The following is a 144,179-nucleotide window of genomic DNA, read 5'->3' as shown; positions in this document are numbered from 1 at the left end:
AGTCTTGGGGATAGTAGTCTTTGTATAAATATGGTCATTTTAAATTACTGTTTCAGGGATAAATTGTTTTGACTGAGGCCTGGATTACACCCAACAGAAAGAGATAAGAGAGGGTATAATTTGACAGTAATATGCCCAGAAACAGAGTGATCAAAATGTTCTTCCCAGAAGCTAAGACTTTTGAAGAGTATTTTTTTATTTTCTCTGTTATGTCATTTTAGAACGTTGGCATGAGGCTGTGAACACATCGTCACCTCCACAGCCCTTCCTTAATAAAGAGTGATTTGGAGGCTGGCCCGGTGGCCGAGTGGTTAAGTTCTCGCACTCCACTTCCGCCGCCCAGGGTTTCACCTGTTCGGATCCTGGGCGTGGACATGGCACCGCTCATCAGGCCACGCCGAGGCAGCATCCCACATGCCACAACTAGAAGGACCCACAACTAAAATATACAACTATGTACTGGGGGTTTTGGGAAGAAAAAGCAGAAAAAAAAAAGATTGACAACAGTTGTTAGCTCAGGTGACAGTCTTTAAATAAATAAATAAAGAGTGACTTATTAAAGAGGATTACCATTGCACATTGGAAATGATTTCTACCTGGAACTCTGGCATTAAAATCTTTTATTATAAACTAAAGATAAAAAATATAATAAAAGTGAGAAAGCTAAACTTTTTACTGATGAAATTTTTTTACCCTGTGCTCCAAACTTAAAATGGAATAAAAACATTGTTATATTTGACTCTTGTATGGAATTTTATCCTCCAAATATTATTTTCTGTTTTGTTCCACTGGGTGAACATAACATAAAATTGGGGACATGACTTTAGTTTAAAATATATACATATATATAAAACACACATATTTTATAAAGAAAATAAATTCAAATAATGGAGTAAAACTGGGAAAAGATGTTAAATAAACCTTGAAAGCCAGTCTTTGTCTCATTTTGCCTTTCATTGTTATCTTTCCCTAAGTGTGCAGGGGCTGAAACTGCACAGTGAGAGGCACTTCTCCACAGTCTCCTGCGTTTCTTGTGAGCGGGGCACTGACAGCTTTTGCTCTGAGCCACCTTTTCAAGAAGGATGCACAGCAAACGTGCTGTCCAGTAAAATAAAGGGATCTCCCTCTGGGGTAAAGTTCGGTCAGGTTTCTTGCAGATCCTTGCAAAACATTGGGGTTTCTAAACTCAGATCCCTCAGCTCTGATGCAGACCACTATCTGTGCAGCATCGTCCTGCGCCCCCTCCACAGACCCCTGTGGGACATGGGGGCAGGGGAAACCGAGGGGAACATGAAGCTCGTGCTGACAGCTGTGCTGTGAGCAAGAATGTCCTTTGTAGCTGTGTCCTATGCCAGCAGCAGTGAAACTGTGCAGGCTAAGTTGTGAGTTTGCAAACAGGGTAAAACCTGCGACCCTTCACAGTTCTTGACACTGGGCACACTGTGCTTTGGGGGTCTCTTGTATTCACCTGGCCTGAAGTTGGAATTTTTTGTTATTATTATTATTGTTGTTATTATTATTATTATTTCAAAAGATTTAGACTTGAATGAAGCTGACAAGATGCCCTTGGAACCATTTCCAGGATGCTGGAGCCAAGATTCAAACATGAAGAAAGAAAAGGAAATGGAAACCTCAAAGCTTAAAGAGCAACATAGTAATCTAAATTCATGAGTTAGAGAGCCAAGAAGTAATAGAGTATATATTAAAATTAGCTGACAAAGGAAAAAGCAGTAGCTCATAAAAGGAAAGAAAGAAATAATAAGTTCATGAACTTAGTAGAAGCTGAGATAAACTGGACCCCTTAATTTCCAGATAGACTTTTGACCTCTTCTCTTTGAACCGCACCCTTTGTCTAACCCACGAGCCCTGGTTTCTCTCTCTGTGACCTGACATTCCTTCCAGGCTGGCAACCTCACCTGAGGGCTTGAAACGGACTCTCCATCAACTGCCAGCAAGAGATTTTAAGATGTCACAGGGCCAATAGACTTCCTTTGTCTGTTTGGTTTACATGTATTTCATTTATTTTGGCATGACCTTTATGTCTGAGCTGCCAAAGAAAACTATAGAATGTGATGGCTACAAAGAGAGAGAGACTGAGAGAGAGACACAAAGAGAGAGAGACACAGAGGGAGACGAGAAAAAGAGAGAATTCATCGTCTACACCTTCCACTGTATAGACAAAGAAAGTAAGATCTAGAGAAGTCAAAGTCCATGGTCCAAGTTGATACTGCTATATTTGAAATTCATTATGACAAGTCAGGAATCCACATCATAGGACTCTGAAATAGGGAATGCCAGACATCACTTCTGACGTCTTTATTTATCAGTATCACTGAATTATTTTTGACAAATATTTCTTTTTTTCTAATATGGCCTTCAGAGTAAAGTTGCTTATATTTGAGCTATGGAAATTCTCAGTTTAAAGTCTTTAAGACTTGAACTGTGTTTTTTTAAAGAGTTTTTGTTTTTGGCATTATGTGTTCCAATACTGAACATTGTAAAACAGTAAATTTCAAATAGTTTTATAAACTGTGCTAAATTTGTGAGAAATTTTAAAAGGTGGTTGATGTGGGGTCGGTGAGCCGAGGAGTCGAAAGAAAGATTTCTTGGACTCTCAAGATCTGGCAGTAGTGCTCTTTTATGTAGAGAATAGTGTGGAATAGCATGGGGACAGGACCCATGGGCAGTCAGAGCTTCTGCTGCCTGGGGACAAGACCCATGGGCAGTGAAGAGCTGTAGGCATGGGGACAGGACCCATGGGCAGTCAGAGCTCCTGCTGCTGCCCTGAGTTGAGGGTTAGGGCTAATTTTATAAGGCATGGGTAAGTGACTTATTTTTACTGGAAAAAGAAAAGATGATGTAAACAGTCATTAAATGATTTCAGTGCAGATGGGGTCTGGTTATTTTGCGGTCATATAACTTTAGATGCGAATCTGGCCATATAGATCGGCATGCAGGTGAGGATGCCCTGGGCTTCTCTCCCTGGGGCAGTCCTAATTCATACCATAAAAAAAGTCCACTGGGTCATATAGTTTGGCATGTAGGCCAGGTCACCTTGGGCTTCTCTAGCTGGGGCAGCCTTAATCCACATCAGTTGCCATTGGGTCAAGAAAGATCAGCCCTTTAAAACAATCCTACAGAATTGTTTGAATCAACCCCACATTGGCACCCAAGTTCCAATCTCCCTGAATCTTGACAACTTCAGGTGTTTTCTAGGTCTCGTCTAGTCTGTAGTTTTCAGCACATCTCAGCATCTACGAATGCTCTTCAAGGTCAGTTTATTTTCCCATTCACCATCCTACCTCCAAGATCACAAAATAAACCCGTCACTCATGTGGTAATTTGCAGGACTGATACTACGCACCCATGATTGCCACCACTGCCAGGTCAAATGTCTTTCCTAGCCTCTCTTCCTTTTATTGTTTTTCTGTCGTTGTCTCTTGCTTGGTGCTTCTGACTGAATCTGCCAACCATCCAACCTTAGCTCAAAACCCACCCATTTGATTCTTTATACTGCTGTGTACCTGCACTTGAACTCACTCAATCAGTACTCCTGGCTCCAGGGTAACCAGCGCTAGTGAATCAAGACACCAAGACACCACCAGCAGTTCAGTTCTTTGTCCTCTCAGAGGTCATTTTGGAGACTGAATTCAGTAGGTGTCCTCTCACAATCTCTTCATTTTCTTAGGGCCTTAGATTCCTCCTTCAAATATTTGTTCTATCCTTACCGATTACAAGATCATTTTCTCACAGAGAAGATAGAAGCAAAATTGGATTTGTGAATCCTTTCTCTTTTCCACCCATCAGCTTTTCCGTTAGTCCTGAGCAGGACATGTGCCATCTTTGACTTTCTTATACCCTAAAATTTTCAAAAGTTTTTTTTAGCCCCATTGTATTTTTTATAAGACTCCACTTATTTGAAGATACAGTCCTTCTGATTCTGTTCTTAACAGTCTATGACAGTCTCGCATTCATCCACAGTCACGTGTTCTTCTATCTTTTGCTCCCGGCGTTTAAAATCTGAGCTCATCAGAGAATCCTCGGCATATCCATGCTGATTTCTTTGGGTCCTTCTTCCTCTTCTCCTTCATTTGTGATCATGTGGAAGAATTACCTCTTTAATAAAATTCTGAACTTTAGCTCATTTCTCTTTCAGGGACTCATGCCATGTAATTATGTCTATTTTTCTTCCTCTCAACTTTATAAAGTCTGTCTTCCTGAAATCTAGGCTGTTTATCACGCCCAGTCTTCCTCTTACTGGTTATCGCTAAGTCTTCAGTCATGCGGTCACAGACAATATGCTTACAGTCAGAAAGACCTGGATTGTAATTCCATATTTTATTCATAACTTGACCATGGAGACCAGTTATGTAACTTCTCTGAGCCCCAATTTCATCATTTGAAAAGTGAAGCTGGTATTCTAATACTTATCTCATGAAATTACTAAGTGAAAAAAAAGTATATAAAAAATGACTGGAGGATCTCGTCAAGGTGGTGGCGTAAGCAGACTCCTAACTCATCTCCTCCCACAAACACAACCAGGTTACAACTATTTTTTGGAAAAATTACCCTGGATAGAAAGCTGAAAACTGGATAAAAAGAATCCCCACAACAAGGGACAGTCTTGAGAAGGCAGAAGAGGCATAAATTCCTGCTTGATAGGAAAAAAGCCACTTTTGGGAGCAGCGGAGCTTCTCAGCTGGCTAGGTGGGAGCCACTCTAAGGTATGCAGCCCTCCCTGGAGGAGTGAGGTCTGGAGCAGGGGTGCCGATACTGCTATAAGCATCCTGCAGACTCAGCCCAACTGAGATGGGGGTCTTACTGTCTGGTTTCTCTGGCTATTAACTGCAGCAAGGGTACCCCTAGAAAAGCTATTGGCCAAAAGCCAAAAAGACCTGGGTCTTAAAGCGCCCACATACAAACTCACTCATTGCAGCAACCTAAAATCACCAGAGAGAAGGCTGACTGTCCTTTGGCGAAACGAGACTCACCTGGTGGGCTCTGGGGGCATCTTGGTGAGAGGGACCTCTCTAGAGACTGAGACATTGGTAGGGGCCATTGTTCTGACCTAGTCCAGGTGTGCTGACACAGACCCCAGTGGGCCATTGAGGTTCTTCCCTTGGCCTGTTAGCCCAGGGGTCTGCCACAACCACTAGAGCACAGATTTAATCCAGTTCAGCCAGAGCAGGCAGCCCGCCCTAGGGACTGGCCCCACGCAACAGCAAGCCCTCAGGCTAATTTTCAGCCTGCATTGACTGGGTGCCTTGATCCTCTACAAGCAGGCAAGTGTGTCTGCCTCTGTGGGGCAGGGCCTACGTGAGGACCAGGTGAACTGTGGGGGGAGCATCGGTGGAGAAGTGGGGGCCTCTGCAGTGTGGCGTCGGGGTACACTTCAGGGGGTTGAGAAGTGTGCATGGACCAGGACTGTGTTGACAATGTGTGTGGTCCTGTGGAGGGGTGAGTCTTATCAACAGCAGAAGACCTATGCTTCACAAATAGCCATAAAAAGGATCAGCCCCACCTTCCAAAGCCTGAAACAATTGAGTGCTCCCATGCCTAGGGCCAGCCCCACTCAGCTGCACTCCTAAGAGAACTGAAAACAGCCTTGTAGGCCTGAGACCTATCACAACTGTAAGCCCCTGAGCCTAGCAACCAGCTACATTAGGTACCAACCCAATTAAGAGGACAACTGCAATAGGAGAGTGCTGATAGACTTTGTAGCCAATGGTGCTGAGGCTCCCCAAACCGGATTTACAAACAGTTGGCCAGGAAAGGAAAGACTAGACTCCCTGGGTACCTGCAGTAAGAGCAATCTTGCCACAGCAAAAAGACACAAGTAGCCCACAAAGGGGTCACTCCTGGGTCATTTGGACTGCTGACAAGAAGGAAGCACACTGCTGGGCCTCATAAGGCATCTCAAACATAAGGCCACTTCTCCAAGATCAGGAGACATAGCCCACTCACCTAATAGATAGAAATAAGCACAGAGAAAGAGGCATAATGAGGAGACAAAGGAATACTTTCCAAGCAAGGGAACAGGATGAAACCCCAGAAAAAGGACTAAATGAAACAGAAATAAGTGACCTACTCAACAAAGAGTTCAAACACAATATAAGGATGCTCACAGATATTGGGAGAAGACTGGATGAACACAGTGAGCTCATAGCAAAGAAGTGGAAAATACAAAAAAGAACCAATCAGAAGTGAAGAATACAATTCTGGAAATGAAAAATTCACTAGAGGGACTCAATAGCAGAGTAGAGGAGGCAGAAGAGTGAATCAGTGAGCTAGACCAAAGACTAGAGGAAATCACCCAAGCAGAAAAGAAAAAAGAATTAGACAGAATGAGAACAGTCTAAGGGAACTCTGGGACAATATCAAGCTCGCCAACATTTGGATTATAGGTGTCCCAGAAGAAGAGAGAGACAAAGGGGCAGAAAATTTATTTGAAGAAATAATAGATGAAAATTTTCCTAACCTAAGGAAGGAAACAGACATCCAAGTACAGGAAGCACAGAGAACTCCAAACAAGATAAGCCCAAAGAGGCCCACACAAAGACATATTATAATTAAAATGTCCAAAATTAAAGATAAAGAGAGAATCCTAAAAGCAACAAGAGAAAGGCCACAGGTGGCATACAAAGGAAAGCCCATAAGGCTATCAGTGGACTTCTCAGCCGAGACCCTACAGGCGAGAAGAGAATGGCACGACTATTTAAAGTGCTAAAAGGAAAAAACCTACAGCCAAGAATACTCTATCCATCAAGGTTGTCATTCAGAATGGAAGGGAGATAAAGAGCTTCCCAGACAAGCAAAAATTAAAGGAGTTTATCACCAAGAAACCTGTTCTACAAGAAATGCTGAAGGGACTTATTTAAGTGGGAAAGCAATGACCATAAATAGAGATTTAAAAAAATTATCAAAAAAAAACAACAAAACAAAAACTGGGCAATAAAATCACTTGTAAAGGTAAAAATATAGTAAAGGTAGCAGATCAACTACCTGTGAAGATAATATGAAGGTTAAAAGACAAATGCGCTAAAATCACCTATTTCATTGATAAGAGGGTAATTGATAGACACACACTAAACAAGAGACTATGATTTCAAAACATAAAGTATGGGAGGAGAGGAGTGAAAAATTAGAGCTTTTAGAAAGAGGTCAAGTTAAAGAGTCTATCAACTTGATATAGAATGTTATATACATAGAACATTAAATAGGATCCTCATGGTAATAACAAATCAGATATCTATAATAAGTAAGAAAAAAGTAAGACAAAGGAAATCAAACATATTACTAAAGAAAGCCATCAAAGCACAAGGGAAGAGAGCAAAAGAAAAAGAAAGGAACAGAGAAGAGCTACTAAAACACTCAGAAAAAAAAGTAACAAAATGGCAATAAATACATATTTATCAATAGCTACTTTAAATGTCAATGGACTAAATGCTCCAATCAAATGCCATAGGGTGGCCAACTGGTTAGAAAAAACAAGACCCAGGTATATGCTGCATACTAGAGACACACTTCAGACCTAAAGACACTCACAAGCTGAAAGTGAAAAAATGGAAAAAGATATTCCATGCAAATGGCAAAGAAAAGACAGTGGGGGTAGCAATACTTATATCAGCCAAAATAGACTTTAAAACAAAAACTGTAACAAGAGACGAAGACAGGCACTACATAACGATAAGGGGAACAATTCAACAAGAAAATATAACATTTGTAAATATCTATGCACTCAACATAGGAGCACCTAAATACATAAAGCAATTATTAACAGACATAAAAGGAGAAATAGACAGTAGCACAATAATAGTAGGGGACTTTAACACTCCACTTACACTAATGGATAGATCATCCAAACAGAAGATCAATAAGGAAACATTGGCCTTAAACAACACATTAGATCAGATGGACTGAGTAGATATATATAGAACATTCCATCCAAAAACCACAGAATACACATTCTTTTGAAATGCACATGGAACACTCTCCAGGATTGATCACATATTAGGCCACAAAACAAGTCTCAATAAATTTAAGAAGATCGAAATAATACCATGCATCTTTTCTGACCACAAAGGTATGAAACTGGAAATCGACTATAGAAGAAAAACAAGAAAGGCCACAAAAATGTGGAGATTAAACAAAATGCTACTGAACAACGATTGGGTCAATGAAGAAATCAAAGGAGAAATCAAAAAATTCCTGGAGACAAAAGAAATGAAAACACAACATGCCAAAATCTGTGGCATACAGTGAAAGTGGTTCTAAGAGGAACATTTATAGCAATTCAGGCCTACCTCAACAAACAAGAAAAATCCCAAATAAGCAGTGTAAAAGCACATCTAAAGGTACTGGAAAAAGAAGAACAAACAAAGCCCAAAATCAGTAGAAGGAAGGAAATAATAAAAATCAGAGCAGAAATAAATGAAATAGAGACTAAAAAAACAATAGAAAAAATTAATGAAACTAAGAGCTGGTTCTTGGAAAAGATAAACAAAATTGACAAGCACTTAGCTAGACTCACCAAGAAAAAAAGAGAGAAGTCTCAAATAAATAAAATCAGAAATGAAAGAGGAGAGATTACAACAGACACCTCAGAAATACAAAAGATAATAAGAAATACCATGAAAAGCTATATGCCAACATTGGATAATCTAGAAGAAATGGATAAATTCTTAGAAACATACAACCTTCCAAAACTGAACCAAGAAGAAGTAGAGAATTTGAATAAACCAATCACCAGTAAGGAGATTGAAACAGTAATGAGAAACCTCCCAAAAAGTACCAGACCAGATGGCTTCCCTGCTGAATTCTACCAAACATTCAAAGAAGACTTAATACCTATCCTTCTCAAACTCTTCCAAAAAATTGAAGAGGAGGGGAGTTTTCCTAACTCCTTCTACAAAGCCAACATTATCCTGATACCAAAACCAGACAAGGACAACACAAAAAAAGAAAGTTGCAGGCCAATATCACTGATGAACATCGATGCAAAAAACCTCAACAAAATACTAGCAAATCGAATACTACAATACATTAAAAAGATCATACATCATGATCAAGTGGGTTTCATTCCAGGGATGCAGGGATGGTTCCACATCTGCAAATCTATCAACGTGATACACCACATTAACAAAATGAAGAATAAAAATCATGTGACCATGTCAATAGATGCAGAGAAAACATTTGACAAGATACAGCATCCATTTATGATAAAAAAAAAAACCTACATAAAATGGGTATAGAAGGAAAATACCTCAACATAATAAAGGCCATATATGACAAACTCATAGCTTATGTCATTCTCAATGGAGAAAACCTGAAAGCTATCCCTCTAAGAACAGGAACCAGACAAGGATGCCCACTGTCACAACTATTATTTAACATAGCATTGGAAGTCCTAGCCAGAGCAATCAGGCAAGAAAAAGAAATAAAAGGGATCTGTATTGGAAAACAAGAAGTGAAAGTGTCACCTTTGCAGATGACATGATTTTATATATAGAAAACCCTAAAGAATCCACTAAAAAAATTTTAGAAAAAATAAATGAATATAGTCAAGTCGCAGCATACAAAATCAACATACAAAATTTGTCTGCATTCCTATACACTAACAATGAAGTAGCAGAAAGAGAAATTACGAATACAATGCCATTTATAATTGCAACAAAAAGAATAAAATACCTAGGAATAAACTTAACCAAAGAGGTAGAAGATCTGTACACCGAAAACTATAAAACATTGTTGAAAGACATCGAAGACACAAAGAAAGGGAAAGATATTCCGTGCTCTTGGATTGGAAGAATTAACATCATTAAAATGTCCATGCTTCCTAAAGCAATCTACAGATTCAACACAATCCTTATCAAACTTCCAACAACATTTTTCACAGAAATAGAACAAAGGATCCTAAAATTTATATGGAACAACAAAAGACCCTGAATGGCCAAAGGATTCCTGGGAAGAAAGAACAAAGCTTCCTCAAAAATTTGATACTAGAACTACCATGAGATCCAGCTGTTCCACTGCTGGGTATTTATTCAAAGAACATGAAAACACAAATGAGTAAAGACATATGTACCCCTATGTCCATGGCAGCATTATTTACATTAGCCAAGACTTGGAAGCAACCTAGGTGCCTATTAAGGGATGAATGAATAAAGATGTGGTATATATACTCAATGGAATAGTACTCAGCCCTAAAAAAGGGTGAAATCTGGCCATTTGTGGCAACATGGATGAACCTTGAGGGTATTATGTCAAGTGAAATAGTCAAAAGGAGAAAGTCAAATACCATATGATTTCACACATAAGTAGAAGATAAAAACAACAAACAAACACATAGAGACAGAGATTTGATTGGTAGTTACCAGAGGCAAAGAGGGGAGGGAGGAGGGAAAAGGTGTGATTAGGCACATGTGTGCAGCGATGGATTGAAATTAGTCTTTGGTTGGTGAACATAATGTAATCTATGCAGAAATTGAAAGATAATGATGTACACCTGAAATTTATATGTTATAAACCAATGTTACCGCAATAAAAAAATAATTATTTTTTTTTAAAAAGAAGTAACAATATAAGCTTATTTGGCGATAAATGATAAAAAGAAAATCGTGAAATTGTTGAAAATTGTTGCCTATGCAAGTGGTTTGCAGGCAAGAGGATGGGGAGGCTGCTCTTTTTTGAAACAAGCCTTGGTTTACTAATTGACTTTTTAAACTGTGTGATTAAAAACAACAATAAAACTAATTAATCATGCACTAATCAATAGACTCAAGGAGTCCATTATTTAATGGAAGACATCAAATGGTCATTGGGTAAGTAGTGTTAGAGGCATGTTCAAGATGTTTGGGGGGCACATAATAAGGTGCATTCATTCTTCTTCCAGCAGAAGGAGGTGGTCAGAAGCTACATAGATTAGGTCCTCTTTAGTTAGAACCTTAAATTATTAATTAGTGGTTTCCCATTCAGAATAAGAAAAGATATCCTAATCTAGCCAGAGAAAATAGCATTAGCAAAGGCATGGAAGCATGAAAATACTTTCACTTCTCAGGAATTCTTGTGTGATTACTATGGCTCGGCTGTGCTGTAATGCAGATGAATGCCAGGTGATGGGCCTAGAGAGTTTATTTGGGTGTAAGTTGCCAAAAGCCTTATATACCAACCTATAGAAAAATATTCTTAGTCACAAATCTAAGGGTACGTAGTGAATGACATCACCATTTAGCCAGTAGCTTAGTCCATAACTCAGAAGCCATCCTTGACATTTCCCATCTCTTAATCCACACTTCTCATCTCTCACCAACTGGCACTCTCTCTGAGTGGATACAGCCTGTGGGCAAGTAGCGTTTTTGTGTAGTGTATTATCCATACAACCGTATGGGGCAGCTTTGTCTCCCTCAGTTCAAATTTCTACCGTCTCCTAACTAGTCTCTAGGAATGATGCTTTCCTTCCATTCTCCACTGGCAGCCAGAGCGATCTCCTCAAAAAGCAAATCTTACCATGTCAACCCTCCTACTTAGAATATTATAGTGACTTTTCCTTTCTCTTAAGATAAAGACCAATATCCTTAACATGGTCTTCAAAACTCCGAAGGGTCAGGTCTGAGCATCATCTCCATCATGTCCCCCAACAACATGGAGCCTTTTCTGCTCTCCAGCCATAATGGCCTCCTTCCAGTAATTTTACCTTACATATGCCCTCCACCACTGGTCCTTTGCACATAACGCTCTCTTGGCCTTGAGCCCTCTCTTCCAGTATCTCCCACCACTCCCATCACTATTTTCACATTTGCCTAATTAATTTCTACTCATCCTTCAGATGTGTGCCCTCAGGACACCAATGTATATATCCTTTGTGACACTAATCATGATTGTAATTTTAAATTCATTTGTAAGATTGACTAAAGTCTATTTTCTCTTCTAGACTATAAGTTCAACGTGAGCAAGAGCTATATCTACACCAATACATAGTTGTTTAATTTATAGTTGAATAAATAGAATGCTTATTGAAATCTACAAGAATTTTGTAAAGATCTTAAAGAACAGCACATAATTTTTTCTTTCACAGCAACAATTCCAGAAAAAGTGGCTCTCTGATTCCATGAATACAATCTAAATGGACAAGTTGTCCTGAAATAATGTCAATATACAAAACACAATAAAATACACAAATAAACATAAGATATAATTGGAAATGAGCTCTGAAATGGCACACTTAAGAATGTATGTCATCTAAGAAATGCAGCAGATTTTTACCATATTTTAGGTGGCCCACTCTTAATCCTCTCTGACTTCTATTTTCATCTTTTTAAAAATCAACACCATGCTGAGAACAGACTCTGAGGAGGTTGATAAAAATACAAAACCTATTCAATAAGTAGTCTCCTCTTTCATTTCCCTCTGAGTAAAAAGAAGTGTCATCCTCACAAAGCTTCTGTCAGCAGGCCAGATAATCCATCTGTTTTTTTAATTAAACAGACTGAACATTGCTTCATTTGAATTGGACACTCTCCAATCTTTCTAAAGTTTTTCTATCCATGGAGCAGCTTATCTAGTAAAAAAAACGAAATTGAGGAATGATACCTCATTTTTCACTGTTACTAAAAGTAGACATCCTGATTTGCCAATATATTTACTTCCTTCATCCATTTTAAAACAGATGCTATCTCCAGAAAAATAATGATTAATGTTTTAATTTAACAAACCATGGATATTTAAGTGCTATTATGTCTTCTCTTTTTAGATGAGTAGCAAGAACAAAGTTACCAGTAAATAGTTAGCAGGAGAATTCCTTTTTTTTAACAACAATAATTCAATAAGTCACCCAACAGCTAACCGTCATGTTCGTAAATGAATTAATTGCCCACCTTCATTCATTCATTCATTTTTACACCAAAGGTTTATATTAAATACTTGTCAGGCATTCTACTGCATAGGGGAAAAAGATGAAAGTTATGGTCCTTCCTTCAAGGAGCTCAGAGTCTGGTCAAGGAGAAAGGAAATTAATACAGCTTGATAGGAGGCAAGGCAGATTTCAGTCATGACAGGTAAAAGAAAAGAATGATTTATCTTAACCAAGTTATCTCCTTGGCTAAGATACAGGGCAATACAGGCTGAGGAAGCTGCATGAATCTTTGAAAATTATAATAATATGCGGGGGTGGCTTTGAGGAAGACTAGCCATGAGCTAACAACTGTGCCCATCTTCCTCCATTTTATATGTGGGACACCTGCCACAGCATAGCTTGACAAGCGGTGCATAGATCTGTGCCCGGGATCCCAACTTGTGAACCCTGGGTCACCGAAGTAGAGTGTGTGAACTTAAGCACTACACCACCAGGCCAGCCCCGAATCTTAGAAAATTAAAAGGCTGAAGAAAGCGTAAAAGATGAAAGCAAAGGCTGGAAAGGTGAGTGGGATTTATGCTAAAAAAAGACCTTGAACATCACTCTGGAGAGTTTGTATTTTATCCTGAAATTGAAAAGAAAGGATCATAAGAAAACTGGTGACGTCAAATTTCTCATTGAGAAAAATTATTTTGGCAGTGATGTGGAAGATGAGCTTGAAGGGAGAAAAACTTTCCATAAAGTCTAAAAGCAATAACTCCTAAAATAGAACATCGTTTCATATTAGCATAAAAATAAAAAGAGGAATATCACAGTTCAGCCGACTATCTGGAGAGGTTTGAAATACTCTTCCTTGCAACACAAACAGTTCACTATAAAAATTCAGCAACCCCAGCTCTTTAAAGATTGAAAACGTAATCTCAACATTATCAACAGTTAATATCTGACTTTATTTTTAATGTGACCAAGACAGCCTTAACATTCCCCTCAGCATGACTAAATCTTAGATGGGTTTCTTTGTGAATTTAGGCCCCTGACTTCCCTTTTTCTTAGAGTGTTTACTTTAGAAAACTTGCAATTATAAATTCCTTCTCTGCCCCTTTGAGATGTAAATCTTCTCCCAGCCTCTTGCCAGTTTTGTAAGCCATCCCTTTGAAATGTAATCATCAAGAAAGATGGTGCCTCTATCTCTTATACCCCTAATGTCCTCCAGGCCTTTTCTACTAGGGCATCCCAAAGCTTAAAAAACTCTCCCGCCTTTGGTTTCAGTGGAGTTCAATCTCCCTTCCCTATTGCTCTGCCTAGTGCATTCTGTCCACATCTTCTTTGTCTTACAAATGCTTGTTTATCCTTCACATCTTAGCTTGAGAGTCACCTCCTCTAGGAAGCCTGCTATCTGCCGGCCCTCCAAGTCTAGTTCTAGCAACTTTCTCCACTTCATCTTGGATAGCATTTGTCATGGACTGAATGTCTATATCCCCTCCAGAATTCATATGTCGAAACCCTACCCCCCAATGTGATGATATTAGAAGGTGGGGCCATTGGGAGGTAATGAGGATTAGGTGAGGTCATAAGAGTAGAGCCCTCATGAATGGGGTTAGCGCCCTTATAAGAGTCACGAGAGAGATTGCTTCCCCTCCCTGCTCTCCCCCACGTGAGGACACAGTGAGAAGTCAGCAGTCTGCCACCTGGAAGAGGCCCCTCACCAGAACTGTATTTGTTATGCTTTATTAAATTACCACTTATTTGTCTCTATCCCCTACTAAATTAGTAACTCCATCAGGATAAGGAGCATATTTGTTGTATTCTTTGTAGGACATCCAATATTAATAAATCAATATTTGTTGAATGAAGCAATGAATCATTGTGAAAATGGTCCAGGCTTCCATTCAAGCCAGGGCAGTGATTAGGCTCCTGAACTTTCAAAATAGAATGTTAACTATTTCACTTTCTTCTCTGTTTTCATGCTACATGGTCTGCTTTCAATCTTCTAGAGAAAGTACCAGCATTCTACACCCTTGCCGAAAACTACAACCTCAGATTATCTGTTCTCATATTTCTTTAGAAACTTAGCCAAAAGAATTTAAGACAAATTGCCCTTGGAGCAAGCAGTCTACTTTTTCCTTTCCATGCTCTAACTACTTATGAAATCTAAGAGGAAGACAGTTTCATATTACTATAAAAATAAAAGGAGGAGCACGGAGGGGGTAGTGGTGTACCCACAACATGACTAACAAAAATGTACAACTGAAATTTCACAAGCCTGTAATCCATCATAACATTAATAAAAAAAAAAAAAAAAAAAAAAAAAAAAAATAAAAGGAGGAATCAAGTTGAACTACCAAAGCCTACGTATTTAGACCATACTACTTTAGTCCCTCAAAGATTCACCTGAGGCCATTACATCTGAAAACTCTAGGGGCGCTATGCACTGAGAATTCTGCGTGAAAGGCACGCTCCCTCCCCAACTCTCCTCACACACTCTTCATAATCTACTTGAACAGCATCCTGTGGAGTTACATAATCAGGGGTCCTGGGATCACCTCCATTGAGTTCTGCTTTATGTTAAACCTCTGGCTTTTATAAAAAGCTGGAAACAGACACAAGAAATTCATCCCTGCACTTTCGATATATATATTGTTAATGATATTGTCCTCCTCGATAATCGGCATCCTCTGTATGAAGTCCCACAAAGAAATGTATTTTTTAAGTCAGTGTTTGCACAAATTTAAAGCTAGTTTCTTCAAAGAGAAGTAGTAAAGTAGACGAAACACTCCCAAGACTAGAGGATTAGTGAGTCCCTGCCCTCCGTGTCCCTAAGGAGGAAGAAGCTCGCTGTGGACCGGTCAAATTCCAAAGCAATCTTTGGGGTACAGTACCAGGAATCTTTTGGGAATGTCTAACTTCCATGATGCTGGAGATGTGATAGGGCCCAAAGGTTTCACTGGTTTGGGGAGACGAATTCTCCCCACCTCTACTCCATGACCTTCTTCCCCCTTAGAAAGCTAAGTTGGAACCAGAAGCAGCCTGAGGGAACAGGAGCGCACTTTCATCTGCCTATTCTAGGGGAAAGAAGTCCTCCCTCGAGAACTACCTTAACTCACCAGCACTAGGGACCCCTCTAGCTTTTAAGTCAAAGCTCAGGTTAGAAAAAAATCATATTCCTTTTTCTGGTATTTTCCCCTATGGCTATATTTCCCCTGAGAGGTGGCAATGGAAAGACGGATTAAATATTTGGTACACTGCTTTATTTCCACAGAAGTATCCATTTTGACAGATTTATGAATAGCTAAAATGTTTCAAAAGAGGTTTTAAATATTACAACATATTTTAAAGCTATGATTGTTAAACTGTGGCATTTCCAGACATATAAATTGAACAGAATAGTTTCAAGCAGTGGAGTGACATAAGCAGATTTGTATTTTGAAAGAGAATGTGGAGAATGGATTAGAAGAGGGCAGGTGGACACTGGGATAACAAATTTTAAGCTTTTGTGGTAATCCAGGGAGTAAGTAACAGGGGCTTAAGCAACGGGAATGGAGATAAATGTACAGATCCAAGGGATATTTAAAAAATTAGAATCATCATAACTCGCTGTTTGATGAGATGATGGAGGAAAGAGATGAGAATGGTGCTGAGGTTCCTAAATTTACTACCTGGTGGATAATGGTGTCACTTACAGAGACTGGAAACATAGTAGGGGTGGAAAGTTTGGAAGGAAGATATTGAATAGACTTTTGAGATATTTTTAGTGATAAACAGAGATCAGGTGGTCACTGGATTTGAGTTAAGAGAGAATTGCGGCCTGGAAATGCAGATTTGGAAGTCAGCAACATGTAAGTATAATAGTGCTGAAAAGCGCCCAAGAGAGTGTGTAGAATGAGAAAAGATATCTGACAAAAGTTTGAGGATTGCCTAAAGAATGGTAAAGATTGGTCAAAGGAGACTGAGAAGAAGCAAGACAAAAATTGGATAAAAAATGGGAGAGGGTTCTATCAGAGCAACTAGGGGAAGAGGAATTTTCAGAAAGGAGTGAGTGGATATTGGGACAACAGTATCAAATGTTACTGACAGGTGAAGTAAAAATCAAAAGAACTGAAAAATGTCTATTGGACTCAGCAACGAGCAAGTCAGGACCTTGACAGGAATGGTTTAGTGAAATGAAAGGATGGTGGGTGGCAAGAGACTAAGAAATGAATGGAAGTGACGGAACAGTACCAGGGAGTATAGACAGCAGTTTCAAGAGTTTCAAATGTAAAGAAGAGGGGGAAAAGGGAGAAAAATACAGCAAGATTATTAGTTGTACATTACAGGGAGGTTTTACTCACGTGATTGTTTCTTTGGTTACTTGCTTGGTTAGTTGTTTCTGTTTTTAAGATAGGAGAACACTGAGTATGAATAAATGCTTATGGGAAGGATGGTAGCCAGCTACCAAGACAACCCCAGTGATCCCTGCCTCCTCCTATTCATGTAGTGTCCCCCTCACACGCACATTGAATAGTACAGATCTGTGCAAATAACAGGAGAGTGTGGAAATAGTGGTGTGTGATTCCCAAAGCTAAATAATAAAAGGCATTGTGAGTTCTGCCTTGCTTTCATGAATCACAAGCTCTGAAGGAAGCCCCCCGCCGTGTTGTGAGGACACTTAAGCAGCGTTTGGAGAGGTCCATGTGGCAAGGAACATTCATCCTGCTCACAGCTAGCAAGGAACCGAGGCCTCCTGCCAATAGCCAGGTAAGCGAGCCATCTTGGAATAGATTTTCCAGCCCCAATCAAGCTTTCAGGTGACTGTCAGCTAAGGCTGACATCTAGATTGCAACCACATGAGAGAGATTGAGCCAAAATGTCTGAACTTAACCCATCCCAGATTCTTGACCCACAAAACCTTTGTGAGATAATAAGTGTGTGTTGCTTTAAGTTGGTGAATTGTTATGCAACGATAGATAACTAACACAGAAGGTTATACTATTAAAAGGGAGATGTTAAAAATAGAAAAGAAAGGGGAAATCATTGATATGAAGGGGTCTAGGGAGATAGAAGAAGAAAGTGTTCCCTAAGTGAAATGATCTGCTTCTGAAAGGAGAAAGGATGCCTCTTTCATTTCACAAGAGGGACGTAAAGGGACGGATGCATCAGGTCAAGCTGTTGGCAGTGGCAGTGGCAATGGCAAGAGTTGAGGCTGCATGCATCGGATGTTCTCAGTTTTCTCCAATAAAAAGAAAGTGGGGCTACCCATTAAGAGTAATGAAGGAAGGAGGTAGGGACGTTTAAAGTTCGAAGAGGATAAAGAAATTTTAAGTAGCTGCTATGGAGAATAGGGAAGAGATGACTAGGTAAACATAGAAGGATTTCTCAACAGCATTGAGAGCCTGGTTGATGTCAGAGATCATGAATTTTTCATGTAAACAACCTGTGAATTTTCTCCAGAATAGAAGTGAGCTACAGGCACACCTGTTGGCAAAGGTTCACAAAACAGCTTTGGAACACACTTCAAATTAAGACAAAGTTATCTGTACTGTGGCCTAACCACAACTTAATGGTTAAAAATGGCAGGTATGATTGAAGAGAAGCACAGTGCTTTACACTCAAAAGAGATGGAAAGCTCTGCGGCCAAGGACCTTCAGGCTAATTCCCCAACTGCTGTTGCACAGAGCTATGCCTATGTAACTAGCCTTTTCCGAAGGTCAACGAATCTAACAGTATGGGAAATTATTAGAAATATTTTTGGGGTATTACTATTGATTTCTTGTTTCTTGCTTTTCCATCTAAATACCTTTCCCTTCTCTTCCTGTCTTTCCAATTCCTTTAATGGGCAATTATTAATAGAGTCTAATGGAACTCTCTCAAAAATATGCAAAAATTACCTCCCTTCATGCTTATATGTAATAAACTGCGTTCTTCAGAATTGGCCCATCAGATATGTTTTACCCACTGAACACAACATACACATAAATTTAACCTAGCAAATAACTTGGGAAATAATTGCTGTGAGCTAACCTAGAAGTAAACTTTTCTCTCTAAAGTGAATACCCGTCATTGGAATTCAAATAGCAGAGCAGTAGGATACAAACCAACTTCAATCTAACTGGTTCTAGTTTGCCTCTTTTCCTTCTTTAATTCCAAGATACACCAGGCTTAGAAAGGTTTATACAATCCCACCATGCGTTAGCTGAACAATGAGCAATGATACCCCAAATATGAATGCAGCTCCTTTGTATTAATCATATTCATTAAAGGATAAAATATTTCATACAAATAAAAGTTTTTAGGCCCCAAGGTATGAAATGCAATATTTTTGAGCCATGACTATTTTTAAAGAGGCATATTTCTGAAATACCTTGGGCTTTATTTGAGTAAATGATAGCACACACTAACGCAAACCGATACACTACCATGTCATTATTCCCATCCTTATCAAGGCAATAGTCTGTACCACAGACTAACCTGAAGCTCTATGAATAATGAGAGGGTTAAACAGAGTCCAGTGAATAATTCATGAAACCTAATTCTTCCAGTTTCTTTGGCAGTTCTCTCACAGCCAGCTGAAACAATGCAGGATGATTACAAAGATGTATCATCTGTATTGTTACGGGGTATGCCTTATCTATTAAACTAGTTCATTTATTTAAGAAATAATAGTCACCTCATGGCTAGTTTGCATTCTAAATGTTTGTTTTTGTAGGATAATATGATGCAAATGTACCTTTCTGAAGTTTAAAAATGAGATAATGTCCAGGGGATGTCAGCTTCACACTCAAGCCCTGATTTAGGGGTGCTGTGGAGCTCCAAGAGAGAAGTGGCACAGCCTGTGACTCTCAGAGGCACCGTGTTGCATTCCTGGTCCAGCGCTTCACCAGCATGAAGGAATACAGTCTCACTGAAAAGGACCCTGGAAGTTAAGTGAGCTGAGACACTTGTTCTGGTTCTGGATCAGCCATTGACTTGATCTGACCCCAGCCATATAACGAACTTTGAGTAGACTTTCATCTCTTACTATATCACATTAGAGTATGGACCGGAATAACAATGAGGTTCTTTACTTCCTTCATATTCACCAATCTACATCACCAACAAACCAATCTCCCAGCTTCCAACCATATTCTACTAGATTGTAAGAATCATGAAGGCAGAAACAGGCCCATTTTGTTCACCAACACATCCTCAGAACCTAGCATAGTTCCTGACCCATTGGAATATTTCCATAAATAGTTACTGAATAAATGAATGAACCTATTCCAATTGAAAAACAATATCAATTCCAAGTTTGTTACTTATTTCACACAATATTTGATAGAGCAGAGGTTTGCAACAGCCAAAGTCCTCAAATTACTGACAGCAGCAAAAGATAAAAGAATTATTACATTCAGCAACAAATATCTTAGTATTTGGTTTTCTCAGAGCAACATATTTTCCAAAGTTCATTGTGAAGCAAGGATTGGAATATGTTTTTCTATTACTCGGTGGAGCTAGGCTTAGGACCAGCTTTCTGAATAATCCACTGGCTATCATTTTCCACAGTAATCTGACTGTAGAGGAACAAATCCTCTCCCTCTCCCGATGCACACACATCAACACATATGCACACTGAAGCCTCTCTCTCTCCTCAAAACACAGACTCAAAGATTATACGCACTAAAAAGAGGTTTAAAGTAGAACCTGGAAGATTGCAGAAGAGAACTTTCTCTGTCTTCGGCCAACTTCATGCTGTGTGTTTTATCCCCATTGTTTGAATCAACCTCTGTTCTGTGGAATTTTTGCATTGCATCCAAGAGTTGAGGACTAACACTCTGTTCCCTTCCTCAGGAGTCCTTCCTGACTTAGGACAGCAGTAAAGAGGGGGAAGAATTTTAAGTTTTGGACTCGAACATATCTGAAATATATTCAAGCAGACTATTACAACCACTCAAAGTATGAAAGAAAGACATTTTCTATCTAATAAAAGCTTTCATAACAGATACCTTGTACTATATTGTGCTTTGTATAAGAATGATACAATATGAAAGATTATAATGTAAGCCACAAAGTATAGAAGATAATCCTAAAAGCATTAAATAAAGTATTGTAGTGACCTTTATAATAGAGACCCCAAATCTATTCTCCCTTTCTCCCATTGAGTAATAGAAATACGGTTTCAGAAATTTATTTAGGCTCAAATTTGCCAATGGTTGGTTCAGGAATGAGTATGTGGTATGATTTTTATCAATTAGACATGAGAAGAGAAATGATAGAAGCTTCTAGAAATATCGTTCTTTCCAAAATAACTGGTTTCTCCCTATAGCTGGACACAGATAAGAAAAGATGTAGCCCAAATTGCAGCCAGTTAAAATCAAAGGGAACCAGCCTTAGTCTGAAACCCAGTACTACTGACAGCTTGATGGAAAAACAGAAAGAGCCTAGGTCCGTGAGGACATTAGTAAGCCATGAAAGCAGCTAGCTCTGCAGCCCAGTCTAGTTCTGGATTTTCTTTTATTTGAGATAATAAATGTCTTTATTGTTTAAATTAGTTAAGTTAGGGCTTCTGCTACTTGCAGCCCAAAGAATCCTATCTGATACGCTTAGTGATCTATTTATGGAAGTCATCTACTATGTAATTTTAAATATTCATAAAATTAAGGTGATTTAAGATGGTTTTTAAAAACAGAACTTAAAAAAATAATACAAACCAGTGAAGAGTTTAACCATACATAACATAAAAAATTACAGATGATAGCCCACTCTAAGCACACAGAATACCGAGCAAATGTTTCCAATTTGATTTATCAAGTTTTTTATTTGATTGTTCACAAGCAATTTTTTGGAGAAGTTCAACATAAAAGGCAACCTAGTAATAAAACTTTATGTGTCAGTCTGTAACTGTGGAAAGAACCTCACGGAAGTAAGAGACGGAAAAGGCCTGTCTGATTTGTCCGTTTGCCAAGGCATGAGTTTCTTACAACGTATTTTCTTGTTAAAATTATACAGAGGGTCTCAATCCTGAGGCTTTAGTGAAGAGGCTGACTTCTAGCTAGGATTGAAATGAGATTTTTTTTTCCCCCTGAGGAATAGGACTACAAATGTGATCAAGTGAATTACTGAGGGATTTCACCCTACTCTGTGAGACTCCTGGTCTGTTGCAGGGCGATAATTTCTAAATATACAGAACAGGGAAAGGACAAACGCTGTATATCTTTAAGAGTAAACTGAAAACTCAAAAAAGAAATTAATTTCAACAGAAGGAGTTGTTTAATGTTCTCAGCTTCCACCATCGCCATGGACAGATATAAAATCCATGTGGAAGGCAACTTCCTAAAATGTCATTCCAATTATAAGGGCCACAAAAACAATCTCAGTACTCTCACTTGGCCTCACTCCCTAACACACATCAATCACACTGAAGTAGGCAGGCTTCACAGTTTCTTACAATATATTTATTCTTCCATGCTTTTGCCTGCGACGGCTCCTTTGTTGAGGATGACCTCCTGCTCCCTCCATCTCGTCCACACCCTCTCCTCCACTTCCTCTCCTATGTCCCTCTCTCATCTCTTCCCTATCTTCCATCCCTCTTTCTCTCCCAATTCCCACTCATCATGTGGGGTCTAGTTCAAGAGTGACCTGCAGGAAGCCCTCCCTCTGAGGGTTCCTCCCCTCTGAATTCCCGTGAAGGAAAGTCTGCACCACACAGTTCCACTGCGTCCTGATTTAATGAGGCAAAACGGTATAAGGAAGAGCATAGCCTTCAAAGCCCAGCTCTGACACTCAATAAAAGACCCTCAATAAACAGTACTGATTATTATTATTAATATCAATAACAACTGACAATTATCAAAGTCTGATGCTGCTATTTAGTGATTTTATGATCCTGAGCAAGACATTTAACCTATCAGAACCTCAATTTCCCCATCTGTAAAGTGAATAACATCTGTCCCACTAACCTCAAAAGATTGTGAGAACTGAAATGAGATAATGTGTGTGATAGTAGTCATGATGGTTATATGAATATCTACATGAAAGATTCTGAGAGCTATTCAATATATTCATTAAAAGATTACTAATAACATGGGGAATGCTTATGCTGAAATAGCAAATGAACAAAGAAAAATACACAATTGTTCTTCAATATGATTAAAACCTACATGACTAGTGTATTTTACAAAGACTCTAACGAAACATACCAAATCATTAATAATAGTTTTCAGGGCAGGAACTAGGGTGAGGCAAGTGAGGTGCTTAGGGCTCAAAATTGAAGGACACACTCCCTTATTCCTGCAAGAGCAAGGTCAGCCTCCTCAGTTTTGTGCCCAACGTAATATTCTGGATGCCCAGACAAAGTTGCATTGCCAAGGCGATGCTGATGGGAACAGCAAGCAGGAAGGAGCAATCCCTTCTCTCCACCTCCCGCCTCCCAGTTTCCCTGTTGCACTGCTTCCAGCAGATCCTAACGACGGAGAGTGGTTGGCAAGTACCAGTCCCAGCATCGCCAATTACAGAGGGTCAGTTTAGAACTGAAAAACAATGGCTAAATAATTGGCACACCAATTAACTAAAACTTCCACTAGGAAGACTGTCTTAACTGTTATTTTTAAATGAGATATTATTGGTGTATAACACAGTGCAAGTTTAAGGTGTTGATTTGATACACTTAAATATTGCAATATTGTTGCCACCTTATGTTAGCTAACACCTCCATCATGTCACATAATAATCAATTCTTTTATGTGGTGAGAACATTTAAGATACAGTCTTTAAAAAACTTTCAAGTATGTAATACAGCATTGTTAATTATAATCACAATGCCGTGCATTAGATCCCCAGAACTTACTCATCTTTTAACTGCAAGTTTGTGCCCCTTCAACAACACTTCCCCAATTCTCTCACCCTTCCCAGCCTCTGGTAACCACCATTCTACTCTGTTTCTATGAGTTTGGCTTTTTAGATTTCACACATAAGTGACATTATACAATATTTGTCTGTCTTTGTCTGATTTATTTCACTGAGCGTAATGCCCTCAAGGTTCATCCATGTTGTCACAAATGACAGGATGTCCTTCTTTCTCATGGCTGAATAATATTCCAATATATATATGTATACATATCACATCTTCTTTATGCATTCGTCTGTTGACAGACACTTAGGTTGTTTCCATATCTTGACTATTGTGAATAATGCTGCAATGAACATGAGAGTGAATATATCTTTTCAACATCTTGTTTTCATTTCCTTTGGATATATACCCAGAAGTGGGGTTCCTGGGTCACATGGTAGTTCTATTTTTAATTTTTTGAGGAACCTCCATATTATTTTCCAGAGTAGTTGTACCAATGTACATTCCCACCAACAGTGCACAAGGGCTCTCCGTTCTCCACATCCTCACCAACATTTATCTCTTGACTTTTTGATAATAGCCATTCTAACAGGTGTGAAGTGGTATCTTACTGTGGATTTGATTTGCATTTCCCCAATGACTAGTGATGTTGAGCATCTTTTCATATACCCGTTGGCCACTTGTATATCTTCTTTGGAAAAATGTCTAGTCAACTCCTCCGCCCATTTTTTAACTGGATCATTTGTGGGGGGGCTTTGCTGTCGTTGTTATCGAGTTGTATGAGTTCTTTACACATTTTCAATTCTAACCCCTTGTCAGATATGTGGTTTGCAAATATTTTCTCCCATTCTGTAGGTTGCCTTTCATTTTGTTGATTATTTCTTTTGCTATGCAGAAGCTTTTTAGTTTGATATTGCATCAAATTGCTTCTAAAGGTAAATTCTGACAAAGGGCAAAGTCCCAACTCCCAGCTAGAAGGAGGCATAAAGGGAAGGTGGGAGGACTGCCACAGATTCCAGCACAGCGCAAGGGCAGCAGAGCCTGGCTGGAACTTTTTAGTCAATATATGAATTCATAGGCCTAGAATGATCAGTTTTCCAAAGGATAACTCAATGGTAGCACAGGTATCCTAAGTGGTGATGGACAGCATGAGTGCTGAAGCGAAATCACCCAGTTTCAACTCCCAGCTCCACCGTTCATTGGCCCAGTGACTCAAAACAAATTACTTCCCCTCTTTAGTGCTTAGTTTTCTCATCTATGAGACAAATATAATAACAGCACCTATCTGATCATGTTACTGTAAAGATTAAATGAGTTAATCCACATGCATGGATTAGAGTAGTGCATGGGACACAGTAAATGCTTAATAAATTATGGCCCCAACTGTGGCTGATGATTAAAATTCCTCCTTTAGCTTACACTCTAATTGACACTCTAATTTATTACTGGTTATTTATACTATAGTGCAAATAAAAGATCTGAGGGCAAATTTGGAAGACAAACATGAGGCATGAGGAATCAGGAGTGGAGATTTAGGAAAACATGGGAACTAGGTTTGTAAAACAATAAACGGTAGAAAGGCTACTCTGTAAAGTCCACTCTAGATTGCTCGTGGTTCTATCCCTTGCCTAGTGTCTGACATAAAGCAAGTCGCACTAGTTATTTGTGGAAAAAATTACTCAAATGAATTTAGCAATTAAGTAGCGTTGAACATAAATTTAACATAATTGACATTTTTGCCTCAGTTTAGGAGAATGCCGAACAATGTTTGTTTTTTTGTTTGTTTTATGATATCTAAATATTTTACTGGTGATTATAATTGTAGTAACTGACATTCATTCCGCATTATATGTAACCCAAATATTTAGTATACGCCATCTCATTTAAATCTCTTTTTTTTCTATTGCAGTAACATTGGCTTATAGCCTTATACATATTTCAGGTGTACATCATTATACTTCAATTTCTGTGTAGATTACATCATATCCACCACCCAAAGACTAATTACAATCCATCACTGCACACATGTGCCTAATCACCCTTTCACCCGGAACAACGTTTGAAGAGAGTCCCTAATGGTACTGTATGTAACATTGTAGGTTGATTGGTTTAAATGTGGAACAGGAGGATGTAGTATTTCTTTCCTCCCTTCCACTAAATAAAATAAGAAGAAGAATTTGGGGGGAATCTAATAGTTACCCAGAGCTATATAAAGGATAAAAAAACAAATAAAAGGTGCTTGCAAGAAATTCACTGGAGGAGACATAATTAATAATCATGAAATAAGTAGAGCCTGTCATCAAAGAATATGTAGCAAAGAACTAAATTATCTGAAATAAAGGGTAAGTGTCATACAAGGTTCACAGTAGAAGAGACAAATCATCTACCTTATTGAGGCTACCAGGACCCATGCCCCCTGCCCACACACCACTTCCCAGTAGCAATGGCTCCAAATGTCCTGGGGTAGCATCAATAAGTCAGAGATAACTTGACTGGCAGAATCTAAGGAGATTTTATTGGCAATGTAACATACTTCACACCATGGAGATCAAAGATATGGCCTTAGTCTGACATGGGGAGAAATTTCATGGATATTTTCTAAGTCCCCCACATTACAGTAATTTTCTAAGTTTCCTCCCAGGGCTCCCCCCTCTCAATATAACACCTACATCCATGTAACATGGAGAACGAGGAGGAGAGGCGGTTTTGTTGGGAAAAAAAGCTTGCTATCTCTTTCCTAGGAGGTTTCTAAACCTATCTGGCTCAATGGCTTTACTTTATTCTTTGATCTTTCAAATAGGCCATGACCAGATTCCTTGATCCCACAAGACAAGCCTCGCAAACCTTAATGTATGTACAGTAAAGGGACTCAGCGTTCACCACACCTATCTCAGCCTTGTTTTCAGAGGGAACCATAACTGACCATAAGAAGACGAGCCTGAGGGTCTCAGCTAACTGGTTTTCAGTTAGTGAAGTGTTTTCCAAACTGTGCTTTGCCATTGCTTAGTGGATCATGAGGTTCACTTCTTAAAATTATGTTACATATCTGTATTTATATTTATGCTTGTTGGGTCAGGATACAAAATGCCTTCTTACTATGAGTCATAACCAAAAAGTTCATAAAACACTGATTTAATCCATTAACAAAGAATGAAATGAACAAAGGAAATCCACCATATTGACACCTGGCCATACGAAGCCATACTGATGTAGTTTTCAGCAAACAAGGGGTAGGGATAGGTCATCTGATTTGCCAGACCTCCTGATAATATCAGAACTGTGTCAATTATTAACATGATAGTTCAACTTGCCTCCTCTCACAGAAGGATCTGGAGAGAACTCCAGCTTTATATGTTGGGTTCACTCTCGCTCACCATTTACTATATAACGGTTGTCACTTGCTCAGGACTGTAAATAAAGGCATATGTCTATGGGTGCTGAAGAGTTTATGTGTCCATGTTCAGAACATGTCAGCGTAAAATGGTATTTCTTGTTAGCATGGGCAATGCTGGATCCGTGCATAATGAAGTCTGTTAAGGAGAGCTTATCTGGTAGAACATACGCAGCACAGGCGATTACCTCATAGGGCATGGAAGGGAATGCCCTAAAAAACAAGCTGCTAGTTATGACCAGCTGTCTGTAAGCACTGGATAAAGGTCTGCAGCCAGGCGGCCAGCAGGACAGCTGACAAGGAGCACTGACCAACGACTGTGTGAAATGGCTTCTTCTTTCATTCCTATCCTGCTGTTTCTTTCTTCTGCACCCTATAAAGATCAGCCCCACTGGAGCCAAAACTGCCCTGAATGTTAATCTAGGAACAGGTGGAGAAGTTGCCTTCATCACTGTTACTTCTAATTATTCTATCATTTCTCTTTCTCCCCCATTTTAGATGATGTGCGTTATATGTTATACGCTACATATGTTAAACTGACAAATTTGTAAGACTGGATGTTTGCTACACTTGCAGGTGGTGTGTATAAAGTTATTTGAATATCCTCATAAGAAAATCATTTTCTCTTCCACACATTTCTCATCTGCACAAACTCCAAATCGAAAAGAAATGGAAAGGCTAAGAGAAGCATGGAGAAGTTCCCACAGAGCAGAATAAATCAATTTCACTTTAGTCTCACCTTTTTATCCCCAAATATGGTCATTACACTACCCAGAACTGACATAAATAGGCTAAAGAAATGCATGAGGGAGGAGAGGCTGGATGGAAGTACTATTAAATGCCATTTTCATAGCTCTTAGCAATTTTACAAAAGCACTTACATACACATCACAACATTTAATCCAGACTGCATTTCGGTGCTGTAGACAATATTATTCATCTTCATTTTTCAGATAAATAATGGAGGCTCGGAAAAGTAAAAACAAAGGCAACACTCAAACACAGCCCCTCTGATCCTGCCATCCGCCACACTGCCTCTCTATCGAGGCGTGATGCGTGGAGCTTGCTCAAAAGGGACGAGTGGAAATTCTTTAAAAACAATAAAAAAATGTGTAGGATGGTATGCCATCTCAATCCCTTTTGACCTTATCTATAATTCTACACAATGTTACAAAGCCCTCATTAATATCTGCTCTGGTCACAGGTCTCTGCTACTACTAATTATCATGGTGCATAGCAGCCCAGAGCAGTAGAGATAATGCTCTAGAACAAAGCAAATACACTTCTTATCCCTATTCTCTCATAGCAGACCTAATTTCTATATACGAATCTAACAATTAACTAGATATAATATTCAAAATTCAGGGTTAAAATCATGAAATTTGGGGGGCCAGCCTAGCAGTGTAGTGGTTAAGTCTGTGTGTTCCGCTTTGGCAGCCCAGGGTTCACCGCTTCAGATCCCAGGAGCAGACCTACACACCACTCACCAAGCCATGCTGTGGCAAATGGCAGCATCTCACATATAAAATAGAGGAAGATTGGCACAGATGTTAGCTCAACGATATTCTTCCTCAAGCAAAAAGAGGAAGAGGAAGATCGGCAAGAGATGTTAGCTCAGGGCCAATCTTCCTCACAAAAAAACAAATAAATGAATAAAAATAAATAAAAATCAGGAAATTTTGTCATATTCTTTCTATCTGTAAAATATAAATACAGGTAACCAAAGAACCCAAGTCAGGGTGGTCCTAGGACATTGCCCGAGTTACATGGGTGTATTTACTGGGAAAATTAGGTAGATATGAAAAGAAACAGCTTCCCCAGCAACTCAATCTTTTCCAATCTCCTATGTCCAAGAAACTGATGGAAAAGAGTTTACACTATTGAAAGGAGATCACTTTGATGGATACAGCATTTTATTTTAAAAAATGATTGAGGGGCTGGCCCAGTGGCGCAGAGGTTAAGTTCACACATTCTGCTTCGGCAGCCCCAGGTTCGCTGGTTCAGATTCTGGGTGTGGACCTAGGCACCACTCATCAAGCCATGATGAGGTGGCATCCCACATACAAAGTAGAGGAAGATGGGCATGGATGTTAACTCAGGGCCAGTCTTCCTCAATAAAACAAGGAGGATTGGCGGCAGATGTTAGCTCAGGGCTAATCTTCCTCACAAAAAAAATGATTGAATTTCTCTCATGTGTGCAAGGCTGTGCCTCTCACCGCCACCACAAAAATGGTGATAACTGTGGATCTTCAGAGACACTGTGGTCCAGGTCCCTGCAGATGGACAAAAATCATTCTTTGATATCCTGTCTTGATGCTCTCTTTTTTCCCCCTCTCTTGCTTTCTTCCCCATCTTAACAGGCTATAAGTATGACTCAGAACTAAAAGTTCCTAATTGGGAGCACTCATATCCACATAGTGTCACAGAAAGAACAAGTCTGAATCACCCCTTGTCCTTATTTAACAGGCAACATCTCCAAAGGGTTTTTAAATCATGTTCAGTTATCTCATTTAGGGGCAAGGTTTTTTCTCTGTTTGTTTCATTGGGGTTTTTTTGCTTTGATTTTTGTTTGTTTGGTTGGTTTTGTTGTTACTATTTAGTGTTTTTACAATTAGAACTTTACACACTAGAGTCTAGTAATGGAAACAAATTCCCAAGAATGACATAATGAGATTACATACAACACACCACACACACACACACTACATAATCTAAATCCAAATTCAAAATAATCAGGATCCAAAAAGAAAAATATCAAAGAGATATCAGAGAGTAACATATACGTGGCATTGCAACAGCAAAGACTCTATCTTTTCTCTCTTAGCATATCTACATTTTTATCACATTAGTGCTTATTCAGCCTGTAATGCTACCTAGTCTTTAACAGAGAGAAGTACTACTAATGTTTGAAAACAGCTTTTACTGTGCATTCCAAACAAATCTTCTATTTTAATCATTTCAAATAAATTAGGAACACAGTACTTAAAGTTATCCTGTGGTAAATCTCTCCAGAAAAACGAAAATTTATAGGAATGCATGAAGTTGAAGTTTCCTATATTCGATTGCACGTTGGCTGTGTTCATTACCGACGTGCGTCATTTTGACGTTCCATATTCACAACTAAATGCTATACTATGAAGAGGGTTGACTGTGCGCCCATAAACATGTTTAAATGGCTGAAAATGCCATCTGACTGTCCTGATCTATCTCATTACTGCTCATTCCAAGTGGCCCAGTAAAGCATTAGAGATACAACAAGGACTTCAACAACCACGGTATCAGGTTTATATAGAGAGTATTCCTCACCAGAAAATAAAAACTGACAACCTAAATTGGTACAAAAAGGCACAACCTAGAAGTCTGTAATCCTGCTCTCTTTCTGGCCTCAATCCGTCATCCAATAACATCGTGTTACCATAAGTGGACAGAGACTGACATTGATGCATATGGAAAATTGCTTAGCATTTATAGAACAGCACATGCCACAGTGGTGCGGGTGAAAATGTCTCTGACTTAGAAGGCTCAACTTAGAGAGTCATTCTCATCAGGCTTAGGTAAAGTAAGATTCTAACCCGTCCAACCTCATTAACTGAAAGTCTCATAACTTTCTTTCCTGATTCTTTCCAGAGAGGGAACGAGAGACAATAAAAGGAAAAGGGAATTGGTTGTCAATCTCTCCCTTGGGGAAGGTCCTCGGTGGTCTAGAGAGAGGCTGATTTTTATGCTTTAAATTCTGCTTTCCCAGTGGCTTAGAGGAGAGTAGAGAGAGAAGCTATAAATCAGAATGAGAGGGAGCATTTCACTACAAGATGGGAAAATTCAGAATTCGTCAAAAGGTTTCCTACTTCTCTAGGTCAAGTTCAGATTAATACAGAGTCATCTTAAATTAGAAAAAGAAGAGAGCTAGTGCTGGAGAAAAGCCAGAAAGGGAGCCCTAACTCCAAAAGAGAATCCTCCTCCACTTGTTCAGCTCCTCTCAAGGCGGTGGTGCATGCAAAGCCGGCCAGGCCAGCCACAAGGTGACAGCGCAGAGCCCGCCAGCACGGGGAGCCAGCCCTGACTCGTGCCTGACCTCACCTCAGCACCACAACTACTCGTCTCCCAACCTGAGCTGAGCTGGACTGATATGTTTAAGTAGCATCCCACTCCTCCAAATGAGAAAAATCCTGAATCACAGACACCTGATAAATGACGACCGTCTTCTCGTCTCTCTGCTCTGCAGGAGTGATGTACACTACGGTAATTTCATAGGAGCCTTTCAACCGCTCTCTTTCAGTAAGACATAATCACAAATTTAACAAACAGTTCTAATCAAATAGATTAGACTCTCAAATTTTTTATTCAAATAAGGAATCCAACAGGTTTCACTTTTTCCCTCTCAGCATATGAGAGGTGATGGAAGTACCAATAATTTCCTTTCGACTTAACCTTTTTAAGCTTTTCAACTTTCGAGTATTTTTACCTTTCAGAAACCAAAAATGTTGGTTTAAGTATTGTTTTCAGAACAACAAATTAGTATGTAAGATGAGCAACAGAATTGCAGATTTTTTAGAGGTGACAGGTTAATTTCCCAGAACATAGCAACAATGTATGAAATCCAGGCCTCTCACAAGACTCCTCTGTTAGAAATAAAATTTGCAAGGATGGTTTTACGTCAAAAATAAAACTGTTTGTATGTTTCTGCAGCTATAGGGGAAGAGAGAATATTTTATCCTTCTTATCTTGCTGAAATTTTCATCAGCAGTTAGAAGTCCCTACAGTTTTACTGCTAGTGCTAGAATTTCATTAATTAATATCAAGAGAAAAATAAAGACTAGACTGAGAAGCTCAAAAGCTAGAAAATGAAAAACGGAAAGGGCCAAATAAGATTACTAAGTGAAAACTGAGGTATGTAATGTTTTGCATCCTCATCTGACAATTCAGTGACACTACAGTTAAAAAAATAAGAATAATTGCTCATATAAAGGGGACTCCATTACAAGGGAGAATTGTAGTTTGCTCGGATATCTTAAGTTTCAAAAGTCTGACTTAACCACAAAATTTGAAGTTAACACATTAGTTCTAGACATTTATTTCACTAAAAAGTTGGTAAAAATACATAATGCCCTCATCTGAAATATAAATGAATTTTTAATTCCTTAAAAGGATTCTGTATTATATAAAAGGAATTTGAGAATTAGTATGCAATTCTGAGGATCAAGGCCCTTTCTAGAAGCATAAAATATTCAATTAACTATCCTGTAGAATTTTTAATTGTGATATTGAAATGCTAAGCAGAGCATTAACATCTATTATTCGTTATGAATTAATATTTTCCAGAACTGCACACACTGTCGGTTCTCTAACAGCACTTTAGGGCACTATTTAAGGTTTGGTTTCATTTCCCAACCCATGTTAAAGGTAGTGTTTCATTCTGACTAAGCTATCTTTCATAACCAATGAAGCATCATTTCAAACGAAGGAAACATTACGTTTGCTTAATTTAAAAAGGGGAGTATTTTTTAATATATTAGGACAACTTCTTACAAAACTTGAAAAATCAGTAAGATGTTCCAAATTCCCGGTGCTGTGCTATTAGGAATTATTACCATAATGTGCTTTCTGGCTCATTTCTTTCCTTTATAAAAAAACAACAGGTCCTCCACCCCACTTCCAGAGAACAAGCCAGCTCTGCACAAAAGTGTAACCAGCACTGTTGGAGGTAGCCTGAAACGGTGTTGTTGACACACCACCAAAAACTTAAATGAAAAGAGGCGATACCAAATAGGAATTAAGAGCCTGGGCCATGAAGTAAAAGTCAGACAGAGCTGATGCCAATATTGGTACCACCAACGTACTGGCTCTGTGGGCAAGTTTACTTTACTCTTTTAAACCTCTGTTTCCTCTTCTTTAATATGGGAATAATGATAATACCTATTTCATAAGACTTCTGTGAGAACTACGAGACAAGGCAGGTGTAACACTGGATCCGGTGCCTGGTCCCTAGGGAATGACCAGCAGATGTTTTAATTTTATTATATTAAGCACTGATCAATCATCCGGGCATTTTTTTTTTTTTTTTGAGGAAGATTAGCCTTGAGCTAACATGTGCTGCCAATCCTCCTCTTTTTTCTGAGGAAGACCATGCCCATCTTCCTCTACTTTACATGCGGTACGCCTGCCACAGCATGGCTTGACATGCAGCGCGTAGGTCTGCACCCAGGATCCGAACCAGCGAACCCTAGACTGCGGAAGCAGAATATGCACACTTAACCACTGTGCCACCAGGCTGGCCCCTCATTTGGGCATTTCTAAACTCAGTGTAACTCCAGGATAATAAACAGGTTTAAACTTATCCATAGCTGCAATCAATTGGCAGCAGCTGCCTGGAACATTGTATTAAGAATAAGCAACGAGGGGCCAGCCCAGTGGCGCAGCGGTTAGGTTCACACGTTCTGCTTCTCCGCCGCCCAAGGTGGGGCGGTTTGGATCCCGGGTGCAGACAGGGCACCGCTAGGCAAAAGCCATGCTGTGGTGGGCGTCCCACGTATAAAGAAGAGGAAGATGGTTATGGATGTTAGCTCAGGGCCAGTCTCCCTTAGCAAAAACGGGAGGATTGGCAGTAGCTAGCTCAGGGCTAATCTTCCTCAAAAAAAAAGAAGAAGAAGAAGAAACGAAGCATTGTTTCAAACCAAGGTAATGTTATATTTGCTCGATAAAAGAGGGGAGTATTTTTAATACATTATAACGACTTCTTATGCAATTTCAAAATCAATAAGATTTTCCAAACTGAGTCTGGACTCAGGGAAAAAGAGTTATCAATTAGTGCTCTCCATTTTGGGCCCAGAATGGGGTAATAGCCATGTTTCCATCCCTGGTATAGCTACGTACTTGTTGTCATATTAGTAATATTTTCTCTTGATGAATTTTTTGCTTTCCACTTAGTTTACCTTCACGTGAACAGGAAAAGCCATCCACAGGTGGGAAAGAGCAGCTGTGAGCAAATCCACAGAAAATTACTAAGTCAGCTTTGATCTTGGATATCCCAACTCAAACTGCCAACTAAACACTGCCAAGAAGTTTCAACCGAGTGGCAGATCATCACAGTAAACGCTTATATTTTAAAATAAATGCATATGAATAAACATTAGGCCAAACAGTTTTACATATTGAAAAATAATGTGCATGTTCTTTTCTGAAACATGTGAGAGAAGCTGGAGACCACTTGCATTAGGGTAGTTTTTGAACAGTGGTGATTTTTTTTTTTAAGACAGAAAATAAACATTCAAAAGAGATCAGCCATGAGCTCCACATCCTAGCACCTTGGTGCCGTCTTCCTTAGTTTAAAAATAGGTATGATTTTAGAAAAGCAAGCAATGCAGAAGAGAATATAATTTTTAAAACAATTTTAAAAACAGAGCTTGCCTGCTAAACTCATATTACATAAGTTCATTAGATTTGCAAAAGATGTTTTTCAACAGTTCAAATTGAATCCTACTCAATATTTATCTTCTGCTACAGAGAATGTATCAAAATATGGATTTTGTTACCAGTAAAGTAGCATAGTTGATGATAGCATCCAGTAAGACCTGAACGATTAAGCCGTGTTCCCAAAATATCTACATAACCGAACATTCACATACATGTTTAATTTATCAACTGAAAAATAATTCTACCCCCACATCCAGTGTAATAAAGGGGTTTTATTACAATACAATGCTACCACCCATAGTTTGGCTAATATGCATTTTCTTTTTAATTTTCTGTATGTTGTAATACATCTTTTTTGGTAAACGAGCACAACATTTCTGCTATCACCTACAAATTTATATTTTCTTCATTAATGGCCTATGAAGTACTTGTTGTAAAGCAAATTTCTAAGGAAACTTGTATGCAACACTTTTCACTAGATTATTATTTCGAAGAAAAGAAAACCCTTATATATGAGCATTAGAATAGATTGTATCTAGGAATCACAGAATCTTAAGGTTGGAAGCTGCTTAAAGCAGTGGTTGCCAATGTTTTTACCACAAAGGACCTCTTTTTAATTTTATCTAACATAACTCATGTTTTGAAAGTTTTCCTATATCCAAAAAAAGTGCATTTAGAGAAGTGATTAATTTTCGCAATCTAAATAGATATATAGAGCTATAAATGCCCGCTTTCCAATGGGCTTTGGGAATACTGAACATAGCTCGGGGGCCAGTGTGAGCACGGTGTGCTGACAAAGGCTGTGATTTCCCAAACCAGATGCTGCCTTCCATCCCAGATCCTCCGCAGACTAGTTGTATGATCGGCGTTTGTTTCCTTAACAGTATAATGAGAGTAAATACTAAAAAGCTCTTAAAATAATGCCTGGCAGATAGTGACTTCTCATTAAGCATTAATTATTTTATTAGTATTACCATTTTAGTCCCTGAGGAAGGAACCATCTTTGGAACTTGTCTAGTCTACGTGTTCCAAGTATCGTTTTCCATAACAATCTTGACTGATAGCCATCCATCTCCTTCTTGAACAGGACCAACCAACAGAGACTGTGTGAGCTTTCTACTGCCACTATAATAGTGCATAACAAACCACCTGAAAACACAGTGACTTAAAACTGTATTTATTTAGCTCATAATAAACAAATAGGTTAGCAGTGTAGACTTTGCTTGCCATGGTAGTTCTGAACTGAGTTGTATTCAACTCAGATGTCTGGAGCTCAGCTGGCCCTCAGCTGATTTAGGAAGGCCTCAACTGGGATGACTCACTCTGCGCATGTGCATCTCATTCTCCGGTAGTCTAGACTAAGCATGTTCTCGCGGTGCTGGCAAAGGTGCTGGAGAAAACAAGCCCCAATGCGCAAGTCTACTTCAATCCTCTGCTTGTGTCACATCTTCTAACATCCCGTTGGCCAAACAAGTCACACGGTTCAGCCCAGAGTAAAGAGGCGGCGCAGATCAACCTGCCCACAGTGGGAGGCACTGCTAAGTTACATGGCAAAGGATGTGGAGACACGGAGTAGTGAAAAGTTAGGCCATCACTGCTGTCATGTGCAGGGAGTTTACGAGATCACAAGCCAGTCCTTTGCAATTATCAGACAGATATACTTGGGGCTGAGCCAAAACTTTCCTCTCTTCAACTTCTCTGATTTGTTCTAGCTAATTCTCTGGAACTACAACTGTGTAAGTCTAATCATTCTTCCACATGACATTAAGTACCATTAAAATATTTGATTAGGCTCCTCATAAATCATATCTTCTGCAAGTAAAAAAAAAAACTCAGTTCCTTCTATTGCATTTCATATCATTTGAAAAACGATCTTGCTTATAGTGTCAATATTCCCTTTAAATTACAGTACTTTATGTGTACCACGTCTTATGTTACTTCCATTATTCTCATTATTTGGGGTATTATACATCTATTATTGCATTTAAAAAATAGCATAGGATTTTTTTGCTGCCATATCACACTGTGAACTCACACTGAGCTTGCAGGCAAATAAAATCCCCAGATGTTTCACATGAACTGTTGGTTTTTTTGTTTTTGATTTTTTTGCTATTTGGTTTTTTTTTGGTGAGGAAGATTGGCCCTGAGCTACATCTGTGCCAATCTTTCTCTGTTTTGTACGTGGGATGCTGCCATGGCATGGCTTGATGAGTGGTGTGTAGGTCTGTGCCTGGGATCTGAACCTACAAACCCAGGGCCACAGAAGCGGAGTACAGGAACTTAACCACTATGCCACCTGGCTGGCCCCTGAATGAAGTACTGTTAAGGAAAGCTCCTCTTACTACAAATGTCCCATAGATTGACCCCAACCAGAGTTTCTTGACTATATGCTTCAGCTGACAATAAATCAACATGACATCATCCCTTTTTCTTCTTGCCAGTTTGAATTGTTTGTTGCATGTTTATAAACTCACTGATCAGTCTATCCCAAATGCTGGTCCCTAGTCGTTGCCTACCATCTACTGCCAAAGCACTTACCATGTTGTGTTGTGAATTATTTGCCTATATGTTTGTCTCCTCAACCAGAACATCAGCGCCAATGGGCAGGAATTACATCTTATTCATCTTTGTATCTCCAGTACCTAGCATAAGACCCCATACATGGCATTTTGTTGAATGAGTGAATGAACAGAAGACATTCTGCACCACCCTACATCATCCCCGTCCTCTTCGCCTCAGTCCCCCCTCAACCACCGTGCAGGCTGACTCGGCAATAATTGCATAGGCAAAAGTTTGACTTGGTGCCGTCTCTTATTAAGATTATTTCTCCTCCCAGCACTATTTCTCCCTGACTCCAAGCACTTATTTTGTGTCCCTCACAAAGGAGACCTCAGTCTTCTTTAAGATGTTCATGAACAACATTAAACACAGAATACCGTCCACAAGATCCCTAACAAGTAGTTGACAGGTCTCTGCATGGACACTTAACTTTAGTCATGGCGGGCTTCTCCAAAAGCAGCACCTCCACTTTCAGATAACTCTTCAACCGAAGCATCCCTCTCTCTCTAACACTCTCTTGTGCTTCTAGGTCTGACTCTGAGGTTTTCCAGAATAAATTTAATTCTTCCACATGACAGTCTTTCAGCTATTTAAAGATACAATCAAGCCCCTCTAAGTTTCTCTCCTCCATTGTATATATTTTCTATTCCCTCAACGACACCTTGTATGATGTGGCTTCAGCTCACTCTTCTCCGGATGCACTCCGGTTGGTCAAAGTCATTTCCAACCTGTGATATCCAGAACTAAACACAATCCCCCAGGTGTGTTTTATGGGGAACGGAGGGTATTACTCCTTGTGATAGAACCAATGATTACATTACTACATTTTTTTCTTTTTTGCAGCTACATCACACTGTCAACTTATTTTAAGTTTACAGGCAACAATACCCCCAAAATGTTTTCACACGGACTACATTATGCTCAGGGGTTTTTGTTGTCTTCTTTTTTGCACCTAAGTGCAGCACTTTACATTTAGTGTCAGGCAATTTTTCTCTCTTAGATTTAACCTTCAGTCTCCCATTCCAGTTAACCAGGATCAGTTGGATTTTAATTCTACCACTCAATAGCCATGTCTCAGAGCTTCATCATTTTCCAGTTTAATGAGTATGTCATTTTAGTAAAATAATTTTAAAATGTTGAATCCAACATTTCAAAAGACACACTGCCAGAGATATACCTGTGGCTCTATTTGAGTACCGCCTTCAAGCCAGTTACAAATCCAATTTCTGTATTCTTAATGTACTATGCCTCGAAAGCATGTTTGTATTTTAGTGTGAAAACTTTAAAAGACCAAGAACCTGCAAGGCCGATGGAAATTAATTTCTGACGATGAAATTTGAGAGTTGTGGGAGAAAGTTTTCTGCCAGAAGAGTTCTTCTATTGCAGTTGCTGTCTATTCATAAGCCTATTCTAGCTAAGAGCATCCTTGCCTAGGTTTTTAATTCCTTCTTTTCAAGATGGAAGTTGAATTGTGCTGAGAATTTATTAAAAGTATTGCCTCGAGTGAGGCTGATTTAGAGGAGAGATGATCTGCTGATTTCTTTTAAACATGAACTCCAACATGTACTATTTCTCATACTAACATCTGTGGCAAGCAGCTCCACAGAGAGAGTCCCTGAGGGTTCCATCCAGGTAATCATGAGGGCTGTAACGAGACAACATTAAAATTACTTCCTCATGCAAAAGCTGGAAGAAATCAGGGCTTCCAGCCTTTCAGCTCGATTTTTGGCATGCACAAGTTACCATGATCATCACCTAAATTCATTTTGGATTCAGCAATTTTGTTTCCATTTTTACAACTCTCTTACGTCACTGAATCTTCCCTAGAATCTACAGCCCTGACGCAGTGAAAATGAGGTGAATCACAAGCTGCACTTGCTTTATTTTTAGCGCACAGCACAATCCTGAGGGAGTTGCAGATGTTCAGGGACAAAAAAACCTTGTAAGGCCAAAATAACACTCTTTTGTGCCATCAAGAGAGTCTCCCTCTGCCTGAATCTTAATACATGTCAACAGAGAGGAGGCAGCGTGACCCTCTCAGGAGAAACTGTGTGCTCTCTGCACTTTTCTGATGCCTTTCTCTGTGTGTCAGACGGCACAAAGGGCAAAGGAAGGCTACCACGTTCATGAGCCAGGTGAAGGATCTACCACACAGTCTCATTGCTATTGCTCACAGGCTGAGTGTGAGATGCATGGGGGAAAAGAAAGCCAGGAGTGGCTCCTTTCCAGCCAAAACAAACCCTTTTATCAGAGAGCAGAAAACTGTGCTAAAATTACGCTAAATTAAAGCACTTCCAAAAATGGGTTCCAAACAGGATTCTAAAGCTACTTTTAACCAAAGTGGTAGCTACTCACTTGGATAACAAAATGTTTGCCATTAATTGATTCTACTTTTCCTGTTTTCTATTTGCTTTAGAAAGTTTTATATTGTGTAAATTAATAAACAGAAACCTCATTTCAAAGGGAGTCAGGAGCCCAGAAAGGGGAGCTCTCATGCCCTAGGATGCTTCCAGAGCACAACAGGAAGAAGAAAAATTTCCTCTTCTTGCCCAAGAAGAGTTCAGCCAACGAGAGACTGTCACAACTCAGCCAACGAAAAGCCACTGCACTTTGAACTCTTAATTCCTCCCACGGACTCTCCGTTTACAGCAGCCCTCCCACGCCCTCTTCCCCTCTGTGAAAGTTTCTCCTCCCTTTGCTGCTCAGAACTTGCACGTGGCCACGACGGCAGATCCTGAGTTCCAATTCTTTGTCAAAACTCATTTTTGCCGGAGAAATAACCAGCTATCTATTTGTTTGTGGTCAACAACATTTAACCCAGAGTACTGTAAGAATTGAATGTAAATTAAATCTGAACTGAAAGTATTACTGCACAATTCAAGTTTTTTTCCTCGAAATGAATTTTATGTTGATGAAACCACATAATATCAGGCTTTATTCTTACAACATAGTGAGTGTTTACCTGTAGATACCGTGAGACTACGATAGTCGGTAAAAATACTAGTTTTTCTATATCTCAGGAAAATATATGACTACATGGGCCTAATCAGTGATGGGGACTGACCCCAAAAAAACAGCCCCAGCTGCCAGAGAGTGAAATCACCTCAAGACGTTGTAAGATAAAAACCATGACTTACTAAGTAGAATTACTTTCATGTAAATCATATAAAGCAAACACAAGACTCAGAAGGGAATGATCCAATTTTTATTTAAATGGCATACAATATCAGCAGCATTTCCTGAACTTTCTGACAGATTCATGGCCCATCTGCAAGATACAGTCCAATAGAAAATTTTTTAATTGTAGATATTTATTATATAATTACAAGAATGGGATATTTGGGTATTTCTACCTGTATCATAGCACCTTAATAGTCAAAGTCTGATTCATAGACCAGTAACATTGGCCTCAGCTAGAAGTTTGTTAAAAATGCAGAATCGGGGCCAGCCCACTGGTGCAGCAATTAAGTTTGCACGTTCTGCTTCGGTGGCCCAGGGTTCACTGGTTTGGATCCTGGGTGCAGACCTATGCACCGCTTATCAAGCCATGCTGTGGCAGGCGTCCCACATTTAAAATAGAGGAAGATGGGCATGAATGTTAGCTCAGGGCCAAGCTTCCTCAAAAAAAAAGCAGAATCTCAAGCCCCACCTCCACCTCCTGAGTCAGAATCTGCATTTTTAAAAGATCCCCAGGTGATTCTTATGCACATTAAAGTTTGAGAAACACTGTCACAGTAGGCTTTTTGTCAGGGAGGAAGAAATTTTTCCTCTACCCTTCTAAGTTCTTCTGGCTGGTCTAAGAATTAAATTGACATGAGACGGATTAATAGGAGGAAAACAAACAAAAGTTTAATAACATGTGTACCTCCTGTATACGTGGGAGAGACCCATGAAAACTGAGTACAACTCACCAAAATGGCCCAAGCCATCACCTTAAATACCATCTTCAGATAAATAGAAAAGAAGATGTTGGCAGTGAGGGAGTCAGTTATGGAAGCACAGTAAACGAGGGTAAAGCAGTCAAGCTGAGCAGATTTAAGTCCTTGCCTTCTGCATTGATATGAATTTCTAGATATAAGGTCAACCCCTCCTCCTGGTACAGCAAGGGAGACATCCCTAAAAATGGGGATTCCCTTATAAATGTAAATTTTTTTTTTACAAAGGATAACATATACTTGGTTTTCAGGGATTCTCCCATGTCTGCTGTTTCTTAAAAATAACCAGTCCATTGATGCAGCAAAAGCTGTATTAAGAGGGAAATTCATCTCAATACAGGCACACCTTAACAAACAAGAAAAATCCCAAATAAGCAATCTCAAATTACACATACCTGAATTAGAAAAAGAAGAACAAACAATGCCCAAAGTCAGCAGAAGGACAGAAATAATAAAAATCAGAGCAGAAATAAATGCTATTGAAACAAAAAAGGCAGTAGAAAGGATCAATGAAACAAAGAGCTGGTTCTTTGAGAAGATAAATAAAATTGACAAACTCCTAGCCAGACTTACAAAGAAAAAAAGAGAGAAAGCTCAAATAAACAAAATCAGAAATGAAAGAGGAGAAATAACAACAGACTCCATAGAAATACAATGGATTATAAGAGAATACTATGAAAACTATATGCCAACAAAATGGATAACCTAGAGGAAATGGATTAATTCTTAGACTCTTACAACCTCCCAAAGCTGCGTCAAGAAGAAACAGACAATCTGAACAGACCAATCATAAGGAAAGAGATTGAAACAGCAATCAAAACATCCCAAAGAATAAAACCCAAGGGCCAGATGGCTTTTCTGGGGAATTCTTCCAAACTTTCAGAGAGGATTTAATACTTATCCTTTTTAAGATATTCCAAAAAATTAGGGAGGATGGAGCACTTCCTAACACATTCTACGAGGCCAACATCACTCCGATACCAAAGCCTGACAAGGACAGCACAAAAAAGGAGAACTACAGGCCAACATCACCAATGAACATAGATGCAAAAATTCTAAACAAAATTTTGGCAACCCGAATTCAGCAACACACCAAAGGATCATACATCACAATCAAGAGGGATTCATACCAGGGACTCAGGGATGGTTCAACATCCACAAATCAATCAACGTGATACACCACATCAACAAATTGAGGAATAAAAACCACATGACCATCTCAATAGATGCAGAGAAAGCATTTGACAAGATCTAACAGCCATTTATGATAAAAACTCTTAACAAAATGGGGATAGAAGGAAATTACCTCAACATAATAAAGCCCATATATGACAAACCCACAGCCAATATCATACTCAATGGGCAAAAACTGAGCACCATGCCCCTGAGAACAGGAAAAAGACAAGGATGCCCACTATCACCACTCTTATTCAACATAGTACTGGAGGTTTTGGCCAGAGAAACTAGGCAAGAGAAATGAATAAAAGGAAACCAAACAGGGAGTGAAGAAGTGAAACTCCCGCTATTTGCAGATGACATGATCTTATATATGGAAAACCCCAAAAAATCCATTGGAAAACTAATAGAAATAATTAACAACTACAGTAAAGTTTCAGGATACAGAGTCAACTTACAAAAATCAGTTGCTTTTCTATACTCCAATAACAAACTTACAGAAAGAGAACTCAAAAATATAATTCCATTTGCAATCACAACTAAAAAAATAAAGTACCTAGGAATAAATTTAACCAAGGAGGTGAATGACTTATACAAAGAAAACTATAAGACATTACTGAGAGAAATTGATAATGACTTAAAGAAATGGAAAGAGATTCCTTGCTCATGGATTGGAAGAATAAACATAGTTAAAATGTCCAGACTACCCAAAGTAATCTACAGATTCAATGCAATCCCTATCAGAATTCCAATGATATTCTTCACAGAAATAGAGCAAAGAACACTAAAATTCATATGGGGCAATCAAAGACCCAAAATTGCTAAGGCAATCCTGAGAAAAAAGAACGAAGCTGGATGTATCACAATCCCTGACTTCAAAATGTACTACAAAGCCATAGTAACCAAAATAGCATGGTACTGGTGCAAAAACAGACACACAGATCAATGGAACAGAATTGAAAGCACAGAAATAAAACCACACATCTATGGACAGCTAATCTTCGACAAAGGTGCCAAGAACATACAATGGAGAAAAGATAGTCTCTTCAATAAATGGTGTTGGGAAAACTGCACAGCCACATGCAAAAGAATGAAGGTAGATCATTATCTCACACCATACACAAAAATAAATTCAAAATGGATCAAAGACTTGAAGATACATTCTGAAACTATAAAACTCCTGGAAGATAATATTGGTAGTACACTCTTTGACATCGAACTTAGAAGGATCTTTTCAAATACCATGTCCTCTCAGACAAGGGAAACAAAAGAAAAAATAAACAAGTGGGAATTCATCAGACTGAGGAGCAAAAGGCACTAGGATCAAAACAAAGAGACAACCCACCAATTGGGAGAAAATATTTGCAAATCATATATCTGACAAGGGTTTAATCTCCATAATATATAAGGAAGTCACACAAATGAACAATAAAAAAGCAAACAACCCAATCAAAAAGTGGGCAGAGGAGATGAACAGACATTTTTTCAAAGAAGATATACAGATGGCCAATAAACACATGAAAAGATGTTCAACATCACTAATCATCAGGGAAATGCAAATCAAAACTACACTAAGATACCACCTTACACCTGTTAAAATGGCTATAATCACTAAGACTAAAAATAACAAATGTTGGAGAGGGTGTGGAGAGAAGGGAACCCTCACACTCTGCTGGTGGGAATGCAAACTGGTGCAACCACTATGGAAAACAGTATGGGGATTCCTAAAAAACTAAAAATAGACCTACCATATGACCCAGCCATAAATACTGAGTATCTATCCAAACAACTTGAAATCAACAATCCAACATAACACATGCATCCCTATGTTCTCTGCAGCACTATTCACAATAGCCAAGACATGGAAGAAACCCAAGTGCCCATCAACCAATGATTAGATAAAGAAGATGTGGTATATATATACAACAGAATACTACTCAGCCAGAAAAAAAGACAAATTCATCCCATTATCAATAACATGGAAGGACCTGGAGGGAATTATGCTAAGCGAAATAAGCCAGTCTGAGAAAGACAAACACCAGATGACTCCACTCATATGTGGAATATAAACAAGTACTGAGACAAAGAAAACAGTTCAGAGGTTCCCAGGGGATGGGGATGGGGTGAAGGGGAGCACTTACGTGGGGACAGTCAAGAAATAATGTACAACTGAAATCTCACATTGATGTAAACTATCATGAACTGAATAAAAAAATAATAACAAAAATAACCAGCCCAAAATAATCCTTATGCCAAAGAGACCTATTTTAAGGTGGCAAATTCTGCTCCCTTACACTTTAAAAGTCTGTTCTAGTTCTGATCTTCCGCAGCCAGAACCCTGTACTCTCATTTAAATAAAACACATTAACAATAGATGCATTGTTGAGTCCTGCACTCCTTCTAAATTAACTGGAATAAAAATTTGTACGAACTTGAATGAATAAATAACTGATCATGGTGGCAAGAATGAGAGTTACATGAAAATTGTAGTTGACAAAGGAAAACAAATCTGACGGATATAACACATTCTTTCAGTATGCTTACTGCTTGTAAAGTTGCAAAGAATGTTCCAAAAAAGATCAAATGCAGCAGCTATACTGAAATCAAAGAAGCACATCGAAGACAAAGGCAAGAAGAAAATCAAAATGTCACATGCAAAGTTTCATTTGAAATAGGAAATAGAATTTTTGTGCAGATTGTTGTGGAAATGACCATGTTACAGAGAGTCATGAGGTAGATCTTATTAACATCCTTCCCTTTTGTCTTTCTGCCCACCTTGCCTGTGTGGTAGAGGGAGAACCCTGTGTCCTGTCTCTGGGCAAAACTGCTCCTAAATGACCTCAAGCAATTGGCCATTTCAGGATTTTGGACAAACATCTTTAATTCCTCTCTACACTGTTGCCAGAGTGATTTTTTAAAATGAAAAACAAAAATCATTTCCCAGATTAAATCTTTCAGTGGTCCAAGCCCCTTACAAATACACAGATCCCTTCATGAGCTGCTGATGACTTTCTAGGCTTATATCCTGCCGCTTCCAAATGCCCCACCACACAGCCATTCCACACTGCCACTCAAGCTGCCAAGCCTTTGCACTTTATCCCTGCTTCCTAGAGGTCCTCTCTGTTGCTTGCCCCTCATCTTCTGGGTGCACATCCTCTAAGTCTCAGGTTTGGGTAGAATTATTCTTTCCTCATACTACCAATGTAGTAGCACTTAATATGCTGTATTCAAATCTACTGACATCTCCTTTTCTTCCACTAGGCTAAGTTCGTTGAGGACAGAAATGCCTTACTCATCTTTGTAACCCCCGTACCTAATACAGTGCCAAGCACTAAATCTGTGTCCCCATTCCTGGATTCTCTATTTTTTATTAATTTCTTGATTAGCTGGACTCGATTTGATAAGATCTTGGTGTTGTCTTTTTCTTTTTCCTTTTTAAGAAGAACTCTTAGATGTGTATTCTCTGAATCCTTTATATCTAAATGGTAACATGGGTGGGTGTAATATCTTGAATCAATCTTCATTGGTCTGAGAATGTGGTATGGACATCACTACTTCTTCCAGCACTAAATGTTTCTGTAAACAGTCTGACGCCAGCTTGAATCTTTACCTTTGTAAGTAACTTGCTTTTCCTGCTTGATGTCTGAAGAACTTTTTTTTTTTTTTAAGATTTTATTATTTCCTTTTTCTCCCCAAAGCCCCCTGGTACATAGTTGTATATTCTTCGTTGTGGGTTCTTCTAGTTGTGGTATGTGGGACGCTGCCTCAGCGTGGTCTGATGAGCAGTGCCAAGTCCGCGCCCAGGATTCGAACCAACGAAACACTGGGTCGCCTGCAGCGGAGCGCGCGAACTTAACCACTCGGCCACGGGGCCAGCCCCCTAAAGAACTTTTTTTTTTTTAAATCCTTGAGGATCAATAACACCCAGCACGTGTCTCGACATTGATAATTCAATTTCAAATTTTCCTGTTAGATGTGTGCACTTTATTAAACAAATTTTCCATTATGATATCTCTGAATACTTTTTCCACCATCTGCTGTCTACTTCAGAGATACCAATTGTCTCTGTTAATCACCCATTTCTATCACCCTCTTGCTACCTGCTTTCATCTCCATCTGGCTTGGAATTCACTGTGATCTTATGCCTTTCTTCTATCACAATAATTTGAATTTTAACTGTCTTTTCTGTTCCTTATTCTTTAATATACTTATTACATTTAAAATGTTGTTGTCTCGGTGAGTTTCCTTGACCTTGCTCTTGTCTTTTTATTTCATTCTCTTGTTTTATAATCTTGCTTTAAACTTTTGTTTTATTGAATTTGTATTCATATAAAACTCTTCTACAGCAAGAAGCACTCACAACAGTTTCTGTTACTGAAATTACGATTTATTGCAGATGACTTCCTCATCTGTCTTTCACATGTATGTCTCTCTCTCCCTCTCTCTCTATATATACATATACATATCTTTGTCTTTCTCTATAGTACATTTACAGAAGTTTATGTCATTTCTTTTCATTCTGCACATGCTTAAATAGGCGCCATTGTCTAGACATTATTTGCTTTAATATAATATTTTACTATCATTTTCATTTCTTTATACACTGTGTTTCATAAAGGTCATGCCAGAAGACTTAACCCTGCTAATGTCTACAAAAGAGAACAAAATAATAACTCATACTTTTACATACTACTATGTGTCAAACACTATGCTAAGTACTTTAAATTGATTTACTGTAATTTATTTACGGGAAGCACTAAGATGTAGTGGTTAGGAGAATAGGCTCTGGATCAAACTCTTTATGCTTAAACTTAGACAGTTTATCTTGGGCTTGTGGGGAGGGATTTTCCTCTGCCCTTCTAGGTTATTCTGGCTGGTCTAAGAATTAAATTGACATGAGACAGATTAACAGAGAAAATAAAATTTAATTTTGTATGTGCAGGAAGCCCACATACATGAGAGGGTCAGAGAGCTCACAAACCTGAGAAGTTGTTAGACAAAAGGTAAAATGAGGTAAATTTGCCATCTTGAGCTAAGGAATGGGACAGGGGCCTGAGGCTTTAGAGGGGATGAGGGCAATTCACAGGATGATAAGAAGAGCAGACGTTCAGCAATTAGAGGTTTGCCCTCCCATAACAGATAGGTCATTAAAATTTATTTATAGCAATAACTCTTATTACGGGCAAGGCCTCCAATTTAAATTCTTTAAAGAAGATGTAAAAGTTTCTGTTGCGCTCACAGGGTCTAAATTGCCTTTAGCTCAAAATATTCCACATGCCAAAGTGGCACATCTTGGGGAAGCCTGTTCTGGAACCCCTTCAGGCTAATAAATTATTTAATCTCTTCAAGGCTCAATTCCCCAATCTCTAAAGTGAGACTAATAAAAACACTTAATCTCATTGTTAGGGGGAGGAGTAAATGAAACAAAGTATGAAAAACACATACGAGGCACTTACTGTTTGCCAAACGAATGAATGAATATACAGTCTCCAAATGAAACTTTTAAATATCACAATATATTTTCAGTTTCAGCTTGAATAACTTGATTCTAAATTTGACTAAACTTGTGAATCAGGGCCTTTATCATTTTTTGATGCAAGTGCAGCTGTCTCATGCAAAGAAGTAGGTTTGAAATAGCAGCAGTTCTTCAGCTAGATGCCACTGAAATGAAAGAGGATGCCTGCCATCTACTGGAAACCTGGCGAATTCCAGCGCTGCCTCTGAGTTCTGGCAAACTTCTGGATTCAAGTGAACCATCCATATTATAACATGTTTTGTGAGAAACTTCCTTCACATAATTTTTTACATACATTTATGGCGGGAAATTCTCTGTAGAAAAAAATAATAAAAATGATAATAATAATAATAACCAGCCTTGAAATATCTTCTAATCAAACAGGATCTGCTTTACAAGATAACATATATATCACAGTATTTTCAAGTCAGGCTTGAAAGAATATTCCAGAAAATAATTAACAATGGAAAAGACACATGCTGTTTGAGGAAATGTCAGAATTTCCTCATGTGGAAGGGTCAAGAATGTAAGCAGGTTCATGCTCCCAGGTTTCTATCTGGTTTTAAGACCCAGCTTCTTTATAGTCTCCTTTTTTTCTCTCTGCACTTGCCCTTTTGTGGATGAAAGTCACAAACTCCATGCAGCATCTTTTCTCACCAACACCTTCTAACATCATAGATTCTGCCAAATTGTATGGCCCAAGTGGCAGGGCTGCTTGAACCATAGCCTGGACCTGCTGCTGAGCTCTTTCCTACTCTAGATCTCATTTAAAGTTGGCAGCCTTTTATGTATATGGGCCAGAAAAGCATCCCTCGGTACAGAATTATGCTGCCTTCAGAACTCAGGAGCCCCCCAGGTATTGTGCTTCCTTCTTAATTTAGAAGATATAAGATGCAATAATGTGTAATTTACTTTGGAGGAGATATCCAGGCACACCACTGACCAATGGACCCCTAAAATATTTATAGATGTGACAGGTCCTTGAATCTTCATAGGATTTGTCTCCCACACTCTAGAATACATGTCTTAACAATGCCTCCACGGTGCTAGCTATCTTTTGGAAATTCAACACAATTGACATAATGTCGTCAAAGTAGCTGATTAAAGTAGTATAGTGCAGAATGTCAAGATGGTCCATACCTCCTCAGACGAAGGCTGGAGACTCAAAACAGCCCTGGGACAAACCTATAAATGAATATTATTATCCATTCCATATGAATATGAACTGTTCCTTATTCTCTTTTCTAATTGGAATAGAAAAGAATGCATTTTTCAACTCAATGGCCACTCACCATGTACCTGAGGCCAAATTAATCTACTCTAGCAAAGGTTCCTCATCAGGCACAGTGAGTGCAATCAGAGATACTACTTGGCTGAGCTTGTGGTAGTCTATAGTCATTCTTCAAGATCCGTCGAATTCTGCAGGGGCCAGGAAAGTTAAACGGAAATATGATAGGGACTACCATCCAGCATCCAGCTAGGAGTTGCAAACTTTTTCTGTAAAAGGCAAGACCATAAATATTTTGCACATGACTTTGAGGGTCATACAGTCTCTGTTGCAACTACTCAGCTCTGCCATTGTACAGCAAAAGTAGTCATAGATAATATATAAATGAATGGGGATGGCTGTATTCCAATAAAATTTTATTTACAAAAACAGGTATCAGGCCAAGTACTCAGTAACAGCCATCCACTCTTGCTATCTGTATACAGGTATACACAGATCTTTCCTCTGTAAATCCCAAATACCTAATATATTTCACCCACTAGTAGATTCCCTTCTACTAGTTTACCCTCCCAATTCACTAAGGGTAAAAGTTTAACAATGAACCAACACTTTTGCCAGGAGCTGTTTGGGCTTTTTATTGTCTGCAAGGTAGTGAGTGATCCAGCTCTAATAACCCATCTTATCAACTGTTTTTTCAGCCTACCGCCAGCAGTTTGAGTTCTCTAGAAGCAGATGGACCAGAGTTTGAAGCATAAGGTGTTGATTAAAGATCAACACCTATGAAAGGAAAGGAAAAAAACAGGATTGGGGAGAGAAAGAAATTAAACTATGACATAGATCCAACAAAGCCTCAGCCAATGTGGCAGGAAGCCCTGGAGCAAGTGTTGCCCATCAAAGTGTCCTGGGCTGGGCTGAAATGGCCAGGCCTTTACACCTGTGTTTCACTCAGTCACCAGATACAAGCTGCCAAGAGAGAATGTGACTTCAGGTAAAGTGGTTCTCTGCAGCCAAGGCAGACACTGAAAAGAGTCTTGACAGGTGTGGTAGACTGAATCATGGTCCCCCAAGGTGTCCATGTCCTAACAGAACCTGAGAATGTTACCCTTTATGGTAAAAGGGACTTGCATGTGTGATTAAGTTTAGGATCTTGAGGGGGAGAATATCTTGGATGTAATCACAGTGGTTCTTAGAAGAGGAATGCAGGAGGAGTCAGAGTCAGAGGAGAGGGTGATGCAATGATGGAAGCAAAGAATAGAGTAATATGCTCTGAAGATGGAGGGAGGGGCCACAATCCAAAGAATACAGGTGACCATTAGAAGATGAAAAGGCAAGAGTCTCCCCTCAGTGCCTGAAGAAGGAACTAGCCCTGCCTACACCTTGTCCTTAGCCCAGTGAAACTGATTTTGGAATTCTAATACCCAGAACTATAAAAAAACAAATCTGTGTAGCTTTAAACCACTAAGCTTGTGGTAATTTGTCACAGCAGCCATAGGAAACTAATGCAGCTGGAAATCTGTCCCTGTCCACCACATTGTGGTAAAGCCATGAAGTCTCAATCTCTGGTCTTATAGGAGGTGTATGAGCTCCACTACAACACCTGCACCCCAGAAACCACTTTCCTGGAACAAAGAAAAGGAAGCAGGCAGAAAATATGATTTCATGAGATTAATTACATTCTGTAAGTCATAGTGGATCAGAGCCATAGTCTTCCATTCCTTGTAGGGGGCACTAGTGATCACCTAGAGATGGAAAACAATGTTGCTCTTGGACAGTGGCTGCCAGACTTAAATATCAGGAACTCCAAATGAGAACAGCTTAGACACTAGATTCTAAGATACAAAGATGGGTTGACATCCAGAAACATCACCTATTAAGATAATCTAAATGTCCTTGGTCTTACACTTCATGGAATACCAAACCAGAAAATAGCTGCTGAAGACTTCTATAATCATGAGAATGATGTATTCCACAAGACTGCAATAACACAAGTACATCAAAGGAGCTCCTCAAGGTTCCTATTCTACCATGCCCTGTATATTGGTCCAAAAGGTAAAACTCAAGCAAGAATCACAGATATTGGAGGTTGGTGACCATGTTTAATGAGATGCTGGTTGACTGAGATGAACCAGTACCTCATGATCAATTGCAGACAAAGTTGCTCCTTTCCCTCCTTCCTCCACACCCCTTCAGATCTTCTCTGATTCCTCTTCCTCTGATAACTCTCCGTGTCTCCTCCCCTTCCCACACTCCCACCAGGTTTAGTTCAGTAAGAGGGGCAAAAGAAAAACTATAAGAGAACCAAAACACTGCTGCCCCCAAGGGAGCAAATGCTCATGTTCTGGGCATTTGTTCCTTTAGAACAGATACAGTGTATGGAAGACTGGCTAACTGTGCTGCTTCCCATCTTCCCCATCCTCAGGAGAATCAGAAAAGTAGGTTTCGCTCTGAGGAAATCATTCTAATAGAATAGATATAAGGCTAACTGCAGTAACCTCAGACTGTGAAAAGAGTTTTGAGGTTTTTATTGCTCATCACCTAACTCCTGACTGGGGCCAAGGGTGGGCAGGAGGTAGATTGGGTGATTTTCAAGATAGTTTCATCAGGGGCAGAGGGATTATCTCTTATTGCATATTTTCTCCTAAGACAAAGACATAAATATGAGAGAAAACTACTATTGATTCAACTACCAGTTTAATAGATCCATATATTCATCTCTAGATTATGTGGACACGAACGAAATTACCTTTATATTTATATACACTTTGAACCAAAATATACCCACTATTTGAACCTTGGATGTTAGTATTGCCTTAGTTTCTATTTTCCAAGGGAAGAAAAATATCTGCAGAAGAAAATCCCCAAAGCCCAGCTGAAATAAATTTACATTTGTTCTGTTTGCAACTCCCTTCACCCCTTACTGGTGCCTCCACTGCCTGAACCAACTGGAAGCCAGATGATAAAAAAGTCTACATGAGGCAGTTTATCAGGATCCACCTCCAGGGGCAAAGAGGAGGGCAGAGAAGGGTGGAAAACAAATCTGGGAAGGGGTGTGGGGGAAACAAGAATAACGAGCCCAGCACTTGGGTAGCTTACCTATTGATGATCAATAGTAACAAGTGTAAAACTACCCATGCCCTGTTCCTCTGAGTGCTTCCTAAGAGGTGTCCTTGGGGAGCACCATCTCAAGGTCCAATGATGCACATGTCTCAACACTGAGTCGCCATCTCTCACCAGAGCAGAAACAAGCCAAGTCTCTAACAGAGCATTCTGCTATCCTTATATTATTTTAGTCATCTACAAGACTTGCCCTACCTATGCTGCTTCATTCAAGGAACAAGCAACAAAACCTTTTCTCTTAATGTCTCTACTACTTTGAATATTAGGTTTTAACCAGATACTTTGTTGCAAGCCATAATATTTTATGACAGAGTAGTTATATCAGTTTTGGGAAAGACCAATTAAATACTAAATCCAACTCACATGTGACAACATATTAACAAGAAACAGATGTAAATGGATGCTACAAAAATTACAGCACAAATTAAAAACATAATCAGTTCTTAAAAGTAATTTGGCCAAAATAAACACCTCACGTCATTTGAACCAAAAAAGCAAACAAAGGAAAAGAAGAAGAGCTATATGATAGGAAAATTAGTCAAATAAACATACTTTAAGGCATACATGCTATAGAAAATAATGGAGGTTTTCTTTTCATATACAAAAAATGGCACAAAAATGTAAAGTCACTGATATTTAAGCTATGCAACACATTTGAATTATTTTACTCTTCATATCATAATCATTGAACTTGTATATTCTGTACCTTCTTTCATTGACATATTAACAACTCAAACTATCATTAATTTTCCAAGTATGAAGTATCTGAGATTTAGGTCCTAGGACAGTCACCTTATACTGTTATGTGCTTTTAGAAGGCTTCCTCTGAGAGCCCCATTTGCAGAAAGTGTAACATAGTGGTTAAGAGCATAAGCCCTAGAGATAAGTGACCACCTCTGCCAGGTGTGTGTCCTTAGGCAAGTATACATAACTTCTCTGTGCCCCAATTTCCTCATCTATAAAATGGGTAAATAATTGCCTCAAGGGAGCTTGTGAAGATTAAATGAGTCAATTCCTCTAAATTGCTTTCAAGGGAGACTGACATCACCAACACGGCAAAGTGAGATGTTCCCTTTGTCTCTTCCCCTCTAAATTATAACTAAATAGATATACATTGACAAACAAAGGGTACTACAAAGGACAACAGGATGCCTGAGAGACATACACAGCTATACATCTGAAGGAGGATGGACTGGATACCCAAAAAGCAGTAGACATAGGTGAGCACTCCCCAACCCCTCTCTGGCCAAGCCATGGGTCCTCACACAGCAGCCAGCACTACTCTAAGAGAAGACAGGGACAGCCCAGCCTGAATGTGAACACTATCCCAGCCTGCAGCAGCAACCACCATGCCACCACAGCTCCAACAAGTAGCCCCAGCTTGGACCCTGTGAAGAAGCCCTGCCCACCAAGCACAGCTGCCAGCAAAACTATAAGCAGAGGCAGGGAGAGTCCAGTGCATGCACAAATGCTATCCCAGCTGGCAGGAGTGCAAACCATACTCACACAACTTCCAGCAGATGGAGTTGGATCAGAAACACAGCTCCTGCTTTCCCCCCGGAGCGGCATGTGGAATCTGTGACCTGATACTACCACAAATGTGCTAGCAAAAGATCAGGTCATCAAATACCATGAAAAACTACAGTAACACTTCAGAGCAGAAGGAAAATGACAAGTCTCCAGAAACCAACACTGAAGTCAGAAATTTACAATCTAAATGACAGGGAATTCAAAATAGTTGTCATAAAGAAACTCAAAGAGTTACAAGACAATCTAGAAAGATGGTTCAATCAGCTCAGGAATAAAATTAATGATCAGAAGGAATACTTCACCGAAGAGATTAAAACTATTAAAAGAAAAAAACCTAGGAGAAATTCTGGATATGAAGAATACAATTTATGAGATAAAAAATAATCTAGAATCCAGAAGAAATAGATATGATGTTATGGAGGACAGAATTAGTGATTTAGAGGATAGACATACAGAAATGCTTCAGGTGGAGGAGGAGAGAGAACTAAGATTTTTTTTTAAATGAAGGAATTCTTTGAGAAATATCCAACTCATTAAGGAAAAACAAAATAAGGATTATAGGTATTCCAGAGAGAGAAGAGAGGAGAAAAGAGCATAGAGTTTGTTCAAAGAAATAATAGCTGAGAACTTCCCAAACCTGGGTAAGGAACTGGACTTACAAGTACACGAAGCCTATAGAACTCCTAATTACATCAATGCTAAAAGACCTTCTCCAAGGCATATAATAGTAAAACTGACAAAAGTCAATGACAGAGAAAATATTAAGGGCAGCAAGGCAGAAGAAAATACTCTACAAAGGAGCTCCTATCAGGCGTTCAGCAGATTTCTCAGCAGAACCCTTACAGGCTAGAAGAGAATAGAACAATATATTAAAAATACTGAAAGGCAAATACTTTCAGCCAAGAATACTTCATCCAGAGAAATGATCCTTCAGATACAATAGAGAAATAAAAGCTTTCCCAGATGAAAAATAAAAAGCTGAGGGAGTTCATCACCACTAGACCACCCTTACAATAAATGATGAAGGAAGCCTTCACACCTGAAACAAAAAGGCAAAGGTCTACAAAGCTTTGAGCAAGGAGACAAACAGACAGACAAAATCAGAAAACTGCAGCTCCCTATCGGAACAGGTTAGCAAACACTTAACTATAACATAAAAGATAAAGGGAAGGAAAGCATCAAAAATAACTATAAATACTTCAATTTAGTCAAAAACTCAAAACACAAAACAGAATAATTTGTGACAATAACTCAGAAAAGGAAGAGGAAAGTGGTGGAACCTGCATAGGCTAACAGAGATAAGAAGCTATCAGAGGGGCCGGACTGGTGGCACAGCGGTTAAGTGCCCACATTCCACTTCAGCAGCCCGGGGCTCACTGGTTCAAATCCCAGGCGCAGACATGGCACCACTTGGCAAACTATGCTGTGGTAGGCGTGCCACATATAGTAGAGGAAGATGGGCATGGATGTTAGTTCAGGGCCAGTCTTCTTCAGCAAAAAGAGGAGGATTGGCAGCAGATATTAGCTCAGGGCTAATCTTCCTCAAAAAAGAAAAGAAGCTATCAGAAAATGACTAGCTTATCTACGAGATCTTTTATACAAACCCCACAGTAATCACTAAACAAAAAAGCAGAGCCACAACTCACAAATAAAGAGAAAATGGAGAAAAGCATCACAGAAAGCCACCAAATTGAAATGGCAGTCAGAAACACAAGGGAAGAATAACAAGGAAACGTAGAACAACTGGAAAACATGAGATAAAATGGCAGTATCAAGCCCTCATATATCAATAATCACCCTGAATGTAAATGGATTGAATTCTCCAATCAAAAGACACAGAGTGGTGAGATGGATTAAAAAACAAGACCCAACAATATGCTGCCTCCAGGAAACACATCTCAGCTCTAAAGACAAACATAGGCTCAAGGCAAAGGGATGGAAGATGATACGCCAAGCAAATGGCAAATAAAAGAAAGCATGTGTAACTTACCTATATCAGACAAAGCAGATTTCAAGATAAAAAAGATGGGGGCCAGCCCCATGGCTGAGTGGTTAAGCTTGTGCTATGCTTCGGCAGCCCAGGGTTTCACTGGTTTGAATCCTGGGAGCGGACATGGCACTGCTCATCAGGCCACGCTGAGGCAGCGTCCCACATGCCACAACTAGAAGGACCCACAACTTAAAAAATACAACTATGTACCATGGGGCTTTGGGGAGAAAAAGGAAAAATTTTAAAATCTTTAAAAAAAAGATAAAAAAGACAATGACAGACAAAGAGAGGCAGTATATAACGATAAAAGGGACATTCCACCAAGAGGACATAACACTTACGAATATAAACACACCTAACACTGGAGCACAAAAGTATATAAAGCAACTATTAACAGACCTAAAGGGAGAAATTGACAGCAACACAATAAAAGTAGGGGACCTCAAAACCCTGCTCACATCAATGGTTAGATCATTCAGACAGAAAGTCAACAGGGAAACAGTGGCCTTAGATGAAATACTAGATCAGATGGACTTAATAGTTCTATATAGAACATTCCATCCAAAACCAGCAGACCACACATTCTTCTCAAGTGTACGTAGAACATTCTCGAAAATAGACCATATGTTGGGAAACAAGGTTAGCCTCAATAAATTTAAGAAGATTGAAATCATATCAAGCATCATTTCCGATCACAATGCTATGAAACTAGAAATAAACTACAAGAAAAAAGCTGGGAAATTCACAAATATGTGGAAACTAGACAACATGCTACTGAACAACCATTGGATCAATGAAGAAATCAAAGGAGTAATTAAATAATACCTGGAGACAAATGAAAATGAAAAACAATATACCAACTCTTATGGGATGCAGCAAAAGCAGTTCTAAGAGGGAAGTTCATAGCAATACTGGCCCACCTCAACAAGCAAGAAAAATCTGAAATAAGTAATCTTAAACTACACCTAACAGAACTAGAAAAAGAAGAACAAACAAAGCCCAAAGTCAGTAGAAAGAAGGAAATAATAAATATCAGAGCAGAAATAAATGAAATAGAGACTAAAAAAACAGTAGAAAGGATCAATGAAACTAAGTGTTGGTTCTTTGAGAAGATAAACAAAATTGACAAATCCTTAGCCAGACTCACTGAGAAAAAAAGATAGAAGGCTCAAATAGATAAAATCAGAAAAGAAAGAGGAGAAATTACAACAGATACTGCAGAAATACAAAAGATTATAAGAGAATACCAAGAAAAACTATATGCCCACGAATTGGATAACCTAGAAGAAATAGACAAATTCTTAGACTCATATAACCTTCCAAAACTGAATCAAGAAGAAATAGAGAATCCGAATAGGCCAATCATAAGTAAAGAGATTGAAACAGTAATCAAAAACCTCCCAAAAAACAAAAGTCCAGGACCAGATGGCTTCTCTGGAGAACTCTACCAAACATTCAAAGAAGATTTAATACCTGTCCTTCTCAAATGACTCCAAAAAATTCAAGAAGACAGAACACTGCTTAACACATTTTTCTAGGCCAAAAATACCCTGATACCATACATGAAAAAATCCTTAACAAAATATTGGCAAACCAAATACAGCAATATACTAAAAGGATCATACATCATGATCAAGTGTGATTTATCCCAGGGACATAAGTAAGGTTCAGCATCCACAAATCAATCAATGTGATACACCACATTAACAAAATGAGAAATAAAAACCACATGATCATCTCAATAGACACGGAAAAAGCATTTGACAAGATCCAACATCCATTTATGATAAAAACTCTGAATAAAATGGGTAAAGAAGTACATCAACATAATAAAGACCATATATGACAAACCCACAGCCAACATCACTTAATGGTAAAAAACTGAAAGCCATCCCCCTGAGAACAGGAACAAGACAAGGGTGCCCACTCTAGCCACTCCTATTCAACATAGTACTGGAGATTTTGGCCAAAGCAATTAGGCAAGAAAAAGAAATAAAAGGTATCCAAATTGGAAATGAAGAAGTAAAACTCTCATTGTTTGCAGGTGACACGATTCTATAAATAGAAAACCCTAAAGAATCCACCAGAAAACTATTAGAAATAATCAACAACTACAGCAAAGTTGCAGGGTACAAAAACAACTTACAAAAATCAGTTGCATTTCTATACACTAATAATGTACTAGCAAAAAGAGAAGTCAAGAATACAATCCCATTTACAATCACAATAAAAAGAATAAAATATCTAGGAATAAACTTAACCAAGGAGATGGAAGACCTATACATTGAAAACTATAAGACATTATTGAAAGAAATTGAAGAAGACATAAAGAAATGGAAAGATATTCCATGCTCATGGATTGAAGGAACAAACATAGTTAAAATGTCCATATTACCTAAAGCAATATATAGATTCTATACAATCCCAATCAGAATCCCAATGACATTCTTCATGGAGATAGAACAAAGGATCCTATAATTGATATGGAATGACAGAAGACTGCAAATAGCCAAAGCAATCCTGGGAAAAAGAACAAAGCTGGAAGCATCACAAGTCCTGACTTCAAAGTATACTGCAAAGCCATAGTGATCAAAACAGCATGGTACTGGTACAAAAACAAACACACAGGTCAATGGAACAGAACTGAAAGCCCAAAAATAAAACCACACATCTATGGACAGCTAATCTTCAACAAGGAGCCAAGAACATACAATGGAAAGTCTTCAATAATTGAGGCTGGGAAAACTGGACAGCCACACTCAAAAGAACGAAAGTAGATCATTACCTTATGCCAAACACAAAAATTAACTAAAAATAGATTAAAGACTTGAAGGTAAGACCTGAAATCATAAAACTCCTAGAAGAAAATATATAGGCAGTACACACTTTGACACTAGACTTGGCAGCACCTTTTCAAATATCTTGTCTACTCAGGCATGGGGAACAAAAGAAAAATTAAACAAATGGGACTACATCACACTAAAAAAGTTTCTGCAAGGCAAAGGAAACCATGAACAAATGAAAAGACAACCCACCAACTGGGAGAAAATATTTGCAAATCATATATCCAACAAAGGATTAATCTCCAAAAAATATAACAAACTCATATAATTCAACAACAAAAAAACAAACAACCTGATCAAAAAATGGTCAGAGGATGTGAACAGACATTTTTCCAAAGAAGATGCACAGATGGCCAACAGGCACATGAAAATATGTTCAACACCACTAATTATTAGAGAAATTCAAATCAAAACTGCAATGAGACATCACCTTATATCTGTTAGAATGGCTATAATTACCAAGACAATAAATAACAAGTGTTGGAGAAGATCTGGAGAAAAGGGAATCCTCTACACTGCTGGTGGGACTGCAAACTGGTGTAGCCACTATGGAAAACAGTACAGAGATTTCTCAAAAACTTAAAAATAGAAATACCATAGGATCCAGTTATCACACTACTGGGTATGCAGCCAAAGAAATTGAAATCAATAATTCAAAGAGATTTATGCACCCCTCTGTTCATTGCAGCATTATTCACAATAGCCAAGACGTGGAAGCAACCCAAGTGCCCATTGACTGATGAATAGATAAAGATGTGGTATATATACAATGGAATACTACTCAACCATAAAAAAAACAAAATCTTCCCGTTTGCAACAACACTGATAGACCTTGAGGGTATGATGTTAAGCAAAATAAGTCAGACAGAGAAAGACAAACACTGCATGATTTCACTCATCTGTGGAATATAAACAAACACACAGACAAAGAGAACAGATTAGTGGTCACTAGAGGGGAAGGGCTTTGGGGGGTGGGCAAAAGGGGCAAAGGAGCACATGTGTATGTTGATAGATAAAAATTAGACCATTGGTGGTGAGCATGATGCAGTTTATACAGAAACTGATAAATAATAATGTGCCCCTGAAATTATACAATGTTATAAACCATTATAACCTCAATAAAATCATTGGGGGGAAAAAGTGCTTTCGGTAGTGTTTTGAATAAATATATAATACATATTAGCTACTGTTAGGATACCTAACACCTCCCTCAGGCCTGTGACTACTCCTTGGAAGCAAGTTACGTGATTATGAGGGGACAGGATCTCTTTGCGCCATACTCTCATTCTTTTACCATATAAATTACCCCTACTCTCAATACCATCATTAGTTTCAAAGGAGAGCACAAATACGACTAAGCAGAAACACTCATTGTATCAGGAACTGAAGTTAGGCTGCAATAAACAGACATGAAAAAGCTCAAGTACACAAGGATTTACTCTCTTCTGTAACGCTACAGAGCTGATATGGTGGCTCCACACAAAGCATCAGGAACCCCAGTTCATTCCATCCCCTCCACCATCCTCAGGGAGAGGCTTTCATCCTCAAAGCTGCATCATGAACCAGCATGACTGCTGAGCCCTAACCATCACATTCACATTCCAAATAGGGGAAAAGGTAAACAGGTCCTCTCCCAACCAAACCTGTTCCCACTAAGAACCTCCCCAGAAGTCCTACACAACACTTCCATTGAACTTAGTCAGTTGGTCACATCCACCTGAAAATAAGATTGGAAAATATATATATATTTAACCACGTATGGTGTTTCGTTGTTTTGTTTTAAAGATTGGCACCTGAGCCAACATCTGTTGCCAATCTTTTCTTCTTCTCCTCCTCCCCCTCCTCCTCCCCCTCCCCCTCCCCGTCTTCCTCCTTCTCCTCCTTCTCCCCAAAGCCCCCCAGTACATATCTGTAGATTCGAGTTGTAGGTCCTTCTGTTTGAGCCATGTGGGATGCCACCTCAGCATGGCCTGATGAGCGGTGCCATGTCCGCATCCAGTTTCCGAACTGGCAAACCACGGCCCACGAAAGTGGAGCACACAAACTTAACCACTCGGCCATGGGGCCAGTCCCGGAAAATATAATTTTTTGACTGGGTGTGTTGTTTCTCTGAAAAAAAACTGGGGTTCTATTTCCTTGCTTCAAGGATTCAGACTGAGATCCGGTTTCTCTAATTAGAAAGACAGGTGCACAGCAAGAAGTAGCTGTCAAAAATACATTGATGGTGATTCTACAGATAAAGAGTTAATGACAGTAATGCTACAGAACATTTAACTTGCTTATTTGATCTTTAGACATGTAACAAAGATAAAAAGGAAAAGTAAAATACAAAGTTTAAAACAAGAAAATTTGTCTCCTAATTTCATGTATATTTTAGGCGGAGATTTTATGGCCTAAAAAAGTCAAAATTGTCCTTTTTTATAAAGTATGAATAAAATGAACCTAGAAAACAGATTTACCCTTCAGAAAATCATAGGATCACTGAAGAGGAATTCACTGCTACTTGGTTCACATACGCCTCTGGTATTTTACCCCTTGATATTACCTTCTCCAAGGGATCACCTGGCTGGTATTTGAACCTATGTGAGAACGTTATATTTCTTGAGGCAGTGTACTCTATTTTTAGAAAATTCTGACTTTGAAAATTCTTTCTTCTGTTCAGCCAGCATCTCTCTCTAACTTCCATCCACTAGTTCTAGTTCTAACCAATGGGGTCATGCATAGCCTTGGGGCCACACAAATACTTTTCCACGAGGGAGCCAGGAAATATTTAAGCAGAGCTATCACATGCTCCCCGGAATCTTCTTCGTGGTAAACTTCAGTAATAAGTTTTTATCCTTTATCTTTTTGTTTCAAAATTGGAATAGCTTTATTTTACTCACTGTAAAAAAAATATTGATGTATATAAAATATAAAGTAAAAGCCTCCTTCCTAATCCCACCTGCTTGAAATAAGCACAGTTAACATGTTAATGTACATAATAGACACAGCGGGGATGGCCGTCCAGTTCACCACTATTACCTTGATGTCCATGTCTATGCTACCCACTTCTTAAGGAAGCAGTCCACTCCCCTGACACCAGGCTGGCCCATCGTAGAATCTCACCCTCCCAGTAACACCGATTGGTCACAAATGTGGGTATATGACGCCAGGCTAATCATAATCCTGCCCTGAGATTTTCACACTGAAAGCTAAGAGAGAGGGATCCTTTTTCCCACTCTGTCTTTAGAGTTGCACAACGTGTGTCTGTAGAAGTAGCTGTCAGCCATGTTCCTCACAATGTGGAGACATCCTGTCTTCAATAAAAGAGAATGAAGCCAAAACAAGACAGAGAGAGAGAGATGAAAGACAGAGTGAAAAAAATATGTGGCAGTGTTCAGGTTCCCCACTCTAGTCCCTGAATTCCCTAAAACTTCTCTGGTTCTTGAAACAATTTATTTTAGTGTGAACTACCTCAGTCCTTTCAACAAATCGCCTTTTCTATATAAATTAATTTGAGTTGGATTTGCCACCGGAGTTATTGGCTAATTCAAAGAATATCCTTTCAGAGTTTTAAAATGCATCAAAAATATATTCAAATAAGGGGGATTACGGTATAACTACTGTTCTTTAACATGTTTTGCTTCTTAACTTAAAAATAATGGACATCTTGGGGCTGGCCCCGTGGCCGAGAGGTTGGGTTCGCGCGCTCCGCTGCAGGCGGCCCAGTGTTTCGTTGGTTCGAATCCTGGGCGCGGACATGGCACTGCTCATCAAGCCACGCTGAGGCAGCGTCCCACATGCCACAACTAGAAGGACCCACAACGAAGAATATACAACTATGTACTGGGGGGCTTTGGGGAGAAAAAGGAAAAAAAATAAAATAAAATCTTTAAAAAAAATAAATAAAAATGACATTTCTTTAAAAAAAAAATAATAATGGACATCTTTCTATGGTAAAACCTCTACATCTCTCATCCGTTTTAATGGCTGTATAAGCATTCACTTGCATAAGGTACCATTTTTTATTTAACCAACCACCTATTGAAAAACATTTAGATAATTCTTCATTTCATTGGTATAAACAATACTGCACTTATCCTTGCACACATAATATTGCGTACTTCTACAATTGTTTATTTAGAATAAATTTCTGAAAGTAGGATTGTTGGTTCAAAGGATATGCACCTTTAAAACTTTGATAGTTATTATCGAATTTCCCTCTAGAAAAGTTGCAAACATGTCTACTTCTTGAAACTGTGTGGGTAAGGGCCTGCCACTTTACACCCTCACCAGAACCAGGCATAACCACAGTTTAATCTTACTAATATATAGTGAAATGTGCGGTCTCGTTGCCATTTTTATTTTCACTTACTTGTTAGAAAGATTGAGCATCTTTTTACTTTGAATGGGCATTTATATTTATACGTCTTCCTCTTCTCTTTTTTCTCCTCTTCCTCTTCTTCCTCCACTTCTTCTTTGAGAATGGCATCATCCAATACTCCAGGACTGATGTATCAGGTCTGGAACAGGGCAGGGATATCAATCACTGCATTTCTTCTAAATACTTCTGGTAATGCTGCCAAATATTATATACATTTTTTGAACTATGAGTTAAGACAAGTGACAAAACCCAACTGAAACTGGCTTACACAAAAAAGGGACAATTAGTTCACAAAACTAAGAAGCCAAGGGCTATTAATAGGGTAAGACGCAGCTTGATCCACGGCCTAGTTTTGCTCTCTCCATATCTTGTATCTGCTTGTTCTGTGTTTTCTTTTCTTAGGCAAGACTCTTCACATATGTTGGCAAGATAACCACAGAAACTGCTCAGATCCTCTCTGATTTAAGGCAATGAAAAAAAAGAAATTCTACTTTTCTAGTAACAGATCTCCTAAGATTCACTATGAGTGGCCTAGATCATTTGTCCACCTGAAGGAAACACTGACCAGTGTCATACACTGATTAATTGAAGCCTGGGTCACCTATTGCATTCCTAGGGCCAGAGGTGAAGCACCATCCAGAACCATCTAGGACTGAGGGTGGGAATGGACTAGATTCCAGAAACAAAATCAGATATTGTTTCCAAAAGGAGGGTGAAGGAATGCTAGGGAGGCAATCAGCAAATGACTACTAGAGACAGTCACATTTATTATTAGCTAAATGAATTACCAATCAAAACTCTGACATTTCTTTCATAAAGGAAGGAAGGCCATGACCATCAAGTCTTTTTCTGGAAAGAAGGCTAAATCTTCTACCTCCTGTTCAGGCTACTATTGGTAGGGGTGGAGAACACAAACACAATGACACAAACACAGCCCGAATTAAGAATTAAGAAAGAGACTCTAAACAAGTAGGTGCGTATGATGTTTATTGATTGGAAGTAATATTGTTAACATGTCATTTCTCCCCGCGTTAGTACATAGATTGAATGGAATCAAGATAATACACAAATTCATCACCTTCAAAAGTCTTTGCATACTACTTTATAATGTTTTTCTTCTTCCTCTTCCTTTTCCTTTTCAACCTTTAGTCTGCTTGGGCTGCCACAACAAAATACTACAGACTGGGGGGTTTAAGTAACAGAAATTTTCTTCTGTTTCCTCCCAGTTCTAGATGTCACAGAGCAAGGTGCAGACTGATGTGACTTCTGCTGAGAGGTCTCTTCGGAGCTTGCAGATGACCACCTTCTTGCTGCATCCTCACGTGGCCTTTCCTCTGTGAGCCTGGAGAGGGCTCTGGTGTTTCTTCCCTTTCTTATAGGTTCACCAGTTCTTTCGGATTAGCACCCTGCTTTTCTGACATCATTTAATGTTAATTACCTCCTTAAAAGTTCTACCTCCAAATACACCACATTGGAAGTCTGGTGAGGCTTTTCGACCCCTTCTCAGAATAATATTTTTAAATTCATCAAATAAAATACACAGGATTCCCAAAAAAATTATATTTGGATACATTTCTATCCATATGCCCCAAAGAAGCTCTGCACATGATGACCACCTCCAACATGGCACAAGGCGGCAGTGCAGCAGCAACCGCAGGTGGCTATAGATGGATGAGACTGAAGCAGCAACCCTGGTTTCCCTATGGCCAGTCCTTTTGTGCACGTGACCCAGAAATGCCCCCAGCGAAGAGATATAGAAGTGTGAGACACTTGGGATAGACAAGAAGAGGCCATGGTGTAGGGAATACTTCAAGAGACCCCAAAACAGCTCAGACCATGCACACCAGCAGCAGATATTAGCACCTCACCCCTCAAAGCCAGATAGAATGAGTATTATCTCAATAGTCACCAGTCTAAAGAGCAAAACCAACCACCAACTCCACATCAGGGACTGGAAATTATCTAGAGAAGTTGGCATCTCAGTCAGCACTTTGTATCCCCTCTCTCGCTCGGAAATGGGAAAGAAAGAAAAAGAAACAGGAAAGACTCAGAATTCACTAGAAAACTGAGAGAAAAGCAGGAGTTCAAAGCAAGTTAATAGTGAAGTTATTGGAGACCATCAGGAGAACATAAGCCCCCCAATCACCACCTCCCCCACTGCAAAATTTTTGGATTTCCAACATTACACAAGAAAGAGTATGGATTAATTTTATTTGACTGCTAAAAGAAAGGGCAACCCCAGAAAGCTAGAGAATTTGAGAGTATTTATGATGCACATGTTACCTTTATGCCACTTCTCCTCCATCTTATATTTCTTCAGTTGGTTATTGTTTTGAGGAACCCAAATATAAGACCTTATTTCTACCTCAATAAGATCTTTTCCTATCGCCCAATTAAATTCCATTTGATGTATTTAGCCCATTATCAAGCATTTTGAAGACATTTTGGATCAAGATTTTATCATATCAATATATTTGCTCTCTACCCTAGAGTCATAGTGGTGGCACATTTGATTCATAGCCGTTCATATCCTTTCTTTATCATCCACATCAAAATCCTTAATAAAAATGTTGGCCAACTAGTATTTGACAAAGCAGCCAAGAATACTCAATAAGGAAAAGACAGCCTCTTCAATAAATGGTGCTGGGAAAATTGGGCATTCACATATAAAAGAATGAAACTAGACCCCTATCTAACACCACCCACAAAAATTAACTTGAAATGGATTAAAGACTTAAGTGTAAGACCTAAAACTATAAAACTCCTAGAAGAAAACATAAAAATAAAGCATCTTGGCGTAGTTCCTGGTAATGATTTCTCAGATTTGACATCTAAAGCACAAGCAACAAAATAAAAAATAAACAAGTGGGACTATATCAAACTAAAAAGATTCTTCACAGCAAAAGAAAGCATCAGCAAAGTGGAAGAGATAACCTACAGAACAGGAGAAAATATTTGCAATCATATATCTGATAATGAGTTAATATCTAAAATATATAAAGAACTCATATGAATTCAATAGCAAAAAAACAAATAATTCAATTTAAAAATGAGCAAAAGACCTGAGTTGATATTTTTCTAAAGAAGATATACGAAAGGCCAACAGGTACATGAAAAGGTGCTCAACATTACTAGTCATTAGGGAAAAATGCAAGTTAAAACCACAATGAGATATCACCTCACACCTGTTAAAATGGCTATTATTAAAAAGACAAGAGGTAACAAATGCTGGCATGGATGCGGAGAAAAGGGAACTCTCGTATACTGTTGATGGGATTGTAAATTGGTACAGCCACTATAGAAAATAGTATGGAGGATCTTCAAAAAATAATAGAACTACCATATGATCCAGCAATTCCACTTCTGGGAATATATCCAAAGGAAATGAAAACACTAACTTGAAAAGATATTTGCATCCCCCATGTTCATAGCAGTATTATTTACAATAGCCAAGACATAGAAACAACCTAAGTGTCTATTGATGGAGGAATGGATAAAGAAGTTGTGGGATATATATACAATTGAATATTATACAGTCATAAAAAATGAAGAAATCCTACCATTTCCAACAACACGGTTGGACCTTGAAGGCATTACACTGAGTGAAATAAGTCAGACAGAGAAAGACAAATACTGTATAATCTTACTTATATGTGGAATCTAAGAAGAAAAAAAACCCAAACTCATAGAAAAAGAGATCAGACTTGTGGTTACCAGAGGTGGAGGGTAAGGGGAGCAGGAATTGGATGAAGGTAGCCAAAATGCACAAACTTCCAGTTGTATGATAAGTAAGTACTAGGAATGTAATGTACAACACATGACTATAGTTAACACTTCTGTATGCTATATATGAAAGATGCTAAGAGAATTAATCCTAAGAATTCTCATCACAAGGAGAAAATTTTTTTTCTCTTCTCTTTTCTTCTTTCTTTTCTTTTTATTGTTTCTATATGAGATGATGGATGTTAGCTGAACCCATTGTGGTAATCATTTCACAAGATATGTAAATCAAATCATCATGCTGTATACCTTAAACTTACACAGTGATTTTTGTCAATTATTTCTCAATAAAACTGGGGGAAAAAACTTAAAAGATGTTAAGTCTCACAAGGTTGAGGGAGAGAGAGTTGTCAAAACAACCATTAGTGGGCATCATTCAGCTAATTGTTATTTCAGAAATTATACACACATCATCCTGTTTCTCAAATTTCAGAAATCCTTGTCAAATGTCCTGTTGAAGCCCATTAATACTCTTCTGATCTTCCTGATGAGTAACCCTATCAAATAAAGTTGTTTGAAATGTGTCTGGGAATTTTCTCTGAAAATAATGATTAACAGAAAGGAATCCTGCCCTGGGATCATTTTCCATATCAATATGATGGTTCTAAAATACTTTACCAACTGAAATTAGACTTCTCTTTTGAAAATATATCCTTTTAAAAATGCTCAGCAGTGCTCCCTCTTGGTCATCTCTGAGTTCATCTAGACATTTAGACTACAGACCAGAATAGGTCACACTTGGAACCAAAAGGATGCAAGGACAAAAAACATAGCAAGCTAGCAGGGCAGGATCAGACATATTGCTTATGCAGGAGTCCTCAAAGCAATCCACCAGTCCAGGGGCTGGTCTTTACTGACCACTCCCAGATAATAGTTCAAGCAGAAGACAATAAGACCCACATGGACACACGCAATAGTCATCCTGGGTTAGAAGCCCCATGTCCCAGATAGGAACCAATATTCATGGGCATAGCTTCCAAGTCCCCCCAGAAGACACATTGAGTTAGTTAGGAAAGCCCAAAGTTTTAGCTTCATACCAGGAATTTATAGTTCTTCGCAATCTTCCTAGTCTAGGTGAATTCACCAGTCAAGGTCATTTTTACCATAAACAACACGGCTAGTTACACAGTTGACATTCTACCTTTATCAGGTTTCCAAGGAAACATAATTAGAAAGTTAACACAAGGTCAAATCTGTCCACAAAGAAAGAGAAAGGGTTTTGCTAACCTTTTACTCATTGTTTCTATATAGCCTTTCTTAACTTCCTAATTAAATACCTATGAAGTCATCAAAAAAACAAAAACTCATTAATACCAAAAACTAAGACTGATAGGCATTTCAATGCTGAAGTCTGAGAGAAATCGTACTTAGTATTAAACAGATAGACCTTGCCTGAGAAAAGCACTTAAATTCCGATTCATGAAACAGAGATTGCCAGAGAAGAATTAAGAAGATAGTGCATACTTTACCACTATTCTGAAGTCTACTTCTGAAGTCAGGGTTATGGGGTCTCCACCAACAAGAAACTTAGAAAACCATTTCTCTTTTTAAAAAAGGCCAAACCATGAATTGACTCTCTCTCTCCTCCTTACTGTTGGGAGACAATTTCCCAGTGGTCTCTTGTGTTTCTGCAAGTGGTGTAAAGAGGCACTGACAGCTTTTGTTCCAGACTATCTTTTCAAGGATGTTTGTATGGACAACAGTCTTGAGAGGCAGGAATGTCTCCCTCTAGAGAGACTGCAGATTTTTTTCCTGACCAACATAGTAAAGAATGTCTTTAGTAAAATATTTTAGCGAAAACTGACCTAGTAGACAACAGATAACAGAGATCTAACCTGCAGGAGAAAGGAAGCTAATAAAAAGTACGCTGATTTGAGTGCAAATCCCAGAAAGTTTCAGGAATTGGAGGCTTGGGTACATCTGAAGGCAATGTGGAGTTGAGCTGGAAACAGAAATGGTTGACAGTCTGTACTTTTAAAAAATAGTTTCCCAGGGGCTGGCCCCGTGGTGGCCGAGTGGTTAAGTTCGCGCGCTCTGCTTCGGCGGCCCAGGGTTTCGCTGGTTCGGATCCTGGGCACGGACATGGCACCGCTCATCAGGCCACAGTGAGGTGGCATCCCACATGCCACAACTAGAAGGACCCACAACAAAAATACACAACTATATACTGGGGTGATGTGGGGAGTAAAAAAGCAGGAAAAAAAAATAGTTTCCCAGATTTCTTCCCCCAGTCGAAGACTTGGGGACATGTGTCAAAGCTGAGGGATTAGTTGCCTTCTGAAAACAGGAGATTAGCTGAAAGTCTTCATATCGCAAGGTAACATGCCTAGCCCTCTTCCCCTGCTCCTCTCACAGAACGCCAGCAGACGGTTCATCCTCTGTGCTGATTGTTCTCTGGCTCTCCGCCATCCTGGGCCCCCTCTGGAAGGATGACCTTGCGGACTGCATCACCCAGGCTTCCTTAGCCTTTGGCTTCCACTTGGAATCAGCCAGTGAGAGGCACCAGCAGAAGAACAAAGGGTGGAAGGAGGGCAGGGGTAGCATTGATTCTTCTCCCCCCACCCCCACACATTTTTGGCAGTGGCTGCATTCCTCTGCTTTCAAACACAACTGCTGGGTGTACTCACACCAAGTTACCAGTCTCTTCAGGTTCCAGTAACACCGTTCCTTCCCCCTCACATCTTTAGACCAAGGGATATTAAAGGCTTCCAGCTGATTTTAGTCCTTGGGTATTTCACCACCCCTTGATGGTGCCTGTAAATATTCCCCTCACTAAATTCTCTTTAAAGGACCCTTCCATTACCGTCTTCAACTACCCCTCTGAGTATCCGTCTACTTCTCACAGGCCCACACAGATACATACCCCATAGAAATTTTGCAGGATGCTTCTACTGACGTGAACAAGCCTGAGAGAAAGACCTACCGATGTGTGTTCCTAAACAAAAAGGAACCACACGAACAAATGCCCAGGGGCATGAAACAGCTATGTTCCAGGAACTATAAGTGATACCTGGTGTTATCTGTGAGGTGAGGAATGATTGGAGAGAGGCTCAGAAGCAGACAAATGCCAACTCACAGGGTACCTTTTAAGCCACATCAAAGATCTCAGACTTTACCCATAGGCTCTGCAGAGGTACTGAAAGTTTTCAGATTTCCGTTTCGGATCAATCAAGCTGGAGGCAAGATGAAGGAAAATTTTGAGATGGGCAAGGCTGTAAGATGGGACATGTGATAGAGACCAACAACTGCAATAGTTTTACTGAAAAATGTTGAAGGTCATCACTCAGACAGCAGCAGTAGAGGAAAGAGACAGGCCATTTGGAACTGGGAGGCAGAATGGGGGAAGGAAAGGGAGAGGGGACAGAAATCCAGAATAGCTCTTAGGGCTCTGATTTAGCAGTGGATAAACAGTCTTTCCCTGAGACGAAGAGTAGAAGAGAAGAGGGCTTAAGAGTGTGATTGAACGAGGGGATGGGGGTGGGGGAAGAAGGGTGCGGCAGCGTGAGGGGAAGCAGAATGACACAGAGTTCTATTCTGAGCATGCTGAATTGGAAACACCTATGGGAAGTTTAGGTGAAATCATCCTTGAGGCACAAGGAAAGAGCTTCCCTTCAACCCACTGAACCCGGTCAGCATGGATGTAATTGAACTCTGAGCTTTCCTCTCTCCTCAACAAGGGAAACCAGATCCAGATCCGCAGAAAAGAGGCAGAGCAAAATTGCCTTTAAGCAATTTAACAGGGTAGCAAGCAGCCTGCAAGACCAGAGGAAAAGGCTCCCAGTGCAGCCACCCACTTAACCACAAGATGGCATGAGAGCCAAGCTACAGGAGATCCCTGGTCAGACCCTTCTCAGATGCAGCAAAGCCATCACTTAGCTGTCGTAGGTTTCGTCTGTTAGCAAGGTTGAGCTACTCACTGGCAAATATGGCTGAAAACAGACATTTGGAAGATTATAAATCAAATTATACAGGCTCCTTTATGGTCCAGGAGCTGGAAAGATGGTGGGTGATGAGCAGACAACTGAAGGGGCTCAAGAGTCATGCATCTATCTGTTTATGTTGGACATTAGTGGCTATGGGATGGCAGGTGAGAGCCTTCAATACGAACCATAAGGTATAAAAGCTGATCCAGAAGTTAGGTCAATGGGTCAGAAACAAGAATGAAGACACTAACAGTCTATGTATGACCAGGCAGCGATTCAGGCTGCACTCTAGTTGGTTGTTGAAGAGTCCCAGGTACCCCAGGCTAAATATTAGATCTTGGCATCAAGCTCTCCTGGCCCTTAATAGATACCACTGCAAACACTGTAGTGTGGTCCCTCACTGTGGAACTAGATGAGTTAGCAAGAAAGAAACCAAACCAGTCTTAGCACTCCATTCCTTCATTCCCAATATATGTCCTAGGAATCATCTCACTGTGTGGGGGGGAAACAGAAGCAGAAGGACCAGAGTGAGATTTTAGGCATTTCGCCAAAATTGAGTATTGTGGCTTCTTTGAGTGGCAGGGACCTTCAGGTGGCAGAACTAGGCCAGGATGTTTGCAAGGTAGCCACTACTTAGAGAAAGAGGTATTTGACAGACCACAACTGGAAGCAGGGATTAGGAAAAATCAAACGATTTCCTACTTACCTCCTAATAATCTGAGACTCTCTAATAAACTGGCTCCATTTCCAGTCTTTGATTTCAAGTTGGTTTCAGTGTAGCTTCTGTACCTATTAGCATGAACTGACATAGGAGAACACAACAAGACTTATAAAGTCACATCATATTAAATCATAGATGCCCCACCTCCCTACCTCACTTCGCTTCAGCTATAACTAAAAACCCAGTTATAACAGGTATTACAGACAGAGTTACTGACTGTTAACGCCAGCAGGCCTCCCGTGTCATCCCAACCTCAGCCTCCATCCAGCTGGACTATCCTAATCAGTGACTATTTCCTAAACTCTGGAGTCACCTAGGAAGGCCCCTTATCTCTGAATAATGATCCTCCAATATCTCATATGGTCACCACCCAGCCTTGTAGCTCTCTTATCTGCTTAACTCCCACTGTCTTCAAGCTCCTCAAGACCTCTCATCTCTTGACCACTATCATCCTCCCAATAGTCCTCTCCTGCTTTTATTTTATCCCCATTCAACCAAAACCAAAAACATAGTCTATCAATTCAACCACTCTCCTAACTATATCCTCAACTCCTTTGTAGTCATGTCATTCTGCTATACCTGCTCCAAAATAATCCCAGCCCTGGATTAACATTTTATTCTTAAAAAATGTGTTAGAAACAAAAATTGCCAATCCTGCAAATTGGTGCTACTATAAATCTTGACTGCAGCTTTAGCTTGATTCTCAGTACATTCCAGCATCTCTCTGTTTCTCTCTAATCAGCTCTCTCACATTTTCCATTAATGGCTGTTCCAAAATTTAACCACTCATCTCACAAAGGAATCACGGTGAAGATTAAATACTTCAATACCTCCTAGCTCACTTTTAGCCAATGATCTCTCTTCCTATATCACAGACAACAATATAGGCCATGAGAAGATTTTAATTCTAAGACAATTTCCTACCTGAGAAACCCATGTGCATCTCTACCAACCAGCCCTTCCTTCCTTCCAGTTACTCACGCTAAAAGAAATGTCCCTCCACTTGTATAAGGCTAATAATTCATCAGCCTTTGCTCCAAGAAAAAAATAATGGTCCCACCTAAGTCAAAGTCCAGTGTTTCCAACCCTGTGAGTAAAAATTTCCTTAACCTTGATGTTCTTTCTCTCTCCTTCCCTATACACATTTCTTGGGGGGTAGGGATGTCTCTGTGGCCATCTGCATGCACTCCCCTCCCAATTATTCCCTAAACTGCTGTAACTGAGCTTCTGCCCTACTGAACCTGCTGTCCCCAAGACCTCACTGTTGCTAAATCCAGAGTGCATTTTAGCCCTGATCACAGTTGTCTTCTGAGCAGCATTTAACATTAGAGAGAAAATGGTTCAAAATCGCAAATTTATAAAAATGATAATAGCAACTATATTTACTGAGTACTTAATATATGCCAGCCCCTGTGCTGTTTTATCCATATTGCCTTATTTAATCCTCACAATATTTACATCTCATAGAGGAGGAAATGCAGGTAAAGTAACTTGCCAATAGAGACAGAGAAAGAGAAAGAACTGGGATTTGATATCATGCTTATCTAGCTCCCAAAACCATTCTCTTAATGACTATACTATTTTCAGACCTGTACAGCACGCTGCCTCCTGGCCAACTCCACTTGGATGTTACACAGAAACTTCAAAATCACCAAGACCAAAACTAAATATATTTTCTTATCCCCAGACCAATACCTTCTGGTGTTACCTACTTCTATTAATGGTACGATTATCCATCAAATTGCCCAAGCCAGAAAAAAGAAGGCTTTGTTTTAAAATTTTCCATCTCCCAGGTCCCACATCAAATTGGCCATCTACTTCTGTCAAATACACTTCTTTCCTCTCTCTCTAATCTGCTCATCCCCACTCCCAAAGTTTTGGGTTAGGCTCTCGTCATGTCTTACCTTGGCTGCTACAAAAGCTTCTGAGAGGGACTTCCCATCTATAGCGTCATCCCACTCTAATCAATTCTCCACACGCTGCCAGAGGGTCATTCTAAAATGCAAATGCTGGTGAGAATGTGTAGAAACTGAATCACTCATACACTGCTGGACGGATTGTAAAATGATACAGCCATGGTGGAAAATAATTTGGCAGTTTCTTAAAAAACTAAACATACACTTACCATATGACCTAGAAATTACACTCCTGGGCATTTATCCCAGAGAAACAAAAGCTAAATCCACAAAAAACCTTGTAAATGATTGTTTATAACAGCTTCATTTATAATAGTGACAAAATGGAAACAACCGAAACGTCCATCAATAAGTGAATGGTTAAACAAACTGTGAGTACATCTATAAATAAAAATGAATAAATTATTGATACTCACAACAACTTGGATGGATCTCAAGGATATTATGCTGAGTGGGGAAAAAAAAGCCAATTTCAAAATGTAACATTTTGTATGATGATTCTGCTCATGAATACTCTTGAAATGACAAAATTGCTGAGATAGAAAACAGATTAGTGGTGCCAGGGGTTAGGATTGTTGGAGGGTGAGTTGCTGGGTGACTATAAAGGGATATAATGAGAATGATCTTCTTGGTAATGAAATAGTTTTTTGTTTCCTGATTGTAGTGGTAGTTACACAAATCTACAGACGGGACAAATACACACATTGTACCCATGTGTTAAATTCCTATTTTTGATATTGTACTATATGTCTAATTATAATTATGTAAGATGTAGCCACCAGGGGGAAATGAATAAAGGGTACTCAGGAACTCTCTCTACCACCTTTCCTATGAATCTCTAGTTATTTCAAAATAAAAAGCTAAAAGGGCCAGCCCCATGGCTTAATGGTTAAATTCAGCACACTCCCCTTCAGCGGCCCACATTTGTGGGTTCAGATCCCAGGTGCACACTTACACCACTCGTCAGCCAAGCTGTGGTGGCAACTCACATAGAAAGTGGAGAAAGACTGGCACAGATGTTAGCTCAGGGTAAATCTTCCTTAGCGAAAAAATTAAAAAAGCTAAAATTGAACCAAAATATCAATTTAAGCTTTCAATAAGTTGCAGTAGAAGAAAATAAGGTGATTGCAATATTTAATTTTTCCCCAGTTATAAGCAGAGTGTACCTAAGCCATCCTGTCTTTTTAAGTTGGTCTCTTTTCTGTTATTTGCCAAAAGATTTCATGGAGTCATGCCTCTTTTATTCCTGTCAATATTTATTTAGTTTTTTATTTCTTGCATTAGAAAATGATCATCTCTACACTGCAGCAAAGTGACCTCTTCAAAACAAATCTGAATTTGTCACTCTCTTACTTAAAATTATTCAAGGTCTTCCCTTTGCCCTTCGAGTTCTTAACATGTCCCTTCAAAATGATCCGACTCTGACCTCCCTCTCTAATCTTATCCACTCTTCTGCGAGCTTTGGTCCTTTCATTCTTCAAACAAACTACTGCACTCTGCATCTCAGTGTCATCATTCCAGCTGGACCCTCTGCCGCAAAGTCTTCCCTTCCTTCACCTAGCTAACTCCTAACACCCTTTAGGCCTTGGCTTAAATAATATTGCCTCACAGAGGCTACCTTAGGCCATTAATGAAATAAAACAATCTGCAGTATGTTTTTATATTGCGGTGGGATATGACATGATTTCAGTTGTTGATAAGCTTTTAATCTAATATTTGTTTCTCTTGTCCTGATAGCAAACATGAGGTTTCTAGAGGAGGACAGGCTACTGTTATTTATAGCAATAACCACATTGGTTTCCCAAACCCCATCTCACTCTATGGGGTGATGTGGAAAGAGCCAGATGGTTATGCCTGCATGTATAAAAAAGGGATTCTTGCACCACAGGAGAAAAACCCTGAAATTATGAATCTGAGAGCTTACAATCAACTGCTCTATAGCTACTCTCTCATCTTCTGAGAAAGAAGAGAAATCTCAACTTGCTCAGGTAAACAGGTCATGTGGAATATAAACAAATGGCTCTGGATTTCACTGCCTTGGAGCATGAGGAGCAAATGGATCGGTAAAAGGGGACTATCTTTATTGCAAGTCAGTTTTCTTTACTCAGAAAGCCCTGACAAAGCGAAAGCGGCAAAACAGGTAATCCCAAGAGTTCATTATTTGACATCAAAAAATCAAACAAAAACTATTAGAATCAACTTAGAACTCCGGAAAATAGTCAAAGGTTTGCACCAAGTAAGAAAATGCTGACTCAAGAAAAAGGCAACTGAAAAGTAACAGGAAAGCTTTGTGTGAGGCATTTTTAATTGCCCTCCCCGGCTGGGAGGCAGTCTTGAAGACAGCAGCCCACATTCTGAGTGTGGGACTCTAGTCCCTGGTTCCAGAAGGAGCAGAGCAGACTTTATTCTCAAAGAACTGTGTTTGTCTGTTCTAACCTGTTTGGGAGCTACCTGAAAAAAGGACACAAGGTGCCCGTCTTTGTTTTGCATAACTTGAAAGCCATTCAGCACAGAAAAATGGCTACACGGAGGACATTCTTCAAAAAGTTGTAAGACAAGTGAAGAACATACTGCTGCTTGGGGCAAAAGATTACTGTTGAGGCAAACAATAGATCACTGAAAGCCTGGAAGAAAAAGCTGGGAAAGAGTTTCTTTGGGAAATTAGTGGCTGTATATGCTGGGGAATTTAGAAAGCCATGTGCACGCCTAGGGCAGAATACATGCTCAGAAATGACCCAAGAGACCCTAAACTTTCACCTCTGGCCGATGTTTAGGCTCAGCATAAGCAGGAAGTGGAGGCTGAGGCAGGGTTGTAAACAGCCTGGTTAAGCACTAAAGAGGTGCTCCAACACAGAGCCCAGCTGTAAAGACTAGAAAAGATGGGCAGGGTTTGGGGGGGGGGGTTTCTGATTTTATTTTATTTTATTTTTCTACTCTATTCTAGCTCCTGGTGATCAAGGAAACACATGACAAAGAATACACACTATACAAAAATAGTGTAGAAAAATCACTGAACAAGCAAATACCTACAGCCCACAGCAAGCAACAAAGACAAACCCTGATGAGGGAGAAACATCTGTTTCCAAAGTTAGCACATTTTAAAATTCAAATGTCCAGTTTCTAACAACAACAAAAATTATAAGGCATGCAAAGAAACAAAAAAGTATGGCCATTCACAGAAGAAATGAACAGAAACAGTCCCTGAAGAGGCACAGACATTGGACTTACCAGACAAAGACTTTAAATCAACTGTTCTAAATATGCTCAAATTGCTAAAGGAAACCAAAGACAAAGAGTTGAAGGAAACCAGCAGAATGATCTCTCAACAAATAGAAAATATCAATAAAGAGATAGAAATTATAAAAAGGAACTGAACAGAAATTGCGAAGCTGAAAAGTACAATAAATGAAATGAAAATTCACTACAGGGTTACAATAGCAGATTCAAGCAGGAAAAAAAAAAAGGGTAAACTTTAAGATGTGTCAATTAAAAGTATCCAATTTGAGGGGCATAAAGAATGAAGAAAAATGACCAGAGTCTAAGATACCTATGGGAACCATCAAGCAAATCAACATATGCATTATAGGGTAGGAGTCCCAGAAGGAGAGGAGAAAGGAGCTGGAAGAATATTTAAAGAAATGGCCAAAAATCTCCCAAATTTGATAAAAGGCAGAAATATACACATCCAAGAAGTTCAAAAATCTCCAAGAAGGAGAAACACAAAGAGATCCACATCAAGACATTATAATCAAATTGTGAAAAGACAAGAAGAGAATCTCGAGAGCTGTGAGAGATTTGTCACACACAAGAAGAGATCCTTACTAACATTAACAGCTGCATTCTCATGAAAAACTATGGAGGTCAGAGACAGTGGGATGACATATTCAAAGTGCTGAAATAAAAAGACTGTCTAACAAGAATTCTGTATCTGGCAAAACTATCCTTCAAAACTGAAGAAGAAAGTAAGACATTTCCAGATAAATGCTGAAGGAGTCTGTCACTAGCAGACCTACTCTATAAGGAATGCTAAAGGGAGTCCTTCAGGCTGAAATGAAAGGACACTGGATGGTAACTCGAAGCAACAAGAAGAAATCAAGAACGCAGATAAATGTAACTATATGGGTAAATATAAAAGCCAGTATTATCATATTTTTGGTTCTTAGCTCTTTTTTTTCCTATAAGATTTAAAAGACAAATGCATGCAACAATAATCATAATCTATAATAATGGGCATAATGTGTATAAAGATATAATTTGTGATAGTAACAACATAAGGGAGGGGACAGAGCTTTATAGGAGCAGAGTTTTGCATGCTATTGAAGCTAAGTTGGTAACAATTTAAACTAGATTGTCATATATTTAGGTGGAAACAACCCAAGTGTCAATGGAAGAATGGATAAATAGAATGTGATAAATACATACAATGGAATATTACTCAGCCATAAAAAAGGAGTGAAATACTGATACATGCTACAATGTGTAGGAACCGAAAAAAAATTACGCTAAGTGAAGGAAGCCAGACACAAAAGGTCACATATCGTATGATTGCATTTATTTGAAATATCCAGAATAGGTAAATTCATAGAGACAGAGAGCAAATTGGTGGTTGCCAAGGACTACGATGTGGGGAAAATAGGGAATGACTGTTTAATGGGTATGGGGTTTCCTTTTGGGGTGATGAAAATTTTTTGCAAGTGGTGGCTGCACAACATTGTGAATGTACTAAATGCCACTGGATTGTACATTTTAAAATGGTTAATTTTAAGTTACATGAATTTCATCTTAATTTTTTTAAAAAAAGAAGAAAAAGCCCTAATCATGCAGAAACATAAAAATATTCACATTGTCTCACAGTTATACACAAGCATTTTAAAAAAACAGGACAGGGCCAGCCCCATGTCCGAGTGGTTAAGTTCGTGTGCTCCGCTTTAGTGGCCCAGGGTTTCAGCAGTTCAGATCCTGGGTGTGGACCAGCACTGCTCATCAAGCCATGCTGAGGTGGCATTCCACATAGCAGAGCAAGAAGGACCTACAACTAGAATATACAACTACGTACTGAGGGGCTTTGGGGAGAAGAAAAAGAAAAAAGAAGATTAGCAACAGATGTTAGCTCAGGTTCCAATCTTTAAAAAAGACCACAAGAAATACAAGAGGAAAATATCAGTACGCAGTGCACAGAGTAAGTGTAAGTAATGTTTTAAAAACTCTTGCTTTAGTTACACGAATTTTCACATTTATTAGGCTACAATGTAAAACATATCTCTTACTGTGGGTTGCAACAAAAAAAAAAACTGAAAATGAACTCCTTCTATAATCTTTTAATTTTCCTTCTGTGGCAGCCATGGCGTGTGAAGTTCTGATCTCCTTCCATGAGAGAGCATCCTTGCTGCATGAGGAGTGCAGTTAGCCGACAGCCTCCAACTGCATTGCTGTCAGGATCTGATAAGCCTTTGACTTCAATAAATGGTGCTGGGAAAGCTGGAGAGGCGCCTGCAAAAGAATGAAACTGGACCACTATCTTACACCATTTACAAAAAATTTAACTCAAAATGGAGTTTTTGACTTGAAACTATGAAACTCCCAGAAGAAAACTGAGTCAGTAAGCTCTTTGACATAGGTCTTAGTGATGATATTTTGGATTTGACACCAAAAGCACAGGCAACAAAAGCAAAAATAAACAGGAGAGACTACATCAAACTAAAAAAGCTTCCACACAGCAAAAGAAACCATCAATGAAAATGAAAACATAACCTACAGAAGCGGGGAGAAAATATTTGCAAATCACGTAACTGAGGGGTCAATATCCAAAATACATAAAGAACTCATACAACTCAATAACAAAAAAATAACCAACCTGCTTAAAAAACGGGCAGAAAAACTGAAGACATTTTTCCAAAGGAGATATACAAATGGCCGACAGGTAGAGGAAATAGTGCTCAACATTACTAATCCTCAGGGAAATGCAAATTAAAACCACAATGAGCCATCACCTCACACCTGTTAGAATGGCCGTCATCAAAAAGACAAGAGATAACAAGTGTTGGCAAGGATATAGAGAAAAGGGAACACTTGTGCACTGTTGGTGGGAATGTAAATTGGTGCAGCCACTATGGAAAACAGTATGGAGGTTCCCCAAAAAGTTAAAAATAGAACTACCTATGATCCAGCAATTCCACTGCTGGGTATATATCTGAAGGATACGAAATTGAAGAGAGAGCTGCACTCTTATGTTCATTACAGCATTATTTACAATAGCCAAGAAATGGAAACAACATAAGTATCCATTGATGGATAAATGAATAAAGAAAATGTGGCGCATATATATACATATATACAATGGCATACTAAGCAGCCACAAAACAGAAGGAAATCCTGCCATTTGTACATGGATGGAACTTGAGGGCATTATGCTAAGTGAAACGTCAGAGAAAGACAAATATTGTATGATATCACTCATATGTGGAATCTAAAAGAAGAAAAAACACTAAACTCATAGATACAGAGAACAGACTGGTGGTTGCCAGAAGCGGGGAGGAGGGGGTGGGTGAAATGGGTAAAGGGGATCAAAAGGTACAAACTTCCAGTTACAAAATAAATAAGTCCTGGGGAAGTACTGTACAGCATGGTGACCACAGTTAACAATACTATATTGTATATTTAAAAGGTGCTAAGAGAATACATCTTAAAGGTTCTCACAAGGTAAAAAATTTTGTAACTACTTGTGGTGATGGATGTTAACTAGACATACTGTGGTGATCATTTCTCAACATACACATCTATCAAATCATTACGCTGTATACCCGCAACTAATATAATGCTATATGTCAATTATATCTGGATTAAAAAACCTTATAATTAAAAAAATTTTTTCTTAAGTTTTTGAGCCAAGGCCATGTTCTTCCCAGGCTGCCTCCAGCCTGACAGATCCCAGGGCCTGCTCGCTTCTGCCCACTACAGGCCTCCTCTGATGGGCTACCCCAAATCTCCCTATCGGGCCACCCAACACTTTGTCAAATCTGCATCACAATCTTAGGCTCCCTCTGCCCAATTCGGCTTCCTTCTCCCTTTTCCTTTCACAAATGCCAGATCTGCATCAAGGTCTGAAGATCCACCAGCCCCAACCCTTCTTCCTCCCCTTCAACGTTCACGGGCCTTACCCCCCAGTAAATTTCTTGTACTCCTAACTCCACTTCACCATCAGCCTCATGCAGGATCTGAACTGACACATTTTCACGGCACTGACTACAATCTACAAGGACACGTCTGTGCGTTTGTATAACGTCTCTATCACACAGCACTCTCCTTGGCAGTCTTTTCCACTGAAGGGTCCTCCTCTCACACAGCCTGGAGAACCGCCCTGTTGACTCCATCCTCACCCCTCCTCTAGGCCCAGACGGCCAGTAGTGGTTGTGCCGTGGGACCTGAGAGCTGAGAGAGAGAGGAGACTAAACTCCTGTTTCAGGGCTACACCTTCCAAGAGCAGGATTTCTCAACCTTGGCACTATTGACATGTTAGATTGCATGCTTGTTCGTAATGGAGGGGGCTGTCCTGCACATTGTAGGATGTTTAGTGGCATTCCCGTCCTCTAATCACTAGATGCCAGTGGCACCCTTCTCAGTTGTGACCATCATAACTGTCTCCAGCCACTGCCAAATGTCCCCAGGGTGGGGGGCAAAATCACCCCTAGTTGAGAACCATTGGGCTTGAAGAAAGAGCATCTTTTTTCTAATTCTCCCCAAAATGCCGCACGGTCAATTAGTACCCCTGCTAGAACTTTCCATGGTCCTGGGAATATTCTTCCCCCCTAAGCAGATCCAGACGCCCTGGCAGCAACCGCCACACAGCGTGAGGCTTCCAGTCCCTTCCTCCTGTCTGTCCTCTGGCCCCTAAGTGCATGTGTTCCCACGAGTCAGAGATGCAGGACGGGACACATGATCCCAGGCGGCTGACTGTGGCCCGGAGAAGCTCTCCCCTCCTTGCCAACAGAAACCTAAACGAGGCCCATCCAGGGCAGCAGGCTGCTGTCCCCAACGGACGGATGAACGTCGGCCTTGGCCTCTATGCTTTCTCGTCACACTTTGTTATCCACGAACTGGTTTATCCACTTTTGCTTGGAAAACCATCAGTCATCCTTCCTTGTTGCTGTTCACCCTGGAGCAGCCTATATACGTTAGTTACTTCTCCCATGAGAAGTGGCTAATTGAAAAAATAAAAGTCTACAATTCTGAGCATCTGCCTTCATATTTCAAGGATCCTATTTTGGCTGAACACGTGAGCCATGGCGATTTCCATCATGAGCCAGAAACCGGTCATAACTCTACTGCAGACGCTCTGGAGTATGAATGCCTATCTCTTCAAATCCTTCTACCCCACAAAACGTATTTCACACGTGTCACTGAACCTGTATTTTAAGTCTGCCTTTTGCCACAAATTTGGGGCAGATCCGCGTCCAGCCATTGTCCACTAGGCTGCGCAGGGAGAAGCTCCATTTTGTCTCTGTCGATTTGCTCCCCTCCCCCACTCCCAACTAGTTTCTTTCCTTCCTTGCATTCATTTGCATGCTTTACATTTATATTTTGGATTCCGAATATTCGGTGTGCACAGGATGTAGTGGATGCAGGATTTAGAAGAGGGGACTGGAAAAGTCACTTTAACAAATTAATGCATTACGACTATTTCAGTCCAGTCGTTAAGGGAGAAGCGCGATACAGGACTCTGGGATGCTGAGGGAATTTTCTTGGGTGAGGAATAAACTAAACTCTCCCGCCCGCAGTGCAGCCTCGGCGGGAGGAGGGCGGGACGCCCGGAGGGAAGACCCGGGATGGCTCCGGAAGGGTTTAGGGCCGGGAACTTGCTCCTCCTGCCGCGCCTCCTTGCCCGCCCCTAGCAGAGCATGGCTGGGCGCCGGCTAAAGAGGGCTCGGCCTGAGCGCCACTGTCACAAACGGCGTCGCACCCCCGAGTGTCGAGGTGAGTGCTTTCAGAATGCGAGACGAACGGGCTCAAAGACATCACACTGCCCGAGGGAACAGCTCACACTGAACATGCCGGGGCAAGTGTAACTCTGCATTCAGCCCGCCATCCCCTCAAGAACACAACGCTGCTCCCCAGCCTCCAACATCGGACGGCCTCAGAAAAGGAAAAGCTCCCTCAGAGGCGCTCAGCAACCAATCTCCTCAGACGCGCTGGAAACGGCCCACTCAGCGCCGCGAGCCAGCACACCCGGCCCGGCAGGCGGGGAGCCGGCGAGGGCCAAACTTAGTAAACCGCGGTCACGCCGGGGCGCGCAGGCGGCGTCAGACGCCCCCCTTCCCGCCGCAGGGCATAACGGGAGGAGCGGCGGCTCGCGGGGCGGGCGCGCGCCTTCCGAACACGAAACGACCCCTGCGGACGGCCAGAGGGTTGTGCCCGGTGCGGTGGCCGCTCGGAGCCGTGCCCACTTTTTGTGGAAACAACGCTGCCCACGCTGCGCGGGGGCCCGTCCCCAGTTCCCCTGCGTCCCCATGAGACGCACGCTGACGCAGTTCCTGAGCGCGCCAATCGCGAGCGGGCTGGGGGGCGCGCGCTTCCAATTTGAATTCCCCAGTGTGGCGGGTATCGCGAACCTCCCGAGGTGCGCGGGGTCGCCTGGGGCCGAGGCGCGAGCGCTGGGGTGCCGGCCCCCACCGCGAAGCCGAGCCCGGACGGCCGCCGCCACCGCCGCGCCCCGCCAGGCCCTCGGCCGAGGTACGGTCCCCGGCCGCTCCGCGCCGCCCGCCCCTGTGGCGCGGCGGGTCCCCCGGCCGTTCCCGGCCCCGCGGGCGTGTCGGTGTCCGGCTGCGGCGGTGCTGTCCCAGCTCCGCGTTCGCTCGGGGTGTATTTGTTGCGTGTCGGCTGCAGTTACCGAGAGTAGACCACCTTCCTTCAGGTTCGTTCCGAGGGTGAGCGCTCCAGGCCTTTGTCCTGAAGTCGCTTCCGGAGAAATACCTGTACTTTAGAGGGAGCGCCAAGTGGGAAAGTCGTGCGCGTCACTGCCCGAGGCCTCCCCTGGGGACCCGGGGCCGCACGGCTCTAGAAACACCTGATCCATCTAGTTTGTGTTTTCTTCGGATTAAATGACGCGTTGGTTTCAAACATCTTCAGATGTTAAGAAATTATTTAGAAAATGGAACACTTTCCAGATTTTTTCCCTACGCTCATTATGCTCCCGTGTGTGTTTTGGTCTTTTACAGAGATGCAATTGTCCTTGCTGTTCTGCTGCTTTCTTTTTTTATTTCGTATATCCTGGCTAGTTCCTATGTCAGTACATGTATGCATCTTTTTATTGAATAGGTAGAATTCAGGTGTACGGATGTAGCAGAATTTCGTCCCGTATTGGTGGACGTCCAGGTTGTTGCTAATCTCCCCAGTACTTCAGTGGACCTCCTTGTATAGTGCCTGTTGGTGAAGAACTTGGGCCCTGAAGTCAGATAGGCTTGGGTCCTGCTTTAATCACCGTCAGTAGGACCTTGGGCGGGTTATTTGACCACCTTTGCCTTAGTTTCCTCATCTTCACAATGGAAGTAACAGTACTTAAGTCTGAAGAATGCTGTAAGATTATGCAATGTCTGGCGTATATGCAGTCAATATTCACTGTTGTGACCGCATGTATATTTGCCTTCTTATGCACGTGTTTCTGTAAGAAAAATTTGCAAGTGCAATTTCTTGATCAACAGCGTGTGCATCTGTTTTGAAATTAATCTTTACCAACCTGATAAGTATAAGAAGTCTCGCTGTTTTAATTTGCATCTCTTTGTTAGTTTAATTTATTAGTAAAATGGAGTATCATTTGATTCATTGGCCTTTTGTATTCTTTCTGTTAATTGCCTTTCATGTCCTTTGGTCATTTTGTGTGTTGATCATTTTGTTGTTGAGAATTTACTTTGGATCTTGTACTAAGCCCTTATAAGCATTACATCATAATTCTCACAAGAACCTTATCATGTGGTTATATATCTTTCTTTTTTACTTATTTTATTAAGGTCGTGTTGACTTAAAACATTGTGCAAAGTTCAGGTGTACATTATTATATTTCAGTTTATTTATTTTTATATTTATATGTATTATATTATATAATTATATTAATTATATTATATATTATATTAGTATAATATATTATAATATTCAATATTATATTTCATGCAGTATAGACTGCATGGCGTTCACCACCAATAGTCTAGTTTTTATCCATCATCATACACATGTGTCCTTTTACCCCTTTCACCTTCCCCCAACCCCCTTCTCCTCTGGTAACCACTAATCTGTTCCCCTTATCTATGTGTATGTTCATCTTCCACATAGGCGTGAAGTCGTACAGTATTTATTTTTTCTGTCTGACTTATTTCACTTAGCATAATACCCTGAGGGACCATCCGTGTTGTCACAAACGACACTATTTTGTCTCTTCTTATGGCTGAGTAGTGTTCTACTGTATATATACCACATCTTCTATATCCATTCATCTGTTGATGGGCACTTGGGTTGTTTCCACATCTTGGCTATTGTGAGTTATGATGCAATGAACATAGCCATGCATAAATCTTGTATTGATTTCCTGCTTTTTGGATAAATACCTAGTAGTGGAATGGCTGGATCACATGGTATTTCTGTTTTTAATTTTTTCAGAAATCTCCATATGGTTTTCCATAGTGGCTGCCCCAGTTTGCACTCCCACCAGCGGCGTATAAGGGTTCCCTTCTCTCCACATACTCTCCAACACTTATTTCTTGTCTTGTTAATTATAATCATTCTGAGATGTGTGAAGTGATGATATCTCATTGTGGTTTTGATTTGCATTTCCCTAATAATTAGTAATGTTGAATATCTTTTCTTGTGTTTGTTGGCCATCTGTATATCTTCTTTGGAAAAATGTCTGCTCATATCCTCTATGGTTTTTTTTTTTTTTATGAGAAAGCTTACCCTGAGCTAACATCTCTTCCCAACCTTCCTCCTTTTCTGCTTGAGGAGGATTGGTCCTGAGCTAAAATCTGTGCCAGTCTTCCTCTATTTTATACATGGGTTGCTGCCTCAGCATGGCTGGTGAGTGGTGTAGGCCCGTGCCTGAGATCTGAACCGGTGAACCGGGGTGGCTGAAGCAGAGCATGCCAAACTCTTAACCAGTACACATGGGGCCGGCCTCCTCTGCCCATCTTTTGATCAGGTTGTTTTGTTGTTGTTGTTGAGTTGTATGAGTTCTTTATATATTTTGGAAATTAACCGCTTATTGGATATGTGATTTGCAAATATTGTCTCCCAGTTGTTAGGTTGTCCTTTTGTTTTGTTGATGGTTTCCTTTGCCTTGCAGAAGCTTTTTAGTCTGATGTAGTCCCGTTTGTTTATTTTGTCTTTTGTTTCCCTTGCCCCATCAGACATGGTATTCGAAAAGATACTGCTAAGACCAATGTCAAAGAGCTTACTGCCTATGTTTTCTTCTAGAAGTTTCATGGTTTCAGGTCTTACATTCAAGTCTTTAATCCTTTTGGAGTTAATTTTTGTGTATGGCAAAAGATAATGATCTACTTTCATTCTTTTGCATGTGGCTGTCCAGTTTTCCCAGCACCATTTATTGAAGAGACTTTCCTTCCTCCATTGTATGTTCTTGGTTCCTTTGTAGAAGATTAGCTGTGCATAGATATATGGTTTTATTTCTGGGCTCTCAACTCTGTTTCATTGATCTGTGTGTCTGTTTTTCTGCCAGTACCATCCTGTTTGATTACTATAGCCTTGTAGTATGTTTTGAAGGCAGGGAGTGTGATGCCTCCACCTTTGTTCTTTTTTTTTCTTTACAGGGGAAGGTTCGCCCTAAACTAACATCTGTTGCCAATCTTCCGCCTTTTTGCTCCCTCCTCCCCCTCCCCCAAACCCCCAGTACATAGTTCTGTATAATTGTTAAGTTCTTCTGGTTCTTTTTTGTGAACCACCTCCACAACATGGCTACTGACAGATGAGTGGTGTGGTTCCACACACAGGAACCAAACCTGGGACGCCAAAACAGAGTGCGCCAAACTTTAACCACTAGGCCATCTGGGCTGGCTCACCAGCTTTGTTCCTTTTTCTCAGGATTGCTTTGGCTATTCAGGGTCTTTTGTTGTTCCATATAAATTTTAGGATTCTTTGTTCTATTTCCGTGAAGAGTGTCATTGGGATCCTGATTGGAATTGCATTGAATCTGTAGATTGCTTTAGAGAATATGGACATTTTAACTATATTTATTCTACCCAATCCATGAGCATGGACTATCTTTCCATTTCTTCATGTCTCCTTTGATTTGTTTCAATAGTGTGTTATAGTTTTCAGTGTATAGGTCTTTCTCCTCCTTGGTTAAATTTAGTCCTGGATATTTTATTCTTTTTGCTGAAATTGTAAATAGGCTTCTATCCTTGATTTCTCTCTTTGCAAGTTCATTATTAGTGTATAGAAATGTGACTGATTTCTGTATGTTGATTTTGTACCCAGCAACTTTACTGTATTTGTTGATTATTTCTAATAATTTTTGGTGGATTCTTTAGAGTTTTCCATATATAAAGTCATATCATCCACAAATAGTGAGTTTTACTTCTTCTTTCCAATTTGGATCCCTTTTATTTTTTTTTCTTGCCTAATTGCTCTGGCTAAAACTTCCAGTATTATGTTGAGTAAGAGTGATGAGTGTGGGCATCCTTGTTTTGTTTCTGTTCTCAGAAGAATAGTTTTCAGTTTTTTCCCATTGAGTATGATGTTAGCTGTGGGTTTGTCATATATGGTCTTTATTATGTTGAGGTACTTTCTTAATATACCCATTTTATTGAGGGTTTTAATCATAAATGGATATTGGATCTTGTCAAATCCTTTCTCTGCAGCTATTGAGATGATCATGTGATTTTTATTCTTCATTTTGTTAATGTGGTGTATCACATTGATGATTTGCAGTTGTTGAACCATCCCTGCAACCCTGGAATAAATCCCACATGATTGTGATGTGTGATGCTTTTAATGTAGTGTTATATTTGATTAGCCAATATTTTGTTGAGGATTTTTGCATCTTTGTTCATCAGCAATATTGGCCTGTAGTTTTCGTTTTTTCTGTTATCCTTCTCTGGTTTCGGTATCAGGGTAATATTGGCCTCGTAAAATGAGTTTGGAGGTGTCTTGTCCTCTTCAGTTTTTTGGAATAGTTTGAGGAGGATAGGTATTAAATCTTCTTTGACTGTTTGGTAGAATGCGCCAGAGAAGCCATCTGGTCCTGGACTTTGGTTTTTTGGGAGGTTTTTGATTACTGTTTTGATCTCTTTATTTGTGATTGGTCGATTCAGATTCTCTGTTTCTTCTCGATTCAGTTTTGGGAGGTTGTATGAGACTAAGAATTTATCCACTTGTTCTAGGTTACCCAATTTGTTGGCATATAGCTTTTCATAGTATTCTCTTTTAGTCCTTTGTATTTCTGTGGTGTCTGTTGTAATTTCTCCTCTTTCATTTCTGATTTTATTTTTTAACTGTTCTCTCTTTTTTTCTTAGTGAGTCTGGCTAATGATTTGTCAATTTTGTTTATCTTCTCAGAAAACCAGCTCTTGGTTTCATTGATTTTTTTCTATAGGTTTTTTAGTCTCTATTTCATTTATTTCTGCTCAGTTTTTAGTATTTCCTTCCTTCTACTGACTTTGGGCTTTGTTTGTTCTTTTTCTAATTCTTTTAGGTATAGTGTAAGATTGTTTATTTGAGATTTTTCTTGTTTGTTGAGGTAGGCCTGTATTGCTGTAAATTTCTGTCTTAGTACCGCTTTTGCTGCATCCTATAAGTTTTGGTATGTTGTGTTTTCATTTTCATTCATCTCCAGGTATTTTTTGGTTTCTCCATTGATCCAATAGTTGTTCAGTAGCATGTTGTTTAGTCTCCACGTATTTGTGACTTTTCCAGCTTTTCTGTTATAGTTGATTTCTACTTTCATACTATTGTGGTCATGAAAGGATGCTTGTAATTTCAATCTTCTTAAACTTGTTGAGGCTTCCTTTTTTTCCCCAGTGTACGGCCTACTTTGAGAATGTTCCATGTGCACTTGAGAAGAATGTGTATTCTGCTTGTTTTGGATGGAATGTTCTATATATGTCTGTTAAGTCCATCTGGTCTAATGTTTCACTTAAGGCTACTGTTTCCTTGTTGACTTTCTGTCTCAACAATCTATCCACTGACATGAGTGGGATGTTACAGTACCCTACTATTATTGTGTTGCTGTCAGTTTCTCCCTTTAGGTCCGTTAAGTGTTATGTCTTCTTGGTGGCATGTCTCTTTTATCATTATATAATGCCCATCTTTGTTCTTATCTTTTTTGTCTTGAAGTCTGTTTTGTCTGATGTAAGTATGGCTACACCTGCTTGCTTTTGCTTGCCATTTGCTTGGAATATCATCTTGCACCCCTTCAGTCTGAGCCTGTGTTTGTCTTTAGAGCTGAGATGTGTTTCCTGGAGGCAGCGTATTGTTGGCTCTTGTTTTTTAATCTGTCCAGCCACTTTTATGTCTTTGGTGAATTCAATCCATTTACATTTAGAGTGAGTATTAACATATGAGGGCTTATGCCATTTTATCTTTTGTTTTCTGGATAATCTATGTTTCTGTTGGTTCTTTTTCCTTGTGTTTTTGTCTACCATTTCAGTTTGGTTGCTCTCTGTGATGTTTTTCTCAATCTTCTCTTTATTTGTGATTTGTGACTCTCCTTTAATGTTTTGGTTTTGGGCTACCATGAGGTTTGTATATAAGATCTCATAGATGAGACAGTCCTTTTTCTGATATCCTCTTATCTCCATTAGTCTATACAGGTTACGTCCTTTTCCTCTTCCCGCTCTGTGTTATTCTTGTCGCAAATTATTCTGTTTTTTGTTGTGAGTTTCTGACAAAATTGAGGTGGTTATAGTTATTTTTGCTGCTTTCTTTCTCTTTATCTTTTACAATTAAGTGTTTACTAACCTATTCTGCTATAGAGCTGCAATTTTCTAATTCTGTCTATTTGTCTCCTTGCTCCAAGCTTTGTAACTCTCTTTGCCTTTTTGTTTCAAGTAGGAGGGCTCCCTTCATCATGTCTTGTAAGGAAGGTCTAGTGGCAATTAACTTCCTGAGTTTTTGTTTGTCTGGAAAAGCTTTTATTTCTCCGTCATATCTGAAGGATCATTTCTCCAGGTAGAGTATTCTCGGCTGATGGTTTTTGTCTTTCAGTATTTTGACTGTATCATTCCCCTCTCTCCTACCCTGTAGGGTTTCTGCTGAGAAGTCCACTGAAAGCCTAATGGGGATTTCTTTGTAGGTTATTTTATTCTCTCTTGCTGCCCTTAATATTTTTCCTTTGTCATTGACTTTTGACAGTAGTTGTTTTCTGGGTTTTTTCTGGCTGAGGAAGATTCACCCTGAGCTAACAGCTGTGACGGTCTTCCTCTATTTTATATGTGGGTCACCACCGCAGCCTGGCCACTGATGAGTAGGTTAGGTCCACACCCAGGAACTGAACCCAGGCCACCAAAGCAGAGCCTGCCAAACTTAACCAGTAGGCCACGGGGCAGCCCATGAGAATTAGAATGTTATATGCCTTGAAGAAGGTCTTTTTGCACTGAGGTGATTAGAAGTTCTGTCAGCTTCGTGTACTCACATCTCCACTTCCTTCCACACGTTTTGGAAGTTCTCTGCTATTCTTTCTTTGAATAAGCTCGCTGCTCTTTTCTACCTTTCTTCTCCTTTTGGGATACCTATAATCCTTATGTTACTTTCCCTAATTGAGTGAGATATTTCTCAAAGAATTTCTTCATTTTTTTTAAAGTTGTAGTTCTCTCTTTTCCATCTGAATCATTGCTAGGTTTCTGTCTGAGCTCACTAATTCTCTCCTCCATATGGTTTGCTCTATTTTTAATGCTTTCTACATTCTTTTTCATCTCCAGTATTTTGTTTGAATTTTTTTTTTTTAAGTTTCAGTCTCTTTGGTGGAGTACTTATGTTCATTAATTTTATTCCTGGGCTCATTGAACTCTCTTTCTGAGTTTTCTTGTAACTCTTTAAATTTCTTTATGCCAGCTATTTTGAATTCTCTATCAGGTAGACTGTAATCTTCTGTCACTTCAAGTGTGGTTTCTGGAGAATTGTTGCTGTCATTCTGTTCTGCAGTCTTACTGTAGTTCTTCATGGTGTTTGATGAAGTGATCCTCTGCCAGCACATTTGTGGTAGTTACCTCCTTTTCTTATCTGGGTACAGCTTTGGTTACTTTGGTTCTGGGCTCCTGGTTGTATTTGAAAGCCTCTACTTTCCACCCTCCACTGCCGCTGGCAGAGGCTTCATCACTGTGCTGTGTTGTGCCTCTGAGGTTGCTGGCACCTTGCTGCTTACGATGCTGCTGTAGTCTGAGGTGTCACCACCAGGGTCACCAGGTTGCAAGCACTTCTGCTGCTGCTGGTGTTGCCTGAGTCTGGTGTTGCTCTGCTGCCTCTCCATGGGCTCTCCACAGGCTCGGGTGCTGTTGCCCTCTGCGCCACCTGTGCTGCTGCTCCCAGGTTGTCTGGAAATGCTGGTTGCACTGCTTTGAGGGTGCTGGGGACTGGGGGACTTTTATGCAGTTCTTGCTGCTGGTGGAGCTGGTGTCTGGTGGGGGAGCCACCACTGGGGGCTGGGTCACTTGTGCTGTGGTTCCTGATGCCTGTAGTTGCAGGTTCCACCTGCCACCACTGGGAGGGGGGCAGGAGCTGTTTTTCCTGTTCCCGCTGTGTCTGCTTGCAGTCACGTGGGATGGAGCACTCACCAGCTCCTCTGTTCACAGTAGCACAAGCTGCTGCGTGAGGATGTGAGCCCTGGATCACTGCCCCTGGGAGGGAGATGGGGCTGCTCCCCTAGTTCCACTGCCTCCCAGGGGTCCAGTCTACCCACCTTCTGATGTATCGATGCATGGATCTCTTATGTGTCCTGTTGTGCTGTGTAGAGAATTCTCTTTTGGTCAGCAGATGTCCAATTGCTTGTAACTTAGAGGGGAGAGAAAGAGGGAGCAACTTATTCTGCCACGAAGCTGACATCAGATCTGTGTTGATCGTTTTAAAAAATTTATTCCTTTGGTCTCTTTGAATGTTATATCTATTAGTTCCTCTTATGTCATGTGCTGCATGTTTTTTTTCTTCAAAGTGTATCACTTGCCAGTTAACTTTTAATTCCTCTCATTTTTCCCACCTCCACCTCACAGTTTGGGTTAGTGTGCTTTGGGATTTTTGACCCATTCCATTATAATAGTTATTATTATTACTACTGCTACCACAGCAGTAAATTCCTAGAAGAACTTTTCATATCCTTTTGGGAAGAAGAGTAACAGATTTAATATTATGTCTATGATAGTAACAGTTGTTTGGCCTTTCTTCTGTATTTACATGTACTATAAATGCTCATAACTAACCCTTTCTTATAATGGTTTCCCGTGTCTGAGTATTTTGAATAAGTAGCAGTTGTTTCCTAGTACATTATTTGTCAGCCTTCAGAATAAATTATAAGGGTTGTATTTTCCAAATAGCTTTAATCAGTTAATGAAAGTACAAGCATACTATTTTAGAATTCACCTTCTCTTCTCCAATCCTAGAAGGAGCTAATGATCTCAATTGTTAGAGGCCTCCATCTGTTAGGTCAAGCATACCTGACTTCAGGACACTCTGTTCTTTCCTCAACTTGAGGAATGCCACTTACTGAATCGCCATTGTCTGATGTCTGTCTGTTTCATCAGCGTCTGAGCCTGATGATTTGTTTTCTTTGTTTTGCTCTTCTGTTAACTAGGAGGAGAGTGGGGCTTCAAGTGTTTCTTGAGTGGCCTCTACACAGTGGCTTGTTGTTTTTGTTCTGTAGCTGTTCTTCAAAGCCTGTATGGTCAGAAAATCCTAGGTGGTTTTTTTTCCCCTCTACATCCTTCTCTCTTCCACCAGTCTCACTGAAACCACTGGCAACTATTGGCAACTCTTTTGGCTTTTGTTGTTTCTATTTATCACATAGTGGGAAAGAGGGGCTCCTGAAGGAATTCGCTGTGTCTTTTTGGAGGGGGAGTGGAGTTTGAGGATTTTCAGAATCTTTACTAGTCACCTCTCCATTCTACTACATGCTTGAATTAGGACGGAAGAGGTTGGGCAACATGAAGAGAGGAGTTATGTGCTAGTTCTTGGAGCCTTTGATGTGACCATAATTATCTGCCTTTAGATCAAAACAGTTATGTATGTGTACTACAGATTGGGCCTGTTTTCGGTTCTTCTGGCTCCATTGCAGTTTATACTGCCTGTTGAGCATTTCATTCAGTTCTGAGGAATTGAGATTGTGTAAACCTGTGCCTACTTTGCCATTTTTCCATGCAATTGTTCCAGTTTCTTCATTTTTGGTTTTGAGTGTTTAAACTGAACAGCTAGTGAGTGTTATAACTCCCAGCACAGGATTCCTGTCACTAGCACATTGCCAAACACATAAGTACATGCTTTAACACATACTTGCTGGATTAACTTTCTGTGAAAGAGTTCAGTGGTTTTTGTGTCACAGGACTAGACTCCCAAGATATAGTCAGCTCTTGTTATTGAGGAATATTTTCTTCTTTTTTTCTCTTATAAACTACTGGATAAAATCATAGTTTGTATATGAATTTTTAACTTGAATATTTATTTCTCACAGAAGTTACCGTAGGTAAGGATACTTGATGTCTTTGGTCTGACTGCATTAGTAATTTCTCTGCTAGGCTTTTTATATTTATATGATGTCAAAGACTGATTGGAATATTTATAAATTCAGCAATAAGAGATGCTGTAAATCTAGACTAGTAAGTTCCAAGCTCCTTGGGTTGAAATATTTCATTTATTTACCAAGTGTTAGAGAATGCAACTGTATGGTTCATCACTTAGAATCTTAATTTCTAGGTATGGGAAATAAATTCACACATAAGAAACAAGCTAAAGCAAGTCTGACCATGTATGCTCAAGTACATGTTTTTCTCTAAAAATTCTAAATAGCATTAAATTCTTTAAAAATTAAAATAAATATAATTTACTTTTGAGGGTTTTTCGACTAAAACCTCATAATTAAAATGTTGTGCAGCGGGGCTGGCCCTGTGGCCAAGTGGTTATGTTCGCATGCTCTGCTGCAGGTGGCCCAGTGTTTCGTTGGTTCGAATCCTGGGCACAGACATGGCACTGCTCATCAAACCACGCTGAGGCAGCGTCCCACATGCCACAACTAGAAGGACCCGCAACAAAGAATATACAACTATGTACCGGGGGCTTTGGGGAGAAAAACGAAAAAAATAAAATCTTTAAAAAAAAAAATGTGCAGCATAACAAAATCAGAATTGGGAATTATTTAACTAAAAAATTGAATGGATTTTTCAGCTTTCACTAGGATATATCATTGTAGCTGCTGCCTTAAAATTTAAGTGCTAAAGAGAAAACTATATTGTGAACTTAATCTTTTATAATCCAATATAGTGCCATGTGCAGATGTCACTTAATGCTTTTGTTGCAAATATTAGATTGGAACCTCCAGGACTTGAGTTTTAAGTAGATATAAAAAAAAAAAAATACTCAAAATTCAATTCCTAGAGCTGTTAAGTAGATGATTTGATGTATGCTGCTTTTTTTTAGAGACACAAATTTAAAGACCAAACTACTCATCTATTGAAAAATAATAATAAAATGAGACTTTAAAATAGAAAATCTCAGTCTGTTTTGTGAGCTGTAGATTATCCAGTGTTGTTATGAACCAGTTAAACCTTTTAATTAGTATAATGTTGTTATGGAAAGCAAATAAACTTGACTTTGTCTGCACTAAAGCATGATAAAGATTGATTTCACATTGACTACAGGTTGCCCTGGGTCCCTGCTGAAGGTCTATCCTGAAAATTCTGTTTAAGTGAATTTTCTGTTAGAAGAAAATTTGTAGCTACTGTTTAGCAAGATGATTGCAACACCTTTGAAACATCCAGGAATTCACTTGTCTTCAGAGACGTCTTCTCCAAGGAGAAATATACCCATGCATGCAATCTTTTTTGACAATATTCCTTCGGGCACACTTACTCCTGTAAAAGATTTGGCAAGATATCAGAACTCCTCTTTAAAATCGAATGATCACAAAAAGAATCAGTTCCTAGAAATGACAGTTTTTAATAATAAAAATATATTTCAGTCTACCATGCTAGCAGAGGCTACCACCTCTAACAATTCTCTTGATATCAGTGCTATAAAGCCCAAAAAGGATGGATTGAAAAATAAAGCAAACTATGAATCACCAGGAAAAATATTTCAAAGAATGAAAGAAAAAGTACTGCGTGACAAGCAAGAACAAGCATCAAGAAACAATTTGTTGGAGCCACCAAGGAGTGAAAGTAATAACATTTTCACTCGTAACGGAGCTGAGAAAAGAGTATTGCGTCACACCTACATCTGTGAAGAAAAGGAAAACAACAAATCATTCCAGTCAGACAACAGTTCGCTAACAGGTTAGCTTCATTATGTGTTGGTTAAAAAGCTATAATGTGTTAAGGGTTTATTGTGTTTTGCACTACTTTAGGTACTCAGGATATAGCAGTAAGCAAAATGGATAAAAATCCCTACCCTCATGTAGCGCTAGTGCTCACATCCAGGTGGTGGGAGACAGCTAATTAAATAAGCAATTTTTGTGGTGCAGTTGAAGTGCTATGGAAAGAAAAAGCAGAGTAAGGATGATGGGGAGAGTTGGAGCGGGTGGTTATTTTCAGTGGGGGTGGTCAGTGTATGCCTCAATGAGAAGGTTGGTGGCATTTGAGCCAAAAAATTGAAGGAGGTGATAGATACAGAGAGCTAACTTGGGGAATGGGGAAGGGTGATCAGACGGGCAACAGCTGGTGCATATGCCCCGAAATAGGAGCATGCCTCACAAATTCAAGGACTAGCTATGAGATTAGTGTATCCTAGAGAGAGTGGACAGAGCTGGGGACGAGGGGATAAATAAGAGAGGGTCAGATAATGTAGGGCCTTATAGGTGAATGTAAGAGTTTGAGCTTTTACTGTGAGCAAAATAAGGAGCCATTGTAGGTTTTGAGCAGAGGAATGGCAAGATCTAACTTATATTTTAAAAATATCACTCTGCCTGTTAATTTGAAATAGTTACTTAAGTAATCCGAGTGAGAGAGAGTGTTGGCTTGGTCCAGATGGTAGCTATGAAGATGATAAGAGGTGGTTAGATTCTGGATATATTTTGAAGAGCCAATAATTAGCTCATAGATTGGGTGTGGAACGTGAGAGAGATATAAAGGATGACTCCAGGGTGTTTTTGTTTGTTTGTTTTTGGGGTTTTTGCCCGAGCAACTGGAAGGATGGAGCAGTTTAACTGAGGTGGGGCCAACTGAAGAAAGAGTAGGGTCTGGGGCTCAGTAATTAAGTTTTTTGTGATGTTAATTTTGTGCCTGTTAAAAATTGAAGTGAGGATGTGAATTAGGCTCTTGAAAAAAATTAGTTGGAATTTAGGGAAGTGGTCCAGGTGAGAAAATACATTTGGGAATTATTAGCACCTAAATGGTATTAAAAACTATCAGATTAAATGAGATTATCAAGGTATAAGTGTACAAAGAGAAAACATTCAAGGATGGTCCTGGGGCACCCCAAAATTTAGAAGAGAATAAAACATAGAAAGTAGTGGAGGCCACTGAGAAGAAGATGAGGAACAAGGAAAATCTGGAGTGATACTTTGGCAGCCAGGAGAACAGAATGCTTTAAGGAAGGAGTCATCGCTGTATCTAATGCTGCTAATCAGTCAAGTAAGATGAAGGCTGAGATCTGACCGTGGGATTTAGCAACGTGGAGGTCACAGGTGACTTGCATGAGGGCAGTTTTGGTGGAGTGATAGCAAACATGTATTCAAGAGAGAGTATGAGGAGAGAAATTGACAGTGGTGAATATAGACAACTGTTTTGTGGGGAGCCAAGAAGTACGGAAAATATGGTTTAAAAAGATTTTATTGTTTTTAATGATTGGTGAAATAACAACGCTTTTGTATGCTGTTGGGAATGATCCAGTAGGGAAGGAAAAACTGAGGTGGGGAGTATGGTACCCTTGAGGAGCTGACAGGGAATAGAACCTAAAAGTGGAGGTGTGGCCGTAGCTAGGAACATAAACAGATCAAACAGACAGTAAGGTAGGCAGTGTTGTGTGACTTCAGAAATGATTTGAGATAGGAAGTAAAGTCATCAGCTGAGAGTATGGGAAGCGGGTATTCAGGTTTGAGGAGGTGCAGGTTTGAAGAGTGTGGAAGAGTAAGCACTCTAGGCCTAAATTTGATTTCCTGGGCAACATTAAGGACCTACTTGAGATTTGTGGGCCCGAATTTAAAGGAGACGAATTGTATGATTGTGAGTTGTCCTCTAGCCCTGTTCAGCTGCACCTGCTGGTGGGGAATAGGTAGGGAGTTGGATTTTATCAGGATTGTAATTTTGCCAAATAGGATGAAGCGAGAGAAGGACAGAGGAGTTGGGGTGTATGTGCAGGGGGGTGACCACAATTGGCTGTGAAATTTAAGTTGGTTAGACAGGGAAAAGAGGACCTGAAGGAGATGAAGAAGTGTGAATAAGTGTACATCTTGTTGGGATAGTCAGTGGATTTGAGAGAAAAATCTGGAAAGATAGAAAGTGTCAGAAATTGGGACACTTGAAATTGAGATTTTAATGAGATGCAGTAATTGATAAAGATATTTTACATGCATTATTCCTTTTAGTCCTTTCAGCAGCCACTGTGGGTAGATGCTCATTTAATAGTGTAGGAAATGGGGCTTATAAAGAAATTATGTCTGCTCTGTGTCTCATAGGTAATAAGTGACAGGCTGAGAATTAAACACAGGTATCTCTTAGGAAGCCCCTGCTCTTAACTAATACACAAGAGGTTGTGCATATATTGTTGTGTTTCAAAGACAGTGATGTATTTTGACACAAAAAGCAGAGTTTTCTAAGGGAATTTAGGATGGGGGTGGGGTAGTACACAAAATAATCTATTTTTCATACAACCTGGAAGAAGGGGGAGAAGCAAATGAAATAATGCAAATTAAAGCACATTTTATTTGTAAAGTGGAAGTAGGAAGAAATAACTGACTGCTTTGAGACTCTAATGACTCTTTCCCCCAGAAAATGGTCATATATACAAACACAAATTTTATATATACTTTCAGAGATCTTTTGTGGAGAGTTGCTGCATGGACTTTGGACTCTCAAATGACCTAAATTCTGCAACATATTATATTTGATCAGATTATCTGCTTGTCTTTAGTGTATTGCCCCGCCATTTCTAGTAGAATGAGTTAAAGAAATAGAAACTTATCCTTCTTTTACAACACATCATTGTAATAAAATCTTTGTATTAAGATTTCTAAATCCACAGCAGCATACTTATTAAAGCATAATCACTACCAATTTCTTTTCAAGTATAATATTTGAAACTCAACATATAAAATAATTGTTTTCGTTCTCTGGCACAAATTTTAAGTCTATTATCCTCTTCTTTGTGTGTGAAAGAGACTCATTTCTGTATTCAAGAAACAAAACTTTAGTGGCTGGCCTGGTGGCATAGTGGTTAAGTTAGTGCACTCCGCTTCAGCAGCCCAGGGTTCACCGGTTCAGATCCCAGGCGCGGACCTGCACATTGCTCATCAAGCCATGCTGTGGTAGGCATCCCACATATAAAATTGAGGAAGATGGGCACAGATGTTAGCTCAGGCCACTCTTCCTTAGCAAAAAGGAGGATTGGCAGCGGATGTTAGCTCAGGGCCAATCTTCCTCAAAAAAAAAAAAAAGAAGAAAAAGAAACAAAACTTTAACAATCTAGGACGTAAAGCAGAATAAAATGTAAGCAATGCTACTAGTCCCTATTTGTCTGGTTGATAAGCCTAACAGATTTGTGATTTTGAAGGCCTGCCAAAGAGATGTCAAAGGGGTATAAATTATGGTTGAGTCTGCTATTGAGTCTCAACATTTTGATTTTTAAAGTATAGGTTACAACTCTACAACTGTTCTTTCACGTTTTAGAAATTCACCACAACCAGAAGCAGAATCAGAATTTAAGATTGATGATACTTCATATATAATCTTAAACGTATCTGCTTTGTGGCAGCACCAGAATTTTATTCCAGCTCTAGGCTTCTCAGTCCAGTAGTATACTTTTGTCTGGAGTTGGCAAGTTGTAACCTGGAGAAGTTTTTAAAAAATTCTCAGCACATGGAGCTGGTCCCGTGGCCGAGTGGTTAAGTTTGCGTGCTCCGCTGCTTCGTTGGTTCAAATCCTGGGTGCGGACATGGCACTGCTCATCAAACCACGCTGAGGCGGCGTCCCACATGCCACAACTAGAAGGACCCACAACGAAGAATATACAACCATGTACTGGAGGGCTTTGGGGAGAAAAAGGAAAAAAATAAAATCTTTAAAAAAAAAAATTCTCAGCACATTGTAGGTATAGAGGATGCAGTGAAGGCATGAGAAGATAATAAAGGGAAAAGTTTACATAACTGTCATTTATTACAGAAGTATGCTATATTAAGCTGATCATTACTAAAGCTGTCTTTATTTCAAGATTTTTAAAAAGCATTTTTTTCTTGTCAGTGATTAATACAATTCAACTTCTTCTTTCTTTAAAAAAAATAACCTCAGTCCAGGAAGCTCCTCTAGAATCATCAAATAATATTTTCCATCCGGTCAAGCAAAAGATTCGATGTCAGCAGAACAAGAAAGCACCTCTGCACAATTTAACTTATGGTAAAGCACTTTTTGTTTTGTTTGTTTTTCGGTTTGTTATTTGAACGTGCGGTTAAGTGTTCTAGATAATTATTTTCCCTGCCTAAGCAATAATCATTGATTGTGGATAAAACATTGAACTGGAAAAGCCAGAGGCACTTAGAGAAAGACTGGGCAGGGAGACTATTTTTTTTAATACAAACAGTTTTAAATTGTCCTGTTTCTCTCTGTTAATTTCATGTGGTCCTTCTGTAAATTTTGTTTGGTTTTGTATTTTTTGCAGAGCTTCCAATTCTGAGTCAAGAACATGAAAATGTATCATCTGCAGGAGTGTCAAACAAGGCATTAACTAGAGCTCAGTTGGCTAAACAAATTCTTCACTCAAAAGAGAACACAGCTGCAACCACTAAGACCAAAAAGGACACGTTTGTTTTAGAAGGCGTTGATTCTGCCTACGAAAAATCCCAAAATACTGCTGTTGGTACTCTCAATACCGACTGTGATCCTATTAAAAATGGCAGTCAAGTAATGGATTCTGATAGTAAGGTGACAACAGAAGGGACTTCACAACAAGAAACTGAGGAAGGAAATGAGAAAACAACGCCCAAAGAGACTGATCTTCCAGGTTCTGTGAATGATACATGTAAAATTGTGCTTGCCACTCCAAAATTTCATATAACAATACCTCAGAGATCAACAAGAAATGCTTCAAAGCTTTCTCCACCAAATCTACTTCAAACTATTACAAATGGAGTTAAAAAAAATAAGGTAGGAAAACTTTTAATGCAGATATATATTTCTGTTTTCACCCCCATTCTTCAAGAGCTTGAGCTCTTATGCTCTCTCGTTACTGAGAGTAGCTTCATTTTTGTGTTTTATTATTATTTAGTGTAAAGGCAGTATCACCTAGTGGAACAAACAGTGCATTGAAAGTAAGAAGACTCAGGTGTTAGGTCCTACGTCGCTCAATTACTAGTGGTATAGCCTGCAGCAATTTACTTACTCTCTTTGGGGATGAACACTGAGTTCATTCCTGTTCTTAATTGTTTTTTCTTGATTCTTGGGGTACTGTTAACAGCAATTAAAAGAGAGAGGAATTATAGCATCTGAAGACTTGAGAATTTTTCCTGTGGTAAGGTAATACAGAGTGATCAATAAAAGACTTTAGACCATCAAGCTATGTTACGTTAGGATAAATTCTCTGAAGGAGGTGGAATGGAAATACAAAGTTAGGGAGAAAGATGTGACATAAAATTTCCAATTGTTAAAGGTTTGTCTGTTAATTTTTTAAATGATGGTGGATATCAAATTTAGATGGTATTTAAATTCCATCTAAATTTTAAAGAGTGATGTAATGGTTATAGTTTTAAATCTCAGTGTATTCACTGGAAATTGCATTATTTGCAAATATTTAGACCTGTGATGAAAAGTTTTAGATGTGCTTTAAAAATGTGTGAGGTGGGTTGAGCAAAAAAGTTTGAAGACAGCTGCTCTATAAAACCTCACAGTACTAATTCCATCATCTCTACAGTGCTGTTTATCTCACCTACTACAAGAAGGCCAAGCCTGCTAGGCCTCTTATCTCTCCACCATGCTGTATATCCCCTAATTCTGACCCAGTCTCTCGCTCATCTCCAGCTCTACAGACATGGCATTGTGCCCTCTTGAACTCGGGGTGTATGAGCAGCAAAATTTTGTATTCTCAACCTTCTATGAACATTTCTTAACCTTGCTCTAACTAAAGTATGGCTTCTTCTCTTAAATGGTGGCCTTTTTTTTTTTTCTCCCATATCTCACATTCCGTTGGACCTAGAGATGATATAATGTGTGTCTGTGTTCTTCCTCATTACTATTTCAGGCCATTTTTCCTTCCTTCCTAAAGTAACCCCTTCTCCTTCCCCAGCTTCTTTGAAGCACATGCCGTAAGACTTTTCCACTCCCTGTCTCCTCTTGTTGTAATTTTCTGTGCTACAACCCCCTGGAAATGACCTTGCAGTCCCACTGAAGTGTTTGGCACCTGTTAGTTTTTCCTCTGCTACTGTTTGTGTCATCAACTATGGTGACACCACCATCCGTATAGATTCATCCAGCCTCCTTGGATTCTTGATCTTCAGTGACCTTTCCCCTACCATTAACCCTCTACCCTAGTCATACCCATACCTCGTGTTTGCCAGTACAAGCATCAAATTCTCACTTTCAAGCATCCCACTCTTGCAACCAGCTCCTGTCTTTCCAGGTCATTCCATGTGTAGTACTCTTCCCCCACTTCTCCATCAATACTCCACCCTACTAAGACAACTTCAGTCCATCAACTTTCTCCTGTCCTCATTTCCCTCTTTACTTTATATAGATTCCATGGTCCATCATTATAACCACTACCTTGACTAAACTCTCAGTTCTCTTCATTGCTTTTCCCTCTGTGCTCCTCTGGCAAAATTGTAAACCTAGTTAAATTTCATTCTCCCATTCGTTTGTTTATCTATCTATCTGTCTATCTATCTATCTAGATTGGCCCTGAGCTAACATCTGTGCCAATCTTCCTCTTTTTTTTTTTTTTTTTTTTAATATGTAGGACACCACCACAGTGTGGCTTGACAAGTGGTATGTAGGTCTGAACCCAGAATCCGGGCCTGCAAACCCTGGGCTGCTGAGGCACAACGTGCAAATTTAACCACTACACCACCGGGCCAGCCCCATTCACCCTTCTTTTGCTACGTACCTATACCTGAGAAGCAGAAGATAGCCAGAACAAAACACACAACCATGCCAACTGGTCTCATTTTAAATTTGACAACAGACCTTAAGTGGGCTGTCAGTATTTCCCATCAGTCCTGCTACATTTCACTTGTCAATCTGCTCCATTCTCTGACTTCCATAGAACACCTCACACTTTTTCTCTCTTAAAACCTCCCCTCTCCTCCTCATTCTCAGTTCATTGAGGACCTCATGTTATCATCACCAATCTACCAGTTTGCTGCTCTGTCCACATATTCTGCTTTCTCTTCTGTTAAAATGGATGAACAGTTTGTGCTCCTTTTCAAGGCCAATTCCCTTACCACCTAAAGTACTTTGTCCCTCTAATTGTCCCCTCAATTTTTTCTCTTCTAGATCATTCCCATTAGCATATAAACATGCTGAAACGTGGCCTGCATTTTTAAAAAATGGAAGGAAAAACCTTTCTTGCTTTTCCTCCCTGTCCCATTCCAGCTACCACCCATTTTTTTGTTTCCCTTTACAGCAAAACGCCTTGAAAGATGTATATGTGCTCGTGGTTTTCATTTCTTCTCTTCTCATTCTGTCTCGAACATGTTCCTCTTTGGGCATTCATACTCACTCCTCCATGAAAATTGTTCAGGTCATCAAATCCAGTGAGGATTCTTATTCCCTATTATTCTGTCACGAGTTTTTAACACAGTGAATCAAATGTCCTTCTCAAAACGTTGTATTGCTTTTTCTTTTGGATTCCAGGATATCTCTCTCCTGATTTTCTATATTTTTCTATGTCTTCAGCCCAGAACGTTCTTGTAAATCTCATACTCAGATGTGCAGTTATCTATATGACTTCTCTTGATATCTAATAGGCGTCTCAAATTGAACATGTCCAAAACTAAACTCTTGCTTTCTTCCCCATACACCCTCTCCTCCATTGTGTCCCATATCAGTACATAGTAATACCATTCCCCCAAATACCTAGGTAAAAAATTTTAGACTCATTTTGAACTGTGGTTTTTTCTCATACTCCACATCCAAACCATGAAGAAATCCTCTTGGCTCTACTATCCTGTATTTGGCCACTTCTCACTACTCAACCTACCTCCTTGTCCAGGGTACCATAATCTCTAGGATTACTATATTAGCCTAATGGTGTCTCTGCTTCCACTATGGCCTCCCTGTTTCAGTCTTTTTCCAGACAGAAGCCAGAATCTTTGTATAGTCCAGTTTCTACCCAGCAGCCTCTTAAAATATTAAATCATGTCACTGTTAGGCTCAAAATCCTCTGGTAACTTATCTCAGGAGAAAACACTAAGCCTTTACCATCATTTATAGGACTCTGCGTAATTAAACCCTGGAAATATCCAACCTTATCTCTTATTCCCTCTTGCTTACTCCTTTCAAGCTACTGTGCCCTCTATGCCACCTACTTAGGGACTTTGCACTTGTGTCCTCTGCCTGGAAGGATCTGCTCCCAGATATCCACATGGCTCCTCCCTCACCTCGTTCAGTTCTCTGTTCCAAGATCTCCCCTGAGAATCCTCTCTCAAAAAGCACCTCCAGTTATCTAATGCCTTATCCTTGTTTCTAGTAGGGATCATCACCACCTGACATTTTATTATTTCTTTGGATATCACCACCACCATTCTCCTTGCTTCCACCCCCTCAACACACACAGGAATGTTTGCTCTAAGAGGCCAGCCGTTTTGTCGTCTTTCTTGCTGAATCTCTACTGCCCAAAACAGTGCCTGACACATAGTAGAGCTCAACAAATATTTACTGAATGACTTTGCATGAACATTTTGATATTTTATATAAGCAGTATGATACAGGATTCTAGAGCCAGAATTCCAAGATTTGTAACCCATTTATGCCTCTAACTACCTGTGTGTGACATGGGCAAGTTATTTCATTAGACTTTACAGAGTTTCCTTATCTATAAATTGAAGATAATGGTACCTGCCTCCTAGTCTTATGAGGATAACAGGAGTCCGTGCATCTAAGGTGCTTGGAACTCTGCCTCATGTTAGCTTTCATTTTTGATACTACATCTGACTGATTCTTTGTATCTCAGGTAGTTCCAAATGTGGAAGTAGAAAAAAAAGGAATTTTATTGCCTCTTCTCTAAGTCCTACCCATAATTTCTAAAAAGTACATAATTGAGAAGAAATACAATAACTAAGAGCACCCTTCCATTTTAGCATCTTTTCCTGACTCAGCATAAAACTACCGCTGGAGAATTTGTCTTGATACATAAATTTATAATTTTATATATAAAGTAAATAGCTACTCAAGTTAGTTATTTTATGACTTGGCTGTATTTCTCATCAGAAATAGTTCAGTGTTAGATAGTCACAGAAGTTTTCCTTTATAATAGGATTTCACTTGTCCTAAAATGAATTTTCTGAGCTGTTAAGATGTTTGCTTTGGAATAGAATGCTGTTAAATATAAATTGGTAATCATCTTATAGTTTATATAAAATTGGATGCAACTCCAAATTTACTTTTCAAAAAAAAAGCTCCAATTTTTTAGGAATAAGAGTGATGGTGAAATGTATGCTGCAAAACTCTTTTTTCCCGCCAAGTAATCGGGTCTTTCATGGGACTTAGTGTTTTAATGGATACCTCAGGATTTTAGGTGATTTTTTCCCCCAGTAGTTGGGGATATTTGCTATAAGAATATTTAAGGTATAATTGATTCTGGATTGTAGGACAAACTGTGCGGTACAACTCCAGTTCAGTCTTTCCATTCGTCTTTTTTGTTTCATTATATGCTGCTGTTTAAAATGGAATATGATTCTTATATAGATGAGCACTACAGAATCCTTTGGATTACTTATCTGAGTCTTTCCTTTTAATTTAGTGTATATTGATTTTGTAATGCTTCTGCTACAAGTAATGCAGGCAAGATATACTTCATTTTATGCTTGATTAGGTAATCCAGCTACAGGAATGGATGATTAAAATCATCAATGATAACACTGCTGTATGTGTAGAAGGAAGACTGATGTAAGTATAACATTTCAATATTCTTTTAATCAAATTCATAATAAAATAAGATACTGGAGTGTTAAGAGCTTAAAAGGAGATGCATGAGAAATAGCATCTTCCTACAAAGCAGTGCATTTCTAACAAGGTTACAAACTGAAGGCAAAAAAGTAAAATAGCCATGCACATCCTAGCTGTGTTGATTGTAACCAGCTTTCTTGTTTTTGCCAGTTAACTCAAGTTATTTTTAAAATAGTGACAGCTCAAGTTTGTATACACAGCGCTTTATTCTTTTTGGAACCTGTAATAAGTGGACTGGTGTTATCGGCTTAGTTATATATGATTAGTTAATATTTACTACATGCATTTCAGTCCAGATTCTCACATCTAAGTTGGCACAACCAGATATAAATTACCGATCCAGAAAAATGAATCAAAATTATTTAAAACTTTGCCATACAGCCACATATTAAGTAATCATTGGCACTTTCTGGTTCTCCCTAAACTGAAAGTATTATAAGCTAAGTGGCCTTTGCCTAATTCTGCTACTCTATTAGCACCACTCCCTATTCTTAAAATCCAATTTCTTAGTGTTAAAAAAATTTTGTAATAAACAATACAGGATATCACTATTGAAGGTCCTTTCCTGGGAGTCTATAAATTGGGTATATAAAATCTGTCTTGCCCACTCTGTTTCTGCCTGCCTCGTGTCTGTTTCCTTAATGTCCAAGAGACAGCGTGGATTGCCTTCATTGGAATTCCCTGGCTGCTGCTCGCTGGCTGTGTGACTAGGGCAAGGACCTTATCCTCCTTCAGTCTCAGTTTTTTCATCTGCAGAATAGTGATAGTAATATTACCAACCTTTTGTGTTATTTTGAAGATTAAACAAGTTAATATTTTTAAGACTTGAGAACAGTAGTTTTAGAGTGCTATTTAAATGTTTGTTAAAATAAAGCAAAAAGAACAGAAGATGAAAAGTAATATTGTATTAAAGTATAATGTATGAGTTTAATCTCATTTGACCAAATAAAAGGAACTTAACTTTCTTACTTATTATGCTTATATTTAGTATGTTTATTATTAGTTATCTGATGAATTGGAGAATGTTCAACATTTGTCTGTTACCTCTTCATATTTTGTTCTTTCTATTTTATATTTATTCTTAGCTTCATTTCAGGAAATACGAAGAGTAGATTTGTGGGTCAGTGATTTGATACTGCAGTTCATTTTTTCCAAACTGGAACCTCTTTGGGGTACTTTCCAAAGAGAAGGTCTGTGTAGTGAGGGTAATAAAAAACACAACATTAGATGGATCCAAACTACATACCTGCATGAAAGCGAGCGCAGTTTGGGTCCTGAGGAGAGGGACAGGGAAGTATTCTTTGGAAGCCAGCATCAGTTAAGATGGAGTTGCAAGCCTTGTCAGCACCAGATATTTAGAGACGGCCCCTGCATCCTTGCTAATGAGATATTTTATACTAGGGATATCGTTTGGCCACAGTACAGTTTCTTGGCACTTACTCTGAGGATCACATTAGCCAAGCATTTGAGTTCCGCTGCAATATTTGGCCCCAGATGTTTTGTAATTAGATTAATAATATTGTGAGTGTATCTGGAGTACAAATTTATTACTTTATTATCAATTTGTATGCTTTATATTTGTACATTGTGACTACTGATAAAATGTGACTATTTTGGCCTTAACTAAGCTGTTTGTTCTCCTAGAGACATCACTGACATATATTGGCACAGTAATGCAATTATAGAACGGATTAAGCACAACAAACTGAGGACTTTATCAGGCAACATTTATATATTAAAAGGAATGATAGACCGCATTTCCATGAAAGAAGCAGGTAATGACTGTCATTATTAATTGATAAGCTATTTTATATGTGAAGCAACCATATTTCTAACAGTAATATGCATATTTCACTTTAAATTAGCTTTCTTAAAATTATGAATCAATCAAAACTAAAAATTAAAGAATTGACCATATTATATAAAACTGTGATATATGCTGATTTAATCACTCTTATTGACAGTTTAAATAAGTCCAGTGACAAAAAAACTCAAGTGAAATCTTCCTTATTTGTAAGGAATTGCTTTTAACTCCTTCATTCCTCTCATTGAGCCTGCCCAGCACAACCCCAGTCCCGGTATAATCTAATTTTCTGCCCGTGCCTTGCATGCCGCTAATGTGGCTGAAGAACGCGCATGTGCAGCCTACTTTAGATTTACGATTACCAGCAGCAAGTGTGGTTTCTACCATATTTTCGTCATCCATTACCTCTCCCATCCTCCTGAGTGACTATTTCATATTTTCCCGAATCTCCAGTACCTCCTCCCTCCGTCTCTCCAGTGGCGGCTGGAGGGAGGGGAGCACCTGAGCGGTAGAACGATCCGCAGAGAACTTCTGCTCCACGTCTGCCCAGCTGCTTGTGTCTGCACCTGAGCGGTAGAACGATCCGCAGAGAACTTCTGCTCCGCGTCTGCCCAGCCGCTTGTGTCTGCACCTGCTTTTATTGCGAGGAGCTTCCCGTGGTTCTGTCTGTGTCAGCCTCTCCATTTGTACGCTAGCTCCCTTTTTTCCTCTTTTACTGAAGGATATCACTACAGTAATTCTCCCTGCTCTTGTCAAAAACCCCCCTCGTTTAACCACACTTCTTTCAGCCACTACTGCTCTAATTTACAGCAAAACAAGTAAGAAGATTGTTATATTTAATTCTTCTTGAATTCTTTCTCATTTTTTCTTGAATTCTCTTTATTTATACTTTAATCCCCAATTTTTCACCAAAACAGCCCTTATTAAAGTCACCAGTGGCCCCCACATTGCTAAATCCAGTATACACTTGACAAAGTGAATCACACGTACCTCCTTGGAACGCTTTTTTTACTTAGCTTCTGGAATACCGTACTCTGATTTACTGCCTCGCTCCCTGTTCCTTCTTAGTTGCTTTACTTATTTTTCTCTTTCTTCTTTGCCTCTAAAGAATGGGGTAGACTAGGGCTCTTTCTACACACAGTGTTGTGCTGATTTCTTTTAGGCTTTAAACCTCATCTATTTGGTGATAAATGCCAAACTTATATCTCTAACCAAGATTATTCTCAGTCAGCCCTGATGGCCTAGTTGTTAAAGTTCAGTCTGTCACTGCTTTGGCAGCCCAGATTCATTTGCTTGTTGTGGAACCACACCACCTGTCTGTCAGTTGTCATGTGGCAGCAGCTCGTACAGAAGAACTAGAAGGACTTAACAACTAGGATATACCACCATATACCGGGGCTTTGGGGAGGAAAAAAAACCAAGAGGGAGATTGGCAACAGATGTTAACTCAAGGTGAATCTTTCCCTGAAAAAAAAAAACAAGTCATTATAAAGAATATTCCCCTAGCCACTCAACTCATTTTCCATTTGCCCATTTGACATCTCTAGGATGTCTGCAGGCATCTCAAACTTAGAATGTCTGGAAGCTGATTTTTCTCCCTTGAATCTGCTTAGCCTGCAGTCTTCTCTCCCTTTCCGTGCTTCGAATGGTGAGCCACAATCTTTGGAGACATCCTTAATCCTCAGTTTCTCTCACACCTACATCTAGTGTGTCAGTACATCCTATTGGCATTATCTCTGTAATATATGTAGAAGCCAGGCCTCTGCTGCACCGCTGTGGTCCCCACCTCCTTCATCATCTTTTGTCTGAATCATTGCAGTAATGTCCTAACTGGTCTCATTGTTTCTCCCCTTGTACTTCACAGACTCTTAGAATAGCAGCTAACACAGTCCTGTTAAAGAAAGTCAAAGCTCCTCTGCTCAGAATCTTTCCGTAGCTTCCAGTCTCACCCAAACTAAAAGACCAGATCCGTGAATGACCCCAAGGCATTATAATCTCCCAGCCTCCCCCACTTCTTCCAGTATACTTCTGAGTAGCCTCCTAGTCATGCCTCACCCCCTCCAGCTCAGCTACGCTCATCTCTTTGTAATCCTTCAAACAGACCGGGCACACTCTTACCTCAGAGCCTGCCACCTTGCTCCCTCTGCTTCCAGTGTTTTAGCCCCATTTTGCCACAAGGCTCACTCTCTCACATCCTTCAGAGTTTTGCTCAGATCGTGCTATTTCAGTGAGAACTTCTCTGACTACCGTTTTTTAAAATGCTTCCTGCCCCCATTCTCGGCCAGCATGAACACACTGTACCCCACCCCCTTTAACTGCATAATTTTTCTCCGTAGCATCGATAACCGTCTAATAAACAAGATGGTTGACTTGCTGGTTTGCTTTCTGTTTCACACCAGAAGGCGAGGTCCATGAAGGCAGGGTTTTTGTTTGTTTGGTTAACTGCTGAATCCTCGGTATCTGTAACAGTGGCTGCAACATTGTAAGCAATAATTATGTATTTTTTGAATGATTTAATGAATTAATGACCTCTCTTTAAAATTCTAAGCTTTTAGATTTTTTTTTTGTTTATCATCATATTAGGATATCCAAATTATCTCATAAGGAAGTTTATGTTTGGATTTCCAGAAAAATGGAAAGAGTACATTGGTAATTTTCTAGAACAATTAAGGTAAAGTACCTTTTAACTTTTAAAAAACAACTTCATTGAGGTATAATTAACATTTGATGAAATGCACCCATTTTAGGTATAAAATTTGTTGAGGTTTTACAAATGTATGTGCTCATGTACCCAGTGTAAGCTGAGTTTAATTTCTTTTTTTAGAAATGCCAGTTTTGAAGCTCTCTTTGATCTCAGGCTTTCAGGAGGCAATAACACTACTAGAATTTCTGTCATGTGGAATAAATCTAAAAGGAAAATAAAACCTTTGATGTATTTCGAGGAGTCATCGTCAGTCACCTACCCTTTAAGAGGCTTGTTGCTCTGAAACACGAGTCTGAAGTTCTTGGTCCTTTTTCTTTCATTCATATCCTTAGTAGTTATTGAGCGTCAGCTGCTTAGCAGACGCTGTCGGCACCGGGAGAACAAAGAATTTGATGAATTCTTGCCCTTAAGGAACTCACAGGCAATACAGTGATATAAATTAATAACAGTACACTGTAATAACTTATCACAAGGACTAGCATTTTTTTTGTAAATGGCCAGATAGTATATTTATGGCCATGCCACCTCTATTGCACCTACTCAACTCTGCCTTTGTAGGGGAAAAGCCACTGTTGCTAGTACTTAAACGAATGAATGTGGCTGTGTTTCAGTAAATGTATTTACAAAAGTAGGTGACTGGCAGGATTTGTCCTGTTATTTTCTTATAGCATCAGCTTATGAAGGAAGGATGAGAGTAGGGAGCGCTTCAGAGGTTCTCTTGGAGTCTTTTGCCTTAAGGTGTTGCACCTGAGTTCTCTACAGGGGAAGGGGTGGAAGTCATGATGGCTTAAATAATATAAGATTAAAGTAATCTTTGCTGGGGGAATGATTTATCTGAGGGAGTTGGTTTATTTGTGGGTCTCAGTTTTTGCTTTGTTTTTTTGAAAACCAGTATTAGAGAAAAAATACTATCCTTGCTTTTAGGGCTTGTGAAAAGAAAGAGGGAAAGACCAGACAAAAACAGAAAATGAAAAGATTTGTCCCTAACACACAAAAATCAGTGAAAAATGATGCAGGAGAAAGCCAAAAAGATGTTCTCCAAAGAACCAGCACCACTTACGACCTCGACTGTCATCAGTGGGGTATGTTTGCTCTTTTCTTCTCTGTTAGGATGATGGTAAAGCTTACGTGAGCTCCGTGGTGTGCGGTTGTCTACAGTGTAAGCAGCGTTGGCTTCTTACACTGCCCTGAAATTCCTGCTTTTTCACTAGTTAGGGAGGAGAAATTGCAATGCAGACTGCTCATAGTCAGCATTCAGCTTACTTCATTAAATATTACCTTTTAATTAATCAGAACACCAAGAACACCGATGAACATACCAGTGAAAGAGGATTGTGTCCTGGACCCAAGGTGTTTAGGCTGCCAGCCTACCTCAAACCTATATTAAAGATGCCTGTATTTTTGTACTAATTTCATTCTTGTTAATAGACAAGGCCAGTTTGCTTTCATGGAGAAAATGGCATGTGTTTTTGAATGACCATTTGCCATGAAGGTAGCTGGCGGAACTGTTCTCTTCAACTCTGCCAAAGCTATAATCTGCCTCATGTCCCACCCACCTCATCCCATGCCAAAAAAAAGGTAGGAACATTAACTTACAGCCCTATCTAGATAATATAGACGAGCCAAAGTTACTAGAATCTGTTGTATAAATTTCTGCCAGTTCTACCTTGACCTTATAACGAAGAGCCTTACAGAACTTCAAGAGTTCACGGCTGCTTCTGCCAAAAACGTGGCACCATACTGGATATAAATGTGCATGTATGTCACTCTCTCACCCGCCACACCTCACTCCCCTGCCCCTCCCTTTGAAACTTTGCTGTCCTTTCTAGTAGAGAGACAGGAATAAATTAAACATGTGAATGACTGCCTGCCCAGAGCTAGCAAAAATGCACTCCCTACTGTTGCTTCAGTTCCTTCTCAACCCTCCCTCATTTCATCAAAAATCATTCTATTCCTATGAATTTGGCACATTGCTTATTGTCATTGCTAAACTGTCTTCAGTATTCTGGAGTCCTGGGGCTACACCACCTGCTATATTCTTTTTTTACTCCTAAATTTAAAAATCTCTAAAAGAATATCTCACTTTCAATCATTTATTAATCTCCTTTAGCCTTAGATCGTATCATCTCTCTACCCTATCATTCCTTTTCATTTAAAGCAGCGTTTTTCAGGAATTTGAGCTAAATTGTGAATATTATTGGTAAACTGAGAATACAAATGTAAAAGACTAAAGTTCAGTAAAGTTCAGCTATTTTACATGCTGGCTATTTCCACAGGAAAATCATTCAATAAATTTTTCTTTTCCTTTTTATTTATTTATTAATTAATTTATTTATTTTTGAGGAAGATTAACCCTGAGCTAACATCTGCTGCCAATCCTCCTCTTTTTGCTGAGGAAGCCTGGCCCTGAGCTAACATCCATGCCCATCTTCCTCTACTTTATATGTGTGACACCTACCACAGCATGGCTTGCCAAGCAGTGCCATGTCCACACCCGGGATCTGAACCAGTGAACCCGGGCCACCGAAGCAGAGCATGCAAACTTAACTGCTGCACCACTGGGCCGGCCCCTCAACAGACATTTTTAAAGCACCTTCCATGAGCTTTGATCTGTGTTAGCTGTTAGGAACTTAGAGTGAGTAAGACAAGATGCCTCCCCTTGGGAAGCTCAGTTTAGAGTCAGATAGTCTGTTTTGGATGTATCATTTTCTAGTGATTCATTAGATCTTTGTTTTACGAAACTGTTTAGACACTGAGTGTCTTCATGTCACGTGTTATTTTGAGTGGTGGTGGTTGGTGCTGTTGTTTTTGTTATTGTTATCATTACACTTTCCATGAGAAAACCACTAAAATAGAACAAAACCGTGTCTAATATTAAACAACTAAGGTTATGCAAAGGTGTCAACCAATGATAATTTCAGATAAAGTGATTGTGTGTGTTTTAATGGTTTACCTAAAATGTGGTTTTGCATATTTAGTGCTATAATCAGTGTATCACAGTATTGCTATAAAAGCACTTTATCTCTGTTATCACGCACCAGAGTATATTATAAATGATCTATTATAAATCAGCCTCTTTCACTATACTGTGGTAATCTCAAGAGCAAGGACCATTCATTGTGTACCTTCAAGTACAGCCTCTATTCTAGAAGAATGACAAAATGTTTTTACAGTTTTATGAGTCCTTTTTAACTTATGTAGGATTTCAGCTCAGTAATCTTTTGTTGAGCCTATATTGTATACTATTTAATTTGGTTTTGCTCAAAATTTTAGTTGGTGTAGATTTAGTTATACGTTGGAGTACATAAACTAATTGAAAGATAAGAATTCTGTAGAAATCGAAGAAATATAAGGGAAATAGAGTTATTAGCTTCCTGTTTAGTTGATATGCAGTTAAGATGGACAGGAATTTGTGTTTACAAAATGGGTTAACCTTAGTATTTTGCCTTTAGATATGACAAAGGAGATCCAAAACAGATGGTAATGAATAATATGGCTGTCTAGTTTTCTTTGGTTTTTTTTGAAGAGAATAAAAGTGATTTGAACAAAACATGGCCCTATGCAGAGTGATTTATATCATAATCAACTTATAATGAGTATTTGTGACATTGTATTAGGCAGATCTTTTAAAAATGAATTCTTTAATGTGGAAAGGCAGCTTATCTTTAAATGGTCATTTAATGAATTCTCATCTTTGTATTCACAGAACTGAAGAATAGTAAGCACGGTAGGTTGCCAGGAGCTACAGAATTAAATGTTTGCCATACTAATCACCAAAATCAACCACCACTAAGGCTCCCAGATGACCAAATAAGTACTACTATTCAGAATGGAGGAGGACGTGGCTTCCTGACCGAGGTAAGCTTTCCTGTGCACTGCTGACATGTAGAGGGCTGGCGCGATGCTCTGAAAGGTTCAGGACCAGATCAGAAATCGTGAGTTCTGTTTGAGTATCAGCTTTTCATTAGTTTTGGCACTTGATATTTATTTTCCCACTGTCTCACTGGAAAAGTGCAGGCAACAATAGCAAGTCTTAGCTCTTAGAGTAAAGTTTAAATTAAAGGAAGTATATACATAAAAGCACCTGAAACGTCACAAGTATTAAATCAGTAAAGGACATATGTAAGATAGTGGATACCCACATGGTGCTTCCAGAGTTCAAGCTTGACTGGTGAGTCTCTGAGCGCCTCCTCTAATGAAGTGTGTAGAGCCATAAGTGCCTAGAAATGTGTATGCTTGAAACTCACTGAAAATGCTTGAGGCCATGTTTAATAATTGTTAAAATAAAAGTTCTCTCTTTGTTTTGAAGGAATTAATTGGAGAAAAGGAACATAAAAAGTCTACAAAGAAACTCAAAAATTGTGAAAGAAAAACAAATGAAAGAATAACTAGAAGTCAGAATCAAGGTAATATATCCTTATTGGATTTGTAGTAAGTAGAAAGCTACTATTTGAAATATTTTTAGTATAATAAAAGTGATGTCATAAATTTCCAAATCTAAAATGGTAAACCATCTATTTCAATTGGTTATAAATACTTGGCTTTGTTGTGTTTTTTTTTACATAAGATGATTTGCCTAATGAAATAATCCATTACTTTACCAGATTTACTTATGGGTTTGCCTCCTTTAATCTAGGTACTAAATAACTTTGTGTAAATCACGAAAGTATACATCATTTTAATATGCTTATAGGAATGTTTAAAGACTGTGAATCCTTTTATCAAATTAATACCGTGCTTTAGTTTTGTGAAAGTGTAGATTTTCAGGGTGATTTCGTTGAAATCCTACATATCAGAATTTAAAAAACCTTTTCTCTACATATTAGCAAATTTAAAATTTCACACTTGGTTAAACCCATCATCTTAATAGCATATTTTTCTATTTTATTTCTTCTTATAAATAAAAAGTAATGAAAGTGAAGAACATTTATAAGTGTTTAAAGAAGTAGGATGGAAAGCAGTACTACTTAGACTACTAACTTCATACAGCTTAGGTTAAAGTAACAATAATAGGATGAATCTTTATTCAAATTATTTAATAAAATGAATAAAAATGTTTTGTTCAAAATTAGAAAGTTCAAAATTTTCAATTCCCAATTGAACATTTGAATCAGATTTTTATGAGGAATTAGAAGAAAGCACTCTCCTCATAATATCAAGATCTGTGATTCCATTGAGGAGTCTTCCAGAAACTTTCTTGATTATTTTGGTTAGTACCACTTCTCCATGCATCATGATTTGGGGGCTGCTCTTCTCCCCAGCATCAGTGCTACCCATCAGTCTTCCATCTTGTAAAATGGCACATAATATGTGTGCATTGTTGCAGTATTTCACTGTGATGATTGGTGTGATGATTTATGGTTTATATATATTTATAATTGCAATTGGATGATTTGAAGTTGGAAATTAGTTTGGCTTCTGTAGTCTTAAGTTTCAAATTAGAGAATTTCTCTCATCTTAATTTGCTTTCTGTAACTAGTGATAGTATAATATTCTCGAGTTCTATATTAGTTGTTATCCCACCATGCTTCATAGAGTTTTGGGGATTCAGCAAAAGTATGTCTCTATGGCTACCATTGGGGATGAGAATGGGGCCATGCAGATGGAGTTCCATGTTCTCCTAACTCCCTCTTTAACTAGGACAGCTTCTATTCCATATATTGCTTACCTAGTAAGGGTTTAGCAACTGTAGTGGTTTTCTTATGTCTCCTAAACATTTTGCCTCTGAAGAATTGATTTAACAAATATTTATTTAGCATCTATGGTATATGTGAAAGACTCTGTACTAACTCAAGCAAAAAAAGTCCAAAAATGAGGACAAAGTTCTTACCATTAAGGGTTTTTCAGTCTAGTCGAAAGATAAGTGAGTATTATAATGCAGGGCACATTGTCAAACATGACATTATTTAAAAGTATCCTGAAAATTTAATGGAGAGCTTTCATTCAGTTGAAGGAATGAGGACTGTTTGTGGACTAGGCGCGTTAGGGAATAAAACAGAAGCAGGTGATGATTTGGTTTGTAGATGAGTGAAGGAAACTTTCCAAGTAGGATGAAAGACATTAATGAAAGTTGAGACTCAAGAAAACTTGAGAAACAGTGGTCCAATAGGCATAGAAGGGGGTTCAGATTTGAGTGCAGTGAGAGAACTCTAGTGAAGGCCCGGCAGGGGAGCTCATATGGACACTAAGTAGACTGAGAAGTCATGGATAGGCGGGTATAAGAAATAGTGTATGTTTACAGTTGGAGGGCAGTGATCTGAATGGACTGGTGCTTTAGGAAGATTTATCTGACAGTAGTGTGTACAATGGAGTTTGTGGGGGAACAAAACAGTATATTTTATTTGTGAAAATATTTTTTCTAGACTTTGTTTATAGCTAACTTGAGATTTTGATCTTTGGTTTTTGTCTTATGAAATTAAAGAGAGAACTGAAGAATTGAATGTATCCATTGATATTCTAACATCAAGGAAACAGTTTTCCTCAGACAAAGAAAGAAAATATATGGCTGTTAATCACAAGGAAGCTTATATTTTAGTCACACCACTTAACTCTAAAAAAATGATAGAACGAAAATGCATGGAGTATAATCTCTCCTGTGGAACTATTAAGGCACTAACCGATTTTGCAGTGCCAAAGCATCAAAAAGAAAGTGAATCAGACTTAAATGAAACTACAAGTTCTATCAGTAAGCCCACAAAGACATTAGAAAATGCATTTGAGTGTAGTGTGGGTCATAAAGGTGAAAACAACGATGATCGCAGTGAATGTGATTTACTCACAGGCAACCAGAAAATAAAAATAACTCGTCCTAAAAAGGAGCAGATGGTCGCCTCTGATGTTAAGAAAAATACAAAGTTATCAAAATTGAATGAAATAGAAAATCAAGTAACTATGTCATTTTGCAACCGTTGGTCTTCATCCGATTTGTCTAGTGAAGAGAGTGAAACAGAAAAGGAAATTAGAAGGAAAGCTGGAGCTGTTAAGAAAACCAGAGCAAGAAATACCAGAGAAACAGTAGTTCACCTGAGAAAAAGCACAAGAAACACCACAAGGAAAATGCCAGTGATTTCTGAATCTGAAATTGAAGAAAGTGAAAATGAATTTCATATCAAGCAAAAGAAAGCTAGATGTTCTGCTAAAGAAAATCTTCAGAAATCCCATATTAGGAAGGAGTTTCCAATTATTGAGGCGATGGGATCTGATAAGACCAACAGGCATTCCTTAGAATGTTTACCTGGTTTAACTCAAGATGGAGAATGGAATGAGAAGGAATTACAGAAGCTTCATTGGTAAGTAGTTAGATTTGACTCTGTAATATCTGGAGTGGCCACAAAACAGTTGAAGATATAAAAACTCCAATAAGGGGCTGATGTAATGACTTCTAATCATTAATACGGAAGAGGGGATCCAAAACACAAGGAGAAAAATTACAATTTATGCAGAGAATGGAGGGCAAATACAGATAACTTCTAACTAGGTACTTTGTGGCCATTTCAACAGCCTGCATATGAGGAAAGTAAAAGTGACCTTCTTTTCTTTTCATTCCCATTTAATATTTCAAGACAGCCATTCTCCCTGAAAAAAGGTAACTATGTGAGGGGCTGGATATGTTAATTACATTGACTGTGGTAATCATTTCATAATGTATATGTGTATCAAATGATCACATGTACACTTTAAATATATATAATCTTGTCAATTGTGCCTCAATAAACCTGGGAAAAAATATTTCAACACAGATAAATGCTGCTCTTTCACTTAGCTTCACATTTTAGGAAATATTTTATAATTAAATTTACTATTATAAAACCTTAAAGCTGAATTCAAACTTGTGGATTATTTAATCTAGTATTTTCCTCCTTATTTATAGAGAAGAAAATGGTCTCAAAAATTAGGTGATTTGTCCAGGGTTTCAGAGTCAGTGCTGCTGATACATCAGGTATGATAACAATTGGATCTGACTTCATAGACTTGACAGGCAGTTTCCGTAGTGTGGCAGTATTGGAAACCAGGTCATAGTTGAGCGGTGAGGAGAGAATGGGAGAGTAAAGGCATTCCAGGTGGACAACACCAGAAATTTGGCAATCATGCGGAACAGAAAGATGCATAGGTAACAGAAGAGAGTGACAATATGGGAAGGTGTGTGTTTGGTTGCTTGCTTATTTGTTTATAAGATGACTCATGCCAAAGCATGGTGGAATGCTGGTGGAAATGATCTAGTAGAGAGAAAGGAAGATGTGATGGATAAGGGAGAGAAGGATGGCATGGAAACAGACCACGCCCAGTGTTCCACTCCCTTGTGATCCCCCAGCCTTACAACATTTGGAATTCATTTTCAGATCTACCTTCTTGAGACAGTCTTCCTAAGGCATCTCCATGCCACTGTACTCTTCCTTTTTCAGTTTCCTGCATGTTCCTTTTCTGTCTTATTTCCAAGCAGGGAAGGTAGTCTTCCTTCCTGTTCTCCAGAGTTCTTGGTTTGGGCTGCTTTCTTGCTATAGTGTACTCTTCAGTGATCTCTTCCTCCCAATGTTCTAACTTTCCTCTTTGAACAGGGACTCCCAGATCTGTATCTCTGATCCTGAATTCTTGTATTTAGGTTTGTATTTTCCTTTTCCTGCTGGACATCTCTACATAAATCTCACTTATAACTCTAAGTTAATATATGTCAAAAACCAAACTTATTTTTCCCTGCCTGTCTTCTTTGCCTGACTTTCCTGTTTCTGAAAATGTTATTCTTTCAGTCAACTAGGTTTAAACTCTTCTCATTTCAGTAGTTCCCTTTATCATTACAGTAGATCATTATGGTAGTATCCGTGGAGGTATATTCCAAGACCCCCAGTGGACGCCAGAAACTGCGGATAGTACCAAACTCTATATCTACTATATTTTTTCCTATACATGCAAAAAAATAAAATACGTGATAAAGTTTAACTTATAAATTAGGCCCAATAAGAGATTAATAGTAAATAGAACAATTATATAATAATAATAAATAGTAAACTAGAACAATTATAATAATGTACTGTAATAAAAGTTATGTGAATGTAGTCTCTCTCTCAAAATGCCTTATTGTACTGTACTCACCCTTGTGATGATGTGAAGTGTTACAATGCCTACGTGATGAGATGAAGTGAGGTGAATGATGTAGGTGTTGTGACGTAGTGTGATTTTTGGACCATGGTTGACCGCAAGTAACTGACACCATGGAAAGCAAAACCACAGATAAAGGGGGGCTAGTGTATTGGGGTTTTTTGGCTGTTTAATCTAATTAGTTCCCAAGGAGCTATAGATTCTTCTACAGAGTCATTCTGTCAGCAGCCTTCTTCTTGACACTACTCTTTTTCAGGTCTTTAATGCCTCTTACGTGAACTATGGAAGTAGCCTTGTATTTGTACTTTGTTCTTTTCATCTGTGTAATCTGTTTTATACATCTCCAGATTAGTCTTAATGTATAGTTGTGGTTCTGACAGATCAGAACCGTCATTGGGGGCCAGCCCGGTGGCGTAGCAGTTAAGTTTGCACATTCCACTTTGACAGCCCCGGGTTTGCCGGTTCCAAACCCGGGTGTGGACCTACACACCAGTTGCAGCCATGCTGTGGCAGGTGTCCCACATATAAAGTAGAGGAAGATGGGCAGGCACAGATGTTAGCTCAGGGCTAATCTTCCTCAAAAAAAAGACCATCATTGCATTCTTACTCATCTTTAAATTATGTAAAGATTCTGTCTTGCATTGAGAGCATGTGATATTTTGACCTCAATTATCCTTTCCAGCTATATCCGCCATCATTTCCTTATGGTAAAGGTTCTCTTCCTATACTGTGTTCGTACCATCTAAGGAGGTTTTTAAATGCTTCAACTGGAGAGATTCCAGTTCCCAGTAAGGTGGAGTAAGCACACGCCACTCTGTTTCTTCTACTGTGCAGCTGTAGAACCTAGACAGAATGCACGAAGCACCTTTTGTTGACTCAGGAAGGTATATAGTAGCAGAACAATTGGAGAAGACTCGAATTTTAAGTACCACCAAACTGGCAGTGAACTTCCAGTTTTTCTCCTGGTATTCCCCAAGCTAGGCTCACGGCCACCTAAAACCTGCAAGTGGACGTGGAGGCATGACAAGGAGAATTCAAAGAGAAGCCCTCCAGTTCTGGCTTGAGGAGCAAGGAAAAAGGACTAGTAACACTTAGAAATGGTAGAGGAAATGCCCGAGTTCTCTTTTTCTTTTCTGCCTTCTCTTATATCCCAGGCCCCGTGCAGTCCGCACAGGTGGCAATCACAGCAGCAGCTGGGCCCCCCAGGTACCGACAGCTCTGAAAGTGGGGAACCTTCCTCTCCAGTCAGAGGAGGAGAGGCCTCAAGAGGGTGGGGCAAACTGTGTTGTATTTTTCTCTTTCTGTCCTTTGCTTGGTACTGGAGAAAGATGCACTTGTATGAAGTATGCAGCAGAGCTGGGTAACTAAAGCCCCAGCTGTCAGCCAGACAACCAAAAACTGGAACCCTCGGGAACCAAAAATTGCAGAGAGGGAGGAGCTAGGGAAAGCAGCCCTGTAAAATTGTTTTGGGGCTTTTAGGCTCACCCGAGTTGCAAGTGTATGGATCTGATCCCAAACAGCATACCTAAAACTTTGAGAACTGAACTAAGAGGTAGACCAGCACCCAGTTTCGAGGCCAGCCACCCCGTATCCCACAGGTGGGATATCCTAATAGCACTGCAGTGTTTTAAAAATGGAACTGACATTGAAACTGCAACCACAGAAGACTGATTGGGATTTATAGCTCAGGTTACAATCAGATTGTTTGCCTGCTGAAACAAAAATACTAACCTTCTCCATATGAAATAAATAAGACCCAGAGTCTTAAAACGTTTCATAATGCCTAGGAAATAATCCAGAATTACTCAACATAGAAAGAACTAGGGAAATTTCAACTCTCAAGGAAAAAGACAACCAACAGATGCCACTGCTGAGATGACACAGATGTTGTAATTATCTGACAAGATTCTGAAACAGGTATATAAAAATGTTCCAGGAACTTTAAGGTCAAACATTCTTGAAATGAACAAATTTAGAAAATCTCAGCAAGAAATAGACGATAGAAAGAAGGATCAAGTGGAAATTTTTTTTTTCCTTTTTTTTTTTTTATTAATGTTATGATAGATTACAACCTTGTGAGATTTCAGTTGTACATTTTTGTTAGTCATGTTGTGGGTACACCACTTCCCCCTTTGTGCCCTCCCCCCAACCCCCCCTTTTCCCTGGTAACCACCGATGAGATCTCCTTATCAATATACTAACTTCCACCTATGAGTGGAGTCATATAGAGTTCGTCTTTCTCTGACTGGCTTATTTCGCTTAACATAATACCCTCGAGGTCCATCCACGTTGCTGTGAATGGGCCAATTTTGTCTTTTTTTATGGCTGAGTAGTATTCCATTGTGTATATATACCACATCTTCTTTATCCAATCATCAGTTTCCGGGCATGTAGGTTGGTTCCACGTCTTGGCTATTGTAAATAATGCTGCGATGAACATAGGGGTGCCACGGACTCTTGAGATTTCTGATTCCAGGGTCTTAGGATAGATACCCAGTAATGGGATGGCTGGGTCATAGGGTATTTCTATTTTTAACTTTTTGAGAAATCTCCATACTGTTTTCCATAGTGGCTGTACCAGTTTGCATTCCCACCAACAGTGTATGAGGGTTCCTTTTTCTCCACAACCTCTCCAACTTGGTTTTGGATGTTTTTGCCAATCTAACGGGTGTAAGGTGATATCTTAGTGTAGTTTTGATTTGCATTTCCCTGATGATTAGCGATGATGAACATCTTTTCATGTGTCTATTGGCCATATTCATATCTTCTTTTGAGAAATGTCTGTTCATGTCCTCTGCCGATTTTTTGATCGGGTTGTTTGTTTTTTTGTTGTTAAGCAGTGTGAGTTCTTTGTATATTATGGAGATTAACCCTTTGTCGGATAAGTGGCTTGTAAATATTTTTTCCCAATTAGTGAGCAGTTTTTTGTTTCAATCCTGTTTTCCCTTGCCTTGAAGAAGCTCTTTAGTCTGATGAAGTCCCATTTGTTTATTCTTTCTATTGTTTCCCTCAACTGAGGAGTTACAGTGTCCGAAAAGATTCTTTTGAAACTGATGTCAAAGAGTGTACTGCCTATATTCTCTTCTAGAAGACTTATTGTTTCAGGCCTAATCTTTAGGTCTTTGATCCATTTTGAGTTTATTTTGGTGAATGGTGAAAAAGAATGGTCAATTTTCAATCTTTTGCATGTGGCTGTCCAGTTTTCCCAGCACCATTTGTTGAAGAGACTTTCTTTTCTCCATTGTAGACCCTCTGCTCCTTTGTCGAAGATTAGCTGTTCATAGATGTGTGGTTTTATTTCTGGGCTTTCAATTCTGTTCCATTGATCTGTGGACCTGTTTTTGTACCAGTACCATGCTGTTTTGATCACTGTAGCTTTGTAGTATGTTTTGAAATCGGGGATTGTGATTCCGCCGGCTTTGTTTTTCTTGCTCAGGATTGCTTTAGCAATTCGCGGTCTTTTGTTGCCCCATATGAATTTTAGGATTCTTTGTTCAATTTCTGTGAAGAATGTTCTTGGGATTCTGATTGGGATAGCATTGAATCTGTAGATTGCTTTAGGTAGTATGGACATTTTAACTATGTTTATTCTTCCAATCCATGTGCATGGAATGTCTTTCCATCTCTTTATGTCATCCTCAATTTCTTTCAAGAAAGTCTTGTAGTTTTCATTGTATAGATCCTTCACTTCCTTGGTTAAGTTTATCCCAAGGTATTTTATTCTTTTCGTTGCGATTGTGAATGGGATTGAGTTCTTGAGTTCTTTTTCTGTTAGTTCATTGTTAGTGTATAGAAATGCTACTGATTTATGTACGTTAATTTTATACCCTGCTACTTTGCTGTAGTTGTTGATTATTTCTAATAGCTTTTCTCTGGATTCTTTGGGGTTTTCTATATATAAGATCATGTCGTCTGCAAACAGTGAAGGTTTTACTTCTTTGTTACCTATTTGGATTCCTTTTATTTCTTTTTCCTGCCGAATTGCTCTGGCCAACACCTCCAGTACTATGTTGAATAGGATTGGTGAAAGTGGGCACCCTTGTCTTGTTCCTGTCCTCAGAGGGATGGCTTTCAGTTTTTGTCCATTGAGTGTGATGTTGGCTGTGGGTCTGTCATATATGGCCTTTATTATGTTGAGGTACTTTCCTCATACCCATTTTATTGATGGTTTTTATCATAAATGGGTGTTGGATCTTGTCTAATGCTTTCTCTGCATCTATTGAGATGGTCATGTGGTTTTTGTTTTTCATTTTGTTGATGTAGTGTATCACGTTGATTGACTTGCGGATGTTGAACCATCCTTGTGTCCCTGGTATAAATCCCAGTTAATCATGGTGTATACTCTTTTTGATGTATTGCTGTATTCGGTTTGCCAAAATTTTGTTGAGGATTTTTGCATCTATGTTCATCAGTGATATCGGCCTGTAGTTCTCCTTCTTTGTGTTGTCCTTGTCAGGTTTGGGGATCAGAGTGATGTTGGCTTCATAGAATGTGTTAGGGAGTACTCCATCTTTCTCAATTTTCTGGAACAGTTTGAGAAGAATAGGTATTAAGTCTTCTTTGAATGTTTGGTAGAATTCTCCAGAGAAGCTGTATGGTCCTGGACTCTTATTTTTGGGGAGGTTTTTGATTACCATTTCTATTTCCTTACTTGTGATTGGCCTATTCAGATTCTCCATTTCTTCCTGATTCAGTTTGGGGAGATTGTAGGAGTCTAGGAATTTGTCCATTTCTTCCAGGTTGTTCAATTTGTTGGCATATAGTTTTTCATAGTATTCTTTTTTGATCTCTTGTATTTCATTGGTATCTGTTGTGATTTCTCCTCTCTCATTCCTAATTTTATTTATTTGCGATTTCTCTCTTCTTTTCTTGGTGAGTCTGGCTAAAGGTTTGTCGATTTTGTTAATTTTTTCAAAGAACCAACTCTTTGTTTCATTGATCCTTTCTATTGTCTTTTTTGTTTCAGTATCGTTTATTTCTGCTCTTATTTTTATTATTTCCCTCCTTCTACTGACTCTGGGCTTTGTTTGTTCTTCTTTTTCTAGTTCTGTTAGGTGTCGTTTGAGGTTGCTTATGTGAGCTTTTTCTTGTTTAGTGAGGTAAGCCTGTATTGCGATGAATTTCCCTCTTAGGACTGCTTTGGCTGCATCCCAAATGATTTGGTATGTCATGTTCTCATTTTCATTTGTCTCCAGATAATGTTTGATTTCTTCTTTAATTTCTTCAATGATCCATTGTTTGTTCAGAAGCGTGTTGTTTAGTCTCCACATTTTTGCACCTTTCTCTGCTTTTTTCTTGTAGTTGATTTCTAGTTTCATAGCATTATGATCAGAAAAGATGCTTGATATTATTTCAGCTCTCTTGTATTTATTGATGTTTGCTTTGTTTCCCAAAATATGGTCAATCCTTGAGAATGTTCCATGTGCACTTGAGAAGAATGTGTAACCTGCTGTTTTTGGATGAAGTGTTCTATATATATCTATTAAGTCCAACTGGTCTAATTTTTCATTTAATTCTATTATTTCCTTGTTGATTTTCTGTCTGGATGTTCTGTCCATTGGTGTTAATGGTGTGTTGAGGTCCCCTACTATTATTGTATTGTTGTTGATGTCTTCTTTTAGTTCTGTTAAGAGTTGCTTTACAAATTTTGGTGCTCCTGTGTTGGGTGCGTATATATTTATAAGTGTTATGTCCTCTTGGTGGAGAGTCCCTTTTATCATTATATACTGTCCCTCTTTGTCTTTCTTTATCTGTTTTGCTTTGAAATCTACCTTGTCTGATATTAGTATAGTGACAACTGCTTTCTTTTGTTCATTATTAGCTTGGAGTATTGTTCTCCATCCCTTCACTCTGAGTCTGTGTTTGTCTTTGGGGCTGAGGTGTGTTTCCTGGAGGCAGCATATTGTTGGGTCTTGTTCTTTGATCCATCCTGCCACTCTGTCTTTTGATTGGGGAGTTCAATCCATTTACATTTAGAGTGATTATTGAGATGTGGGGGCCTACCACTACCATTTTATGTCTTGTTTTCCGGTTTTCTTCAATTTCCTTTGTTTCTCGTCCCATGGTTTAATCTGTTCTGATGAAGAGCTGCTACTCTCTGTTGTTGTCCTTCTACTTATCTCCTCTCCTCTTGGTTTTGTAGCCCCTTTCCTTTTTTGGATTTTTCAGGAATGAGGGTTTTCCTGAGGATTTCCTGAAGAGGAGGTTTTGTGGCAATGAACTCCCTTAATTTTTGTTTATCTGGGAAAGTTTTTATTTCTCCATCGTATTTGAAGGATATTTTCGCTGGATAGAGAATTCTCGGCTGTAGATTTTTGTCCTTCAGATTTTTGAATATATCATTCCACTCTCTTCTAGCCTGTAAAGTTTCTGCTGAGAAATCTGCTGATAGCCTGATGGGGGTTCCTTTGTAGGTTAGTTTCTTTTGCCTGGCTGTCCTTAGTATTTTCTCCTTGTCGTTGACTTTTGCTAGCTTCACTACTATATGCCGTGGAGTTGGTCTTCTTGCATTGATAAAGTTTGGAGATCTATTGGCTTCTGTCACCTGAAGATCCATCTCTCTCACCAGATTTGGGAAGTTCTCAGCCATTATTTCTTTGAATAGGCTTTCTGCCCCTTTCTCCTTCTCTTCTCCCTCTGGTATACCTATAATCCTTACGTTGCATCTCCTAATTGTGTCTGATAATTCTCGGAGAGTTTCTTCACTTCTTTTTAGTCTTACTTCTCTCTCCTCCTCTGCCTGCAGCATTTCTATATTGCCATCTTCCAAATTGCTAATTCTTTCCTCCATATTATCGGCCCTACTGTTCAGTGCATCTAGATTTTTCTTAATCTCCTCTATTGTGTTCTTCATTTCCAATATTTCTGTTTGGTTCTTCTTTATCGTATCAAACTCTTTTGTGACATAGCTCCTGAACTCGTTGAGTTGTCGGTCAGAATTCTCTCTTAACTCATTGAGTATTTTAATGATGACTGTTTTGAAGTCATCATCATGTAGGTTATATATCTCATTTTCTTTGGGATTGTTTTCTGTGTATTTGTTATTTTCTTTCTGTTCTGGAGATTTAATGTATTTTTTCATATTGCTTGATGTTGTTGATTTGTGCCTCCGCATAGAGATAGAGTTTAGTTGCTCCTTTCACTTGTTTCTGCTGCTGCAGTGGGGGAGCAGCTGTTTATACTGCACCAACCAGGAACCCTATCTGCAGTTGCTAACTGGGCCTGGGCCCCTCCTCGTAGTCACAGTGGTCCTTTGGATTCCCTCCTCTGCTGTGGGGGCCGTCACAGGGGGGCTTCAGGCTTCTGGTGCCTACTGTTGCAGCCCACCTAGACGTGCTCCCTCCTTGGGGTCTGCAACGGTGTTATGGGCTTTTCCAGCGGCCAGGGGTAGGATCACTTATATTTGTCGCTCCGTCACTGTCGGCACCCACCAAATCTCACTTGTCCACTATGGGTTGCAGGAGAGCTATTGGCATCTTCTACAGTTTGTGGTTAGTTCACCTAGCTATGCTACTTTTGTCCTGGGGTCTTCCAGCCTTGTGGCTGCCGGATGGGTGCTTTCTACTAGTGCTGTACAGAGGCTTTCCCTGAGGTTGCTGTGAGCCTGTAGGGTTTCCCCCTAGGCTACGGAGCCAGGTCGCTGGAACTCCACCCAGCCCCAGTCCTGTTCCCCAGGAACTCGGGGAGCCCTGTGCCCTGTCTTGGGGGATAGCCGGAGATCCTGATTTCAGTGGTAGCTGGTCAGCTGCTGCCCTGCCTGATATTCTCTCCGGGACCCTCCCGGTGTTGTGGATGCTGGGAGTGGCCCCTCTGCTAATAGCAGACAGAGAGTTTTGTCTGCTGCCCGGGCAGAACTCTGGAGCTTCCCCTCCGGGCCGGCCTCTGGAGCTCCCCCTAGCCCCAGTCCTCTCCGAGATCTCCAGCAATCCCTTACCCCACGGGGCGGGCAACAGCAGCTGGGGGTCACCTCGCCCTCTGGGGTTCTCTCCGGGACTTTCCCGGAGTTGTGAATGCTGGGCGTAGCCCCTCCGCTAATGGCAGACAGAGAGTTTTGTCTGCTGCCCGGGTGGAACTCTGGAGCTTCCCCTCCGGGGTGCAGAACCGGCCTCTGGAGCTTCACCCAGCCCCAGTCCGCTCCGAGATCTCCGGCAATCCCTAGCCCCACTGTGCAGGCAGTGGCAGCTGGGGGACCTCCGTACCCTCAGTGATTCTCTCTGGGACCCTCCGGGCACCGTGAACACTAGGCAGGATCTCCCTGCCAATGGCGGGGAGAGAGTCTCCCCGCGGGCTCAGGTGTGTAACTCTAGAGTTTCCCTTTGCGTTTAGGAGTAATTGCAGGGGGTTTAGGTAGGGTTCTGGTCACCTGTTTCCACCATCGCTCCTCTGTTGTGTGCTCGCTCCTGCCCTAGATGTGTGTTGATCTTCTGGGGGCGTCCGTTGGAAGAAAGCCGCTTGCAGGTACTAGGCTGTTCAGTCGGGGTCGGAGAATTTTCACCTATTTCCACATCCTCCCGGAGGAAAGTCCGTCTGCCTTCCGATGTACATTTGCGTGGGTCTCTCAGACGTCCTGAGATGCTGTCTGGATATCCTTTGTTAAGCGATAAGTGTCTAAATAATTGTAGACTCGAAGGGGGAGAGACAAAGAGGACTATTCACGGCGCCATCTTGGATCCTCCTCCTCAAGTGGAAATTTTAGAACTGAAAAATGATCAAAAGAAAAACTCATTGGATAGGCTCAATAACAGAATGGAGATGACAGAGGAAAGAGGCAATCAGTATCAGGAATAAAGGAATAGCAAGAGAAATGGTAACTGGGTAAATATAATAGAATGTTCTCTTGAGTTCTTCAAAATGTTTAATGGTTGAAAGTAAATATTACCCTGTGTGATGGAGTTTTCGATATGTATAATATCGTAATACATAAAACAAGTACACCACAAAGAGGAAGGGTGAACAGGCTTATATGATGGGAGTTTTTGCATTCTACTTGAAGCAGTAAAATATTGACTCTAAGGAGACTGTTAAGTGTGTATGTATTAATCCTTAGAGAACCACTAAAAGACTACACAGAGATATCTTCAAATATTTAATAGATAAATTTAAAATACTAAAAAAAAAAATTTAACCTAAAAGAAGGCAGAAAAGGAGAAATAGAAAACAGAGGGAACAAAGCAGAAAACAAAGAATAAAATGGTTGAGGGGCCGGCCGGGTGGCACAGCGGTTAAGTGCGCACATTCCGCTTTGGCAGCCTGGGGTTTGCTGGTTCGGATCCCAGGTGCAGACATGGCACCGCTTGGCAAGCCATGCTGTGGTGGGCGTCCCACATAGAAAGTAGAGGAAGATGGGCACGGATGTTAGCTCAGGGCCAGTCTTCCTCAGAAAGGACAGGAGGCTTGGCAGCAGATGTTAGCTCAGGGCTAATCTTCCTCAAAAAAATAAAATATAAATAAATAAAAGAATACACTGGTTGACCTAAATCCAAATATCATGACGTTGAATGTTAATAATCTAAGCTCCCCATTTAGACAGGTTGACAAAGTGAATTTAAAAACGTGGTTCCACTGTATGCTCTGTAAAAGAAACTCACTTCAAATACAACATAGGAGAATTAAAAGTAAAAGTATAGAAAAATACCATGCCAACTCAAATGAAAGCTGGAGTGGCTGTACTAATATCTGTCAAAGATTTCAATATGAAGTAAATTATCAGGGATTAAAAAGGACATGCTAAAATGATAGAAATGTCAGTTTACCAGGGAAGCATAACGATCCTAAATGTGTATGCACCTAACAACAAAACCTCAAAATACATGAATCAGAATCTGACAGGACTAAAGGAAAGGACTGAACTGAAAAGATCGTCAAAGCCACCGTTAAAGCTGGAGACTTCAGTGCTCTTCTCTTGGTAATTGATAGCAGCAGTAGACAGAAATAGCAAGGATATGGAAGAACCGACTAGCCATCCGCCAGCTGTACCTAATTGGTGTTTATAGGACAGTCTTCCCAACAATAGAGGAAAATATGATTCCCAAGGGTAGGTGGATCATTCACTAAGATAGAACATGTACTAGATCATAAAACAAATCTTAACAGATTTAAAATAACTAAAGCCATACAGAGGGTGTTTTCTGACCGTAATTGAATTAAACTACAAGTTAATTTTTAAAAAGATAAAAGGAAAATTTCCAGGCTGAAATTTAAATTAAATTACGTACTTGTAAATAATCCATGGGTCAGAGAGGAAGTCTCAAAGGAAAATAGCCTGCATTGAACAGAAATAAAAATCTATCACAACCTGCAGTGTGAGCAGGTTCATAAACAGCTTTACAGGGTGCTTTCACAGAGCCCAGCTCTCTTCCTGACTTCCGTGGTACTTTCGGCATCAATGAATTGTGGTACATTCTTACAATGAATGAACTAGTGAGTAATCGAAAGGAAGAACTATTGATAGTCATGTGTCACTTAATGATGGGGACACATTCTGAGAAATGCGTCGTTAGGCGACATTCTCATTGTGAGAACATCATAGAGTGCACTTACACAAACCTAGGTGGTATAGCCCCCTACACACCTAGGCTCTATGGCACTAATCTTAGGGGGCCACTGTCATGGCCCGTATATATATATATATATTTGGTTTGTTGACCGAACCATCATTATGCGATGCATGACAACTAGTAAGAACTTGAATGAATTTCAGAAGCATTATGCTAAGTGGAAAAAGCCAGCTCAAAGGTTACATTCTGTATGATTCCACTTATATGACATCTTGGAAAAGACAAAACTAAAAGGAAAGGAAACAGGTCACGGATTACCAGCGGTTATAGTGGTGGATGGCAACAGTGGGTAACTAGGCAGTTTCTTCAGTGCGATAGAACTGTTCTGTATCCTAATTGTGACAGTGGGTCTACAAACCTATACGTCTGTTAAGAGTCATAGAACCATACCCAGAAAGACAATTTTACTGTATGTTAACTTAAAAAATTTTAAAAAATGCCTAGACTGACATACCTACTATTAAAATATTCAGATACAGCAGGCTTGGGTTTCAGCTGTGCTTCTGTAGTTTTCAAAGCTCTGACCTACAGCCATTCCTTAGAAATTTACTGTACTTTAAATATGAACTATTTTCCATTCCCTAGCCGTATGTCGCGTTTCCTCGTCTTCATTTCTTTACCAATATTGTTGCCTCCTTCTGACCTATTTTTATCCATCCTTCAAATTTTCTCACGTCACCTCCTCTCTGTGACCTTTCCTTGTCGTCACCTGTTCCTGCTACCCTCTCAGTTAGATGTGATGCCTCTTTCTTGTGAACAACATAAAGCAGTTCCCATCCTGACTGCACACAAAATTATCACCGAGGAGCTTTTGAAAAATGCAATGTTGCCACCCCGGACTACTGAATTGAAATCTTCAGGGTAGAGTCCGTGAATCTGTTTGCTTGTTTTATTTGTTCGCTTATTTGCTTGCTTGCCTTTTTGCTGTAAGCTCTTCAAGTGATGCAGAGTTGTGCCCACTGCTTTGTACCCCTCCTCATGCTTCCAGCTTAGTAGGGTAGACAGATACTTAGCAAATAACCACTGTGAGAAGTTTATGAGAATAGATGTCAGGGAAATTTGATTTAGCTTAAGCACATACTTGAACTGAGGTCTGAAGGGTAAATAAGAACCATTTAAGCCAAAGATTCATGGTAAGTGCATTTTAAATAGAACAGCATCTGTAAAAGTAGAAAGGAAGAGAGCGTATATAGACATACTGAAAGAAGGCCAAGTGCCTGGAGTACAGAGTGAGGGAGGAACGGTACAGGATGAGACTAGTGTAGGGAGGAGTGTAGCTCACAGGAAGTATTTGGGTTTTTGTGCTAAAAATAGAGTTTTAAGTAGGACAGGAGTGATGTGATTAAATTTGCCTTTTAGAATTATCTGGGATAAATTAGAAGTGTGTTAATTACAGACTAATTTTTTATTAAGTGCATTAAGTATTTTTATTATGACAAAATAGTCCTTTTAGGCAGTTCTGGACTTGCAGATTGGCTATGTAGGCAAATAGGGAAGCTTGAGCCCAAAATTCCTTGAGTTCTCTGCTTTAGGACACCTGTGGAGTGATTAATTATGCAAAAGAGAACATCATTGATAAGTGTTCAATGCCCTTAAGTATCTGTTTTCCTTTTATGCATGGAGTGAGTGGTATTCTGTAGTTAGTCACGAGAGCTGATTCTTAAATTTTCAGGAGTTTTACTAATTGTTTAACAGTCATTTTTAAAAATTAAATAATATGAACTTACAATTAAATTTATTAAAAACAAAGTAGTACTCTAAACTCATCTCTTCCTAATTATTTTGCTACATTTTATTATCTATGCCCTTAAGGTTCTCTATATCTACTGTATCCGTATGGTGGAAACTCTGTATAATCTTGTGCTATTGCACATTTCTTACTCCACACTCAGTGACATGTTGGTAGCTTGAAGTCAGCCACAATAGGAGTATTTACAATATGGAAATTGGCAAACATTACAGATCAGGACTTCTTAACCTCAGAGAGCTGGTTGTGGAAAATTTACCAGCATAACACTGCGTAGGTTAATTGGGGAGTTAAATAGATCTTTTCTGGCTAAACTATCAGCCTAACTGCAAAATAGGAAATTGGGAGTGGCGGGGGGGAGCAGTAATATGTATACCAGGTTCTAAATAATCGTTTACAAATGAACTTTTAGAATGTAACTTATTATATTAACTTACAGTTTGTTTTTATTTCAATTTTCATTTCCCTCAAGTATTATATCTAAAATACTGAGTTCTGGGGCAGGCCCAATGGCTTAGTGGTTAAGTTCACACACTCCACTTCAATGGCCCAAGGTTTGCCAGTTCAGACCCTGCGTGTGGACCTAGCAACACCGCTCATCAAGCCAGGCTGAGGCAGCGTCCCACATACAAGAACTAGAAGGGAGTACAACTAGGATCTGTACCTATGTACTGGGGCTTTGGGGAGAAAAAGAAAAAAGGAAGATTAGCAACAGATGTTAGCTCAGGTCTAATCTTCCTCACACAAAATAAAAAGCAATTGGCAGAAAAGACCTGTTAGATAAACATAAAAGAAAAAAATAAAATAACATGTGAGTTCTCTGGATAACACTTTTTAATAAAGGTTTATAAGCTGGTGTATATAGGAACTAAGAGCTCCTCTTCCACTATACTTAGCACTAGTGAGATTTGAGCAACAGTGTTCAAAGTTAGTCGTGCTAGGGTCCCCCAAAAAATCATTGATTAGTTGGACTCGGGAAAAAAATGTTGAAAGACTGGGATTTTTCACGTTTAATAGAATACAAGATAGAAGACATCTATGAGATATGTAAAATTACATCTTCATATTTTGAGCACTAGAGTAAGTATTGAGTGGAAAGAATAGTATCTTCTTTCCAATACTTATCTAGAATGATTTTCGTAAAATTCCCTCAGTTCAGTAAATCTCATTGATCTAGTCATATGCATGCAGGAGGTTACTGTTATTGGTTTGAATTTCTTGTTCTTTAACTGCTTTTTGTCTTCCGTAGTGCTTTTGCATCACTTCCAAAGCACAAACCTGGTTTCTGGTCAGATGTAGCTATGGCTGTAGGTTCTCGATCTGCTGAAGAATGCCAGAAGAAATACATGGAAGATCCCCGAGGAAAAGGATCCCAGAAGCATGTCACTAAGGAAAAGCCAGTCAATCCCAAAGGCCAAAATGGTAACCTTTGTAGTTTTTCCTTGTTCTCAGTATCGATTTCTAATCACTCACTAAATGTATTTTATATTTACCCATGTGTCTTAGTATAGGTGTTTTCTTAAAAATGTTAAAGCTAGGAGCCGGCCCCGTGGCTGAGTGGTTAAGTTCGCGCTCCGCTTCGGCGGCCCAGGGTCTCTCTGGGTTCGGATCCTGGGTGCAGACATGACCCTGCTCATTGGGTCACACTGAGACGGCATCCCACATGCACAACTAGAAGGACGCACAACTGACATATACAACTATGTACTGGGGGGATTTGGGGAGAAAAAGCAGAAAAAAAAAAAAAGATTGGCAACAGTTGTTAGCTCTGGTGCCAATCTTTAAAAAATAATTTTAAGCTACATAGAAAGAACTCCAGAGAGCATCTGTTTAATTCTTACCTAGATAGTGACTTCCATTAATAGGAGCCTTAGCAGCCGTGTGCTTTGAATTTGTTCTAGGAAATCTGCAGTTGGATCCAGAGATTTCAATGTCTGGGTTTTTGTTCTAAGGGTCTAACTTAATTTGAGGCCACTTGGGTGGGGCCTCCTAATAATTCATATGAAAACTTAGAATAAATTTAGTCTCTGTATTCCCCAGGAGTACACACTCCTGCCAGAGAAGTCCTCTGCTAAGCTTTAGAGAATATCCAGGACCCCTGTCTTAATTCAATAAGGTTCTTATTTTATCAGAATCAAAAATAAGGCGTCCAGCAAGAGGAGAGTAGGAGGTAACTCTCTCACAGCGTGAAGGCCTTTTCAACCTCACCCTGCCTAACCATAGGAGTTTCTTCCTGAGGATCTGCAGATTAATCACATTGCACAGAAGCCAGGGTAGAAAGGATCCTTTGTTATATAGGAGACTTATAAATATTAATAACAGGCTGAGTTTACTTCATCAGAATACACAATTTAGGTTTCGCAAAGGCTGTTAACTTTATAGAGACGTTACTATGAATGACCAAATCCTTATCAAAATGTTTTGCTGACTCTCAAGGCAAGATAGGTGATGCTGAGAAGAAACAAACGATTAAGATAACTGCCAAAGTGGGAACTCTTAAAAGGAAGCGGCAGATGAGGGATTTTCTGGAACAATTGCCAAAGGATGACCATGATGATTTTTTCAGTACAACACCTTTGCAGAATCACAGAGTACTGGTAAGAGTCTTAAATGCATGAAATCACTGTTTTCTTTATATTGGCTTTTGTGCCTTTCTTTTTTGTGTATGGTTAGTGTTCATTCCTAGCATTTAGGCCATGGATTGATAGCCGCCGCAGATGTGACCAGAGGGTGGTAGGAGGCAGGCTGCCAGCGCGTGCCGTCTTGTCAGCGTCCAGAGTCTGCCCATCGGTGGGGCTCACAGGTCATGTTTGTAGAACCATTTGGGAAACCCAGAAATAGGCCAAACGTGGGTAATGAAACTTTCATAGGCAACAAGGCAAACTCTGTTTAAAAAGTGATAAGCGGATTGCCTCCTGTACAGTAAATTGTTGGGGGGGGGGGGGGGTCAGTGACAGCACCAGATTGACAGATTTGAATATATAAAAGAATTAGTTTTTGCAGTATGAAAAGTTGTATAACTAAAAACTTTAATGAGTGGGATAAAATATTTGCAACAAATAGAACAAAGCCAATAATATTTATAATACAAAGAACTCATTTGAATGATACTAGAGTACTAAAAAGTATCAAAATCACAGGAAAAAAGTGGGCGAGAAAGAATTCAAATGGCTGAATGAACACTTGAGGAAGTGGTCCTTTTAGCTAGAGTTCAAAGGAAAACAGAGTAAACTATATGTATACCTTCTAAATTACAGAATCTTTTTAAAAAATAAGTTAAAATATCCACTAACAAAAAGCGATGGAGACATTGATGCAGTCATGCATCAGTGTGTGTGTAACTGAAGCATACCTTTTGGAAAGGATCATGGCAGTATATGAGAGCTGTGAAGACTAATGCCACTCGTGGGAGTTTATCCTAAGAAATTCAACAAAGCCAAAAGTCTTCGCAAAGATACTCACTGCAGGTTTATCTTCTCAGCAAAAACTGCAAACAATCTATATATCTAATAAGGATGTTCTTCATAAACACAGTGAAATACAGTACAAATATTAAGCACAAATGTGAGAGTGTTTCTAGAATCTAAATATAAATATTAAGTATATTAAGATTAAAGTAATGTGAAAATGGAAAGATATAGACAACTGCACTATTAAGTGTAAAAATTGAGGGGCCGGCCCTGTGGCGCAGCGGTTAAGTTCCCATGTTCGGCTTCGGCGGCCTGGGGTTCGCCGGTTCGGATACCGGGTGCGGACATGGCACCGCTTGGCACGCCATGCTGTGGCAGGCGTCCCACATATAAAGTAGAGGAAGATGGACATGGATGTTAGCTCAGGGCCAGTCTTCCTCAGCAAAAAGAGGAGGATTGGCAGCAGATGTTAGCTCAGGGCTAATCTTCCTCCAAAAAAAACTTGAAAGAGTTGTTCTAGTAAGCTAAACTTAAGGGTAGTTTTTTCATCTACTCTTGTTGTAATATTGCTGTTAAATCATCTCCAATTTAAGAAGGCTAGACAGTGCTTTGAGAATTTAGTAACATCGTTATCTGGGCCCCCCTTTTTGCCTGCACAGGTTATAAAGGGAGATATTTTAAGGGACCCATCAGACGCTCTTAACTATGTTCTCTGCACAGCAACCGGGCACCTTTAGGGGTTGTGCCCTTTATATTATTCCACCAGCATCTCAGGTTCTATATATGTTTTGGCCTAAATGCAAAAGTAGCAACATTTGAAAAACAAAGATAATAAAATAGAAATGGAAAGCAGTGAATTATATTCCATTTTTTGTGGCATAAGTCACCTTTTTCTAAGGTTTTAATAAAAAGTAAAATCTTAATTAAGGATTGTTGTTTATTGGAAATATATACACACAGAAGTTAAACAGTGCTTGAGTTCCTATTAAGGGCCAAGTGTAATAGTAAATGAATTATAGTTTTGTTGTGTCTACACAGAGGTCAGCAAACTATGGGCCAAGGGCCCAATCTGGCATCCTACCTTTTTTGTAGGCAAGATTTGATGGGAGCACAGGCATGCCCATGGTTTACGTGTCGGCTCTGGCTGCCATCTGCAGCAGCAGAGTTGAGTAGCTGGGACAGACTGTCTAGACACAAAGCCTAAAGTATTTCCCATCTGACTCTTCACAGAAAACGTTTGCTGACCCTGGTCTATACAACCTTTAGAAAGAGGTGTCATTGTCTCCATTTTACACAAGAGAAACGAAGTTTTTTAGAGGCCAAGGCTCTGTTGTCTACCTGCCAGCATTTTCTGTTATCTCAGTTGGAAAATTATAAGAAGGAAAACAACTTGTCAGCCCATCAAAAGACATTTTGTGATAATGAGAAATTCCATTTTTAGGGGTGCCTGCTGGTAATAAATATTTGCTTTCTAGTTGCCAAGTTTCCAGGACAGTCAAGAAGAGGATGATATTCTGCCAGATATGGACAGAAACCCAACAACTCCATCGTCAGTTATCTTTCCGTTGACAAAAACTCCTCAGGGTCAGCATGTCAGTCCTGGCATGCTGGCCTCTATAAATAGGTAAATGTTCACACCTGGTACTGTATTCTCTGCATCAGCAATTAACATTTCATGAGTCAAAGACAGTAGATCTCAGTAATGAGAAGAGTCATGAAAATCTAGAAAGAATAGTCCCAGAGGTTGAGGATGGACACGTTCAGCTGGGAGGGTGCTATTCAAAGTGTCGGGACACAGCTTACACTTCACATCAGGGCAACTTCCAAGTGGATCAGAGTTTTGCATGTAGAAATCTTGGAGAATTATTTTATAATCTGAGATAAGTCAAGGTCTTTCTATGATGCAAGACCCAGAAGCCACTAACAAAAAGAACAATAAAGTCAACCATATAAAAAATAAAAATTTTACTTGGTACCAACCACCATAAACGATCAAAAGAAATGACAATCTGAGAAAAGAATATATGGAACATATCACAGGAAAAAGGCTAATTTCCTTGATACAGCACTCCTACAAATTAACAAGAAGAAGAAAGCCATTCTCATGTGTCACTAGTGAGAAGGTGGATTATTACAGTCTCTGCAGGCAGAGTTTGTCTGTATCTACCCAAATCTAGATGCTCCTTGACCTAGCAGTCCAGCTTCTAGAATTGTGAACATACAGCTTATTCATTGCTGTATTGTTAATAATGACAAAAGACTGGAAGCAACTGGAATGTCCATCAATAGGCTCTCGTCAAATAAATTCTGGTATATTATGTAGCCATAGAAATTAATGAGGAAATTCTTTATCTACTGTTACAGTAAAATGTCCAAGATACATTAAGTGAGAAAAGTTAGATGCAGTGAATTACGTGTTACCCTTTAGCTAAATACGGGCTGTCTGTGTATGCGTGTATATGTGTATATACTTGTCTATGTATACTTGTGCCTACTTATGCATATATACATAAGTGCTTTTATTTGATTAAATACCTGAAAGGATACCCGAGAAACTGAAAACATTGGTGATCCCTGGAGAGAAGAGCTAAGATAGCTTGGGACAAGTAAGATGGAGACTTTTTGAATTTTGAACTACATGAATATGGGAACTACTTGAAATATAAATAAAATTACAAAAAATAATAGGGGTGGCCAACTGTCACAGAGACAAGATGGTAAGTGATAAGAATGAGGCCTGAGTGTAGGCTATTGAGTTTGGCAGTTAAGCAGACCAATGCTGACCTTGGTAAGAACAATTTCCATGGGGTGTGAGAGGCAGAAGCCAGATGATAATGAAAGCGAAAAAGGTGTTCAGCGCTCTCCATGAAGCTTGGTGAAATTTTAATTTGCATTTAATTTAGCAAAAACATAATTTTTCCCTAGCAATCCACAAATTATTTTTTATTTCAATTTAGTGTTTAGTGCAGGTGAAAATATATTGAGAATATAGTTTTGGGAAGCACTTTGGCCAAATCATCAAAAGCTTCAAAATATTCCTCCCTTTGGCCTTTGAATTTTGTTAGCCAATTCTAAGGAAATATGAGATTGGGCAAGTACATATGTGCATTTGTATGAATAAAGATGTTCTCAAAACACAATACTGAAAATTTGGAGATAACTTAAATGTCCTAGAAGTTAAGAAATTATGTGTAATAACTGAAAAATCACACTTGCAAGAATTTTTAATAAGATAGAATAATGTTCAGTGGATAATAGTTTTTAAAAGCTAGGAAATAAAACTACACACTTTTTTATGGCTGAGTAATATTCCATGGTATACATGTGCCATACCATCTTTATCCATTCATTTATTGATGGGTACTTAGGTTGTTTCCATGTTTTCGCTATTGTAAATAATGCTTTAATGAACCTAGGGGTGCAGATGTCTTTTCAAATCACTGTTTTCAATTTTTTTTGACAAATAGAAGTGGAATTGCTGGATCATATGGCAGTTCCATTCTTATTTTATTTTATTATTTATTTTGCTGAGGAAGATTGGCCCTGAGCTAACATCTTTCCAGTCTTCCTCTATTTTGTATGTGGGATGCTACCACAGCATGGTCTCCGCCAAGTGATGTAGGTCTGTGCCCCGGAACTGAACCCAGGATGCCAAAGTGGGGCACACCAAACCTAACCACTAGGCCTCAGGGCCTGCCCCCATTTTTCATTTTTTGAGGAACCTCCATATTGTTTTCCATAGTGGCTACACAGTTTACGTTCCCACCAACAGGATGCAAGGGTTCCCTTTTCTCCACATCCTCGCCAACAGCTATTTGCAACAACATGGATAGACTTAGAGGGTATTATGCTAAGTGAAATAAGTGAGACAGAAAAAACAAAACAAACGAACAAACAAAACAGAAACAGACTCAGATTCTCAAAACAAAGTGGTAGTTCCCACATGGGGGAGGAGTTGAGGGCCTGAGTGAAAGAGGTGAAGGGGAAAGGTGAAGTACAAACTTCCAGTTACAAAGTGAATGACTTAGGGGGTGTAATGTACAGCAGAGGGAGTATAGTCAGCAATACTGTAATAACTTCGTATGGGGACAGATGGGAACTGCACTTACCGTGGTGATCGTTTCGTAATGTATGTAAATACCGAATCAGTATGATGTACACCTGGAACCAATAGGATATTGTATGTCAGTTGTACTTCAGTAAAAAAGTAAAAGCTACATGCGGTACGATCCCAGTTACATACTGTGTGTTCATAAGAGAAAGGAGATTTCCTGACCAAAACATCACCCGCCATTCTCTTGGGGTTGTACAATTAGACTGATATGGGTTGTGGGATTTTCTGTATCACTTTTACATTTAAGGAAATATAGCATTTTTTTCTTATAGAGCACATGCTGGACTCATTTGTATTATGAATATATTTCCTAAAACCTTTTTCTTATTTTAAAAAATGAGTTTCCTAGGCCTCTTCACTATCTCTTGACTTCACCAACTCGAGTAATTGACTTCCTTTTTATAACAATTTTGAAACGTTTTTTTCACTTCAGAAATGTTCTCTCTGCAGACCACAGACTCATGAGGTGCTGCTCCTGAGCAAGTGGCCAGGCCTACTCACTCGCTGAGCAGTAGCGTTTGTGGTTCCCATTAGCATCTTAGTACAATCACATTTACAGATTTCTACCTGTCATACCTTTAAGGTTGCTTCCAAACAGTCATAAAGGAAAGGATAATCGGCCAGATAGGATCTTGGAGCCAAGAGAGAGGATTAGGATTGGTGTTCAGCTGGTGTTTACTGTCATTTACTGTATTTACTGTCATGGGACTTGTGGAGGGAATTGAGAACAACCATTCTGTTTGGCTTGAATTTTCATCTGTAAATTTTGAGTCAAGCCTGTTAGCTAAGAACGAGAGGGGAAAGAGAGAAGGTAAAAAGAAATGAAGAAAACTTCATAGCTGGTCTGGGGAATACAAGACAGATGTAACTCTGTAGAAATAAAAGGCTTGTGAGCTGAACTGAAGACTCAGCACAGTTGGAAGTCATAAATTAGTTGAGGGTTTTCATCACCAAGTATATCCTTAAAGTGGTCAGCTTTAAGACTGACTCTGGATGGGGAAGGAAGTGAACAGGAAAAAGGAGTGAAAGGTGTATCAAGGGAGTCCAGGGACAAGAAGTGTCTGTGAGTTTTGGAAAATAGAAGCAGCAAGATAGAGACTGGAAAGAGCACAATTGGACAGTGAACAATAAGCAAATCATAATGTCCTAGAATATTCTTAATCAGTGTTTCCTTTAAAATGTTTGATTGAAGCATTTTGTCCATCTCCGTAGGTACACCATTGTCTTTTTAAAAATGGAAAAGAAAATGTACTTTTTAAAGATTGAAACACATTTTAAATTAATTTTATCAACTGCTGTTCAGCCTGTGGATAAAAGTATGGTAGTTAACATTGGCTTGAAATACTTTGTATTCAAACAGGAATGAATGTGATAAATATGTTTTCCATATGCAAAAAAACCATAAAAGTAAAGGTGGCATTGTCTGGGGCAATATCAAGAAAAAAACGGTAAGTATTTTTATTCTTCATTCATTTACTCAACAGATATCTGTTAACAACTGTAATAGCTGGCAGGTTGTGGTGGTTAGGAGTTACGTAACTGTCCCTGCCCTCACGGTGCTTACAGCCTAACGCAAGTCCATCACGACAGGAGGCCTCTAGCAAGATAAGTATGGAAGTGCCGTAGGATTACAGGTGGCAGCACATAGACTGAAGCATCTGAGCACGGTGAGAATGCATAACGTTTCTCACTTAAGGAGCCAGGTGGGGGTGGGAGAAATACATGCAGGTCAGGGAAGGACGTTTCAGGCCAGACACAAAAGCATACTATCTGTGCAATGATTGGGCAATAATCCAGGCTAATGAATCCTGATTGCCATTGGATAAGAAATTTCATCAAATACTATGCAGTTTCAAATGGTTTCAAATGTTTTTTAGATTCAGCTACTTAATTTTTTCATATATATCTAGATTTAAAATCTAATTACAGAAAAAATTTTAACTTCAAAGTTGCCTTAATAGAGTGATCTATATCCCTTTGAGAAAAGATTAAGAGAGCCTTTATCCTCTTGACTTTTTAAATTTTTAATGTGATTTTAATTTGGATAACTTATATCCAGATAAAAATACAAATATTCTAGAAAAATTAGTTCATCTCAAATTGCCTCACAGTGAATAGCTAATCTTAGAGAATGATCATTGATGGGTGGAAGGAGGATGACCTTGGCCCCCTTCTGACCAGGTTATGGCCGTCTCTTCCTCCCTCGCCTATGTTGAAGTATTTCTGTTGCACACTTGCTAGAGTGCGATTCCTCTTGGAGAGGCTCTCAACTGAGCACTGGGATCCCATAATCACGTCCAGTCTTCCTGGGCTCCACTTGTCCACAGGAAGTGGTAGATTCCGCTGGGGACCCTGATGTAATAAAATCGGCTTGGAGACTCAGGTCTTCAAAAGAAACCTCTGCTCCATAACTGAAGATGCAGGCAGACGTCCTCTGTGTTCTTAGCTTCCCTTTGTCCAATCCCACATTCCTTAGGAGAATGAAAGTTTGTTTTGTTGCAAAGGACCTGGGATCATCTTATCATAGTGAGAAGGATGCCTTCTAGTCTGTTTTGCCAGTAAGAAGCTGGGTTGCTTTGACAAGTATTTCTCAAACTTAAATGAGCATAGGAGGCTCCTCGGGAATCTTGTTAAACCCCAGATACTGATCCACTATTTGAGATTCTGCATTTCTAACAGGCTCCAGAGCCAGCCCGGATGATCTAGGGGTTAAGATTTGGTGCTCTCACCACCAAGGCCCAGGTTCATTTCCTGGTCAAGGAACCACACCACCCATCTGTCAGTTGTCATACTGTGGTGGCTGCATGTTGCTGTGATGCTGAAAGCTATGCCACTGGGATTTCAAATACCAGCAGCGTCCCCCATGGTGGACATGTTTCACCAGAGCTTCCAGACTAGACAGACTAGAAAGGACCTGGCCACACACTTCTGAAAAAATGGGCCATGAAAACCCTATGCATAGTCGCGGAGCACTGTCTTATAAGTGCCGGAAGGGGAGAGGATGGCACAGAAAGACCCCGTAGGGTCCCGCTCTGCTGTCCACAGGGTCGCTAGGGGCCTGAATTGACTTGACAGCACTAAATCGCAACAAACCAGCTCCAGGTGATGCTTATGCTGCTGATCCGTGTGCCACTGAGTAGCAGAAGACCTAACCCACTCAGTCTTTTCTCTCTGCAAAATGAGAAAAAGTTCATACGGATATTTCTGCAAGGGCCCTTCCTATTAAGAACTTTGGTTTCTCTGTGTATCTGACATCATCTTAACTACCTCTGGGCTTTTTATTCGTAATAGGTTTTTGTTTGAGCAGGCTGCCAAACTACAGTGTCTTTGTGATTTAGACCCATTTTTTCATAGACTAATGTTGTAGCCAATGTGTGAGGATCGAAAAAGATTTGGTATTAAAAGTTCTGATTTCAAGTTCCAACTCCCCCATACCAGCTTCATGACAAGACAAGTGGCTTGAGCTTTTGAATCTCATTCATGTGTGATGTGACGTGGGGATCATGATACTGGTTTATCTCACTAAATGGTTTTGAGGGCTTAATGATGTAATCGTGTTTGGACTCATTTCACAGGAGAAAATACACTGACATCACAATCTATGAACACGAGTTAGTATCTCAAGTTTCTTTCAACAACATTGACCCTTAGTACAGTGGGTATTCTCAGTCGTATTTTCTTTTCTGTTCATTTGTTAGAATAGCCAGCCATGGCCACTAGTTTAAAAAGCATTGACGTATATAGGTATGCATTATACATTTAAAACTTGCCATATAAATTCCCATTTTAGTCAAGAATTTAAAGTACAGAGAATTTAAATTTTGCTAGTGTTAATGGAGTGGAATAAGTACTTAGTAGATTTTGGCAACTTCCAGAGGCCCACAGACTGTCCTTTAACCGTTGTAGCATTAGTTTGTAATGTTTTCTTACAGTCATGTTTGCCAGCAGTGGGAAACAACATTCAATAGTCATGGTTCCTGCCCTGGATAAATTCAACTTAAAAGAGAATTAGACAGAATTTTACAGATAATCACGTATGATTAGGGGTTGCAGGCACATGCTCCAAGTACTCTGGGAGGAAGGATGCGCAGTCGTGTCTGGTGTGAGGCCGGCTTCAGAGGGGGCACCATTCAGCTATTAATACGAGCTCTCTTGTAGGTTGAAACTGATGTTGCAACTCCAACATCAAGAAGAAAAGCCCCGTTTAACAAAGGTAAGTACTTACATCCTTATTTTCGAGCTCAGTTCTGTTACAGGGTCGTCTCTTTATTAACATGGTACTAAAAGTAATTGCTCTCAAGTGGGCAGACTTACCATTTTGTTTCTTACAGTTTTCAATTTCATTGAAATTACTTTTAGAAATTTATTAATCTTTTTTATTAAACTTCTCTTTACAGAATTAGCAGAAAACTCTGGTATTGGAAAACTTTTCACTAATGCTATGGAGTCTTTAGATGAAGAAGAGAAAGACTATTATTTTTCAAACTCTGATTCTGCATAGTAAAAATGAGAAAATATTTCCAAGATTTTTATCAAGAAGCGGACAATGTATTTATATCTTCATTTGAAGTACATGTATTTTCTTTATAATAGCTTCATATTCAACTGTGGACTCCTTTTCCAAGGTTTCATGTTTTTGTATTCAAAGTAAAATATCCTTCTATAAAATATTCCTCATTGCTGCAGCTTACTAAAAATATAAGGAAAATTGTTTTGTTTGTGTAGATATTTGTAAATTTCTGGTTTGCAATGTTAAAAAATATATATAGATAAGTCTCTCATAAGCATCTAAGTCTTATTACTTTAAGAAAATCATGTTCCAAAATGACTTTTTAAGAGCTTTCAAGAAAATGTTGCTATCCTTAAGGGGGAACGTGGGGGAAAATAAAAGGTAGATTGTACTGGTGGCTAGTGAATTCATGAAAACTTTAAGTTAGCATTTGTCACCACTTGGTATACAAGCCAGAGTTGATCTAATGTTTAAATTACATGTTGCTGAAACTATTTCACACGCTATTTTTCTTAAAACTTTTGATTGGCATATCTATGAAACCTATGTAAATTTAACATTGCTTTTTCAGTATTTTATTAGGTCGAATCAGAGAACAGATTTTGTTGCATTCTTAAGCCTTATTTACATATGCAGACATAGATTAAGTTTTTATCTCAATATTAAAAAGACTGGATTAGGTAAACATCAGGTGATCTACCAGTGTAAGGAGACAAGTTACTATGTCATAGTACACATTGTTTTCCTTTTAGACAGATGGTTTCTTTAGAAATAAACTTCTTTTAGCTTATTCTGCCATTATGTTTTAAAATTATGTTGACATAGAATATTTTCCATCTGGTTACAGTACATACTGACCTTTCTCTCTAGTTAGGTTGTTCAAATAAAGTTAGTGTACTTTTATAGTATTTGTGTTGTTTTTATGATTGAGGTCACAGTGGTTTGCAGCAGCATATAAATTTCAGATGTGCGTTCTTGTATTTCCACTAATGTATAGACTGTGTTGTGTTCACCACCGAAAGTCTAGTTTCCATCCATCACCACGCACGTGTCCCTTTACCCTGTCACCCTTCCTGCTTGCTTATTTGTTTAAATTACTGCATCACAGAAAGAAAGCAAGATGTGTTTTGTTACTGGTTTAGTTTGTTTCCTCCAAAAATGCCAGAACTTTGAGTAAAAACTACATTTTCTTGTTTCTCGAGAATTTAGTCAGTAATAACCTGCAGTTATCTAACTATAAGGTTTATAGAAATGCAAGATTTAAAGAAAGAGAATAGTGCAGGTAGACTGAGGGCCTCCTCCTCAAAGCTGCCGTGGCCGTTTCCTGCCACGAAGACTTAGCTGTAGGCGGGAACAAATGAAAGGGGTATTTTGGAGTGGCTCTAAACACACTGCTGTACAACTTAAGTTGCCAATATTTGGTATAATACCACGCTGTCTGAAGGTAGGGATAGTGTTTTAGGAGTTAGAAGGTAGTCCAATTCCACAGTGGGAAACAAAGCTGACGTGGAACTAGCATAGATCTGACAAACCCAAAGTGCGAGCCCACCCGCCAAGTCCCTGTGTCCTATCAGAACTCCCTCAGCATTGCCCTCGTCTGTTCTGTCGTATCCCACCTCCTCGCAGGTCCCTGGTTAGTCCTACTTCTTCCCCTCAGGTCAGAAGATAAGCCAGTAAGGTTAACCTAACCTCCCAGG

General features: G+C 39.4%; 1 protein-coding gene across 6 annotated transcripts; it reads left to right on the top strand.

The window, feature by feature from the left end:
• The first annotated feature begins 81,845 nt into the window (after window positions 1-81,845).
• MIS18BP1 (MIS18 binding protein 1) lies at window positions 81,846-143,682 on the top strand. 6 transcript variants are annotated; one of them, XM_044765569.2, is made up of 17 exons: window positions 81,846-82,018; window positions 93,880-94,512; window positions 98,680-98,784; window positions 99,047-99,531; window positions 104,411-104,484; window positions 106,189-106,319; window positions 108,932-109,019; window positions 109,977-110,134; window positions 112,759-112,910; window positions 113,362-113,458; window positions 115,474-116,341; window positions 131,698-131,870; window positions 132,885-133,045; window positions 135,334-135,482; window positions 139,333-139,420; window positions 142,131-142,185; window positions 142,370-143,682. In XM_044765569.2, the coding sequence occupies exons 2-17, from the start codon at window positions 93,972-93,974 to the stop codon at window positions 142,471-142,473; spliced, it is 3,429 nt and encodes a 1,142-aa protein (XP_044621504.2). In that variant the 5' UTR covers window positions 81,846-82,018; window positions 93,880-93,971; the 3' UTR covers window positions 142,474-143,682. The 6 variants fall into 6 exon arrangements, 4 of the variants coding, with proteins under 4 accessions (XP_044621504.2, XP_044621505.2, XP_070360404.1 ...); XM_044765570.2 differs by lacking the exon at window positions 81,846-82,018 and adding an exon at window positions 82,638-82,774; XR_011501580.1 differs by lacking the exon at window positions 81,846-82,018 and adding an exon at window positions 82,686-82,955 and having other exon boundaries at window positions 142,017-142,185; window positions 142,370-142,442.
• Window positions 143,683-144,179: the final 497 nt, after the last annotated feature.

The sequence above is a fragment of the Equus asinus genome, chromosome 2, assembly GCF_041296235.1.
Source record: "Equus asinus isolate D_3611 breed Donkey chromosome 2, EquAss-T2T_v2, whole genome shotgun sequence".
NCBI classification, from domain to species: domain Eukaryota; kingdom Metazoa; phylum Chordata; class Mammalia; order Perissodactyla; family Equidae; genus Equus; species Equus asinus.
This window is presented reverse-complemented; position numbering and strand designations above follow the sequence as displayed.

Bases quoted from the DNA above. Each gene is read 5' to 3' on its own strand.
- MIS18BP1 (XM_044765569.2), top strand. From the start codon at position 93,972: ATGATTGCAACACCTTTGAAACATCCAGGAATTCACTTGTCTTCAGAG. The intron at 94,513-98,679 runs GTTAGCTTCATT...AAATAACCTCAG, and splicing joins AGACAACAGTTCGCTAACAG to TCCAGGAAGCTCCTCTAGAA. The intron at 135,483-139,332 runs GTAAATGTTCAC...GTATTCAAACAG, and splicing joins ATGCTGGCCTCTATAAATAG to GAATGAATGTGATAAATATG.